We start from the raw sequence: 144179 nt of genomic DNA on the forward strand, positions 1-144179 counted from the left end.
TAATAGATACTGACCACTGCAGACCGGGAACACCCCACAAGAGCTGCAGTTTTGGAGATGCTCTGACCCTAGCATCTAGCATCGTCTAACATCACAATTAGGCCCTTGTCAAACTCGCTCAAATCCTTACTCTTGCCCATTTTTCCTGCTGCTAACACATCAACTTTTGAGGATAAAATGTTCACTTGCTGTCTTATATATCCCAACCACAGGTGCCGTGATGAAGAGATAATCAGTGTTATTCACTTCACCTGTCAGTGGTCAAAATGTTATGCCTGATTGGTGTAGTTGGACCTCAGCACTATTTCTGGATAACTAAAGTGCATTAAGTACAAAATTAATTGTTACAATTTAGCAGAATTTAAGTATATCAATTTAGTATACCAAACACACACCCACTATCTTTGTGGGGACTCTCCATAGACGTAATGGGTTATATATAAATATATTTATACATCTATGACAAACTAGACCTCTGCCCCCATTTGGGATTTTTTGCAGCATGCAAACTTGAATATATCCAGAGGAGTTCCTTCAACACATTGCTGCCTTATTAAGAACTTTGATCATCATCATTTGTGTTTGTTTTGCTACTTATGTTTACAACACATCAATGCAGTGTACAGTGCATTTTTTTTATAAAGTAGTTTATTTCTGGAAGGATTTAATATTATGAATTTGTGTATTCTGTTGTATAGGTTTTGAATGTAATATTTCTGTACGCTTTTGTGTAGTTTTAAATGTAGTATTCATTTTTGTGTTGTATGTACACATTTTATGTATGTTTACTCTATATACATTTGTGTGTAGGTTTCAAATATATGTTTTGATTTGAATGTGTACTGTTTGTAAAAAATTTTAAATAGGTTATGGATGTATTTGTGCTGTATATTTTGAATTTAATATGTACACATTTATGTATATTCCATTAAATGCTAGACTCCCCAATATTTAGTTTGACATTTAAAATGTTTATTTTAAAATGTATGTATTGTTTCTTACAAATAAACAATCTGTATTTGAAAATCTGTATTTTATTTATTAAAATAATGACATGAATAAAAATAAAAAGTTAACTCAACTATTGGGTTACTTTTAACCCAACTGTTTTTTAACCCAATGCATTGGGTTAAAATAACCCACAGTTGGGAAGGTGCTATACCAACCCACAGTTGGGTTACTTGTTGGGTTATTTTTAACCCAACATTTTTAAGTGAGTATAAATATATTGCAGGGTATTTACACTGTACACTGTAAAAAAATGTAAGGTTGTACAACAACAAAAATCTTATTACTAATTTCCCCTAGCTTTTTCCTTGTTGACTCAACTTTTGTAAATAACAGTTATATGAAATGAAAATAAGTTGTCTGTGACACAAAAAATATTTAGTTGAGTCAACTTGACATTATTTGTTTTCTGGAGAGGTGCAACTATTCTTTAACAAATCTTTTGTAATTGAGCCAATTAAAAAAAATGTTGTCCATTGGAAACAGAAGTTCTTAAGAATTAACAGGTTTAGATGTTGAATTTTTTTATTAAAAATTATTTGGTCGTCACCATTTTGGTGATGAGTGTTTCCTTTGGTTGGGCAGGTTGACTCTTTGTGTGAGATGGTGGTCTTTGTAACAGTGTTTAGCAAAACACATAATTTGTTGCTAAGAAAGAAACTAAGATGATTAAGCTTTCAGCCTCATAAACTCGAATAAATCACTAATCTTAATTTTGACCCAAAGTGAGTATTTTTTTATTAATATTTTACCAGCAAAACTTTGTTGCAGCATATCAGACATTCTAAATTTAAAATACATTACGTGGAAAAAAAGTATTTTGGCACACACAGGTATCAAGAATCAGCATATGAATCTCAACATTGGTGACATGCTTCTTGCCGCAATGCATGCTGGGAGCCAACATAGCAATAAAATCATGGCTCCCAGTATGCATTGTGGCATGAAACATGTCACCATGGTTGAGATTCATATGGTGATTCTTGATGTCTGTGTGTCTATAAAAATCCCACAATGTTTTTAAAAATCATAATTCGGAACGACTGATCTGTTGCATAAAAGTTTTGTTTGGTAAATATTAATATGTGAATATAATTCACAAATAATCACTTTTGATCAGGAATATAGTATAAACTATTCCCCTTTATAATGCTTTTATCTGGATCACATGATCATTTTTGGTTATGGCTTTCTTTGCAACAAATGCGTTATGCTAAACACTATTACAAAGACCACAAACTCACACAAAACACCAAGAGTCAAACTGGCCAACTCAAGGAAACGCCCATCACCAAAATGGTGACCAAACATTTTCAATAAAAAATCTCCATCTGAACCTGTTAATTCTTAATAAGAACTTCTGTTTCCAGTAGACACAAAATGTTGAATTGGCTCAACTACAAAAGATTTGTTACAGAATAGTTGCACCTCTCCAGAAAACAAATGTCACGTTGACTCAACTAAACGTGTTTTTTTTTTGTCACAGACAACTTATTTTCTGTTTGTATAACTGTTATTTACAAAAGTTGAGTCAACAAGAAAAAGCTAGGGGAAATTAGTACTAAGATTTGTTTTGTTGTACGAGATTTTTAGTGTGGATTTTTGCTGAACCAACACAACAAAATCAGTAATTTCAACTTTTTCCAAGTTGTGTTTTTTACATGCATACATATCTAAATGTATTTGTAGCATACTTATCTTTAAAAAAAAAAAAATTCAAATTTTTATTTTTCACTAGGGAAATTATACATGATGATATTAATATATTTCAGAAGCTTTTTTTATTTATTTTGTACATACCCACATCAATAAAAAAGCAAAAGGGAAAGTGGAGTTATTTGATCAGCATTTAATTTTATTTAATGTCATAAATGAGAACAATGTTACTTACAACAGGACCTTAAATTCTTCAAAGAGTGAAAATGTGCTTTGGTTTTCATAAACAGGTGGCAAATACTTTAGTATCATTATTTCTGAACAAAGTACTTGACATTTCAAAAGCATTTGAAAACCACATCAAAACCATACACGTACACACACAAACCTGTACTGCAAATGGAAAGAGCTGCCGAACCTTCTGAAGGCGTATTGTGTTAGTTGTAGAGAATATTGAAACATGTCTAAAGTAAAATAGCTGCAAAAACATTGGTTAATGGCGCTTTATGGTTCAAAAAGTTCATTGGGATGTGTCCCTAAAATCGTCCCTGAGGTTTGCAGAGGATGCAAATGAAAGTGTTGTCACAGTTTTGAAGTTCAGTTTCAAGTCCCATTATGTAATAAAAAGTTCCTGAATATTCTAGAATTGTATTGATTTACAGAAAATGTCAAATAATCATCTCAATATAAAGAAAAAAAAAGCAAGCACAAACCGAACAAAGAGTGCCTGTAATGGCAATTCAGCAAATTAAACAATAATTTGACCCTAGTACCCTTTTTTTAATATCACCAGAACAGGCAACTAGCTACAAAACAACCTCAAAATTAGGTATTGTTTAAAAGCCCTCCAGCATGATGAAAACGAGTGGTACAATGTACAAAATACCCAACCAGAGGTAGTTTAAAATAAACATGGTTTAGAGATATTAAACGCAGTAAGAAAATCATTTCATATCTGAACAAGTAAAAGTTTCAGCAATATATCAACTGATAACAATAAAATGTCATGTACATTAAAGATACCCAAAGATATTTACAGTAGGTTTTGATTTTAAGCTTTTGGTCTCATTTCAACACTAAATGCATGAATGCAATCTGCTAAACCTAACATTTTTAAATCATAAGAACAATGCACATGCCACAAGCAAACATGGACAACATGCTGCATAAATTAAGCCATTGGTTGAAGCATTGGGAAATAATAAAAGAAAGAAAAAACCCAAAGGAAAACCCCTGAAAAAAGAAGAAAAGGATTTATAATATAAACCTGAATTGAAAGAAGCATAAATTAGACTTAAATATTTAGCAAGAATATAGATTTGGTTATATAGTTTTACAGTATTTCTTCAGCATTTCAACATTCAATATTTCTTTGGAACTGTACATCAAAACACCATAATTGCTCAAGCAATATTACTTCACTAGCTCAGATCGCAACCCTACAGTGAAGTATTACCTGACCCCCTGAAAAGTGTACATTAAAACAGGCAGTGTTTTCTCCTCTGTTCTGGATCAGATGTCAGTTTAAGCTCATTAATGAAACTAGACAGAGTGAATGTATTATGGAAGACGGCATGTCGTTCTTGTCCAACATGTGGTCTTAATCTCATACAGGCTAATCAGAGGGTTTGGTTAAATCTGAGGTAGCAAGTTTGTGTATTCAAGTAAACAACCAGATAGCTTTATTATAGCGGTCCGTTTCTGAAGCCTAAACAATATCACGATTCCTAAATTACATTCGAGAGGTATCGCAAGTCACTGCTGTAAAATAACTGGCATCACCAGGAACATTCGGTTGTTTAAGTTCTGAGAGAATTACTAGCTATTGAGGTAATTTTCGTTTTAATAGATCAAACTACATCACTAAGTGGATAAACTTGATATTTGTATAGCTACACACTAACAATAACAAGAAACAATTCATGCACAAGAAGAAGATTTATAGAAATTCATAGAAAGAGGTATAACAGCAGGTATTGGCTGAAGTTGGCATTTTTATACTTATCAGGGAATGGCTTTGCCATTCTTCTACCAAGATCAAGATCATTCTTTGTAGCATTCTAGGGGATTTGCGAGCAAAACTGAACTCTAGATTATCTTTAAAAAAAAATTTTTTTTAATTAAACTGTAGAGAAACCTTACTGAACCCTAGATTAGACAACAATGGTTTTCTTTTTGAGAGTAGAAAAATAGAATGCTACAAATAATCCTCTAGATTTTCTCTACATAAGTTTCATTTGCAGCTAGAGGAATAGCTGTGTGGGTGAAAATTAAAGATTTGCTCAAACAAAAAGCTAAAAGCAATGTAGAGAAGAGGTAGAGGATTATTTTACAGAATCCTAAAGGACTTGTGATCCAAACTGAATACTATATAAGCTCAAAGGGTAAACTCAATGAAACTTCAAATAGTCATCTAGAGGATTTGTGGCCCAACCTGATCCATAGAATAGGCTACAGATGTTTCCTTTTGAGATAGTCTTCCGCTTTGGCCACAAATTCTGAGAACTCTACAAAGAACCCTCTAGATCGGGGTGCCAAACGCAGCTCTTGGAGGGCCAGTCCTGCAGTGTTTAGTCCCAACACTGCTCACACACCTACCAAATAATGCTGAATGACTAGAATAGATTAGATTAGGTGAATTTAATTAGAGTTGAAGCTAAACTCTAGATCAGGGATCCTCAAATCCGGCTCTGGAGGGCCACTGCCCAGTTTAGCTCCATCCCTAATCAAAGACACATGAACAAACAAGTGGTGTGTTCAAAAACGCCCCCTGTACCCTTATTCACTACATTACTCCACTCATAAGTCCACTTGAAGGAGTGAATGAAAACGAGTGAGTGAATTCGGACAACGAGTGTGAATAATCATTTGAAATAGAGGCGATTTCGGACACAGCCAATGTGAGTTTGACCAAGGTTTGACCTAATCTCTGCAGGGCAGCAGCCTTGTAGAGTTTAGCTCCAACCCTAATAAAACACACCGGAAGCAGATAATCAGTTGATTTGAGCAGGTTTGAAAAATAGGCTGTGTCTGAAATCCCTTAAATATAGGACAGCCATTTGTAATAGTGTTCAAAACCATAGTGGACGTTATTGAGTGCAATCCCACAATGCACGAGTGTACAACTGAACTATGGTCAGCAGTTAGAGAATACCCATAATGCACTGTGACAGTCACTCCAAATTAATTACTGTGTCTTGTCAGAAGATGGCGCCAGCAGCTGAATCAATCAACCATCCATTTTCCAAACTGTGCTGGTCCAGCGTAATATCATACAGGTATAAATTCCTCTTTAATTGCTTATTAGTTTAATTACGGTTTATACATGCTAGTTTCCATGACAGAGTTCAAGATAAATATTTTCATTACTACTGGAGCTGCCAGTTTGATACATTTCAAATAATTATTAAACAGCAAGTAGGAACTGGCGCACTCAGTGTGCGTATTCACTCGTTTTGATTCACTCCTTCAAGTGGACTATATTAGTGGAGCAATGTAGGGAATCGTGAACGAATAGGTTTCGAACACAGTACAAGTCTCGAAGGCAGCCCTCCAGGTTGGCTACTCCTAAACCTATTCAGTCCAAATCCAATTTTTGTGCATATTCAATTAGAATCTGATCATATTTAGCGAGTGTGAACGGCAAAAAAAAAAAAAAAAGGATCTCATGAAATACGATTTTTACAAATCCATTTTGAGCTACATATGTGGGTTGAAATCCTATTAAAATTGCATTTCTAGAAACCGGTTTCAGTCTGACCGGCTCTAATCGGATTGCGCATGTTTTATCACTTTCTCACACCACGTAAAGTGTAAACATGTCAGACGTTGTTATAAGAAACATTCTGAAAGTCGCTGCAAAGTTGTGTTGTTGCAAAGCGCCTGTCAAGCAGAAAACTACAATATAACGGAGACATGTTGAATTTTAAAACTGGCAGAGATGACATGGAATAAACCGCAGCGGTTACACATTGTTATGTTGTAAATAAGACATCTGTATTGCAAACCCCTCCACCTTGCTGTTGTTTTTGGTGTATGCCAACTAACGCAATGTCATTGCCATAGAAACCAATGCAGATATTACACACTGAACGCCACGGGACACACAAATCAGATTTGAACAATTGCGATACACAGTGTGGACAGACAATAATTTAGATCAGATTCCATTTGGATGCACAAATATTCGGATTTGGACTGACAGTGTGAACATAGCCCTACTCTAGATCTTCAGAGCGTTATCATTTTTGAGCTAGAAGAATCTTTGTAGAATTTAAGAATTTGTGGCTGAAACTGAACCTAAAAATAAGATCAAAAAGTAAACTATGCAGAGAAAATCCAGAGGAATTTTCATAGAATTCTAAGATTCATGGTCAAAACTGTACCCTAGATTAGACTACAGAGGTTTCTTTTTTGAGCTAGTGGACTCTTTAGAATTGTAGAAGAATTGGGAATGAAGCTAAAATTAGCTATAAAAAAAAAAACTCTGTAAAGAAGATGTAGATGAATCTTTGTAGTGTTCTTAAGGGAAAACTGAACCCTTGGTTAAAAGAACCTAAACCAAAGCACTATGGAGAACTGTTGGTATCTGTATTATCCAAGTTTGGGCTCTTTGACCTGTTCTAAGATGCTGAGGTATGCATCCGCATGTGACTAATGAGGTTTCTTTGTTGCGTAAACTTCCCACCACAGACCTGGCACTCATACGGTTTCTCCCCTGAATGGACACGCATGTGCTCAGTGAGACGGTACTGCCTGGTGAAGCGCATACCACACTCCTCACACGCAAATGGCTTTAGACCGAGGTGGCTGCGCATGTGACGGGTCATAGTGCCGCGCTGTGTGAACATCTTGCCACATATGTTGCAAGGGAATGGACGCAGGGTGTCAACATCTTTGAGGGACTTCAGTGGACTTTGCTCCAGGCTTTCAGTAGCTTCTTGCGGGACTTTGGTGACTCCAGGGTCTCCATCACGTTCCTCTTCCTCCTCATCCTCAACCTTCACATCCAGGTCTTCATCCAAATGACTTTCCACATGGGATTTGAGACTCTCAGAAGAGGGAAAACCCTTTTCACATGGTATACAAACGTATGGGTTGTCCCCTTCAGCTTCTTTGAGAAAGGTCTCCTTTTGATATACAAAATTGGTGCTGCCATTGCTTGGTTTTTGGCCATCAGTTTCGTCCGTTTTCCCTCCAATCCCTTTCTCTTTCTTCACAGACAACTGTAAAGTGAAAGTCTGATTCTGGCTTAGTTGACTTCCAACCCTGCTAAGAGGAATGTAACCATTAACCTTGGATTTTCTTCGGGATCCCTCCCTTTTTCTTTCCTGAGCTCCATCCAAAGGAATTATCCACTTCTCTTTCTTTGGAACACACTTCCCATTTATTCCTAGCTGCATATTGTTGGAGATGGTTCTAGAAAGAAAAAACTCATCATTAACTTTTGTCTCAGACTTTACATTTTTCTTAGACAAATCCAACCCCAAGTCCTGCTTTTTTCTGCATTTACTTTCAGCATTATGCCTTTTTTTGGGAGGAGTCATACACGTGTATGTTTCAGTGTCTGATGAGTGGTCTTCGTACCGGTGAAATGAAGATTTGGAGCTCCCACAAGCTAGGCTATTGAGGGATCCATTTTGGTTAATCTTATTGGAGCACAGGTTTGCGAGGTCATTAAGCTGGAGAAAATTAGCTGTGGTGAGCAGAGAGCTCAAATCCAGACCATCAAAAGTGTCATCTGACAATTTGCCGGTGTAAATGAAATCCAAAATTTGCTGGAAAACAGCTGGATCCACCATATCAGGGTCGAGGTGGATAAGGTTATCATGAAGGACTAGGGACTTAAAGTAGTGACTGGTGGCGGCGAGGACACTTTTGTGGGCTCGGAAGAGCGTATTCTCAACCATGATGATGACATCGCACAGGAAGCCCTTGGAGCGTTGTTGATTGAGCTGGAGAAGCAGTTGACTGGCGTAGTTGGGGAGCTCCATCGCCTACCCTTGATGTTTTGCATTGGTGTCACTGTAAAAAAAAAGATGACAATGTTATTTGTGTGACATGGATCATCAAAAACATCTGCTGTCTTAAAGGTGCACTATGAAAGATTTTCAGAAAACAATTAAAGTATAGACTAAAACAAAAATAATGCCTCTTAATCATTACTTATGTGGTGTTTGTTTCTACATTCATCTCCTATTCCCTTTAAAAGCCAGTTCGCTTGGACCATGGTGGATTCGCTATTTACATGGCGGAATTGAGTGGAAAGACTGAACACTTCTCCAGAGAGGAATCCTTTTCTTTTTAATATTTAAAAATGTTTGTGCTGCTGCTGCACGTCCCTGTGTGTGTAATATGCAGAGTGTATGAGCGTTGTGCATCCGCATACAGGCGCATATTACGAACACGCTCTATAAATAACACAAAAAATATGCTATTGACTTTAGACCAGGTTTTTTTTGGTCAATTGCTTAGTTCTTTTCAGTTTCCTCAAAATAGCAACGTGCCAACAATGCACCTGAACACACCTCGTTTTCAGACCAGCATGCCCATGTGCGCAAATGCATTTGCTATTTAAACAACATGGTGCTGGATGTGAAAATTATAACTGCGTCGGATTGAAACTAGCAAAAAACACTTCCGTTGCGGCCGGCGCCGCATTGCGCCGGGTGTATGAAAGGGCCCTTGAAGCATAAATGCAAAATAATAGATCTGCCACTTGTTCTGTTACTTTTTATAAGAAGATTACACTTTTTGCATAATTCATTAATAGTAATTCAATAATAGTTCAAAATTTAACTTCAGTTTTATGAGTAAGGAGTTTATAACTGTTTATATATTTATGCTTGAAAACAAGCAATGCATTTGTTACTGCAGAGATTCATGCAGTGTTCTGAATAAAACTGTTTTTAATTCAGTTCTCTTTTGGGGCTGCTAGTCCCCGAGTATTCGATTCTGGTATCGTACCGAAGCCAAAATTGTGGTAAAGAACCAACCCTAAATGAAAGTAGCAACAGATCATTTATTCCATATTGTGAAACAAATTAGCACAAAAAGAAAAATAGTATTTATACATTTGTTAAGATGCATTTAGAAAATAATTCCATTTCATGCCGACTTATTTCATGAGAAGAATCATTGGACATGACATCACTGAAACAGAAATTATGGTTGAATAGATAATTATTGATGTTAAGTCACTGATTTTAAACAAAGGTTGAAAGCAAAACATTCACATACACCAAATGAGTAGTTTGAGTGTAGAGTTACCAACCGATTACAATTCTTCATGGGATTTTGGGGATTGCTGCAGAGTTCATGGTAGGCCTGAAAAGCCAACAATTTCTCTACTGAAACAAAAAATACCTGTAATGTGTACAGGTGCGCCCTATTGTGGTCTTAAAAGTGTTTTGAAAGCATTAAGATAGAGAAAAGAAAAATATATATTTAAAAATAGGTATGTCTCTTTACCAAAAACACCCATAGAAACCAGTTTTTGCCATAACAGTCACTCAAGCTATTGTTACTAAAATAAAACAGCGGTAACTTTAGATCAGCCAAGACAGTCAACAAAATGGTAAACAATAAAAAAAAGAAAGAAATGGATTTATAAAGCTCACACTATTTGAAGTGTAGTGAATTAGTTATGATTTTACAGTACTGATAAAAACTGCACAAACTACAGAATTTTAGCAGAAGCTATGATCATTTATAAAGGCAGATCGGCATAATCGTCTTAATTTAAGTATATTAAGAGTCAGCGCTCGTGTTTGAGTCAGGTGTGGTGTTGTATTGATCCACAAACAAAAAATCTAACATTTAAACACTACGGGTTACAGATTACGAGTATTTGATGTGGACAACCAAACGCGCATGTGCTAATTAATTGGGGCTGGTCTTTGATCAAAATTGCGAAACTATGCGTTTTAAAATGTGTTTTGGTTTCATTTCAAAATGTTCTTACAAAACCATCAACATATAGGCCTACTCGTCGAAAACAGCGTGTCGGTGAATAACACGCCCGGGCTCGTTAAAGCACACGGTGGGTCCGAGGTAAAAACACACGTATCTGTGTCTTAATAAATGCGGAACTGCGGAAACCGATCCTTTACCGACGTGCTTAGGCGCGTATATCACAAATTAATTATTGTATACTCTCTGCCACGCCTAAATAGTGTGGATGGTGGTCTAGATGTTTACAAAGAGACAAACACTGAACAACGTAAAGCTCGTTGGAGAAAAAAAAACAGCAAAAAAATAACAGGAAATGATACCTTGCACGGCTGCTAGGTAAGCGGATCGCGCAATGCATTTAATGCCGTTTGTGTTTCAATAATCAACATTAGTTCTTCAGTTCAACACAACACATTTGTTTATATCATATATATGTGAAAACATATATATATATGTATATATATATATGTATTATATTCAAATACCTTTTAAACAAGGGCAGGGGTCCTTACTTCTCCCGTCGTCATCAAAACGCCATCTTAGGAGCTTGTGACGTAGGTTTGACCCCTGACCCAGTTCAGATCAGTCTCACCCCCATACCTGTCCTTCTGGAGGCATTACTATAGTATTACCTCAGGTTATTCTCTCGGAGTGACACATAAGCCTTGTAATACTATAAATACGTTCACCTGAGCCTGATGAGTGATAGTTGAAAAAAATAAATGTATAATTATATTAGACTAATTAGAATACAATATAAAATATTCTAAAGGATAAAACTTTTAAAATTACAAAATACTGAAATGAAAGGAAAAACTAAATTTATAAAAATACATTTATTGAGTGCAAAGTTGGTTACAATGGATTTGCCATAAAGCATAAATAGAACAGCTTAAAAAATATATATCATATATTACAAAGTATTGAACAACTCACTTTACAACACATGCAAATGTGATGAGCCACACATTTAAACAAGTTAGTCACTTGAACTTTAATATGGTATTGTGTGTATTTTGTATGGAGATCTGCTCTGATAGTTATGGAAGTGTCACAGGTTGTTAAGGAAGAGAAAGTTAAAGAACTGTGGCTTCCTGGATAGCTTCAATCCATCTATGAGAGAGAGAGAAACATTATATGCAATGATTATTACATTTAAATGTATGAATACTACATTTTAAATAATTTATATCAATACATTCACCTTTCACAGAGCTGGCTGTCACTTGCTCTGAAAATGTAGTAGAGGGTGTTTTTATGATAAAGTTTAAAATGCAATGAAGATTCTGGTTTCTCTGTTCGGAGAGAGAATCCGAGAAGGGGTTGACTTTCCAAAGCCGCTACATCCTGCAACAAACAAAATAAATAAATACAAAGTAAATAACACAAACATTTATAATAGTGTATAAAATACATTTATTGAGTGCAATGAACTGGTAACAGTGGATTCATTAGTTTATTAATATGATAAAGTGTGGTCATGAAGCAAAAATATAACAGCATAACATAATTTTGACTAGGCTATATCATGGAAAAACATGCACTATTTAGTGCTTTTCTTTAATTTATCTGATAATGTTTACAAAACACTGACTTCACAATATGTAAAAGAGACATTAAGATTGATAGATTTGCTGTTTACTGCAACAACAAAAAACAACAACAATTTTTCATTTTTGGATGAGAAAAACTATACTATTTAAACAGCCAGAAAATGTAAACTAAACTGAAAAAGCTCACTCGTTTGCTGGATTTTTGATGATAGAAACTACACATTAACTCATGATGATTGGCCAAATTTACACATCAATTACAAATTTTGTACTCAGAAACTTGACCCACCAAGTCACAGAGACAGTGGATAGATATCATTCCAAAACACCAGAAGCACTATAGAAATAGGGTTAGCATTTACCTCTCTGATCATTTCAGTCCAACCTCAAAGTCTACATGAAATTAAAATGGACTCCATTTGTTTTCTTAATAAATCTTCTTTGTATTATTGTGCACAATTAATCTGTGCATGCCATGCCAAATTCAAAACGTTTGTCTTAGTAGTCTTTCATCAAAATAGTATTATCTGACACCACCAAATCATTTATCTCAAAATTTCAGGTTGCCTTGTCATGTAAATATTTTTTTTAACCTGTCTGGATTTGCAGCAAAATGTCTATTTGTGAATGGAGATCTCCAATTGAGATATGCATTTGTGGTTAGAATTATTGGCACTCTAGGTAAATATGATCAAAGAATGCTGTGAAAATAAATCTGCATGATTGATCCTTTGATCTTTCATTAAAAATAAAAATCTATCCTTTCATTGAAGTAAAACAAATGAAAGTAGGGAAAGACAATATATTTATGTTTTCATCTAATTGGTCACAATGGGAAAAACCAAAGAATATAGTTCTGCTGTGTAGCAAAAGATTGCTGAGCTTCACAAAATATAAAGGGGGGCTTCCATAACCTTTATCCAAAGCACAAGAAGCCCATTTAGTCTATTCCAAAACCCATTTTAACAAAATATAGACTTCTGTTAATCCACTTTATGGTCTCATTAGGCCAAATCAATCATTTTGATTTGCCTAACAGCACCCAAAATATATGGCATAGCAAGGGGGAGGAGTACAGTGAGAAGAGCCTGGTCCCCACAAAGTTCGTTAGTAGTCTTACATAGGATATAAGAGTGCTGAATGAATGGGTGTAACGGACTGCTCTAAGACAGAAGGTAGAGGATCCAAACGCAGCTTTATTTTAATATCCATAAACATAGTCAAAAACAGGCAAGAGGTCATAACAGGTAATCAGTCCAACCAGGCAAACAAAACAGGAGAGACAGGCAAAAGGGTAATCCACGGAACGGGCAAGTAATCCAAGACCAAGAGACATGAAACCAGGGAAACCGCTCAGAAATGCAGTATTTCACAAGTATACACAAAACAAGACTTCACAATGAATGACTTAGGCCCTGTCCACACGAACACGGGTATTTTCAAAACCGCAGCTTTTTCTACGCGGTTTGGCTGTTCATCCACACGCAAATGCAGTCTCCGGTTACTGAAACCGGACTTTTTTGAAAACTCCGGTCAGGGTGAAGATTTTTAGCAAAGGTTTTTAGTTTACAGCGTTGACGTGTAGATGGTGAAACCGGAGATTTCGGCTTGTTAAAGGTCCTGTTCCTCGTGATCCCATTTTTCAAACTTTAGTTAGTGTGTAATGTTGCTGTTAGAGCATAAATAATACCTGTAAAATTATAAAGCTCAAAGTTCAATGCCAAGCGAGATATTTTATTTAACAGAAGTTCCCTTTCACAGCCTACAGCGAACGGCCGGTTTGGACTACATCCCTGTACATCCTGCTTTAATGACGTCAGTAGAACAGTTTGTTGACTAACCTCCGCCCTCAAGAATATGCAAAAAAGGGGGCGTGGTCTTGTTGCTCTCCCACGTGTAGAAGAGGAAGTGTTGCGTTTGTAGTGTGTTTGTCGCCATGTCGTCGAGACGCTATTATTTTCATCCCGGAGTCAAATCACCTTTGTTTGGCCTTCAAGGACGCTGTAATTTGAGCACATGCATCTCACCGTTATGGTAAGAGGCGTGACCTTTCCGGGCAACGTGCCCTAAGCTGCTGTTGAATCACAACACGGGAAGCGCTGGTACAATCAGAACTCGTTACGTATTTCTGAAGGAGGGACTTCATAGAACAGGGAAATCCTCAAGCCGTTTTTAGGACAGTGAAAACAGCGGTATACAGATAAGTAAATTGTGTGAAAAATACTGTGTTTTTTTTACACGCGAAACATAAACACGTTATATTGCACACTGTAAACACAATCAAAGGTGAAAAATCTCCCAAGGTGAAAAATCCTTCAGTAGTATGTCACCCATCAAACATCAGGGCACTCAATGAGGTCATACTCCAGGAGTTAAACAATAGATGTGAACATTTGTTGTGAATTTACACCCTCAATTCCAAGAGCAGTAGACTAAAAATTTTGGAGGACATACTAGAATATTACACCTTTCTTTGATTTAATCAAGGGTGTACTCATTTTTGCAACCCTCAATTTAAGCAAAATTGGATCATTTACTTATTTTACAGATATTGATGACATTTTCCCTTTTTTAAAGTATACGTTTAAAAAAAAAATTCACCTTTCAATGAATTGTAATAGTGGTCATTAATGAATATATCAATAAAAATGTATTTTTTTTGTTCAGAGGGTGTGTACTAATTTATGCTAAGTATTTCATTATATTCCATTTTCTGCATTTATATATTCTTACCTCACTGGCAGCATACGTGTACAGAACTTTGTTCATGATGACAAACCAGAACTGTTTCCACTGTTTCCTGTTTGCCTTCGTCCTCTCCAAGTAGCCGCTCATCGAGGACCCATCTGTGTTAGCTGAAACCTAAAATTAATGAATGGTTTCAATTAACTGACGTGCACTACTGTTCAGCAGTTTGGGATTGGTAGGATTTTTAAATGTTTTTTAACAAAAAAAAACTTTATCCAACGCTATATCACAAGACCAATCTGTATGTATTTGTACGAGGTGGCTAATTTGTATAAATTTGTATGACCTCACTCGTATGAATTCGTACGACTTGCCTAAACCACAGTGATGGGTAGGTTTAGGGGTGGGGTTAGGGGTAGGTCATTCGTACGAAATCATATGAATTGGGCAACTCGTCAAAAACGTACAATTTAGCAAAATTCATACAAAGTAGCCACCTCGTAAAATCGGGTATTATCAAACAGTTGTGCTGATTAATATTTTTGTGAAGACCTGCATTTTTTATGATTCAAAAGAACAGCATTCATTTGAAAATCGTTTGTAACATTATTTATTGTCACTTTTGAGTAATGTAATGCATCCTTGCTGAATAAAAGTATACATTTCTCATCTTCAAAAAAACATTCTTACTTACCCCAAACGTTTGAACAGTAGTGTATTAAATTAACTCATAAATCTAACTCATACATTTGACATATTTACATATCACACATCACAAACTACTATGTCTTTAAGATAGTTTGATAAACTAGACAATTGTCAATGGCTTGAGCAAGGCAAACCTCAATACACTGAACTCATCATCTTTATGATATTAGGTCAGATTGAGTCAGCTTTGATTGGCATAGGAAAGACAGTTGCAGTTCTTTGGATCATCACCTCTTTTAGGGCTGCTGGTATTTTCTTCTGCTTTCTGAATGGAAAGGAACCAGGGGACTTGCTAGGCGAAAGAGGCATATTACTGGGTGCTTGGTCACCTAATATGAGTAAAATGTCACACATGCTCTTATTTTATACAAATCAATACAAGTACATACAAATCAATTAAAGCATACAGAGTTTCTGTGTGAGTGTGTTTGCATGATAAACCTGGATTGCTCTGCTGCAAAGCAGAAAAGCAGAGATCGCAAACTCGTGCAAGGTGATTCTTCATATATTTCAGTGGCTGTTTGTTAGTTGAACAGGCCTGACACACAACCTACATGCCAAGAGAAAAGAATGCATAAACATCATTGAATGCAAAAGAAATATTGAAAGAAAACTAAAAAATAATCCTTGAATATTTATTCAAATAAATGTATATAAGGCAAAAAGTATTTGTTTAAATAATATGAATTTTTAAATAAGGGATATATGCATATATATTTCATGTATTAATCACTTTTTTATTGCAAATGTGTACACCTTGTAACAAAACAAGACCTTCTCCAACTTCCTAGATTCTCTATGAACGCCTGTAGACTCTAGACGTTTTTGCCGGGAAAATCATCTGTCGACATGATGCAGGTGAATTGCAGAGCTTGAGCACACATATGCACACATATGCATCAAATGCTCTTAAACTGCTGCTTTCTCACTGCTAAGGCTGCACTATATATATAAAAATTATCGAAATATTTCAAATTTACATAATGCGATATGCATCTAAGCTTGCAATATCTGAATGATTTTAATAGGCTACTTCAAAAAGTTGCTCAAAGTCAGTTTTAGGTTGACGCATATAGCAGAGAATAGACTGGGCACATGACTGTTACTTACCTGTGAATTGCTTGATGTTAAAAAGAGAGTTATTAAGAGCAATAAGTTGTGGAAAAACACTTATTGCGGTTCTCGTGCTGTCTTACACACATACACTGAAGTGCGTGCACATAAAATCGCCTCACGAACAGCGCACGATCCAGAATTAAGTTCTCTTTCGTGGCTTGCTGCACATTCAAACAGTCAAATACACACACAGACACTGTTATGTCAGAATGTCTGTCTTGGCAAGTATTCTTGTTAACGTTAATGTCTTAAGTGAACATAAATCAATGATAACAACAGCCTTATACAGTAATACATGCTGCTGTCTAAATAGCATTCGAATGTAAGGTTTTGTGGAGTGGCACCACAAGACATAAAACCTGAACTAGCCTTACAATGTCAAATTATCTGAAATGTATTGACCTTGACAATCATGAGGGTCTGCAGGGGTCTCTCTAGTCTCTACACTCAAAAAAATATTTTGGTCTAAATATAAGTTTTATGTATTTGAATTACATTACAATTTTCCATCCATTTGGACTAAATAGTTTTAACATAAACAAACAAATAAACTTAATGTGATTCATATTTGTCAGTCAAACGTAAATGAAATAGGTAAGTTTTATGTAATGGTACACAGAAAAATGCCCATGATAAATTAACACAGCCTGGTGCACACTACTGAGATAAAGTACCATTGAAGCAGTGTTCAAGTTAATGAGATAATTGAGTGATGATTGAGAATTAATGATGAACACCTGATGATAATGAGCAGAATCACTGACGGAAAGAGAAACACAAGAACTACAACTGACTTCAGCCATAGCCTTAGATGAAATCAACTGAAGATAAAAGAAGACATTAAATCTGAAGATCTTGGCAGAAGAGGATTAAACAACTCCACAAACAGCATTACCAGCTTCACGCATTATTAACCAGACTGACTTTATTTCTGTAATTTTCTGTTTATAGTTTTGTTTGAAGTCACCATGCTGGAGATCAGTGTCTGCTTTAGTTGGGCTCTTAACTCTCTAACTTTTTTCTCTAGCTCCTTTAACTGTGTGTTTATAAAGCACATTTGTTATGGCAAGGAAATCCAAGAGAATATCTGGTGATGTTGGCTATTTATATAGTGACATCGTGTGGCTAAATCACTGATCTCATTCGGAGTCTAATACTCTGGTTATTGTGGTACTGTGTTAATAGTTTTGTTTTATTCATAATAGTTGCCATGTGATTCTATACAGCACGAGTTACAGCACCGTTGTGGTATTCGAATAATATGCAGGATTTAAATCTATGGCATTGCTTAGATATACACAGACATCAAGAATCAATGTATGAATCTCAACAATGGTGACAATCAATTAAAATCTTCAAGCTGCAGTGCATGTTGGGTACCACCAATCAACCCCCCCATGTGTCCCAGCATGCATTGTGGCATGAATAAATTATGCATCTGAATTGACAAATTTTCTTTGATACTTACTAATTGCTTTTACTTTTGCTGTTTTTGTCGTGACATTTTAGTTGCTTGTTTTATGTTCAAAGTTGATCTGTTTATCTTAATTTTTTTTGATTGTCACCATTGTAGAGATTCAAACGCTGATTCATGATGTCTGTGTGTGTCTAAGTAATGCCGTAGATTAAAACCTTTTGTGCACTTTTTTTTTTTTTTATCTGGATATTATTCAATTAACACAACCATCCTGTATTTTGTGCTGCATAATCCCATGGCTAATATTATGAATACAACACAATTAATAACACATTACCTCTATAACCAGCAAATTAGCCTCTAAATTAGAGCAGTGATTCAGGCCAAAACAAATAGCCAACATCACCTGATAATATTTTCTCTTGGATTCCCTTGAAATAACAAATGTGCTTTATAAACACACAGTTAAAAAAATTAAGGGTCAAGAGCCCAACTAAAGCAGACACACATCTCCAGTATGGTGACTTCCATACTATGAAACTATTATTTTCATTAAAACAGAAATTACAGAAATAAAGTCAGTCTGGTTAGTAATGCGTGAAGCTGACAATGCTGTTTGTGAAGTTGTTTAATCCTCATCTACTGATATCTTCAGAGGTTTAATGTCTTCTTTTATCTTCAGTTGATTTCATCTAAGGCTGTGGCTGAAGTCAGTTGTAGTTCTTGTGTTTCTCTTTCCGTCAGTGATTCTGCTCATTATCATCAGGTGTTCATCATTAATTCTCAATCATCACTCAATTATCTCATTAACTTGAACACTGCTTCAATGGTACTTTATCTCAGTAGTGTGCACTAGGCTGTGTTAATTTATCATGGGCATTTTTCTGTGTACCATTACATAAAACGTACCTATTTCATTTACGTTTGACTGACAAATATGAATCACATTAAGTTTATTTGTTTGTTTATGTTAAAACTATGTAGTCCAATTGGATGGAAAATTGTAATGTAATTCAAATACATAAAACTTATATTTAGACCAAAATATTTTTTTGAGTGTATGATATAATTTCCTGTTTTATGTTTATTTCTGCATGTTGGGTGCACCACTTGACTTTCTTGGCCACGTACACGCTGCAACAAAATGTGTTTGTCGATTTGCTTTTTAGTGCTTAATCCTGTTCTGTACACACACAGTTCCGTAATTTAATCCTGTTCTGTATACACACAGTTAAGTAAACTGCATTTTACATCCAAATTAACTCCTGAAAAATGCAGTTAGTGATACCTGCATTTACAAAAATTCTATGCAGTTTGTACAGATCAAAACACACATCAGAGATGTGTCACTTCTATGTGGGGTGCAAGTAAATCACATGGAAAAAAGTTATCTTTACCTATTTGTGTTGCCAGATCTTGCTAGAAAAAACAAACAAGAACAAGCACATAATAAACTAAATAAATCCAAATGCTTTATATTGAAAATAAGACCAAAATATTATGCCACTTTCATAACTCTATTACCTCGATCACTTTAAGAGCCAAACCCAAACAACAAATCGGACCTGAGGACATGGCAACACTGCAAGAGCATACTCTGTGAAGCAGCTTCCAAGCATACATTTTCAAGAATATCATTCTTTTAATGTTGATTTTTTAAAAATCAACCAATCAATGAAATTATGATTTCATTATATTAGGACAGTTGTATTTTTTACTTTTTAAAAGTTAGAAGGTTTTAAAGATAGATACATTTTTTTGCTTGTTTCTTCTAGGCAATAATAAAACATATAAAAAATGAAAGACAAAATATCTTGAGCTTGTGTTAACCGCAGACCTCTTTTCAGATATTTAATCAAAAACGTCTTTAAAAAACTCATTGACTTTGGGACAATGGAACCGGAAGTTCAAAAATGCTAACTTGCTTATTGCTCATTCCTGCGGGACTCTATTACACCTCATTATCCATCTCAAGAGATCTAATCGCAATTGTCCAGCTGGCCTGAGACAGATAGCTGTTTACAACTGGTAACAAAGGAATAATTCATCCAAAAATGTTGTCACTATTTACTCATGTCATTCTAAAATGTACACATCGGAAAGCAGTGGTGTAACTTTGTTTTTAAAAGAGGGAGGAACAGGAGAGGTTGCTAATACAATGAGCACCCTGATTAATCTTTTCCGTTAAAATTAACGGAATGCATAGCTGATATAATACATTTAATGACTAGTCATTTCCTACTACTTAATGCTGAAAAAAATCTAATTCTTTCTAATTATTGGACCAAAAACCTCCACACATAGTAACCTAGAATACTGTCCAACACTTGATGGCTCTTCTGTCAAGTGCTCGTCGTCAGTTAGGAACCTGGGTGTGCTCTTTGATACCAATCTTTCACTTGAAAGCCACATTTCTAGCATCTGTAAAACCGCATTCTTCCATCTTAAAAATATATCTAAACTACGACATATGCTATCAATGATAAATGCAGAACAGTTCATGACCTTTAAGGCTAGATTATTGTAATTCTCTACTGGGTGGTTGCCCTGCTCGCTTAATAAACAAACTCCAGCTGGTCCAAAACACAGCAGCTCAAGTTCTTACTAGAACCAGGAGATGACCATATTAGCCCGGTTCTGTCAACACAGCATTGGCTCCCTGTTAAACATTGTATACATTTTAAAATCTTGCTAATTACTTACAAAGCACTAAATGGTAAACACTAAATACACTAAATACTTGAACAAGCTTTAACGCATTATATTCCTTACAATACCTAGAATATCAAAATCAACTGCAGGCAGTAGGTCCTTTTCCTATTTCCCTCCATTCAATCCATTATTCACCTCTTCATGACGGATCGCTTCCTGTTTTCCTCAGTTGTAAGTCGCTTTGGATAAAAGCCGTATCCAGTTCAGATGGAGGACCTGCGCCTAGACGCGACCACAACGCAGCCCTGAAGAGTCAGCAGAGATTGTGTCAACTAAACTCTCCCCTGTGAAGGCCATTTTCTCCATTCTGTCACCTGATGGAGTTTGGGTTCCTTGCCACTATCGCCTCTGGTTTGCTTAGTCGCTTAGACAATTATTGTTATTATTGATCCTCCTGCTTTGACAACATTGTATGAGAGCTGAACTGAGTGGGACAATGACATCAACGTTTTCTCCAGAGCAAAAAAATTTACTAAATTAATAACGGAAATTAATCAACACTGAACTTACTTAAGCTGGACACTATTTTCCTCTAGAGCTGCTGTAGAGCCAAAACAAACATTGTTGCATGATTTTCCAGTTATCACTGTAAAGCTGCTTTGAAACAATCTGTATTGTAAATGGAATGATCATGTGCTTTAATGGTCTGGTCTGGTGGTAGAACTTTTGTTAAGCACCTCAGAGAGGTTCTAGGATCTAATCTTTTTTTTCTCATTCAAATCAAATGTGTTTATCAGTGATTCAAGAGTATGGCCATACTTGTGTGCATTTTGATTTGGGATTTCACCGGAACAAACAAAGAGTCTTAATGGCGTTAAGCGATAGATTGAAGCGCTCGTCTGTGTGAAGACGCACAGTTGCCTTCCGAAACGGATAACAGTGGCAATGAGCTTGATTTCAAAAACTACACATTCCAGCGCCAGATTGACTCTAACTAATTAATTGCTAATCAATAATGTTTCTTTTGTAGACTAAAAACAGGTACATCCATGCCGCGAGATGTTTCAAAAAGTAGTGGGGACCAAATCGACCCTGGCAAAAAGTGTCCCACCCATCCCACCTGCAAATTATGCCTATGTCAGAAAGTGGTTTGAGTGATTGGATCACATAGTGGACATGCATCGCCACACTGGTTTTGCTGCTTGTTATCGGATTACCAAGAATGGAATTTAATATGGGGTCTTTGTTAACTAAAGGGAACCAGATCTTCTCACCTTCCCACAGGCTCTGCAATGGTGGCGCCTCCAGGTGAGGGTGAACTCACAGGTGCAGATCATACACATCGTGGCTCTGGGATCTGGGATCCATATTGGGGCTATGGTTCCCAGCTGGGCCCCAATGTCTAGAACGTTTTGGGTTGCCTGGAAAATGTATTTAATTGACAACAAAATTGCACACATGAAAAATTATTATAACGTTTATTTATGATTTAAACTTCAGTCATTTCAGTCAGTCGGTTTACCATCTCGTGGTTTCTAACTGAGGTGAAGGTGGTATAATCATTGATTGCTGTAGAAATAGCCTGAAGCCACTCATCTCGACATGCAGCAGAGCTTTGTGGATAAAATGAGTTTGTAAATCAGAAACTTATACATTCAATTGTATTGATTTGTTATGGGGCATGAAATAAATAAGGGCCAGTCTTCACATATTGAGCAGAAAATATTTAAATTCAATCATAATTGATTTACCCTTTTGTCATACCAGACCTGTATCACTTTCTTGCTTCTGTGATACACATATGATCTTGAAAAAATATTTTTTCTTTGTCCATATAATGAACACTGATAAAAATAGATAAAACTTTCTTTAAAATATCTGTAATGTGCATGTAGGTTTGGAACAACATGAGGGTGAATAAACGATGACAGAATTTATTTTTTTGTGAACTTAAAGAGTAAATTAATAGATTTTAATTAATAGAAAAAAATTGCATCACATCATTGACCCACATGATTTAAAACTTTTTAAAAATTCTCACCTGGCAGATAAAATAAAAGATCGTTCAACACTCTCAATGTTCAGCTCATTTTGATACCCCTCTTGACTAGGTTTACTAACCTGAGGAAAATACAGACAAAAAATTATTGATGACAATTATTTAATTTTAAATAAAAAATAATAAATGGTTACACTTTATTTGAAGGTGACGTTGTTACAGTGTAATTAAGCAAATAAGTATTGAGTAATATTAATTAACTACACATACTTAATATAGAGTTAAGGTTAGGGTTAGGTTTAGTTGATTATAATTATGTATAAATTATTCTTATTACTACAGTATAGTAAGTGCATGTAACTTCAGTATCTACGTCACCTTAAAATAAAATGTTACCTAATAATTAACTATATTTAATTTTACTATGAAAAAGAATAAACATCTTACCTTCATCTCAGCCAACGACAGTATGTTGTTCAGTTTGAAATTGCTCGATGATACTAGCGTGGTACAAAGAAGACTATCACTTAACTGTTAAAAAAAAAAAAAAAACTTTTATAGAGCTTTTATAGAACTATTATATACAGTATATTGAAAAAAGTACCTGCGCAAAAGTTCACATAAGATCAACATAAACAAAGTTTTTTTTAAAACACCACAATTTCTGCTTTTGATTTGATTTGATTTTCTGTATTCTATACATTATATATTCACTAATACTATCATACCCTAACATCTATGATCAAATTAAGTCCCATGGTAAAATAAAGCCCAGCCAGCTGAATAGAGGGTTTCACTTATAACTTATATCCCTATATAACTTTCACAAATATTTCTCAAATACAGAAGTTGTAATTTTTTATAAAATCGAATGAGAAGTGTGACAACTGTCACTTACTAAGAAGAACATTCGAGGCTGCATCCCTTTCCTGGAGAGCTTCATCAATATCCCTTCCTTTAACAAAACCTAGAAACAAGCATGGATTTATTACAAAAGCATTTACTGTTGAAAAATAGTTAAACAAGAGTGAACCGTTGTTGTTAAGCTACCCTTCCTGGTTGGACAATAACGTGATTCCCAATTAAGCGGCACTGAACCTCATAGAGTTTCTGGGAGTTATCCTGTTTGAAAGAAAAAAACGTTGCATTTCTCAAGATTTACCAAAAAAACTGTTATAGTTATTTTAGAAAGAAACAATTGATTCTGAATTACCTCTTGTCTTACGAATTCATTTGCATGATTAGCCACCTCCTTTACTATCACTAGGGCAGCTGTAAAGATTTATAAAGATATAATTTTTTTCATATAATAGAAGATTCAGATCAAATTGTTGTTGTACTGTATGTATTTAGATGATTTAAAGGTGTGTCTAATAATGGAATGGAATTTAATAATTTCACCTTCTGCATCTCTGTAGTCTGGGGATTCTTCACCTAGATTGTTCAAATAATCTGAGGAAACAAATAATATTTAAAAATATGAGAGTAATTTAAAAATATTTTAAATACAAACATTTTTATATACAGTTTTTAAAAATAAGAAACAATTAGAAGTTGCCATTTCAGTAGCTCATTTTTAGCCAGTTTTCATTCTAAGCTTCATTTATAGTCTCTCAGGGGCCATTATCCTGCTTGCTTCTGATCCAAACTTTTCAACTTTTTTTGGCAAACATAGTGTTGCAAATGCTGACTGTTATCCATGATGGTGCCCTTAGTTTCAAACCATTTAATATAAGTTGACTGACTGTAAAGTGATTTTAATAATATACAATAATCCTTAGTTACTTATGTAATCAGTGCATTAGCACTATAAATAAATTTTTTTAATTTTTTGTATTAAGCCTGTACTACTTACACAACACAAAAAAATTTGGCCTGTGGTGCACAAATAAGGTTTCTGCAAATCTGATTATGTGTTTGCTGTAAAAGCATTAACGCCAACACATCTGACATATACAAAAAAAATTCTGAATATATATATATATCCTTGTGTATAGATATTTGGATGTTACAACTGGTCATCTGAAAGTGTGTGTGTCCTTGTTTGTCCTGTTTGCTAAGTTAAGCATCACTGTTAAGGCCCATTCACACCAAGAATGATAGAACTATAAAGATAAATATAGCTGCAAGCAGCAATACCGGGGCCAAGCGCAACAGAAGCAAACAAGGAAGCTAGCAGCAGACCAACTGAAAAAAATGAGTGAAGACATTTGAAGACAATTTTAAGCAAAAATGTTAAAACCCCACATTAAAACATTGGGTTGTATAGAGCCAATGTCATATTTTGTTGAGGCAAAATCCTACTTTTTTGTAGGTGTCCTTGGAGTGAGCCCATACATGTGTGTGTCAATTTTGGTGAAAATATCTCATTTTGTTTTGGAGTTATAGACATTTATATGAAAAAACATGTAAAAAATTACTGACACCTGACTTTGATTGGATTTTACTACCTGTTACTATCAATATTTTGACATTTGGGTATTAACATTTAACAAGCGACCTATGTTTTCAAACTTCTGACGCTGGTTTCGTCTCGATCGGACTAGCGGTTTCGAAGATATCAGCTAATGTTTTTTTAAGCGCTAAATTGCAATACTGCACAAACCATACGCAGAAACCTTGCAAATCTGGTATCGTTGGACTCGGCAACGATTCAAGAGTCTAAGGAGATGAGTCTCATGAAAATAAGTCAACCACACCCAAAGTAATAAGCATTTGAAAAAAAATGCTCCACTAGGTGGTGGTGTTTCGAACCTTCTCAGGCTCCTTAAGGGCATCGTGGTGATGACCCATACAGAGTTTCGTAACAATCCGTTCATGCATTCATAAAATACAGCATTTTAGCACATCAAAATGGCCGACAGCCAAAATGGCCGATATGGTAAAATTGGATATCAGTCGACTCGACATGCCGTCCTGCATCTAACGAGACCACTTTTATTTTTGACCAATGGTTCAGAAGTTATAAGCAAAAATAGCTATTTTTCGTATCTCCGGACCAGTAGGTGGCGCTGCGCCGAAACGCTGCATGTTGGCTCAGGTCATGCTTGTAATGACATGTACCAAGATTAGTTTGAAAGCGATAAAGCGTTGCAGAGATATTGCCTTAAGTATGTTTTCGCAAGTGTTTTGTAAAATTTGTTTGTGCGTTTTTCGAAAACGATTTCACGAATCAACTTGACTTTTTTTTGTCAGCATGGTCTGAAGATGATCTGGTTAAATTTTCGTGCAAATTGGACGAACCGTCTAGGACGAGTTCGCAAAAGTATGTTTTTCAGAAAATTCAAAATGCCGGGAAAATTTTCATGACGGAAAATTACATCATAGAATGCAATTTTGAATTTTGTTTCTAGCCCTTATGGTTCAAAAGTTATTAGCATAAACATGAGTCAAGTTTGGACTGATGCTGGCGCTAGAGGGATTGATTTAGAGACTCCAAATTTGCTATGGTGAATTTTCAGACTGTCCTCTATCTGTGTGCCAAATTTCACAACTTTTTACCATACGGTTCTATGGGCTGCCATAGACTCAAGAGCGGAAGAAGAAGAAGCGGAGGAAGAATAAAAATAATATGAACACTAACGATTTCAATAGGAGCCTTCGCACCTTCGGTGCTTGGCCCCTAACTATATTAGCGTCCACACCAGCGACTGATTTCGTTCTGTTTATTCTAGCATTCGTGTCTGTCTCTTCAAGAGAATCATTTATACCCAGCCACACAAATCACTAAAACAGATTTGATTCTGATTTACATTCCGGTTTTAATTTTAATCCAATTTGACAGAATTAATTTTGGTCCATGTCCATTGTACTTGCATATGAAAGAAATTCTCTCTCTGCTAATAATGTAAATGATTCAGGGCAGTGTTTTAGACTCATTCAAACAAGTATTCATTAAAATAGCCAATTAATAAAAGTTATTAGTTGTGGGAATCTACAGGCTACACTGGTTGCTTTTTAGATTTTTGATAAGCAACACCCAGGCAGGCAACTGCACTTAAATGTGCTAAAAAAACATCTGTGTGTCTGCATAGCAATGTGCTAAAACCCCTTGGACCACCACATAAAAACACCCTGGCAACCACCAAAAACCCTAGTAACTGCACTGCAATGTGCTTAAACACTCATATCACCATAGATACAGCTTAACAACCACCCAACACTCTAGCAACCACACCACAATGTGCTAAAATCATAGCAACTGCATAGCAACACCCTGTCAACCAAATACAGCACACTAGCAACTTCAATGACCTAAAAACCTGTTGGAACACCACATAAAAACAACCTGGAAACCACACCTCAAAATTCTAAAAACATTTAGAGCACCTTATTAACACCCTAGCAACCACCACACATTGTGCTAAAAATACTCAGAATACCTCAGAAATGGATAGCAACAACCTGGCAACGACCCACAATACCCTAGCAACTGCACTACACTGTGTTAAAAACTAATTGAAACACCACATTGAACAACACAACCTGGCCAAAAAAATGATTGCAACCAAATCAAGTCACCTTTATACAATACTGATGGTTTCAACGCAGCTTTACAGTGATAAACAGGAATGATGATGATGCAAACAGAATTCAATTCTGATGTAAAGCAGCTCTAAAACGACAATAGTGTCATTATTCAGCTGTCAGCTCAGTATTCAGTGCAATAACTGTGTAACATTCATCAGTTATAAAATGAGCTCAAATCAGCTTTGCAGAAAACAGTGATGTCATTGTCCAACTCAATTCAGTTTTCATCCAAAAGTGTCAGTTCAGTCAAACACAAAAAAACACACTAAAAACACCATAGTGACAACATGGCAACAAGCCAACACACTAGCAAACAGCACCACAATGTGCTGAAAAAATTACTCAACCTCATAGTATCACCCTGGAAACCACCCACAATAACCTAGCAACTGCACTGCCACAGTCAGAACACCTAAGCAACTGCATAGCAACACCCTAGCATTGTGGCATTGATTTTTGTATGGGCACTCCCATTAAAGCACTCCCATTTCCTTCATAAAAATTCTTAAAGTGTAAAAATTCTCACCAGTTAGGAGGAGTTGATATTGTGGGATCCTCTGGATAGGTTTAAGCATGTAATGCTTCACTGCGAGGTTAGCGCAGCACGGATTGCTCTGTATTGGAAAGAAAGACAGGTGATGGCCTGAGGGGAATTTTTGTCAATAGTTTTTAAGAATGTAAAAAAGAAAAAGAAAAAGAAAAACACAACCACCCAAGAGACTATTCACATCCCTACAAAGACTGTCAACTAGGTATGAATTAAACCAAAAAAACAGGTCGGAGTGGTTCTGTTACCTCAAACTCTCTGACGACTTTGGCAAAGGCTGGGTTTTTCCGGCAATGCTCTTCTAGAAGTTCCACATTCTTGTCGAACTCACGAATGTAAGTGGAGTACATTTTAAGATAAGGTCCTTTCTTCACAAATATATCTGCTACACAACAATGCTTGTTCCTGTTTGAACAAGGAAACTTCTATAAATAGACCAGTTCACAAAAAAATACTATCTAGCATCATAGTTTACACATGTTGTCCAAACCCATGTAACAATGGATCATCCACAGAACTAAAAATATATTTTGAAGATTGTTCTTTTAGTTTTGTGATCAACTGATTCATTGAAAAGACTCAAAAGGACACTGCTAATTCTCAAGGAGCGCTAGTGCAGATGTCAAGATTTATAGTGGCTTGAGATTGTGTAGAAAAGTTTTGTGCTCTGCAGAAGTCATAAAGGTTTGGAATGATATGTGAGTGAGTAAATGATAACAGAATATTCATTTTTAAATATAATTTTTAATTAAACCCTTTATCATATTTATAAAAGACAGATACATCTGTACCACTTCTTTCCGAAAACAGCACCTGGAGGTGTACCCGAACGACACACATTGATGACTGTGCTCTTGGGGTGCGTTTTCCAAAAGCATCGTTAGCCAACTATGGTCGCAAGTTCCATCGTACTCAGTATAGTTTAACAAGTCAGTGTTTCCTGAAACCATAGTTCCAACGAACATTCGCAAACAACATCGCAAAGTTGAGTGGTTGGAACCACAGCTCTCGACCTATGGTTAGAAGATTATGGGCAGATTTAATAAACAGGGCAAATTAGCGTGAGAGTGCAATTCCAGAAAATAAAGCACACAGACGCAGCCGGATCATTTCCATAATGACCAACGCAAATCGAGGCAAACCAGTTTTTTTGGGCTGTAAATAATGGCACAAAAACAGTAAATTGACTAGTGCAAACCTTAGTAAATCACCTTGCATGATTCATTTAAATACTCTCCTCCCATAAATTTTGCACCTGAAAGGGAAACTCCTACAAATGCATAAGAAATAAGGTCAGATGCAAAAATAACTCTGTCCACGCCTTTTCACCGCTAATTTTTCATTGCGTAACAAACTAAAAGATGTAAATGACATTTGTATGTATACAAAATAAAATATATATATATTGTACTGAATGTCAGCTTGCTTATTTTACTCTTTTTACTAAAGAGTAAATCCTGACAGTAGTTTTTTTAATGGCAAAAGAGGGTTTGCGCTGACGCAAACTGTTAGTAAATCTGGCGCATAGTTTCTTGTTTGCATGACGTGGACTTAATGTCAGGACTCCTGGGTGATCATGTGTGTGTGTGTATGTTGTCTTACCTGTTGGTGGTGGTTCCTCACAGGTTCACTGGCTCCTCCCGCTCGTTTCAGTAATTGTTCACCTGTCGTGTCTCATCAGCTGTTCTCTTTTTATAGCACTCTGTCCTGTCTCTCGTCGCGTGCTCATTGTCTTGGTTGGTCTCAGTCTCGCTGTCCTAGTCCAGTCGTTAGTTCCTGCTGTTTCGTCAGGTTCGGTCGCAGGCATCTGGAGGCTCGTCTTAGCCCGGAGTTTACTCGCCTGTGGATCGTGAACTTGACCTTGAGTGAACTGTGCTCTGTTTTCTGGTATTACTGGTGCGCTTTGTTTTCAGGCGAGATCCAGTATCATCCAGGTTCCAAAGAGCTGCTCTTTTCTGTCGGACGTTGTTTTGCCTTCTGTCCAGTGTTCTGAGGTTCGTGAGTCTCCTGCCGTGTGAGGATTTCTTCCCGGTCACCAACCAGAGTGGATTACTACGTGGGACGGCGCGTGTGGTCTCTGTGCCGTGGACTGTGACTTTGGTGCTTCATCTGATTCTCTTTTTACTCCTCTAATAAACCTTGTGAACTTGCATCTGGCTCCGAGACTTATTCTGACAGAATGAGCACGCCACCAATGGAGTCAGCGAGTTCGGAGAGTTCGGATCCGGTGTACGCCGCACTTCATCAGCAGGGAGTGGTCATTGAACAGCATTCATCTCTGTTGAATGAAGCTTCCAGAGATTTTCGTGTCCTGTCTGAACAATTTACGGAGCTCAGTACCCGGGTAGACCAGATGGTTTCCCAGGTCGGTGAGCGTTTTCCTTCTGCACCGGTTGAAAGCGCACCTGCAGACCGCGAGCCACACGCGGCGACACCTCCGTCCTTCGACGGCGATCCCAAGTCTTGCCGGGCCTTCTTGCAGCAGTGTTCCCTTGTCTTTGCCCTTCAGCCACGGCGGTTCGCCGCTTCATCATCCAAGGTGGCGTATGTACTGATACTTCTCACCGGAAGGGCAAGACAGTGGGGAATGGCTGTATGGGGAGCCAGGGCTCCGTGCACGGCTTCGTTTGAGGCTCTTGAAACGGAGATGTTGAGCTTATTTGATCAATCACTTCGTGGGGACATGGCAGCAGCCGAGTTAGTGAGACTTTTGCAACGGACCTCTTCCGTTACGGATTATGCCATCGCGTTCAAGACGCTAGCCATCACCTGCGGCTGGAATGACGCTGCATTACGGGCTCAGTTCCTCGAGGGTCTCAAGCCTGAAATCCAGGATGAGATTGCTGCACGGGATCCGCCGACATCTCTAGAGACGGCGATCGACCTGGCGTTGAGGATCGAGACTCGCCACCGTCAACATGACATCCGCCGGTCGTTTCGTCATCTCGTCGTCTCTGAACCGGAGGAATTCACCGCATCTTCTCTCCAAATGGAGGAACCCATGCAACTGGGCAAGCTCCGTCTGACCGCCACTGAAAGACATCGTCGTCTGTCCTGTGGGTTGTGTTTGTATTGCGGTAAGGCGGGGCATATCGCCGCTGTGTGCCCGATAAAAGAGTCTGCCCGCCGATGACTTCGGGAGTTTCTTCGAATCGTGGAACATTCCTTTTATTCCTCTGTCTTCTTCCCTCTCCGCATGGACTTTAAAGGGACAGCATATGGCTGTTATCACCCATCGCACTCCCCCTGTGAGTCTGTTTGTTTCTGGCAATCATCGTGAGGAGATCGAATTCTTTTTATTAGAACATTCTCAATCACCCGTCATTTTAGGGCATGATTGGTTGACTAAACATAATCCTCACGTTGATTGGCAGAACAGTGTTGTGTTATCTTGGAAGTCTGCGTGTCATGTTTCATGTCTCGGTCCTGCTCCTTCTCCTGTTGTGTGTTCTACTTTTCAGGTTCCGGATGTTGATCTCTCGGGAGTTCCGGCGGAGTACTCTGATCTGTGTCGGGTGTTCAGTAGAGCTCGGGCCACTTCCCTACCTCCTCACCGGTCGTATGATTGTGAAATCAAACTTCTCTCAGACACTTCTCCGCCTAAGGGTCGCATATTTTCCCTTTCTAAACCAGAGAGAGAGGCTATGGATAAGTACATTAATGAGTCTCTTAATGCCGGTCTCATTCGCCGCTCCTCGTCTCCAGCTGGCGCTGGATTTTTCTTTGTCAAGAAAAAAGACGGGTCTCTTCGTCCGTGCATTGATTATAGAGGGCTGAATGACATTACTGTTAAAAATAAGCCTTTAATGCCTTTAATGTCATCAGCGTTCGAGTTATTACAGGGAGCGCACGTGTTTACCAAGTTAGATCTGCGCAAAGCTTATCACTTGGTACGTATTAAAGAGGGCGATGAGTGGAAGACAGCCTTTAATACACCATCAGGGCACTGGGAATACTGCGTTCTTCCGTTCGGTCTTTGTAACGCACCGGCTGTCTTCCAAACCATGGTCAATGAAGTGCTGGGTGACATGATTAACAAGTTTGTCTTTGTGTATCTCGATGACATTCTCATCTTTTCTCCCTCTATGCAGATACACACCCAGCATGTTCGCCAGGTTTTACAACGGCTGTTAGAGAATCAGCTCTTTGTTAAGGCGGAGAAGTGTGAGTTCCACCAGGAGTCGGTTTCGTTTCTGGGTTTCGTAATAGCCGAGGGAGAGATTCGTCCCGATCCCGCTAAAGTTAAAGCGGTCGCCGAATGGCCAGTGCCCGACACTCGTAAAGAGCTTCAGCTATTTCTGGGTTTCGCCAACTTTTATCGGCGTTTCATCAGAAACTTTGGTCAGATCGCTAAACCTCTTACCGCTCTTACTTCCTCTAAAGTGTGTTTCCGTTGGAATACTGAAGCTCAGGAGGCCTTTGATGAATTAAAGTCCCGTTTCATCTCTGCACCTGTTCTTTCTATTCCCGATGCGGCGAAACAATTCATAGTGGAGGTGGATGCATCTGATGTCGGGGTAGGCGCCGTTTTATCTCAGCGATCCTCTGTTGACGGGAAAGTGCATCCATGCACTTTTTTCTCTCATCGGTTAAACCCAGCGGAGCGAAATTACGACATAGGTAATCGGGAGCTGCTGGCGGTTAGACTCGCTCTGGGTGAGTGGCGTCACTGGTTGGAGGGAACCTCGGAACCCTTTCTGGTCTGGACGGATCATAAGAATTTGGAATATATCCGTTCAGCCAGAAGATTAACATCTAGACAGGCTCGCTAGGCACTTTTCTTCGAGCGTTTTAACTTCACCCTCTCGTACCGGCCGGGGTCTAAAAACACTAAACCTGACGCTCTCTCCCGTCTGTTCGAGGGTTCCGGCTCGGAGCGGACCGAGACCATTCTCCCGGAGGGGAGGGTGGTCGGTGCCCTCGTGTGGGGAATCGAGCAGCGGGTGAGAGAGGCCGGCCGAGAGGGGGAAGTCCCGGAGGGGTGTCCGGTGGGTCGTCTATGGGTTCCTGAGCGTCTACGTTCCGATGTCATCCGGTGGGGTCACGAATCCAAGTTTGTCGGCCATCCAGGAATTAGGAGAACGTTGGCTGCCATCCGTCAACGTTTTTGGTGGTCTTCTATGACTTCGGACGTCAGACAGTTCGTATTAGCCTGTTCAGTCTGTGCTTGTAATAAAGCATCTAATCAACCTCCCGCTGGTCTGCTTAAATCTTTGCCCGTCCCCTCCCGCCCCTGGTCTCATATAGCCCTTGATTTTGTCACCGGCTTACCGGCGTCGAATGGTAACTAGGGATGCACCGAATCCAGGGTTCGGGTTCGGATTCGGCCGAATATTGGGCTTTTTGACTGGGTTCGGTTTCTGCCGAACCTCAGAATTTTTTTCCACCGAACCCGAACACTAGGCTTGCACTATGCGCGCCCCGCTGGTCGAACGTAATGACGCCGCTGTTGAAAGTGAAAATGGAACTCATGAACAGAAAACGTGGCAGTATACTTTAAGTCAAAAGAAGGCGATTCAAGTTGAGCTACGCGTTCAATTTGCAATCCCGATTTGTCTCGTGATGACAAGGACCCTAAACAACAGCCGCTGTTATAACATTTGCATATGAAACATCCGAGAGAATACGAGTTGTGCATGAAGGAATCTACAGACAGCAGCCAAAATGTATTTTATTTTACCTTGCAAACAGCCTATAGATCTATAGATCAGATAAAATATAAATAAAATTAATAAAATAGGCCTACACTAAATATTTTTCACTTAAATAATTACCAAATTAAGATGACAAAACGAAAATACACTGAATCCGTAAGCTTGAAGAACCGGAATTAGGTAAATAGGTAGATAATATAGGCTACTATATATCTTTACATATACTATTCTCTTAAAACCATCATTTCGTTATTTTTACTAACCCAAATAATGATTCATCCGCTAGGTTGCACGGGAGGGGGAAAAATAGGTTCCTTCCACTTAAGAGTTGAGCTCTTTTTATTAATATATCTCTTAACATAAATACTATTTTCTACTTTAAAAAAATAACTTCGTTATTTTACTAACCCAGTGTTTTGTATGTGAATGCTGTTTCACGTGAATAATACCACAGGAGTGAAACACAAAGCTTTGTTTAGCATAGAAAGGAAATAATGGTCAGAGAGCTCTTTTTAATTCTGTTTTGCGATCTGTATCTGGTCAATCGATTTTCCGTGAATTTGAACAATAGGCCTAGTCCATTTTATCCCAATGGACATGGACATCTCGTTTCTTTTCCCAAATCTTCACTTGCGTCGCACCCATGTTCGCAGGGGATTATAAACGTTTCTTCCTTTCGTTTGCTTATAATTAAGTCTATTATAACTTCACATCCTTTACTGTGGGAAAGTATAAAAAACACTGTAAGACGAATAGCCTTTTACTTCAAATTTTATTTAACACAGTTTGTTCTTGTTATTAAACTTGGTAAGGCGCGTCAAGTTTGGTTTATTTGAATAGCGCATTTCACACACACACGCCGGTGATTTTAGTTTCGTTTTCTCTGGCAGTGAATAATCAAACATTGTCTAAATGTCTTGACCCTGTGGAAAATAAAATCCACTCTTCAGACCTTTTACAACAAGTGTTGCTTTGCAACATCAGTAGAACATATGATGACAAAGATATTCAAGAAGGTGTCTATTCAGTGTCCCATTCCTCTCAAAGCGCAGAGCGGTATATGACACATCTTTGCGGGGAAATAGTATGAATCAAATATTTTTCTAACTAATATTTAATTTTCATATATTCTTGAGGTTACCATTATTTACTGATAATCGTTTAGATGTTTTATAGGCTGTAGTGTGTTGTTTCACTGACGGAAGTGCTAAAATAAACACGCATGCTTATGGATGTTTCAGCCTCAAATGATTTCAAAATGTAGGCTATATATCTGGCATAGACTACAGTATTTAAAATAGCATATATGCATTAGTTACATTCTCAATTTAATTTACAGAGCAATCCCTGCTAAGTTTTTAGTTTAACTAATACGCTGTCAGACTCGCAACGGGGGCGTGGCATCATCACGATGGTGGCGCTCCATCTTGATGTCGGCACAACCCTAGCGCGCGCCTCCTGCGCTCTCCGTTGGGTTGTTCTTTGAAACAACAGAGGACGACTCGGGGTAATTTTTCTATAAACCATCATGAAATAGCGTCGAGAAGAACATACACGACAATGTTTACTTTAGTAAACTTGACCAAAACAGTTAATGGCATCCCTACACTGCTGTGGACGTTGTTAACTTCATTAATGTGTTTACTTTGATAATGGACTGCGGATGGGAGTAGGATTCGGTATTCGGTTTCGGATTCGGCCGAATCTTGACCAGTGGATTCGGTATTCGGCCGAACCCCAAAAATCTGGATTCGGTGCATCCCTAATGGTAACACTGTCGTATTGACTGTGGTGGATCGTTTTTCTAAAGCGGTTCATTTTATTCCCCTGCCTAAACTTCCTTCTGCCAAGGAGATGGCTCAGGTTTTGATTGAGCACGTCTTTCGGTTACACGGTATTCCGACTGATGTAGTTTCAGATAGGGGTCCTCAGTTCATCTCTCGTTTTTGGCAGGAGTTTTGTAGACAGATCGGCGCTACAGCCAGCCTGTCTTCTGGTTATCATCCGCAGACCAATGGGCAATGCGAACGGGCTAATCAGGATCTCGGTCGAACGCTTCGCTGTCTGTCGTCTAAATATCCGAATTCTTGGTGCCAACAGCTTCCTTGGGTTGAGTATTCTCATAATTCTCTTCCCGTCGCATCCACTAATTTGTCTCCGTTCGAATTATCTGTCGGATATCAACCTCCCCTTTTCCCATCACAGGAGCCCGACGCAGCGGTTCCGTCTGCTTTAGCTTTCGTGCGCAGGTGCAGACGCACTTGGAAGAAAGCTAAATCACTCTTGTTACAAAACTCCAGACGAACCAAAGCTGCGGCTGACCGTCACCGGCGACCTCCACCCCGTTATGTGTGTGGACAAAAGGTATGGCTTTCCACCAAGGATCTGCCTCTCCGTGAGCCTTCTCGTAAGCTGGCCCCTCGTTTCATTGGGCCATACAGTATATCTAAGGTCATTAATCCGGTAGCGGTCAAGCTTAAGTTACCTCCTTTTCTTGGTCGGGTTCACCCAGTTTTTCATGTATCCAGGGTTAAACCTGTGATTTTTGCCCGGAACAATCCCCCTGTCTCTGCCCCTAGACCCCCCGCCCCTCGTCTAGTGGATGGTGCTCCTGCCTATACTGTTAGGAGATTACTAGATTCTCGTCGCAGGGGCAGAGGTTTTCAGTATTTAGTGGACTGGGAGGGTTACGGTCCGGAGGAGAGGTCCTGGGTTCCGGCCCGGGATATACTGGATCCTGGTTTGATCGAGGATCTCCGTCGGCGACAGGGTGAGTCCCCTCCGTGCCCGTCCGGTGCCGGTCATGGGGGGGGGGATACTGTCAGGACTCCTGGGTGATCATGTGTGTGTGTGTATATGTTGTCTTACCTGTTGGTGGTGGTTCCTCACGGGTTCACTGGCTCCTCCCGCTCGTTTCAGTAATTGTTCACCTGTCATGTCTCATCAGCTGTTCTCTTTTTATAGCACTCTGTCCTGTCTCTCGTCGCGTGCTCATTGTCTTGGTTGGTCTCAGTCTCGCTGTCCTAGTCCAGTCGTTAGTTCCTGCTGTTTCGTCAGGTTCGGTCGCAGGCATCTGGAGGCTCGTCTTAGCCCGGAGTTTACTCGCCTGTGGATCGTGAACTTGACCTTGAGTGAACTGTGCTCTGTTTTCTGGTATTACTGGTGCGCTTTGTTTTCAGGCAAGATCCAGTATCATCCAGGTTCCAAAGAGCTGCTCTTTTCTGTCGGACGTTGTTTTGCCTTCTGTCCAGTGTTCTGAGGTTCGTGAGTCTCCTGCCGTGTGAGGATTTCTTCCCGGTCACCGACCAGAGTGGATTACTTCGTGGGACGCCGCGTGTGGTCTCTGTGCCGTGGACTGTGACTTTGGTGCTTCATCTGATTCTCTTTTTACTCCTCTAATAAACCTTGTGAACTTGCATCTGGCTCCGAGACTTATTCTGACACTTAATAAATCCTTATCTTAAGTAAAATAAGCAAGCTGACATTCAGTACAATCTACACTGCGTGCAGAATTATTAGGCACGTTTTTTTCCAGGCACATTTAACCAATTCCAAACCACATTCATCCTATTAACTACTATTAATTTGGTATTTAATCATTTATAAGTGATACATAATTATTCATGAAGGCTGGAAATGAAAAACATCTTATATTCAGGTGTGCAGAATTATTAGGCACGTTTTCTTTTACAGATATAATGAGCCAAAAAAGAGATTTAACTCAGACTGAAAAGTCAAAAATTATGAATGCCCATGAGGAGCATACAATACTAATGCAATACTAGAAATTGCAGTTTAGACATGACCATTGGACAGTGAAATGCTCATTGGGTCAGCTGGGTCAGACAAAAACAGGTGGCGAAGAAAAGACACATGTTAACTGCAGAAGAATTAAGAATTAAGGTGAAGAATTAAGTGTGAAACCATCAGAAACCCTTTAGTCTCCAGCGCCACCACTTTCCAGAACTGGAACCTATGGAGTCTCCAGAAGTTAGATGACCCTCACTTAAAAAGAATCACAAGCTGAAGTGTAGTGGTTACTGAAGACTGTTATTTTATAGGCTTTATGGACAGATAGGTTGAGAGTGACTCTTGAAGGACCAGCACCACATCCTCTTATACCACTGTTTGAAGAATTCATCTGGCATAGAATTCACTGGCAGTAAGTTTTGGGATCTCTACAAAATGGACTTCAGTATAGGAGATGGACTAAAAACTCCCAAAACTTACTGTCAGATTCTGAAAGATGAATTCTTCATACAATAGTACAAGATGATGTGATGCTGCCTCAAGAGTCACTCTCAACCTATCTGTCTATAAAGCCTATATCTTTATGTATGTTACAACACTTTAGCTTGTGATTCTTATCTAGTGGGGGTCATTTTTTAGGATTCTTTGCCTAACTTAAGTCTCTGAGATCCTGACACCTTCACTTCTGGAGACTACATGTAGGTTGCAGTTCTGGAAAATGGTGGCGCTGGAGACTAAAGGGTTCCTGATGGTTTCACACTTAATTCTTCACCTTAATTCTTAATTATTTTGCAGTTAACGTGTGTCTTTCCTTCGCCACCTGTTTTTGTCTGACCCTGCTGACCCAATGAGCATTTCACTGTCCAATGGTCATGCCTTAACTGCAATTTCTAGTATTGCATTAGTATTGTGTCCTTCTAATGGGCATTTCATAATTTTAAATAATTTTAAATCATTCAATTATTTTTTAATCTCTTTTTTGACTCATTTTATCTCTAAAAGAAAACGTGCCTAATAATTCTGCACACCTGAATATAAGTTGTTTTTCATTTCCAGCCTTCATGAACAATTATATATCACTTATAAATTATTAAATACTAAATTAATAGTAGTTATTAGGATGAATGTGGTTTGTAATTTGTAAAATGTACCTGGAAAAAAAATATGATCAGAAAATTAACCTGTCTAATAATTCTGCACGCAGTGTATATCTTTTATTTTGTTTACATACAAATGTCATATTTGCGACAATACAGGTTTGGGAAACAGTCGTGAATAGCTAATTGATTTCTTAAACAATGCATAATACTATGGCAGTTAAGCAAAGAGTTAGGTTGTTGTATGGGAAACACACTCCTAGTTAATGTGCGCCTGTGCTCTTCCAGGAGAAGTGCACATACATGGAATTCCTCCCTTTATGACATCATTCAGGGCCATACTCAAAAAAAATTTTTTTAACTTATTTGAATCCTGAAGGAGTTTGGCACAGAAATACTCCATCATACATCCAATTTGTTTTTTGAAACTTTGGCCATGTTTAGCATGAGAATCCAAACAGTGTAAATAACAAGTGTAATATAGTGTAAATAAGTCAGAATGCATGAAATAGCATTAGACCCCCACTTTAAGAAATTAGACCCAACTAGTATATAGATCAATGATGTTATGCTCATTTTTGTCCCTAATTATAATTAATTGTAATTAATTTAAAGTGCATTAAAAATGAAATTCATGGAAACACTTTAAAATAAGGTTGTATTAGTTAACATTAGTTAATGCATTAGTTAACATGAACTAACCAACAACACCTCTGTTCAGCATTAGTTCATCTTTGTTAACGTTAGTTAATAAAAAATACAGCTGTTCATGGTTTGTTCATGTTAGTTCACAGTGCATTAACTAATGTGAACAAGATTTTAATAATGCATTAGTAAATGTTGAAATTAACATTAACATTAACAAAGATAAATAAATGCTTTATAAGTGCAGTTCATTATTAGTTAATGTTAACTAATGTAGTTAACTAATGTTAGCTAATGAACCTTATTGTAAAGTGTTACCAAATTCATAAATACAAAGACTTGAAAACACATGTTCTATCACCATTTGTATTTATGAATTTAATTTTTAATGTACTATAAATGAATGCATGCGCAGTGTTTGTTTGTTTGTTTGTTTGTTTGTTTGTAATGCCATGCCAGCTTCTGTGGCTATTTTCACAGTGAGAAAAATGTATGGTAAAACTATATCAGGTTTTTACCATTTATATTTGCTATTTTTATATATTTTTATATTTTTATCTTAGTTAAAAATGTCTTCAAAAGTGTTAACTGAATAAAAAATGTTTCTCACAGGGTTAAAACCAGCACAATCAAAAACATGCTTCAATGATAAAGAGTTATGACAGAAAGAACATGTTGGTGGATCTTCTCCTAATATTAAAAACTTGTGTGTCATCCTGGAATGGCCTATTCTACAACAGGTATAAACAATCTGATCCCATCGGTTTGAGATTTGATAGAGACTTGATAGATGGCCAAATGGGGTGCACATCCTCCCGATTTCTAAGAACTTGACACATTTGTTTTAAAAAAATTTCCCCTTTAAAATCCCATTGATATATGTCATTGACCCATTTATCTGATTTTTTTCACTAGCCTATCACTCAAAAAAAAAAATCTTGTCTAAACATAAGATTTATGTATTTTAATTACATATAAATTTCCCATGCATTTAGATTACATAATTTTAACATAAACAAATTAATACATTTAATGTGATTCTTATTTGTAAGTCATACATAAATGTAACAGGTAAGATTTATATAACTGTATTGATAAACTGAATGGGATTCATATATGCCAGTTTTACGTGAATGAAACAGCTAAGATTTATGTAAAAGTGCACAGAAAAACGCCCATGTTAAATTAACACTTCGTAGTGTTCATGTGTGTGATCACTACGAGGTTAAAGTACAATTGAAGCAGTGTTAAAGTTAATGAGATAATTGAGTGATGATTGAGCATTAATGATGAACACCTGATAATAATGAGCAGAATCACTGACAGAAAGAGAAACACAAGAATTACAAATGACTTCAGCCACAGCCTTAGATAAAATCAACTGAAGATAAAAGAAGACATTAAATCTGAAGATCTCAGCAGATGAGGATTAAACAACTCCACAAACAGCATTACCAGCTTCACGCATTACTAACCAGACTAACTTTATTTCTGTCATTTCTGTTTATAGTTTTGTTTGAAGTCACCATGCTGGAGATCAGTGTCTGCTTTAGTTGGGCTCTTGACCCTTAACTCTTCAACTTTAGTTTTTTTCTGGCTACTTTAACTGTGTGTTTATAAAGCACATTTGTTATGGCAAGGGAATCCAAGAGAATATCTTATCTGGTGATGTTGGCTATTTATATATTGTTAATGACATACTCATGTGGGTAAATCACTAATCTCATTCAGAGTGTAATCCTCAGGTTATAGTGGTACTGTGTTAATGGTTTTGTTTTATTCATAATAGTTGCCATGTGATTCTACAGCACGAGTTACAGCACTGTTGTGGTAATCGAATAATATGCAGGATTTAAATCTATGGCATTGCTTAGATACACACAGACATCAAGAATCAATGTATGAATCTCAACAATGGTGACAATCAATTAAAAGCTTCATGCTCCAGTGCATGTTGGGTACCACCAATCAAACCCCCCATGTGTCCCAGCATGCATTGCGGCATGAATAAATTATGCATCTGAATTGTGACAAATTTTCTTTGATACTTACTAATTGCTTTTACTTTTGCTGTTTTTGTTGTGACATTTTAGTTGCTTGTTTTATGTTCAGAGTTGATCTGTTTATCTGAATTTTGATTTTTGATTTTTTTGATTGTCACCATTGTAGAGATTCATACGCTGATTCATGAAGTCTGTGTGTGTCTAAGTAATGCCGTAGATTAAAACCTTTTGTGCACTTTTTTTTTAGTTTTATCTGGATACTACTCAATTAACACAACGTCCTGTTTCTTGTGCTGTAGAATCACATGGCTATTACTATGAATACAACACAGTTAATAACACATTACCTTTATAACCAGCGAATTAGTGATTCAGGCCACTAGAAATAGCCAACATCACCTGATAATATTTTCTCTTGGATTCCCTTGAAATAACAAAAGTGCCTTATAAACACACAGTTAAAGGGTTAGTTCACCCAAAAAAGAAAATTCTGTCATTATTTACTCACCCTCATGTCGTTCGACACCCGTAAGACCTCTGTTCATATTCGGAACACAAATGAAGATATTTTTGTTGAAAGCTGATGGCTGAGAAAGGCTTCAGATAGGCCTCCATTGGCATTCAGTACATTAATACTCCCAAGACCCAGAAAAGGCACTTAAAACGTCGTTACAAAGTCCATCTCACCACAGTGACTCTACAATAATTTTACGATGCTATGACAATAGTTTTTGTGCACAAAAAAAAATCAAAATAACACCTTTATCCAGCTTGTTATTGTCTTCCGTGTGTGCCTCCACGACGCATGCGCGAGAATATGACGTAGCGCCGGGGTTCGGGAATCCATGAAATGCACACTTTAGTCCCATTTTGAGAACTACGCCGAGACCTAAAGCACGATCAATGTAGAATCCAACAGCTTAGACACGCGCGTCTTCCTCTGCTTGTCAACAAATCGCTTCTGGGTCATGTGTCCGAACGCCGGATCTGCATCATATTCTCGCGCATGCGTTGTGGAGGCACACACGGAAGGCAATAACAAGTTGGATAAAGGTGTTATTTGGATTTTTTTTTTGCGCACAAAAACTATTGTCGTCGCATCGTAAAATTATTGTAGAGTCACTGTGGTGAGATGGACTTACGGGTGTCGAACGACATAAGGGTGAGTAATTAATGACAGAATTTTCATTTTTGGGTGAACTAACCCTTTAAAGGAGCCAGAGAAAAACTAAAGGTAAAAAGTTAAGGGTCAAGGGCCCAAATAAAGCAGACACTGATCTCCAGCATGGTGACTCCAACAATACTATTATTTTCATTAAAACAGAAATGACAGAAATAAAGTCAGTCTGGTTAGTAATGTGTGAAGCTGGTAATGCTGTTTGTGAAGTTGTTTAATCCTCATCTACTGATATCTTCAGAGATTTAATGTCTTCTTTTATCTTCAGTTGATTTCATCTAAGGCTGTGGCTGAAGTCAGTTGTAATTCTTGCGTTTCTCTTTCCTTCAGTGATTCTGCTCATTATCATCAGATGTCCATCATTAATTCTCAATCATCACTCAGTTATCTCATTAACTTTAACACTGCTTCAATGTTACTTTAACCCAGTAGTGAGCACACACATGAACACTAGGAAGTGTTCATTTAACATGGGCGTTTTTCTGTGCACTTTTACATAAATCTTACCTGTTTCATTCACATATAACTGGTATATAGGAATCACATTGAGTTTATCAATACAATTACACAAATCTTACCTGTTACATTTATGTATGACTTACATATATGAATCACATTAAGTTTATTAATTTGTTTATGTTAAAATTATGTAATCCAAATGCATGGAAAATTTATATGCAATTAAAATACATAAATCTTATGTTTAGACATGCATTTTTGTTTTTTTGTTTTTTGAGTGTAGCTATAGCAAACATTATGTGGTTTTCTACACTTTCTACAATTACATTTTCCATTAAATCATGACAGACCTACAAATGCACCATATAGCTACTGTAATGCTGACTCCCCATTGTTTAAAGATAAATAAGGATGGTTCCTTTCTGGTATTTGTTGATGTTGGTGCGGTTTCATTACCAGTGAGCAACCCGTTCTTCCAGCTCTTTCAACAGGTCACAATTTAGCTCGTACAGCTGAGGCAAAGAACACAAGATCTGGTTCACGACTCGCTCATCGATTACGGCTTTTCCCGCCTGACAGGAGGCCTTCAGTACCGCTTCACGAAAATCCTGCAAGGTTTAGGGGAGTGAGATTAAACTATAAAAAAGTAAATCACTATAATGAAATTTTACTATCAGTAACAACAAAAGCACTGATAATGGCCAAAGTCTTTGGGGTTTTTTAACACCATAAAAGTTTTCTGAAGCCTTGATCTTTGATCAAAACAAAATTTGGTCCCACTTTATATTAGGGGGCCTTAACTACTATGTACTTACATAAAAAAATAAGTGCAATGTACTTATTGTGTTCATATTGTATTGCAAAACACTTTTGCTGCTGCTGAGGTGGGATACGGGTAAAGTTAGGGACAGAAGTGGTGGTATGGGTAAGTTTAAGGGTAGGGTTAAGGTGTAAGGTAATTACAGATATTAATTACAGAGATGTAATTATATGAAGGTATTTTTAAAAATGTAACTGCAATGTAAAAACATGTATGTACACAATAAGTACATTGTATCAAATGATTAATTTAAATGTTTGTACATAGTAGTTAAGGCCACCTAGTATAAAGTGGGTCCCAAAATGTAAATAGTTGTTTGCTAAAACTCCAACAAATCATATGGACTAGTTTTATGATACTTTTATGGTTCTTTGGTTTATTTCGGAGCTTGACAGACCCAGTTCCCATTTACTTCTAATAGGCTATATATGGGCAGAATATTCTTCACATATTCCCCTTTTATGTTCTACACCAGAAGAATTCATCACATTCATACAAGTTCATAACGACATAGTGACATAGCAACTTTAGTGCACTCTTTGTTTATGGAAACAGTGCCTTAACTTGGTTTATTTACTTAGTACGGATATTTTTGGGTGGTAACAGCTATTCTGTTTAACTCCTGGAGGATGACATCCTTGAGTGCCCGATGTTTGATGGGTAGTGTTAATCAACTCCCCCAAAGGTGCCCAACAGCGTTATGGTCAGGTGAAATACTGATACTGTTCCACTGAACGATTTTCACCTTGGGAGAATGTATAGAGTCATTGTCAAGAGTGTCAAACAATGCAGGGAATGAGAAGGTAGCATCTTCTGTTTCAAGATTTTGTATTACATCACACAATGTTGTGTGAATTCATGACGCCATTGATTAAGCACGACTCCCCCATTGCTTCAGAACTCCTATAGATCCCTATATAAGAACTTTACTACCACCGAACTTTACTGCCACACCGAACTTGATTCCCAACCCCGACTGCAAGTACTGTAAGTGTGTTTGCCATAATAAAGTATAAGAAGCAGATGAAGCAAAAAAACTAATTTAGAAAAGAACCCATGTGACTGATGATTAACTCACATTTCATGAAATGGGTGAAAAAGCAGGGCTTTTATGTAATGTTTCCTATCTAACGTAACTGCACCTAAATCAGTTCAACAAGTTATCGTAAACACTTACTATATGGAGGAGCTTTAGTACTTGCACAAATCTGTAAATAAATAAAGAGAAAAAGTATAACAAAGAGAAACTTAATTAATTTATGCAAACATAAAGATCCAAAACATGACTTTCTTTATTCTGTGGAGCACAAAAGGAGAATTTTATGAAACTCTTTTCCAGACAGCAACATCCACATATCACAAAACTTGACACATATGGTAACCGGAAAAACTGAACAAAAGGGCTTGGATGGAAAGGGGCTAAATTCTACATGTATGTTCCACAGTATAAAAAATGGCAACATGTTATGAATGACATGGCGGTGAGTAAATAATACAGAATTTTTCTTTTTTTTAAATGTTCCTTTAAAAAAGGTTTGACTGGATAAAACAGACTTACATTTTCTCAGAAGACAAGATCTCATATACAATGTGTTCAACATTGGTCTTCTTCGCTTCAGTCTAGAAAAAAAATTAAATACCATCAAAAATAAATATTTAGCTCTAGTTAATTAAGCTAACTATGTATAGAAAGTATTTATAAATTGCACCATTTACCTTTGCATATGCTGTTCTGTAATATTACTATACATACATAGCATTTATCTTTTAGGGACAATAAAGTGTTATATCTTATAAAGTGTTATACGATTTGTGTGCTTTCACACGTGATTCCTCTTTAAAAGCTCAGATCCTTTCTTGGTCCACTTAAGTAACAATGGCTCAGACCTGTTTGTGTTCATACTGTTGCTTTTTTTAAATCAACTGGTAAGATTATGATAGAACTATCAATTATGAGAGAACTATCAATTATTTGCTCCATTTACTATTGAACATGTACTATGTTAAGCATTTCATGCAAAAGTTTAATAAAATAATTAACACAAAAATATAAACAAGGCGTTCACAGTTGTGTCTCTCTCATAGAGTTTGGAAGTGGCTGGAATGACAGACAAGTGTGTTGTGAATAACTCAATTGGAGAGATCTGCCTACAGAAGCAGCCATGATGAACAGCCGATTTGTACAGAAGCATCTGATGACCAAAATAAATTGGAATTTACAAATGAAAAAATCATGTGATCCTGGAGTGATTTCACAATGTATGTTTTATAGAGAATCGTACCATTAGCTGAGCGCAAACCATACTCGGACCACCTCCCGAGATGGATGGTCTTGGTTTGTCTCGCTTTAAAGGGGTCTAAGATCATTTGTATCATGTTCCCAATTGTGAAAACCCCAATTTTTTGGAAATGTGAATACAGTACCTGTTTTTCTCTATTGATGGTGTTATCCTCCTCTTCTGAGCTGCGTTCGTCTTCTTCTGAATGCATATCCTCCAATTGTTGCACTTCTTCCAACACATTTCTGAAAAGAAATCAAAAAGCGTCCCCGATTTTAAAAGCATTTTAACATTTCTGTTCTTCCCGCCAGGGGCGTAGCTAAGGGGGGGAAAGTTAGGACGATTCTAAGGGCCCAAACACTTTTGGGGCCCCCAGAGATCGGTTTTATTAGTAGTAACAGTACTAGTAGTAATGTATTATAAATGTATAATCTACCAAAGAGTTACAAATACAAAAAAAAGATGGCGCATTTCCGGCAAAATCCAGCAAAACGCTTCACTCATGAACTGCTCACGCTCACCGGTATAAACTACGTTCATTCATATCCCACTCCGACATGAAATTTCTCTGTGCTATAATTGTTGCAGCCATTAAGGTATTTATTTTGATGTTTATGTTTAAATATTATAATGTTGTTTTTTATGTCTATGTTGTCAATCTGTCAATCTATGTCGATTATGAAAAGTGAACAGCATGAGATAGGACACATCATAAGATGAATGGAGTTGATCAGACATGATTGTGACCACTTCATTAAGTTTTGTTTTGTATAAATTGTATCTTAATTTTAATCAATGTTTCATCAGCCAATTGGGGCATTCTGGGTTGAGCAAGCGGAGCTTAATTGGTCAGTATTGTTAAATTTCAGACAAAGATTTTGGATAGCTACACTCAAAAAAATATTTTGGTCTAAATATAAGTTTTATGTATTTGAATTACATTACAATTTTCCATCCATTTGGACTAAATAGTTTTAACATAAACAAACAAATAAACTTAATGTGATTCATATTTGTCAGTCAAACGTAAATGAAATAGGTAAGTTTTATGTAATGGTACACAGAAAAATGCCCATGATAAATTAACACAGCCTGGTGCACACTACTGAGATAAAGTACCATTGAAGCAGTGTTCAAGTTAATGAGATAATTGAGTGATGATTGAGAATTAATGATGAACACCTGATGATAATGAGCAGAATCACTGACGGAAAGAGAAACACAAGAACTACAACTGACTTCAGCCATAGCCTTAGATGAAATCAACTGAAGATAAAAGAAGACATTAAATCTGAAGATCTTGGCAGAAGAGGATTAAACAACTCCACAAACAGCATTACCAGCTTCACGCATTATTAACCAGACTGACTTTATTTCTGTAATTTTCTGTTTATAGTTTTGTTTGAAGTCACCATGCTGGAGATCAGTGTCTGCTTTAGTTGGGCTCTTAACTCTCTAACTTTTTTCTCTAGCTCCTTTAACTGTGTGTTTATAAAGCACATTTGTTATGGCAAGGAAATCCAAGAGAATATCTGGTGATGTTGGCTATTTATATAGTGACATCGTGTGGCTAAATCACTGATCTCATTCGGAGTCTAATACTCTGGTTATTGTGGTACTGTGTTAATAGTTTTGTTTTATTCATAATAGTTGCCATGTGATTCTATACAGCACGAGTTACAGCACCGTTGTGGTATTCGAATAATATGCAGGATTTAAATCTATGGCATTGCTTAGATATACACAGACATCAAGAATCAATGTATGAATCTCAACAATGGTGACAATCAATTAAAATCTTCAAGCTGCAGTGCATGTTGGGTACCACCAATCAACCCCCCCATGTGTCCCAGCATGCATTGTGGCATGAATAAATTATGCATCTGAATTGACAAATTTTCTTTGATACTTACTAATTGCTTTTACTTTTGCTGTTTTTGTCGTGACATTTTAGTTGCTTGTTTTATGTTCAAAGTTGATCTGTTTATCTTAATTTTTTTTGATTGTCACCATTGTAGAGATTCAAACGCTGATTCATGATGTCTGTGTGTGTCTAAGTAATGCCGTAGATTAAAACCTTTTGTGCACTTTTTTTTTTTTTTATCTGGATATTATTCAATTAACACAACCATCCTGTATTTTGTGCTGCATAATCCCATGGCTAATATTATGAATACAACACAATTAATAACACATTACCTCTATAACCAGCAAATTAGCCTCTAAATTAGAGCAGTGATTCAGGCCAAAACAAATAGCCAACATCACCTGATAATATTTTCTCTTGGATTCCCTTGAAATAACAAATGTGCTTTATAAACACACAGTTAAAAAAATTAAGGGTCAAGAGCCCAACTAAAGCAGACACACATCTCCAGTATGGTGACTTCCATACTATGAAACTATTATTTTCATTAAAACAGAAATTACAGAAATAAAGTCAGTCTGGTTAGTAATGCGTGAAGCTGACAATGCTGTTTGTGAAGTTGTTTAATCCTCATCTACTGATATCTTCAGAGGTTTAATGTCTTCTTTTATCTTCAGTTGATTTCATCTAAGGCTGTGGCTGAAGTCAGTTGTAGTTCTTGTGTTTCTCTTTCCGTCAGTGATTCTGCTCATTATCATCAGGTGTTCATCATTAATTCTCAATCATCACTCAATTATCTCATTAACTTGAACACTGCTTCAATGGTACTTTATCTCAGTAGTGTGCACTAGGCTGTGTTAATTTATCATGGGCATTTTTCTGTGTACCATTACATAAAACGTACCTATTTCATTTACGTTTGACTGACAAATATGAATCACATTAAGTTTATTTGTTTGTTTATGTTAAAACTATGTAGTCCAATTGGATGGAAAATTGTAATGTAATTCAAATACATAAAACTTATATTTAGACCAAAATATTTTTTTGAGTGTAGGTTGGTGTGGTAGAGGGCCCAACATCAAATTCTTTCATAGGGCCCAAAATTGCTAGCGGCGCCCCTGCTTCCCACCATAATAGCTACAGAAGCAGAAGAGTCAATAGTAATGTTACGATGAATGTTGTATGAATTAGATGTTGGTCAAATGTAAAATGATTCAGCAACACTGAATACTTCAACCATTCTTTAAATTCCGTGTCAAAGTGGTGTCACATAAATCAAACTAAACTTCTTCACTTTGTATCGACCCAATATTTTGTTGGTGCTCTTAGCCAGGAAGTATTGCAATATAAACAAGAAAACAACCCTAAATCAAACTAGACTGCATGTAAAAATAGCCCTGGCTCATTTCCAGCTAAATCTGTTTGTTTTTGATATCGCTGATGTATTATCTAAATTAATTATCCTAAAAAAAATTACATTCAGAAATTCAGAAATTGCATAAGTGTCCAAATACTGTTTTGGGCCATTGTATTTTTTTAACCAAGACTAGGAGATGTATTATTATTATTATTATTATTATTATTATTATTATTATTATTATTATTATTATTATTATTATTATTGATTTATTTTAGAAATGTGTAAATTTGTTAATCAAAGTACAAATGTCTGTTTCTCCATAATGCCCGTAAACGTCAAGGATTTTTACTAAAACTTCAAAGCCTACAAACTAATTCAGTAAATTAGTTTGAAGTTCAATTAATTTTTACATAAATTCAAATTTGAACTGCAATTCTGCATTTTGTAAATCAAATACATTTTGCTACTTGAATTCAAATTCAGGAATAAAATTTCCTCATCTCAACTAATCAACTTTCTCAGTAATTATGCATGTCAAAGTTATCTATATTATATATAAGCACGGGCCTTGGGTCCACTTTGCTGCTTTAGTCCTAACCTTGATTAAACTCTCCTGCCTATAACTTTCTAGTGATTCTGAAGACCTTGATTAACTTGTTCAGTTGTGATTAGGGTTCTCGAGTTGAGAAGCCCTGATGTACAGTATTCCTTCATTTAAGCATTACAGCATTGACTTAACCTAGATTTAGTTTCTAGTCTGTGCTTTCTAGACAGAATATTAAAGTGACTTTACTAAAGTAAACAAAAATGTACTTTTAATATTGGTCATTTATCAGTTTATCTGTTTCAGCTAAAATTGTACCTTTTAAGAAACTGCTGCTTTTTGTTGTCTGCGTAGTGTTCAGGGAACACATCTGGAATTTCATAAATATCACCGTCCTCATACATGGTTGAGAGATTTTGGTAATTATTGGCATCCTGTGCCTTTGCAGTGCTGAAAGGAGGCAGGTTTTCATATTCTTGGATGTCTTCATATGCATGTTCAGATTCACCAGCATTCTCTAGATGTTTTGCAAGATCTTCATCTACACTCTGCTCAACTCCTAGTATATTCCCATCGAGGTGACCACTGGGCAGTGATGCCAGTTTATGAGGGCAGATTTCACACTGGCTTTCCTCTATATCCACTGACTGCTCATTTGTAACTGGAGTAAGATCAAGGGCCTGCCCACTCTTGACAGATAACTTGGGAACTTTTTTGGCAGGGTCAAGGTCCATGATCCTTAGAAAGGAGGTCTTCTTGAGGCCATCAGGTTTACGTATATCTGCTGAGGACAAGGACTTTGATTTAGGCTTGAGACTCAAGCCTGTCTTCTTGTTTGGCACATCACTTGTTTGGTTCTGATTGGAAATTTGTCTTTCAAATGCGAGAGGGGGATGTCCTTCAGTATTTTTTGCGTTGTGACCATAATTTCTCAGTGGATCTTTGAATGACAGAGTCTTTTTAAGGAGTCTATCTACTGAAATTTCTGTAGACCCAATGTTATCGTGCCTACGGCCATCAGGTCGAGGTTTCTGGGATGACTTCTTCAGATGGGTATTGCTTGATACCTCAGGAGATACATACATATTTTGTTCTTTATTTTCAGTCCCCGGTATACTAAATAGCTGCGTTTTATTTTGTTGCTGAGGGATCTTCTGGTGTGGGACAGGTGCTGATGTGCCCTGACTGTTACACTCTGTACATTTAAAGCTCTTTATGAGTGCCTGGGTCCCTTCGTTCTCTCTAGAATGTCTTACAGCATTGATGTTCATCTTGTTAGGACTTTCTCTCCATATTGGATCTGAATTGTTTACATCAACAGGTAAGACAGAAAACTCTGTCTTGGTAAGGCCCGCTGACTCCTGATGGATAACTTTGGGCTTATTTTTGCGCTGCAAGGGTATTGGTGCTGCTTTCTTAAGAGGCTTACTAGGGGACGGATTACCATGCACACAACTTGCAGTTTGCTGACATTTTAGAGGCTCTGGTGTTTGACCACTATCAACAGATGAATTAATGCTAGAGACAATGTTCTTTTGGTGTTTCCTGGTCGTTTGCCTCTCAGAACCACTCTGATGTGCCTTCAAAGGCTCCTTGTTCTGGATCTTGGATGTTCTCTGAGGTTTTTCAATTGGATGGAAATGGAAATTATTATTGGCCGAGTTGTGTCCAGAGATGCACTTTGACAAAATAGGTGTCACCAAATGCTTTTCTTCCTCTAGTGTTCTCAGCGGAGGTTTAGATGAACTCTTTCTGGGACTTTCGGTATTTCCTGCTTCACACGGATCAGGACTGTTCCCATGTTGATTAACATTGTTTTCCTTCGGTGAGCAATCAGCACATTTTCGGTCATTGCATACACAGATTGGAATCATGTAATCCCACTCTGGCTTGTTGTTCCCAGTGTGCATTCCATTTCTAAAATTTAGAACGCCAACATTATTTGTTGTGTCAGACTTTTGTTGTAAAAAGGGTTGATGGCCCTCCTTGGATGTGAGATGTTTTGAATTGAAAGGAGGAGGGTGTTTGAAAAGGCATGGTTTTGGTGCTACATCAGGCTTAACTTTACTTTTAACAGCTGGTGAGGTATGTTGGTAAACACACAACTTTGAAGTAGGTGGGCGTTCTGTTTGCACTGGTGCTGGGATAACCTTTGGTTTTGGAGCCAAAGGTGGTTTCTGATCACCCACTGAGGGAAAAAAAAAGCACACGGAGACATGAAAACAAGGAAAGAACACTCTGGTTGAAATACAGTTAGTATGCTTTGACCATTAAACCAAATTTTGTCCTTGAGACACATTTTGCTGTTTGTGTAATTGTACTTTTTAAATATCCTAATATAAAAAATTAATATCCTAATATAAATAAATTAAAATCTAGTGGAAGATTTAACACATTTTACAACAAAGAAGTTTTGCGACAGGAGAGTAATCATGACAAGAACAACAAAAACAAACTACAAATATATAGCAGGCAGAGCAGTGCAAAACAAAAGAAAATCCATGTGTATTTTTTTTTTTACCTGAAATGTAGTAAAATTTTCTGAACTTTTGTCAGTGATATAATATACAAATATTCTTTAAGTTGTTAACTTATACAATTAGGAAAAGTCATTCAGTAAATAAACTGATATATATATATTTTTTTTTATTTTTTTATTTTTTTATTTTTTATTTTTTTACCATAAGTCTTGGGGTCTGTCAGAACCCAAAACCGAAAGGATAAGGACTTGAAAGGCTACATGGAAACTCCCTGGCTTTAATGGAATTCAGCATGATTTATATAGCATATTCTACTATTTAACTTTGTTAAATCAACAAACTAAAGACCCATTCAAGACACCATTCATAGATGGTATAGTCTACACTCTTTAATCCAGTGAATATTTCTAAAGGTAGGCCACTTCTAGAGAAAACTTATTTGTAAAAACAAATATTGACATCTTATCCGTGTGACAAGTCAGTTTCTCTTTACTTTTGCCTTTAAAAAGCCAGTTCAACCAAGTATAAAATAAACGAACCTTGCAGTGGTGACTGAGATATATTTTTTCACAATTTGTCTTTTAAGTGATACAACTTCTATTAAAAATCCCTTAAAAGTAAACATCAGCTCACTAATAAAATAGTTGTAGTTGTGACTTATTATGAATTATCCATGTTAAAAAAAACTCTCACCTGCACGTTTCATGGCCCCACAATATTCACTTATTCTTGAGATATACGTGACCACGAGCAAATATCCTTTGTGCGTCTGTTTTCCCGGTATTCTGTCAATTTTCAGCGCTCAGCGTCCAAGGCGTTTTCAGTCCAGTTTAATGAGGAAAAGAGTGATCAAATTCCTTCAGAGGCTCAGAGAGGGCGGGTTTACACACGTGTATAGGCTATTATGGAACTAGTAAGTAATTCGAGTTTCAATAATCAGTTCCATTGTGTGCGTGTCGCTGTGTTGATCCGAGTTAACAGCGCTCATGGTAAAGTTACAGTTAATACAAAGGAAATTATGAATAAATTCCCTTTGTATCAACTGTAATAAACGAAACTCCTTTAGGCTACATCATTGTTTTCTGTGCGGACTGTGCTATCAATATCGGTAAAACAAAATAATTCTACTCACAAAACTAAATACGATTATCAATCACGTTCCAAATATAGTATAGGCTAGGCTATGAGTAGGCTAATAGGCTAAATGTGAGAAAATATTTAGCGTTTTAAATCTGGAGATAATTAACTGGATTGCAGCTTGTTTTATTAACCCCAAACTCCTTGTTAAAATTTTGCAAAAACATTTAAAGATGTCTTTTGAACCAGATTTACAAACCGATCTGAAATAATTCTTTCGTGTAAAATCTCGTCAGCAACACACTGATTCATTTTCTGACATTTTTTAACTGAGGGAACTGAGAGCTGAGGTGAATGTAGCCTATTGTGTGGTGTTTTCTGTATATGGTCTTATTTGGTAAGTTTAGAGCATGTAAGTACGAATGTCCCCATATGGAAAAGTTTTGCTAAAAACACCTGTGATTCTTATATGTTCTAACAGAATTTTGTAAGGGACATATATGGTGCAAAAAACACATACAAAAATTGCATAATATTAATGTATTTTGAATCATATATGTAATATATGCCCTACATACAAGTAAAGCCTTATAGATTTTTATGTAAAAACAGAGGAAAACAATGCTAATTTAATATGTGTAGCATATATTTCTTGAGACATGTATAAAACATGTGCAGTTTACCAATCAGTATAAGACTGTACTTAATAATGGCGCTGCTCTTATTTTGTCCCAAGTGGAACCCTATAATCAATTATGGTCATATAATGTGTCTCCACTCCAGTCCTGCAGACTTTTGCTCCAATCAGCTGTAAAACACCTGCCTGGAATTCCTGAAGGCCTTGATTAGCTGGTACAGGTGTATTTTATAAGGGTTGGAGGAGAACTCTGGGCTGCATTCCACTTCACTTTTAGACACGCACTTATGAACTTCCCAAAGCACTTCCCCTTGGGGGAATCCCTGCCGCCATTTTTAAGGGCGTTCCACTTCGTGAAGTGGACGAGTGAAGTTTATAAGGACAGACCCTCTTAAATTGTTTAATGCAGCATTCTATATGTCTATTTTACATATGAAGTAGACTTGCTCCCTCTGTGAAAATTGAGGGAGTGAGTCCACTTCATATGTACACTTCAGGCAGCTCCATATACCACAATGCAACACGATTGTGACGTCACAGCATATCACGTTTAATTCATCCCACCACAAACAACTCTATATTTTCATTATTTTTGAAAACAACCCAAAAACACCCATATACATGCTGCATTAAAGGGATAGTTAACTTTAACATGACAATTCTGTCATCCTTTACTCACCCTCAAGTTGTTTCAAACCTGTATGAATTTCTTTCTTCAGCTGAACACAAGGGAAGATATTTTGAAGAATGTCAGCAACCAAACAGTTAACTGGAGCCATTGACTTCCATAGTATTTTTTTTCCTACTATGGAAGTCAATGGCTCCAGTTAACTGTTTGGTTGCTGACATTCTTCAAAATATCTTCCCTTGTGTTCAGCTGAAGAAAGAAATTCATACAGGTTTGAAACAACTTGAGGGTGAGTAAAGGATGACTGTCATGTTAAAGTTAACTATTGCTTTAAACAATTTCATAAGGGGAAACCAATTTAATAAATAACAACTCCATAGTGGATTCCAAGTGATCAAGGGCTTAGGGCGTTCCAGTTCAGTCCATTGCGAAGGTTCCGCCAGTAGTGGGCACTCATGCAATGCAAGCAATGACGCACATCCGAGTGAACAAGACGGAGGGAAGTTCGCGAGTGAAGGGCAGAATAAAAACGACCTGGATGCAGCACAGGACAGTGGCCTTCCAGGAACTGAGTTTGACACCCCCATAGACTTTCAAGTTTAGATTAATGACAACATTACTACACACACAAGCACACATTTTAATTATAAAAGTATTTATTAAAGTCTATTCAACAAGATACAGTTCAATATTATTATACATGTATAGTGTTCATTGGTGAAAAAAAAAACTCTAAATTTTGTCACATACAATTTTTCAAAATGTTATTCTTATCACATATACAAAATAATATAATTATGCATGTACATATATAAAAAAAATTCTGCCAAATATATTCCAGCCAACCCCCTTCACTTCACTTTGTTCATTTGCAATAATATGTAGTGATTTGCTCACAAACAACAGGCCCAGCCTGTTCACAATTAATGTATATACACGGTCTCACAATGTCATTGCTGTCAACTGCTCTTTCAAATCCTGTAGGAAAATGAACAGTCCTCATAAAGGACAGTGCTATTTTGACAGTACATCCTCGAACCAGCTTCTGCACTGTACAATTTCCAAATTTGCCAACGGCATATAGGTGCTGTTGGTCATCATTGACACAGAGAAAGTGTGAAACCTTGAAAATACTACCATCTTTCAATGTCACAACAGAGTTGTTCCTTTTCCTTGTCTTTCTGTATGTTTGGCTGTGAATGACCTCTCCATTGACAACTATTCTGTTGTAGTACCTGCCAATAGGGGTCCCAGGTACATCTAGCAATGCATGCAATGCATTCATATCATTTTCAGACACCAGCCTAACCTTTGGAACTCCAAGTGCAGTCACCCTGTCATATCTAGCATAGTTCCTTACATGATGTTTACTGGAGGTCATTTCTGTGTAGAATGATTTCATTTCAGGTGAGACATCATCAGATGAGCAGGCCTTGGCTATGCGTGGCAATGCCCGAGACCATGCTACTCTTTTGCAAAGCTGCTGAGGCACTGCATTACTGCTTTTGACTTGCTTGAGCAAGTAGCCATTATAGCTCTCAAACATAAAAGCAGACTGGGCCCAGAGAGGACCCAAATTCGCAACACTCTTACTCAAATGCAGAAGGGAATGCACATTATAGGTCATCTGATCTTCGCCATACAAAGACTGAACTGATTTAACATAAAGCTCAAGAGCCTCATGAGCATGGTCAATGTCCTCTTGGCTAATGTCTGAACCTAGCAAAATGCTCACACCCTCCACAAGTAAAGCCCAGTGGCAAAGATACTTGTTTGGAAGTATCCCCTTCAGGACTGGCAAACTGTAATATAAAAGCCAGTTCTGCCATTCATGAGCTTTCCAAAACCTTCGCTCAACAATAGACCGTGGAGTTCGGGGGAAAATGCTTGGAGGTTTGATTGCTAAAAGATTTCCATCCACTCTTGCAGTGTTCAAACCAATATACCATGGTTTACTGTAGCTTTTGGAATCAAACCATAAAGTGGCCATATGCCGGCAAACCCCCAGCAACACACAATGCATGTAATCAGGGACCATGCCGTTGATCAGGTCAAAATTGGGCAAGTCCACAATTGGAGATGGCCCTTTTATGCCCAAAATGCTTCGTTCATTATTGGCAATCTCACCTATTTGCACAGTTGTGTCATGATCTCTAAGGTCTGGCATCTCCTCCAAACAAGGATACACTCGTACAGTCCCATTGCCTTTTCTCACTTGAACACCTGGATGAAGACAGTGCCCACACCCATACTCTCCATTAAACTGCTTGAAATTTTGCAGTAAAGGTCGTGCAACAGCATCACATATGGCACATAATGCATAGACCTTTGCCATTTTGATTGAGTGATCTACTGGATCTTGCCACTGAAGACCTGTTTGTCCAAGACTTTTGCATTCTTCCACAAAAGGTTTCAGGAAGCTAGTCATAAGTGGTTTTGATGACCCAAACCACAAGGCACATAGTATGACATTTTTATCTCTTTCCTCTGGGGGTACTTCATTAATAGAGCATAGTAATGGCCAAATGCTGAATTTAGATGACTGAAACACAGGCACTCCATCACAATTGAATGACAGGGAAAAGAAAGAATCACTAACTGATTTCAGATATTTGTACAACATCCCATCAGAAATATCTGATATTCCATTTCTGTCATGGTCATTGTAAATATTTGTAATGGGTTCATTCTCCAAAAGAGCTTTAAGTTGATCCCTCAAAGGTATACAAATAAAAAAATGACCTAACTCTAAACTTTGTCTCACAGTTTCGGTTGATGAGCAAATCTGACATTTTAATTCACTGTCCTTTGACATTGAAAGGCCAATGTAAGAGCTGCAAACACCACAATAGTGATGGTATTCTGATTTGTCTACATAATCTTTAAACGCCTTCTCTAACATGTACTTGCTACGTGGGATGCTTGCAGCATCCCCACTACATAACCGTAACAGCTTCAGCAAGTCCTCCATTAAAGTCCCTGTTACATTGTGCTTCAGGGAAAACGCCAGGATGTTCAGCCAACTGGTATCTGTGACATGGTCATTTGAGGGCCTTGAAGAGGCATGGTTTGATTGGTTGGTATTCTGTAAGAAATGGGAAATAATCAAAATATGAATGATCATAAGCAAAGTGTGTACCCAAAAAATATGTTACAGTTTAAATGTTAATATTCTTATTTTGCAACTAATCAACAATATGAGAAGATGTTTGGACTTTAATTCATTCCCTGGATATGAATCCATGATATCAACAATTACATTTTCACAAGTTGAAATGCTTATTCCACTAGTAACAATGGCAATTTTTGATATCAGGAACTACATTTCCTCAAGTAAATTAGCTAATTCTTCATATTAACTATGGCGTCATCACTCGCAGAAATACAAATTCTTGATTAGTTAAATGTCATCATATGCTGCCATTAAAAATCTATTTTTGATATCATGAATTAATTTCTTATTATTTGAAATTACACATAAGTTTCACATATCAGAAATATAATTCTTACTAGTAAAACCTTTATTTTTGTGGTAAATATAGATGTGGTTACTAGTGCAAATGTCTGTTCTTGATATCAGCAATTGAATTGCTACAAGTAAAAATGTAAATTTTTGATATCAATCATTCGATTGTCACTAGTGACAATGTTAATTTCTGACATCATAAATATGATTGTTACTAGTAAGAAAGCCATTTTAAATTACTCTCCTAATTATTGATATCAGAAATACATTTACAGATATCAATAATTCACATTTATACTAGTGAAAATGTAGTTCTTGATATCAGAAATGTATATTTTTACTAGTAACAAAATAAAGATTGATATAAAAATTCAGATTTTTACTAGTAAGATTTATATTTCTGATCTGTGAAATAGGAATTTCAACTAGTAAGAAATCAATTCTTGAAATCAACAACTGAATTGTAACGGCAGCATATGGTGACATTTTACTAATCAAGAAAGTGCATTTCTGCGAGTGATGGCGTCATTGTTAATATTAAGAATTAGCTAATTTACTTGAGGAAATGTAATTTCTGATATCAAAAATTGCCATTGTTACTAGTGTAAATCTAATTCCTGATTAGACCTGTCACGATTATGAAATTAGGCTGATCAATAATTGTCAAAAAATATTTGGAGTTATGCCAATTAATTGTTTTAGGGCTTTGTCATACATTATTGTGTGCTTCATTCATTAAAGGTGTAGTATGTAGGATTAAGAGCTATTGGTAAAAATAGGTACTGCAGTCCAAATTCAAAATATTGGAGGGAGTTGTTTGCCCCGCCCCCTCCTCCTCAGAATCGACACTCACGTAAATATAAAGCATCATCAACGATTCGTGCACAATATTATAAGAGTTCTGAAGCCATTCCATAGTTTAATGCGAGTACAGATTAATATTTCAGTCATTAAATTCAAATTCACGTCAATGCATGCTTCCTCCGCTGTGGCTGTCAGTCACTCTCCATTCAGCTTTAAACTGTGTCGCGTTCGGTTACCACAACAGTCAACACGATGAAACTCTCTCCAAGATTATTTATTGTTTCTGTTATTATGCTTGATCTGTAGATAGCGCTGTATGGTTTCTCATAAAAAGACTTTATCTTGCTTGCGTTTATTTCTGTAAATTGTGTTACTTTCTACCGGGTGTCTGTTAGATCACAACACGGGACTAGTTATTGTATTGTTCTTCACACACAGTAACTGAAATGTTAAACTGTTAAAATAAACGGCTTATAAGAATACTGCATAGATACACTACGCATCTATATATATCGCTGTGAGCATGTGACTCTGTGTTGCTTCAAGCGCATCATCCTGCACACGGAATGGCCATACATGCTTTGTGCCGCTCTATATTATAATACTTTTGCGCTATGAAAGATTATTAATAGCCTTTCTTGTTCTGCCCTATCTATAATATGTTGCTGCCTCGTTAAAAAGATGCACTATTCATTTAAAATAAATGTAATTTCTTAGTATATAGGCCCTATTTCTATAAATATATTTACTTCTTTTCATGAATATATTTTGTGTAACATTTTACCAGATTTACAGCTACACTTATTCACTTTTGTGGTTTCCTTTATTTTTTCCCCACTAAATGTTTAGATTTTATACAATTATTGTGCACTCATGATTTTGTAACTTTTGCTGCTGAATTATTCACTAATCTAATTTATTCACCATCTATAGTAGTAGGCTATTTTGTCATTGATTGTGATTGTATATATTTTTGTTATTTGTTGTTTTTCTTTATAATGAAGTTGTCTGTATTTAGTTGATTGTGTTAAACTCACAAAAGAGTGATTTTTAATTCAACACACTAAGGTTTAGAAATTCTACATATAATTTTAAACAAAACTGCATTGGTATCGGATCGTTTAGTATCGGTATCTACCGACACTCAGAATTTTTAATATCGGATCGGATCGGTTGTGAAAAAATGGTATCGGTGCATCCCTTGTAAAAGTACAGTTAACACCTTTAAATATTAAAGAAATGTGTTAATTTCTGTACATAACAAACAATCACAACAATCACAATCCCAACAGTAAGAACTAATGTTCTTTTTTATTTTGGTGAACACAATCCAGAATCCACTAAATACACACTGTCATTATACAGAAAAACATCATATTAATAAAAAATATATAATCATAAGTTATGAGAATTTTTTAACCAAGTAAGAAAAAATTCTGCAGCTAAAATTAATTCTTGAAAAAATGTGCAGAAATGTGCAGAAAAAATGTGCAGAGTCATTTTATAAAATGTAAACATGTTAATTAAAACAAATTACTATTTGTATTCTTATAAAATACATTCATGTGTTCATACATTCAACAATTTTTATATGTATATAAAAATGTAAAGAATGCTTCAAAACAGGCACGAACGACTTATGTGCATCTCGGGAGTAGAACGATGTGCTTAAAGTGCACATTGAAAAGTTAACGGCACAAACAGAAGAGATGTTGAGCGCACAAATCACAGTGTATTGTATGTCTGTCCAACCGTTTATTGATTATTTGTTTCTTTACAGTTTTAAATTATAGTGTGTTTGATGCCATTTCATAGTCATTGTGTTGTGCAATCTAACAGACACCTGGTAGCGAGTACGACATTGTTTGGAAACAGCTATACATTTATTAATAAACTCTGTCATTTTATGCAAATTATCAGCCCTTTAGCTACAGATCAAGTATTATAATGGGAATCTATGATATTGGAGAGTTTTATCCTGCTGCCTGACGTAACCGGATGAGGCGTCCTGTTTGAATACTGAATGGAGAGTGATTGGCAGTGGACGGAATACGAGTTTCTGTCAACTTTAATTTAATAATGTAAATATTCTTCTGTTCCTCAAATTAAGCTATGAAATGACTTTGAATATATTGCGCAAAAACATGATTGGAGTTTATCTATGTAGTTTGGTCCATAACTCCCCCTTGTGCCGTAGACCTATAAAAAAGCAGTATTGAAACAAACGTAATTAGATCAAATTCATGATTAGACGTTATGTAATTATTGCAACAGGCCTATTCCTGAAAAATCAAAAATCGCCATTGTTACTAGTAAAAATCTAATTAATGATATCAATAATTAGCATTTGAACTAGTGAAAATGTAATTACTGTATCAAGAATTTATATCCTGTGACTGATTAAAAGTCAAAACGGCTTGCCATATCAATACTGCATTAGGCTATGTACTGATTTAAGCATCTGATCTCAAATTCTGTTTTTCGTTACACATTAAGGGATAATTGTTAAACACATGTACGTGTCACAATGTAAATCAAAATTACATACAACATTCCAGATTTACTTATATTCTGGGGTAAATTTCTCATTTACCTGTACTTCTGATGAGGTCCCCTCTTCAGCAGTTTCTGGTGAATTTGACACAGGGCTGTCATCCTTAAAAAAAAACGTTATATATATATATATATATATATATATATATATATATATATATATATATATATATATATATATATATATATATAATTTTATCTATCAATAGCAAACATAGCAATAAAAACTTGTATAAATTGAACTAAAATAGAAATAGGTCATGTTTACCTGTATTCCTTTGGATATAGGCTGCCCTGTCCACAGTGGTAGATTAACCTGCATGAGGGGACAAAATACACTAATAAATGTGAATGCGAAAGACAATGTTATTTAAGAAATACAGATTAAAGTATTAATAGTTGGTTCTATCCAAGGGAACAAATCTTACATTAGTGTCTGGTGATTGTGACTGTTCTTTCCTTTTGGGGAGGTGTGACATATCCTAAAAGAAGGCAATATGTCAATTCATAAAAATCAAAACAATAGCATTTGGTCATTCTCAGTATCCAAATGCCTTACTGACAGCTGAAGGACTTTTTAAGTAAACTTTTCCTCACCTGTTTTTCTATGGATGATGACTCTCTTGTGGTCTCTGGTTGTAATTGTATATTGTCCTAAAAGAAGGGACAATATTATTCAATTATGTAAAAGATAAAGCAATAGGACTATCCCTTACGAAAATGAAATATATTTCCCTATATATTAATGATTACTATATTAAATTATATAATGGTATATTTGAAAATATACAGAATAATATATATATATTGAAACATAAGGAATATATTCAATATATTCACTAATATAATGTATGTAATTTTATTTTGAGTAATACACGTCCTAATATATAGATGTACTGTATATGTAATCACATATGGCAATACATGTGTATATATTGCAGATGTATTTACCCATGCAGTATGAACACACACAGAAAAATATGAAAATTACATGCAGTACTATTTTTATCTTCTTTTCAAAATATTGTATATACATGTTCAATGCATATCTTGCAGTAATTGAAAAAAAATAATAATAATGTTATATATTTACTCCAAAAATGTCAACATGGAGGCCTATATCTGTGGGGGTGGGTTCTTCAGTCCCCTTTGGTGAGTGTGAAACATCATCCTAAAACAGGGCAAAAAGGAAATATACGAGAGAGAGAGAGAGAGAGAGAGAGAGAGAGAGAGAGAGAGAGAGAGAGAGAGAGAGAGAGAGAGAGAGAGAGAGAGAGAGAGAGAGAGAGAGAGAGAGAGAGAGAGAGAGAGAGAGAGAGAGAGAGAGAGAGAGAGAGAGAGAACAGAAGTAAATTTAAATGTGATTAAAGTTGACTACTTTGTTTTCAAAAATATGATGATGTCTATAACGTTACTTTGGCAAGTTAATCAGATGTTTTGTAAGTTTTCATATTGTTGGTTTGAATATATTAAAACAGTAGTTTGTAGGCCTACAGTAATGCAATTACACTATTGAAGATGTAATTACTAACTAGTAATTAACACTGCTTAGGACTTACATCATAAGTGGCACTCAGGAAAGTTTCCTCTTCCAAGTCCTGTACATATTTTTCAATTTTCCTGTACAATTTCAGACACAACGTTATGAGATATAGCTTTACAACTCAAGACTACTTTAGCATTTGTCTATAGAGCAGTGTTTCTCACCCTTTTTTGACTCACAAGTCACACCCCCTAGGAATGATCATCAGAATAACTACTGTTCACAATCCACCCCAGCATCTGTATGCCCCTTTCACTTTTTGCTTACAGACAGAATAAATGACATTTTAGCATTGCTGCTGTGCTAATACTTATATTAGTGTTTTGACTTTTTCTGAGAAGCCCTCTCCAAAGGTTGCGGAGGCTTTTACTGTACCAGCGCATATTTTCAAATGTGTTATCCTGTTACAGATATCCATAAACAATGCACAGCTATGGAACAACATAGCCACAGAAGACTATTTTACTTTTTTTTTCACACAAACTGGCGACCACCAGAAGTTATCTAGTGACCCAAGTGAGACCCCCGTCCTTACCTTTTTTTCCACCTGCTCCGCGTACGACGAGGAATCTCTCTTTCTTCTCCTTGGCAAGTGTGGAAGCAATACGATTTTCGTTTCAGCATTTCGTTATTTAAAAGTAGTATTCGTCATCTGTTATACCTGCTACATGTAGGCAAGTAGTAGACGACGTTAGGTCCATGAATAAGGGACTGTAAAATACGCCGCTTAATTGATATTTGAACTGCTTTGCGGGATCCAATGGAAAGCCAGATCACTGGCTCATTTGCATCCATAGCGGTGACGGACCGTTGCTTTCAGAGTGGATGAGGATCGCTTCTCCTGTAACATCACTACGAGCTGAGGTAGGAAGAATTTACACGTGTTGTAATTATACTCAGCTACTGGTGTTGATTCAGTGTAGTGTATTTAACAATGTATAAGCAAAGTAGTTGGTTTGTTCAAATGTTTTAATGTTAGTCTATCAGACAACAGTTAAGTTAGTTTGCTAGCAGTTAAGTTATTAACTGAGCCTTATCCAGGAATTATTTGCAACAGCGTTGATCTGGCCATTGCTTTGTGTATTTGGGTAACGTTAGCTGGATTCATTTTCTTTTCGTTTAATGTTGTATTGGTATTAATATTGTTCACATAAATGGCAAATGGCATCTATGGGCTGTCAAGCTGTTTTTTTAAAGCCAATTAATTACACTCTAGGTCTGGTGTGGTGCGTTAATATAAGATACAATTTTGATAGTTAAATATTTTCATTGCGTTATTTTTTCTTAAACAAAATACGATTAACGGTTAAAGCGGCAGCCCTAATTATCGCTCTGCAGCTGACTTGCATTCAGCTGGCACATGTAACGTTAGCTGTCTTAGCATTAGGGCCTATGTCTGTGTCTGGCAGCTGGCATGAACTATTGCAAAGCAAAAATTATAGCACTACAATCAGACTCACACAAAAAAATTGAAATCTAGTGAAACAGCCTTAAGCCTTAATTGACTGAAAGCCACCCTCTTTTCATTTCCAAGGTGTGATGACAAAGTTTGCTGTGGTCCAGTGGGTCAGTGGGGAGGATGCTGGGATGTATAGTGAGGTGAAAACCGATGCCATACGTAAATATGATGACACCAAAATCAACGACGATGGATACCCGCAAACTGACTATTCAGCTGCTGTGGAATGGCAGAAAGGGAAAAGGCCAAAACATGGCTGGCCAGTGTACGCTGCATTTATCAAGTTTGTGAGCAGTAAGTAGTAGATCTATCTAATGCATTCTGTTTTTACAATGTCAGGTCCAATACATAATGTTAATCTATTGTGATGTGTGAAGTTGTTTTGACAGTTGTTTTCTACTTCAACATAATATGCACAATAATTCTTAAGTACAATACATGTAAAATATTGTTGTTTATTGCTGTAAAGTGCATTAAACAGAACTGTCCTCCAACTTTTAACAATTTTTCAGACAATCGATTTCAGACTAACGCTAAGATAAAGGAATACCTACGGTTGGAGTCTGATGAAAATTACAAGCCATTGCCTAAGAAAAGGGCTTCAGTCCCGCCATCAAGATATACAGATTCAGATGAAACTGATGTTGAGAATACACTGGTAAGACCGTTTATGTTCCACTGTCACTGAAATAGTTTCATGCATATAATCACACCCCATTTACTTAAAGGGTTAGTTCACCCAAAAATGAAAAAGATTTATTCCCCCCCCACACAGATTCAGATGAAACTGATGTTGAGAATACACTGGTAAGACTGTTTATGTCGTCCCCCCCCCTCATGCCGTTCCACACCCCTAAGACCTTTGTTCATCTTCAGACACAAATTAAGATATTAGTGTTGAAATCCAAAGGTTCAGTGAGGCCTGCATAGCCAGCATTGACATTTCCTCTCTCAAGATCCATTAATTTACTAAAACCATAATTAAATGAGTTCATGTGAGTACAGTGGTTCAATATTAATATTATAAAGTCACGAGAATATTGTTTGAATATTTAATGATTCGACTTGCTGATCCGATACGCTCTGAAGCAGTGTTTTGAAATAGTTTATACCTATATATAAATCGTTATTTAGTTTTTTTTTTTTTTGCTGCACCAAAAATATTCTTGTCGCTTTATAATATTAATATTGAACCACTGTACTCACAGGAACTGATTTAATTATGTTTTTAGTACATTACTGGCTCTTGACAGATGAAATGTCATTGCTGGCTATGCAGGCCTCACTGAGCCTTCAGATTTCAACACTAATATCTTCATTTGTGTCTGAGGATGAACGAAGGTCTCGGGGTGTGGAACGGCATGAGGGGGAGGAATAAATTACATTATTTAAATTTTTGGGTGAACTAACCCTTTAAGTACCAAGTGACATATTAAAAGATCTCGGTAACACTTTATAATAACATTCAGTTGTAAGTTTTCCTATAGCTCAAACAGTAGAGCATGGCATTAACAATGCCAAGGTCATGGGTTCGATTCCCAGGGAAAGTAAGAACTGACAAAATTAAAGTGTGTACCTTGAATGCAATCTAAGTCGCTTTGGATAAAAGCGTCTGATAAATGTAAATGTAAGTCATTTATAAGTGATTAGATAATGATGAACTAATAATTTACAAAACATAAATGATTATTCACAATTGATATTCTAACATTTTATGTATATTTTGTAAATTCCGTTACCAAGTGACATAATAAAAGATCTCGTTCAGTTGTAAGTAATTTACAAGTAAATGATTAACTAATAATTTATGAAACATGACTATGCGTTCGTAAATTATTAATAATTGATATGTTAATTATTTTACATATATTTAGTAGATTAAGTTATAAGTAATTTGCAATTGATTAGGTAATGATGAACTAATAATTTACAAAACATGACTATGCATTTCATAAATGTTAATAAATTGTTACTTTTTTGTGTTTTGTAGATTCAGTTATACATTATTTACAAGTATTAGGTAATGATAAAGTAACCATTTACAAATCATAACTCTACGTTCATAAATGATTAAGTAATATGCTAACATTAAAAAAAATAGTATATCATAAAATAATCAAACAGATCCTTTGTAAATGGTTAAGTTAATAGTTAATATATTATTAATCACTGAAATGTCAGCGTACCATTATCTCAATAAACAATTGTTAATCATGAACAAATGATGATCAAACCATTAGTAAATGATGAGTATATAATTTGATGCATCATTAAAGTTGTAAGCTAGTCTGTTAAATCAGGGGTCCCTAGACTCCGTCCTGGAGGGCCGCTGTCCTGCAGAGTTTAGCTCCAACCCCAAATAAACACACCTGAACCAGCTAATCAATGTCTTACTAGGTCCTATAAAGGCATTGATTAGCTGGTTCAGGTGTGTTTGATTGGGGTTGGAGCTAAACTCTGCAGGACAGCGGCCCTCCAGGACGGAGTTTGGGGACCCATGTGTTAAAGGAACACTCCACCATTTTTAGAAGTAGGGCTTATTTAACTTCTTTCTTACATTTAGATATGTGGGCAAATGCATTTTTGTCTCAGTGCATGCATTGTTTTAGTTTGACAGGGTCGCCGCTAGCTTAGCTTAGCATAATGAATGGAATCCTATGTTGCCAGCTAGCATGATCGCTCAACAGCCGAAGGACTTCCCCATAATATAGTCCCAAGTCAATATCTGCCTAGGAAATCGCCTAGTCTTAATCTGCATCGCTATTTGTAGATTGTAGATCTTTCTCATCCGTTACAAATGCGTCCCCTGATTCCTACAACAAATGTACATGTGAAATTTCAATTCTGCTATTCCTCACCTGTTGCAATAGAAATGTATAAATAGGTAATTCATCTAATTACTGGAAGCATTTAACTCCTATTCGTCACATAACCCAATCCCTTTCCTAAACCTAATGTTACCCGTTTGTGTATTATAAAAAAAAATGCTTTTGGCAGTTTGACGCGATCCGAACTGCTGAAATCACGTGACATTTGCGACCCGAATCATTGAACGATTCACTGATTCAAGAACCGTTTGAATCTTTTTGGAGGAACGCGGAAGAGAACACAATGCTGAGTAAAGTGATAGTTTTTGATATTTTTGGACCAAAATGTATTTTCGAGGCTTCAAGAGATTCTAATTAACATCATAATTAACTAATCAATTGTAAATTACTTATAACTGAATCTACAAAACATAAAATAAAATAATAAACATATCACTCATTAATCATTTATGAACGCATAGTCATGTTTCATAAATGATTAGTTAATAATTTACTAATCACTTGAAATTACTTGTAAAGGAATTTACAAAACATAACATGTTAGCATATCACTTGAAAATAATTTATGAATGTTTTGTAAATCGTTAGTTCATCATTAACAAACCACTAATAAATGACTTACAACTGAACGTTATTATAAAGTGTTACCATTTTAATATTCATAAATAGGAATTCATACACATTTGTACATCTGTAAAGTTGTTCATACATAAATAATTTACTTTCTGGTGCTGTTAATATTGTATGTTTCCGTGGATGAAAAGTCAAGTACATGAATATGTCTTAGAACCATACTCTATGTAAAAATACACATGTATTATTTTGAAATCATGTTGCAGAATAAGTACTAAACAAACCAACAAAAAAAGCTTTATATGTCCTTACTATATGTTAAGTTAATCATTAATTACTAGTGTGTTTGTGCTTAACTAATGCATAATTCTAGATCCTTTAGATAAAGTGTTACCAGAACTATTTTGAGATCATCCCTCTCCTTCCCCCTTCAGGTTCTGTCATGTAGCATCCTATACTGTACAGTGTACAGTCATTTTATGTCAGTCTGTTTACATTTATAGAGGTGAGAACAGAAATATCTAAGACAAATAATACATATAATCTCCATCTCTTGTTTGTTGTTCCTTGACAGACCCAAAAGAAAAAGACAGTGATTCCCAAACCACAGAGAAATGTTGCCCAAAAGGTTGTTGATGAGTATCAAGCAACAACCTTGACAGAGAATCAGAAGAAGTTGAAAGAAATGGAGCTGGAAAACGAAAAATTGAGAAACGACAATGAAAAATTAAGAAACATGCTAATTAGAGGTATGTATTAAAGTTATGTTCCTGTTGGGGTGAATCAGCAATCAGCTATGAAATTGTTTGGTGGTTTACTTTTTTTTTTTACTGTCTTTGCACTTTAGAGTAAATTAATGTGGAAATTCCATTATGTTTGAATATTATTATTTAACTTGGTATGTAAAGTTGAAACATAGAATGTAATTATTGGTAATGATAATAATTATTGGTTATTATAAGGTAAATGAAAGAAACCTGAATCTTATTCAACCACTGTCGCATCTTGCATTACATGGCTTTGTAAAACGCATCATTAACATTGAATTCATCAGCTTTAATGACCATATGTACACATCGGAGGTAGTTCAGTAGGTAGATAGGTATAAGAGATTGCTTTATCATATCGTATTGTTATATTTTTGTTGTTAGAGCTACCAAATATGATTAATGAAGTGAAGATGGCCCTGAAGTCTCATTGTTCATCAAGGTCATCAGTCTGCTTTGACTTGGAAGATGGACAGGGTTTGGCACAGAGTAAAACGGTGCCTTCCCCACCTAAAGCAGTATCCACAGAACAGGTAGTCTACTAGTTCATTAAGTCAATGAAGACTGACCTTTTTAATGAACAGTATATGAAACTATTGCAGCCCTTGGCAACACTGCATAATACATTGTTTTCGTACTCTTCCTAAAAGCAGGTGGAAATTTCTCCTGGATCTAATGTATTTGTTGACAGACTGGCTTGGGCTGTGGCCCAGAATGCAAACTCCGCCTCCTGTTTTGCAAGAACACTCCTGACAGCAGTGTTCCCAATTGATGTGCTTCTTGTGAGCAATCTTCGAGGAACATCCAGGGATTCTGGGTCACCACGCCAGGCTCTTGACAAAATGAAAGTGGAAGCTATCTACAGTAAGTTTCCTGCACTATGGGGTATTATTATGGGTTCAAGCACCAAATTCTGAAACCTTATTGTAATTATTATTATTATTGTTATTATTATTATTAAAAACAATTGATCCATCAGGAGTAAAGTTAGGTTTAAGTGTATTGCTCAGGGCCACAATACAAACTCATAACTGTCTGGGGTTCCATTTTAGTAAAAAGTAAAAAGTAGGGGTGTAATGGTGCACATATTCATTCTGAACTGTTCCGGTGCAGGACTTCTGGAACGGTGCACGTGAGTACCGAATACAGTCTTTAACAGTTAAAAGTCGGCTTGTTTTACATGCAGAACAAACTTCAATCCGAGTAGCCACACGAACATATTAAGTATTCAGTCCATTTTATCACGAAATTCAAACGATAAATGCCATTTTGACAGTCTTTAATGTGACGTGACACAGATTACTGTGTAGACATGTTAGTTCAAGCGGCGGCGCGCAAGAATAAACATGAATGAACATCTGAAGGTATGTTGAGGATACATTACAACTGAAACGTATAATATGTGGTAAACACTCAATCAGTGTTTAAAGCATCTGTGTATAAATTATTATATTTCAACAACGAACTGGAGTAAAAACATAATTTTAGAATTAGATTTACAAGTTAATGCAAAAACTATGAAGTTTGCATACAATGATGTTTGATGTTTGCATACCATGGGTGCTTCTCAATATCCCTCCTCGTTTCCTCGCTCCTCCGTCTTCCATCCTATGACCCGGAAACCGATGGAGCTCAGCCATCTTGTAGGAGATCTCAATTCTCTAATTGCACCACGAGGAGGCGAGGATAGAGGAGTGAGGAGCTTCCTGAGGAGTCATGAGCGAGGATACACAGGTGGATCCTTTGCGGAAGTGTTTTATCGACTAAACGTGACGCATGCATGAATTCTCCTCCCCCTTCATATCGTGCCAGTTTATTCATCATTATTATTATGTTTACATGTACAAGACACAAATGTTTGTCAAATAACAACAACTGACAGTTGCATAATTATATTAAAGCACATGAACGAAACAAATAGAGAAACAAATAGAAACCAATACTATACAATGAATAAAAAGCAGTTAATAACTGGAATTCGTTGTTAATAATAACTGGTAATATTAATTAAAATATGGACAAATGTGGTATTTTGTGGAGGCTGAAGCTCACAATATAAATAGTTATCTCTAATGTTCAAGAATCCCAACTAAATCCAGTGGTGTCATTATTAATTGACGCCGCTTTAAAGTGACGTTAAAGGGAGTGAGGATAAATCATTTCACTTGATTCAATTCCTCCGTCCTCGTGTCTTTTCCTCGTGTCCTTCCCTCACATCCTGAAGGGGCGGAGCTAAGGAGCGAGGAAAGGAAGCTAGGAAAGGAAACGAGGATGCACAAATAAGAATTGGGAAGCACCCAATGTGTTATTTGAGTGTTGATTATTGTATCTAAATAAATATATGGCAACTGAATTAAGGCTGATAGTTTAGGCTCTGTTGTTGTAATATAGTAATGTGCACTTGAATCTTCTAGTTTACAGCATTAGTTTACAGAGATCTTTTTTTTATCCTTAAAGTGATAGTTCACCCAAAATAGATCCCATGATTTACTCACTGTCAAACCATCCTAGGTGTGTATGACATTCTTCTTTTAGACAAATACAATCAGAGTTATATTAATAAATGCCCTGGCTCTTCCCAGGTTTATAATGGCATTGAATTGTTTTTTCTGTTTTGAAGTCCATAAAAGTTAATTTATCCATCATAAAAGTGCATCTATCCATCATAAAAGTGCATCTATTCATCATAAAAGTGCATCTCTCCATCATAAAAGTGCATCTCTCCATCATAAAACTGCTCCACACGGCTCCGGGGGCTAATAAAGTCCTTCTGAAGTGAAGCGATGCGTTTGTGAAACATATCTAAAACTTAACAAACTATAGTCTCTAACTGTAGGGTGCAGGCGTAGCGCAAGTTCCGGTGATTAGCGAGGGAGGATAGAGCAAAAAAAGAAACTTGGTTCTCACGAGAACTAGCTTATTCTTACCAGAGCGTCCTACATCATACGCTGGAACGGCAGTCTCTTGTAAATGCGCATGCCACAGTTAGCGTAAGATTACAGTTTGTAAAGTTTCAAATATGAAAATTTTTCTTAGACAATTCCATTGATTCAGACCTTTATTATGGATAGATGCCCTTTTATAATAGATAGATGGACTTTTATGATGATAGATGCACTTTTATGATGGATAGATGCACTTTTATGATGAATAGACGCACTTTTATGATGGATAGATGCACTTTTATGATGAATAGACGCACTTTTATGATGGATAGATGCACTTTTATGATGAATAGACGCACTTTTATGATGGATGGATGCACTTTTATGGACTTTAAAACACATCAAACATTCACTGCCATTATAAAGCTTGGATTAGCTGGGATATTTGTTTACTGTTTTGACAGTTTATTTGAGGGTTAGGGAGACTTGAGGGCGAGTAAATCATGGGCTAATTTTCAGTTTTGGGTGAACTAACCCTTTAAGAAACTTTTAGTTATAATTTAATTAATTTAAGGACAGACACGGTTTGTTCTGTAAATTACTGTTTATTAAAAAAAGCTGTTTTATTTTATTTTCTCTCCCTTGCTGTACTGAACCGTGATTTCTAAACCGAGTTTTGTAATGAACCATGACTTTTGTGTACCGTTAACACCCCTACTAAACACTAGACCACCCCATGCTGCTGCTGTTTTGTCTAACTTGATTATGTAGTCATTAACTGTGGGCCACCTTGCTTTCTTACAACAGCAGTTTTGTTGTTTCTATTTATTTTTCTCACAGGAGCAACGTTGCAAAAGTGGCCTCATGCGGTGCCCTCCAGCATTGGTGCAGCCATAAATGCCAAACTTACTGAAATTAGAGTGAAGAACAAAACCCAAAAACATCCAGAAACCTTAATGCTCTTTGATGATTGAGTATTGATGATGTATTGTTTTGTTTGTTTTTTCTGAGCAAAGTTAAGTTTGCTAATTTAAGTTGGAACTATGCATTGCTCATGTGGAGTATAATTTTATTTGTTACTTTGTTTTGAAATAAAAGTGTTTCCATTGTAAATTTGTGTCATTGACTGAAATCATATATGATTAGTATATGCAGAGATAATGTAACATTGACTTTAATCATGTATGATAATTATATGTAGAGGTATAGTTATACTACTACTGTAATATAAGGAATTAGGTGGAAACATATAAAGATTCAAGAGCAAGCACACAATTTCCCTATTAAAAACATATGAAATACATATAAATAAAAAAACAAAATAGAAATAAATTTTATATGACTTTAATGTGATTAGCATATGATTCAATATAAGAACTTTATATGATTTGAATATGAATATTATGTATTTTTTACTAATACCATACACTATTGTATACTGTTGACATTTAAAACTCATATAAGATTTTTGCAGTATTCATACATGACCCAAAAAAACCCTACAAGTTTTCTGTGTGATTTTTAGTATGAAATGGGCCATAAACGGTCTGATTTTGTGTATGACATATATGGGACTTATATGAAACACATAAGATAATTCTGGCTGATTTAAGTAAGGAACATATATGGTTGCCATATATGAAATATACAGGTTTTTTTCATATGGGTCAGCCTGTAGACCATTTTAAAATGTTAAATAGCTACACAAATAATATGTTTAGGTTACAAATGCGTCGGTCTCTGAGAAAGAAAAAAAACTGCAGTGATTGATTTTTTATTATTTTCAAATATTATTTGCAAAATAGGCTCAAAATAAAGCGAACGTAGGCTATATACTATTCTTCTTCTGTTCTTATTTAGCTCTGGAACCTGAACGAACTTTTTTTTTTTTTTTTTGCTAAAAGCTTAAAATTCGTTTTTAATCCAGTTAACTAATCAAGTTCAAATATGTCTTATCCTGAGACGCCCTCTAATGGATAGCATTAGCATTACAGAGCCATAATTTCTCAGCCAATGTTAAGTTTTTTCATCTTACAGTTTTTCTCAATCGATTTGACACATTTCTCCAAATAAAGTTGCTCTCAAAATAATTAACACAGCAAACTAAACACTCTTATGTTGGTAAAACATTTCAGTATTCACTGCATAATGAAGCAATGCATTTTATTAATGCATTTATCAAAAATAAATAGTAACATCAAAACTATAAGTGTTTTTTCTATTGATTTGATAAAAAATTCAGCTGTAGATACACTAATAGAATACATGAATGAAAACGCTTCGGTTACTTACGTAACCTCGGTTCCCTGAGAAGAGGGAACGAGTATTGCGTTTGCTTAAACGCTAGAGGGAATTCCTTTCCTCGAGAATATGAAGCACATTTTTATCCTAAAAATTACCATGTAAAACGTTTCGGTTACTAACGTAACCTCGGTTCCCTAAGATGAGGGAACACGTATTGCGTTTTGCTAAAATGCTATGGGGGAATTCCTTTCCTCGAGATATTGAAGCAAATTTTTATCCAAAAATACCATGTACACGCAGTGCAGCTGCACAACTCTCAGCAGGAAGCAGCTGCGTGCTGATTGGCTGTGCCGCTGCAACTCCAGCAACCTATGGCGAGACCGTGGGGCGGGACGGACCAATCAGGTCCTTCCAAATTCCCGCCACAAGGGGCAACAGAATTTGCATAGCCAAGGGTATATAAGACCCACTCTCGCAAGGTTAGTCAGGTTAATCGACTGAAGCGACTCCTGAGCAAGTGAGCAAGCACGGCAAGCAAAACGCAATACTCGTTCCCTCATCTTAGGGAACCGAGGTTACGTTAGTAACCGAAACGTTCCCTTACGAGAGTACTCTCGTTTTGCGTTTTGCTAAAACGCTATGGGGGACCAATGCAAAACGCTGTGCTTGCTTAACAGCTCTAAAGCCGACGGCACCAAACCCAGGCCAACCTAGGTGGGCCCGTAATATGATATCAAGAAGTCCCAAAATTAGCCAGACCTGAGTCAAGCCCTTAATAAGAATGAACACGATATACGTGTAATATAATGTATAGACCGGACATAGTCGGGCCAGGAATAATGAATGGCCAGATAATTCGAGCCGTATAAGGAATGTGCTATGACTTATACAATACTTAACCCAGACCGGACTTTTCGAGCCTTAAGGGGTTAAAACTGTACACAGCAAGAAGCCCAGCCTATAAGGCCGGGACATCTAAATTATAAATCTGATAAAGTGGACGGGGAAGCCCAGCCTGCCGCCACACAGATATCATTTAGAGAAATGCCAGTAGACCAAGCCCACGAAGAGGCCATGCCTCTAGTAGAATGGGCTTTAATGCCTAAAGGGCAGCTGAGATCTTTAGACTCATAAGCCAGCGAGATAGCATCTACTATCCATCGTGACAAGGTCTGCTTTGTAACCGCGCACCCTCGGGTGCGGCCGCCAAAGCATACAAAGAGCTGTTCAGTTGCCTAAGCAGCGGAACGCTCTATGTATATCCTCAGTGCTCTGACAGGACAGAGCAAATTAGCATCTTCTTCATCTATCGGTGATGAAAGTGCTGAGAGTGAAATGACCTGTGCTCTGAACGGAGTTGAAAGCACTTAGGTACATATCCATGTCTTGGTTTGAGGACGACTTGAAGTCGTTTGGCCCAATTCCAGACACGAAGGCGCTCACAGAGAGCGTGTGCAGATCACCCACTCGCTTAACTGACGATCGCCAGCAGAAAAGCGGTCTTTAGTGACAGGAGCTTAAAGCTCACCGAATGCAGAGGCTCAAGTGCAGAGCTCTTCATGACATCCAAGACACTGGACAAGTCCCATATAGGGACTGAAGAGGGGGCGAGGTGGGTGAAGCCTTCTAGCCCCTTTAAGGAAGCGAACAATGTTAGTCCGTTCACTTGAACGTGATACGCTGCTATAGCAGCCACAAAATTTTGAGCGTGGAGGGGGAACGACCCGCGTCCAGAAGCTCTTGTAAAATGTAAGCACTTCTGACACTTCACAATCATGTGGGGTCAGACTTCGCGCTTTACACCAGTCCGAAAAGACTGACCATTTGTCTGAATAGAGCCGCCTGGTCGCGGGGGCTCTAGCTTCAGTAATGGTATTCAATAAATTTTCAGAGAGGTTCTCATGTACCCGCTGATGGGCCAGACATGAAGCGCCCATCGATCGGGACGGGGATGCCAGATCTGCTGTCCCGCCTGCATGAGGAGGTCTCTCCTCAGCGGGACCGGCCACGAATCTGTATCCGACATCTGACTCAGTAGTGAGAACCAAGGTTGATTTCTCCAAAGCGGGGCTATTAAAGCACAGCGCATCTGCTCTCCCTAATCCTCTCTATGACCTGAGGTAACATTGAGATTGGGGAAAAAGCATAAAGAAGAAGGTTGGGCCATTCGTGGGCCAACGCATCCTTGTGCTTGGAGAATTATATTCGGCATTGAGCATAGTCTTGTGAGGCGAAAAGATCCACTTCCAAGATCTCTCCAAGAACTGCCCCAATTGTCTGAATTGCACCTGGACAGCATGTCCGGACCCAAATTCAGAATGCCTGGCACATGAGTCGCTCTCAGCATATTGTGCTCTGCCCATATTAGGACTTCTTACGCCATTATGTGAAGATCGATAATTTTCAGACCGCCTTGGCGATTTATATATGCTACCACCGACCTGCTGTCCGTTCGGACCAGGGCATGGTGGTGCTTTATGTACGGAAGGAAAGCTCTTAGCAATAGCGTGACCGCTTTCATCTCTAGACAGTTTATGTAAAGGCTCCTCTCCGAGTCTGACCAGAGACCGGAGACTGGCCTGCCCTCGTGAAGGGCTCCCCAACCTAGGTTGGATGCATCTGTCGAGATAACTTTCCACTTCGTAACAGTGCCCAAACTCACGCCCGTCTGGTACCAGACGGGATTTTTCCAAGGAGCCAGAGCCAACACACAGCTGTGGTCTACCTTGATTTGAATCGGCCCGAGAGCCATGCGTGAGCTGGAACGCGGCGATTCAGCCAGTGCTGTAGGGGGCGCATGTGCAACAGACCCAGTCTGAGAACTAGCGCCGCCAAGGCCATGAGACCCAGCATCCTCTGAAAGTGTTTGAGAGAAATGTGTGCACCGGACCTGAGGGAAACCGCTCGGTTCTGAACAGAGAGCGTGCGCTGTGACGTCAGTCGCATGCTCATCTGCAGTGAGTCCAATACTGTTCCCAGAAACTAAACTTTCTGTGTGGGAGACAATAAACTCTTTGCCACGTTGATTCTGAGTCCCAAGCATTCTAAATGGTTGAGAAGCCAAGATCTGTGGTTTAACAATTGTATCTCTGACTGAGCTATTCTGAGCCAGTCGTCGAGATAATTGAGAATTCTCATTCCCCGAAGCCTCAGCGGGGTTAGCGCCGCTTCCATGCACTTCGTGCGGGGAGTCAGAGATAGACCAAAAAGGTAGCACCTTGTATTGGTAAACTTTCCCCTCGAAGGCGAATCTTAAGAATGGCCTGTAATGAGGGGCTATTTGTATGTGGAAAAAGGCATCCTTTAGATCCACAGTGAAAACCCAATCACCCGGGCGGATGTGCGCGAGGATTTGTTTCATTCTCAACATTCTGAACGGGCGCTTCATAAGGGCTTTGTTCAGATCTAGAATGGCCTGAGACCACCACCCTTCTTTTGGCACTCAGGCTCAGAATAGCTCACTGGCTCAGACTGGCTCAGAATAGCTCAGTCAGAGATACAGTTGTTAAACCACAGATCTTGGCGAACTGTAGCCATCTCTCTATTAGTGTTACTCGATCTTAGCGCTGCATTTGATACTATCGACCACAACATTCTTTTGAATAGACTCGAAAATTATGTAGGTATTAGTGGAATTGCATTATTATGGTTTAAATCATACCTATGCGACCGTTATCAGTTTGTAGTAGTAAATGAAGATATGTCACACCGATCGCAAGTTCAGTATGGAGTACCACAAGGCTCAGTGCTAGGACCGCTACTCTTCACCCTGTACATGCTACCACTGGGAGATATCATTAGGAAGCATGGCGTTAGTTTTCATTGTTATGCTGACGATACTCAGCTCTATATTTCTTCACGCCCTAAAGAAACTTACCAATTCACAAGATTAACGGAATGCATAGCTGATATAAAACATTGGATGACCGGTAATTTCCTGCAACTCAATTCAGAAAAAACTGAATTTTTAATTATTGGACAAAAAAGCTCCACAAGTAGTAGCCTAGAATACTGTCTAACACTTGATGGCTGTTCTGTCAAGTCCTCGTCGTTAGTGAGGAACCTGGGTGTGCTCTTTGATACCAATCTTTCGTTTGAAAGCCACGTCTCTAGCATCTGTAAAACTGCTTTCTACCATCTTAAAAATATATCTAAATTACAGCACATGCTCTCAATGCAAAATGCTGAACAGTTAGTTCATGCGTTCATGACCTCAAGGCTAGATTATTGTAATGCTCTACTGGGTGGTTGCCCTGCTCGCTTAATAAATAAACTCCAGCTGGTCCAAAACGCAGCAGCTCGAGTTCTTACTAGAACCAGGAAGTATGACCATATTAGCCCAGTTCTGTCAACACTGCACTGGCTGCCTATTAAACATCGCATACATTTTAAAATCTTACTTATTACTTACAAAGCACTAAATGGTTTAGCTCCCCAATACTTGAGCGAGCTCTTTACATATTATACTCCATCACGTCTACTGCGGTCTCAAAATTCTGGCCAGTTGATAATACCGAGAATATCCGAATCAACTGCAGGCGGTCGATCCTTTTCCTATTTAGCTCCAAAACTCTGGAACAGTCTTCCTAACATTGTTCGGGAAGCAGACACACTCTGTCAGTTTAAATCTAGACTAAAAACACATCTCTTTACTGTGGCATACACATAAAACACTTTTTCAATGAAATGATTGTTAGGCTGCATTAACTAGGTCAGCCGGAACCGGGAACACTTCCCATAACACCTGATGTACTCGTTACATCATCAGAAGAATGGCATCTACGCTGATGATAGTCTCTGTTTTATCCCGAGGTTTACTGCAGTCAGCTGGATCCGGGCCGTATCCAGATCAGATGGTGGACCTGCGCCCAGAGAAGACCAACACAGGACCCTGAAGTGTCTGCAGAGACCGTGATTAGACTCCCCCTGCAACTGCCTCATCGACACGGCATCTCAATAAACCCGTCTCCGGCGTGTTGACTGAGATTGTTCGAATATTACAATTAAATAATTCTTAAATCAATATGTCATCCTCAATAAACCCATCTCCGGCGTGTTGCCTCCGATCATTCGAATATTGCACTTTAATAATTATTTAATCAACATCATCCTCAATAAACCCGTCTCCAGCATGTTGCCCCCGGTCCCTCGAATATTCTGATCTATTATGACCTCTGAGCTGTAAAGCTGCCAGAATAATAATAATAATCATACGCTGTTTGTTAATTGGCCAGAGGAGAACTGGCACCCCGACTGAGCCTGGTTTCTCCCAAGGTTTATTTTTCTCCATTAGGTCACCTGATGGGGTTTTGGTTTCCTTGCCACTGTTGCCTCTGGCTTGGCGTGCTCAGTTGGGGACACTAAATTTTTCAAATAAACATCGAAATAAATCTAAATAATAAACTAAATTAACCATTTAAACTAAATTACTGATCGAATTATTGATCTAAAGCCCACACTGTCGCTGTGTGATGGTTGAGATGGGCTGATGACATCAGCGTTTTTTCCGGAGTGGCTATGCGGCTGAATAAAATTATGCTGCATTATTTTCCTGTTTAACACTGTAAAGCTGCTTTGAAACAATCTACTTTGTGAAAAGCGCTATATAAATAAAGTTGACTTGATTTGACTTGACAAGGAAGTAGCGACTGTAAAAGCCTGACTCGCTCTGTGAGAGGTGCACGGTTTCCACCGCTCCCTTAATTTAACAGTTTGATATTTCGGTTCGAAGCACGTGACTCATGTCGCTTCTCACCGCTGTCTCTACCACAGTGCGAAAGCACGGTGGTCTGTGAGCGAACTGTAGCGAGTAACCTTGTTATCGAAGCCAAGGGTTGAATTAATTTGTGGGGCGGGTCACTGAATGACAGGGACCTGTTAGCCCGGATGCATTGTGCTAGTAGCACTGTGAGAGGCGGCGTGCACTGAATGGTGATGCACGCCTTATTGGGTCGCCTTGGAAGTGGCGCTTACCAAGGGGATTGTGTTTGTGTACAGAAGAGCACGTTGCTCACGGGCTCATAAATAGTAAATAGGGAAATAGTGTTCCCAGCCGCCTGAGTGCAGGGGGCCGGAGAACGCAGAATAGCGGCAAACGCTTTGTGTCGCCAGGGAAATGGTGCATGTGTACAGGCGAGCGCGTTTGTTTGCGGGCTCGTCGATTGTAGGAATAATGTTTCCAGCCGCCTGAGTGCAGGGAGCTGGGGAACATAGGGAAGTGCTTGAGTGTAGGGGTACAACTTTGATGTTGGCACCTGCCTACAGATGAACTCGTAACACTGTGTTTAGATAGTGTTACTGTAAAGATGACGCATTCTTGCGGATTAGTCCACGTGCACGTTAGCGGCAGGGCTAATGGATAGCGCGTGCTCTGCAGGCGTGGGTCTACCTAGCCACTAGAAAAACTCTGATTCATTGTAAATAATGTGTGGTGGCGTGCACTGAATAATGGGCGCCACTACATTAGAGTATTCGCGGCGTACGCCAGCGAGCGAATTCACAGAGGTAAACGCATAACAGCGTCAATGTGCAACTGAGCATGTTTGGCCACAGGCTAGTTATTGCAATGTTACATCTCCAGTCACCTGAACTAAGGGAACTGGGAGAATATCAGGTTTATTGAGTGATTTTGTGGCACTGAATTAACAGTGCTTATGCAGGAGTGCACACTATGTAGTGGACACATTACCTACAGTGTTGAACCACTCCAGCCGCCTGAATAGGGGAACTGGGAGAAGTGATATTTGAGGGAAAAAGGCGCAAGCTTGGCAGCCATTTTATGACATCGTTATGCTCTAGACGGAGAGCGCGTGTTATGACGCGCTCTAGTCAGCGAACGCGCGCTGTGCAGAGAGCGCGCGCTGCCATATAAGGCTGTTTACCTTTGGCAGCAAGCGCGCGCTGCAGCGAGAACGGCTGTGACGTAAGCGCGTTCTCGGTATATCCAGCAGCCTGAGTTCGCATGCCTCTCCTCTAGCATTCTCTGCCCGCGGCATATCAGGGCGGCGGGGCGAGAGAGAAGGAAGAGTGAGGAGAGCTTATGTTGAGTTCACTCGTGTGTAGAAGTGCACATCTTCCATCCGCGTGGCGGCAGTATCACATTCTCTGTTAGCGGCCATTTCAGGGCGGCGGAGTAAGAGAAGGAGCGAGTGAAAAGCCCCGTATGCCCGCGGAGCCATTAGCACGGCGGGAATAACATTCTCTGTCCACGGCCATTTAGAGCGGCGGAGGAGAGAGAGGGAGGCGCGTGGAGAGCTCCATATGTCCACGGCGTCATCAGCGCAGCGAGGATATAACCTTCTCGATCCGCGGCGCGTTTCAGCGCGACGGAATGAGAGGAAGGGAGAGCTCTGTATGTCCGCAGTGGGGATATAACGTTCTCTGTCCACTGCCATTTTAGAGCGGTGGGGATGAGAGAGGAAGGAGTGAAACTCTGTATGTCCGCGGCGTCATCAGTGCGGCGGGGAAAACCTTCTCCGTCCGCGGCGCTTCTTAGCGTGACGGAACGAGAGAAAGGGAGAGCTCCGTATGCCCGCGGCGCCATAGAGCGGCGGGGGGTATCACATTCTCTGTCCGCGGCGCATTTCAGCGCGACGGAATGAGAGAAGAGGAGCGCTCCGTCTGTCCTCGGCTTTATTTGAAGCGGCGGAGGACCAATGTTCTCTGTTCGCGGCGTAAACACGCGGCGGGCACGAGAGAAGAGAGGTGGAGAGCTAGAAGCTCTTAGAAGTGCCGTTGGCAGCAACGCACACATCATAAACACACATAAACATAGTATAAAGGATATTTTAACGCCGGATGGCACAGCTGGAACAGCAGGCGGCTGAAGGCGGAGACCAGGTTGGAATCCGTCGTCCTCAGGGCTGCAGGGAATTCCGCTGGGTGCGTGTCGACGGCGGGCTTCGATCCGGAGCTCAACGATTGCAAGTCGCTGAAGAAGAATTAATCTGACTAACCTTGCGAGAGTGGGTCTTATATACCCTTGGCTATGCAAATTCTGTTGCCCCTTGTGGCGGGAATTTGGAAGGACCTGATTGGTCCGTCCCGCCCCAAGGTCTCGCCATAGGTTGCTCCAGTTGCAGCGGCACAGCCAATCAGCACGCAGCTGCTTCCTGCTGAGAGTTGTGCAGCTGCACTGCGTGTACATGGTATTTTTGGATAAAAATTTGCTTCAATATCTCGAGGAAAGGAATTCCCCCATAGCGTTTTAGCAAAACGCAATACGAGAGTACTCTCGTAAGGGAACGCAGTTCATCAGCAGGAAGCAGCTGCGTGCTGATTGGCTGTTCTGCTGCAACTGCAGGAACCTATGGCGAGACCGCTGGACGGGAGGACCAATCAGGTCGCTCTAATATTCCCGCCTCAGGGGGCAGCAAGAATTTGCATAGCCAGGCCGGGCCATAAGGGGTTAACATGTGTCTTTTAGACAGAGAGAAGCCCAGCCTGTAAGGCAGGGATATCCAATTATAAAATCTGATAAGAGTGGACGGAGTGCCCCAGCCTGCCGCCACACAGATATCGTTCAGTGAAATGCCACTGGACCATGCCCATGAAGAGGCCATGCCTCTAGTAGAATGAGCTAAAATGCCTATAGGGCAGCTGAGATTTTTAGACTCGTAAGCCAGAGAGATAGCGTCCACTATCCATCGTGAAAAAGTCTGCTTTGTGCCCGTGCACCCGTGGGTGCGGCCGCCAAAGCACACAAAGAGCTGTTCAGATTGCCTGTAAGCGGCGGAACGCTCTACGTATACTCTCAGCGCTCTAACGGGGCAGAGCAAATTTGCATCCTTCTCGTCTTGCGACGAAGGAAGTGCTGAAAATGAATGACCTGTGCTCTGAACGGAGTAGAGAGCACTTTGGGTACATATCCATGTCTTGGTTTGAGGACGACTTAAGAGTCGTTTGGCCCAAATTCCAGTCAGGAAGCATTCACAAGCGCATGCAGATCACCCACTCGCTTGACTGATGCAAGTGTCAGCAGAAAAAGCGGTCTTGAGTGAAAAGAGCTTTAAGCTAACAGAATGAAGAGGCTTGAATGAAGAGCCTTTCATGGCATCCAGGACCGTGGACAGGTCCCATATAGGGACTGAAGGGGGGCGAGGTGGGTGAAGCCTACTAGCCCCTCTGAGAAAGCGCACAATCAGGTTAGCTTTTTCCCAGTGATTGTCCAGTCACTTGAATGTGATATACTGCTATGGCAGCCACATAAACTTTGAGCGTGGAGGGGGAACGACCCACGTCCAATAGCTCTTGTAAGAAGGTGAGCACTTCTGATATTTCACAAGTATGTGGGATCAGACTTCATGCTTTACACCAGTCAGAAAAAACTGACCATTTGCCTGAGTAGAGCCGCCTGGTCGCGGGAGCTCTAGCTTCAGAAATAATTAATTACATTTATATAGCGCTTTTCTTGGCACTCACTCAAAGCGCTTTTACATAGAAGGGGGGAATCTCCTCAACCACCACCAATGTGCAGCATCCACCTGGATGATGCGACGGCAGCCATATTGCGCCATTACACCCACCACACACCAGCTGATTGGTGGAGAGGAGACTGAGGGATGATACCAATCGTATATATATATGGGGATGATTAGGAGGCCATGATGGACAGGGGCCAATGGGCACAATTTTTTGGCCAGGATGCCGGGGTTACACCCCTACTCTTTATCGAAGGACATCCTGGGATTTTTAATGACCACAGAGAGTCAGGACCTCGGTTTAACGTCTCATCCGAAGGACGGTGCTTGTTACAGTATAGTGTCCCCATCACTATACTGGGGCGTTAGGACCCACACAGACCACAGGGTGAGCACCCCCTGTTGGCCTCACTAACACCTCTACCAGCAGCTACCTAGTTTTCCCAATTTGGTCTCCCATCCAGGTACTAACCAGGCTCAGCCCTGCTTAGCTTCAGTGGGAAACCAGTCTCTGGCTACAGGGTGATATGGCTGCTGGCTGCTGGCTAAATAGTGTTTAACACACTTTCAGAGATGTTCTCTTGTACCCGTTGATGGGCCAGATATGGAGTACCCATAGATTGGGACGAGGATGCCAGATCTACCGTTTTGCCTGCATGAGGAGGTCTCTCCTCAGCGGAATTGGCCACGGGGCTGTGTCTGACATCTGACTCAGCTGTGAGAACCATAGCTGATTTCTCCAGAGCGGGGCTATTAAAAGCACAGCGCATTTGCTCTCCCTGATCCTCTCAATGACCTGGGGTAACATTGAGATAGGGGGAAAAGCATAAAGAGGAAGGCTGGGCCAGTTGTGGGCCAGCGCATCCTTGTGCTTGGAGAAATATATTGGGCAATGAGCATTGTCTTCTGAGGCGAAAAGATCTATCTTTGCCTCGCCAAACGTGCTCCAAATTATCTGAATCGTTTGTGAGTGCAGAGACCATTCTGCTGGGGAAATGTTGCCTCTGGACAGCATGTCCGGACCCTGATTCAGAACACCTGGCACATGAGCCGCTCTCAGTGAGCTCAGGTTGTGCTTTGCCCATATAAGTAGTTATTTCGCCATCGTGTGCAGACCGAGAGATCTCAGGCCGCCATGGCGATTTATATAGGCTACCACCGACATGTTGTCCGTTCGGACCAGGACGTGTTGGTGTTTATGTACGGAAGGAAAGCTCTCAGCGATAGTAGGACCGCTTTCATCTCCAGACAGTTTATGTGTAGGCTCTTTCCCGAGTCTGACCAGAGACCGGACACTGGCCTGCCCTCGTGAAGGGCTCCACAACCTAGGTTGGATGCATCTGTTGAGATAACTTTCCACTTTGTAACAGTGTCCAAACTCACGCCCGTCTGATACCAGACGGGACTTTTCCAAGGAGCCAGAGCTAATATGCAGCTGTGGTCGACCTTGATTCATAATAGGCCCAAAAGCCGTGCGTGAGCTTGAATGCGGCAATTCAGCCAGCGCTGAAGGGGGCGCATGTGTAACAGACCCAGTCTGAGAACTGGCGCAGCCGAGGCCATGAGACCTAACATCCTCTGAAAACATTTGAGAGGAGTGTATACACCGGTCTTGAAAGAGGCTGCTCGGCTCTGAACAGAGAGCGCGCGCTGTGACGTCAGTCGTGCGCTTATCTGTAGTGAGTTTAACACTGTTCCCAGAAACGGAACGTTCTGTGTGGGAGACAATGAGCTCTTTGCCACATTGATCCTGAGGCCCAAGCATTTCAAATGGTTGAGAAGCCAATATCTGTGGGTTAGCAACTGATCTCTGACTGCGCTACTATGAGCCAATCGTCAAGATAGTTGAGAATTTGCATTCCCCGTAGTCTCAGCGGGGTTAATGCCGCGTCTATGCACTTCGTAAACGTGCGGGGCGCCAGAGATAGACCAAAGGGTAGCACTTTGTATTGTAAGGCTTTCCCCTCGAAGGCAAATCTCAAGAATGGCCTGTGATGAGGGGCTATTTGGTTATGGAAATAAGCATCCTCTAGGTCTACAGTCAAAAACCAATCTCCTGGGCGAAAGTGCGAGAGGATTTGTTTCATTTTTAGCATTCTGAAGGGGCGCTTCATGAGGGCTTAGTTCAGATGCCTGAGATATAGAATTGGTCTGAGACCAAGTAGCGACTGTAAAAGCCTGACTCGCACTGTGAGTGGATGAGAGGAGTGATGAGATAGTTAGCAGACTATCATCACTCAATGGCTGGTTGTCTAAGTGGTGTACGCAAAATAACATAGGGTTCATAGACAATTGGAAAAGTTTTTGGGGCAGACCTGACCTGTTGAAGAAGGATGGCATCCATCCCTCCTGGTGTGGTTCCGCTCTTCTCTCTAGTAATTTGACACATAGTCTTAGAGCTAAACCTTGACTCACTAGGGCCCAGGTCAGGAAGCAGACAAACTGGCTAAACTGACCGTCTGCTAGCTCTCACGTCACCGGAGTCAGATAAATCCCAGCACATAGAGACTCTTTCACTTTATCATGTTTTTTATATTATCATGTAGAGACTGTGTCTGTTCCCCGAATTAGTAAATACAAAAAAACATCAAAACCATTCAACAGTAAAAATTTTATTGATGTCCAACAAATAAACAACAGATATAATACAGATGAACAATTGATAAAGCGTGGGTTGCTGAATATTCGATCCCTTTCCCCAAAAGCGCTGTGTTAACGATATCGTTTCAGATAATAATCTAGATGTGCTGTGTTTGACAGAAACCTGGCTAAAACCTGACGATTACATTACTTTAAATGAGTCCACACCCCAAGATTATTGTTATAAACATGATCCGCGTCTGAAAGGTAAAGGGGGAGGGGTTGCTGTAATTTAATATAATATCTTCAGTATTACTGTCTAGTTTCAAATATAATTCCTTCGCAGTTTTGGTGCTTTATGTAACGTTATGTAGTGTACATGATAAAACCCGTTTAACATTTGTGTTAACTACTGTATACAGGCCACCAGGGCGCAATACAGACTTTATCAAAGAATTTGCTGATTTTCTATCAGAGTTAGTACTGGCCGTAGATAAAGTACTAATTGTTGGTGATTTTAATATCCATGTAGACAACGAAAAAGACGCATTGGGATTAGCAGTTAAAGACATTCTAAACTCTATTGGACTATTGGAGTTAGGCAACATGTGTCAGGACCCACTCATCGCCATAATCATACTTTAGACCTAATATTGTCATATGGAATAAATGTTGATACCGTTGAAATTCTGCAGCAGAGCGATGACATCTCAGATCATTACCTAGTATCATGTATACTTAATTTAGCTAAGGTTGCAAAGCCGCCCCCTCGCTTCAAAAATGTCAGGACAATCACTGCCGCCACTAAAGATTGCTTTTTAAATAATCTTCCTCATCAGTATCATTTCCTCAGCATCCAAGATAGCTTAGAAGAACTCGATGTTGCAACAGAAACTATTGACTCTCTCTTTTCCAGTACTTTAGACACAGTTGCTACCCTGCGCTTAAAGAAGATTAAAGAAAATAGTCCAACTCTGTGGTACAACGAGCTCACTCGGGCCCTTAAAACAGCAGCCAGAAAAATGGAGCGCAGCTGGAAGAAAACAAAACTAGAGGTCTTTCGTAATTTGTGGAAAGAGCACATGATCGCATACAGACAGTACGTAAAAACTGCTAGATCTGCTTATTTCTCAACTCTCTTGGAAGAAAACAAACACAACCCTAGGTATTTATTCAATACAGTAGCTAAATTAACCAAAAATAAAGCTTCAACTTCTGATGTTTGTAAACAGCACAGCAGTAATGACTTTATGAACTTCTTTACATGTTCTTTACAAGATTGATAATATTAGGAAGAAAATTTTAACCATGCAGCCGTCTACTACAGTATCACATCAGACATAGCATTGTAGTGTCACTGAGGAAAAAGTAAACTCATTCACTGCTATAGGAGAAGAACAATTGGCTAAACTCGTTAAATCATCAAAATCAACAACATGTATGCTTGACCCTGTACCGACTAGGCTATTAAAAGAGATGCTACCAGAGGTCATAGATCCTCTTCTTAATATCATTAATTGATCTTTGTCATTAGGATATGTACCGAAAACTTTTAAGTTTGCTATTATTAAACCACTTATTAAAAAAACGCAACTTGATCCTACAGAATTAGTCAATTATAGGCCATTCTTAAATCTACCCCGGCTGAGCCTGGTTTCTCCCAAGGTTTATTTTTCTCCATTTGGTCACCTGATGGGGTTTTGGTTCCTTGCCACTGTTGCCTCTGGCTTGGCTTGCTCAGTTGGTGACACTAAATTGTTCTAAATTTTTCAACTAAATATCCAAATAAATCTAATTATGAAACTAAATTAACCATATAAACTAAATTACTGATCTAATTACTGATCTAAAGCCCACACTGTCACTGTATGATAATTGAAATGAACTGATGACATAACCGTTTTAAGGTTGGCTTGACTTGACTTGACTTGTGAGGGGTGCATGGCTTCCACCTCTCCCTTTATTAACAGTTTTGATATTTCGGTTCGAAGCATGTGACTCATGTTGCTTCTCACCATTGTCTCTACCACGGTGCGAAAGCACGGCGGTCTGCGAGCGAACTGTAGCGAGTAATCTTGTTTTATTATGTTCAACACCCATGTCGAAATGCCGGGAATAGCCTGCCAGGCCTCAGCTTGCGAAGCCAGGGGTTGAATTAATTTGTGGGGCGGGTCACTGAGTAACAGGGACCTGGTAGCCCGGTTGCATTGTGCTAGTGGCACTGTGAGAGGCGGCGTGCACTGAATGGTGGCCGCGCTTTATTTGGGTCGCCGTGGGAGTGGCGCTTACCAAGGAGATTGTGTTTGTGTATAGGTGAGCGCGTTTGTTCACAGGCGTTCCCCGTAGCATCTTTCCGACACAGCGTCTCGTTCCCTGTTCTCAGGGAACAGAGGTTACATACATAACCCAGACGTTTTCTCAGTCCCAACGTGCCATACATGTAGATGTCTAAATGTAAAAAAAAATTAAAATGCTAAATGTTTTTCATGCACTGTAAAAAAAAGATATGAAATAAGTCATGGCATATGTTTTTACATTACTTTAACAAATAAAAGTTATGTAAAGGTCCCATGTTAGTAACTTTAGTAAATTATGGACAGTGTTGGGAATAACGGCGTTATAGATAAACGGCGTTACTAACGGAATTACTTTTTTCAGTAACGAGTAATCAAACAAATTACTATTTCTTCCGTTACAACGCCGTTAGCGTTACTGAGGAAAAAAATGCGGCGTTACTATAATTGAGCTCATTGAAGCGGTTTTCATCCGAACAGGCTCTCTCTCAGTCGGACCTGCAACGCGCGTATGTGTGTGTGTGCGCGCGCTAGCCATGCGTGTTGGGGGTTGGGTTGGGTGCTACACATAACTGATGATGATTGGTGGGCGGGAGACAAGGTTGAGGTTGATAGGTTGAGTTCACACACACACCTTTGACGCACACGCATATGCACAGTCAGCGATGGCAGTCCAACGACTTCAATGGTAGCTTTCACAAACTGGAAGTATAAACGGTACTTTTCCCTCGTTGAGGTGAAAGGTAAGAATGTTTATGTAACGTGCAGCTTATGCCCAGGAAGAAAGAGTCTATCCACGTCGGTGGCAAGTAATTCCATTTCTAATCTAATGAAGCCTCACGTCATCACAGCCACAACATTAGTGGCTAAAAACCCAGGTGATAACGTGAGCTCCTCTACCAGAGGAGTAGTAAAGAAGTACTGATACTTTTTACACAATATTTACACTATAGTAGGTCTACTGATAATATTTACAATAATATATTGAATTTGATAGGTGTCACAATGTCCCACAGCAACATTACAATAGTGTACATTAATGTACAATGTTTTATAATAATAATTTATTCTATTTAGTGTCCAATTCATTCATTTAACATATTTAATATTGGGGGCATCCAAGTTATTTGACATATTTGAACATTTGAAGAAAAAAAAAAGTAACACATTAGTTACTTTCCCTGGTAATTAGTTACTTTTATAATGATGTAACTCAGTTACTAACTCAGTTACTATTTGTAAGAAGTAACTAGTAACTATAACTAATTACTTTTTTAAAGTAACGTGCCCAACACTGATTATGGATCAGCGCTGACTCGAGACGCGAACCGTTTAGAACGATTCAGTCCGATTTGGTGAACTGGTTCGGTTCACTAAAAAGAACCGATTCAAATGAATGATTCGTTCGCGAACCGGACATCACGGAGACGGAGCGATTGCTAACAAATTATTTATAGTAACTACTGAGTTGTGAGAGCGCTGTCTGTCAGCGCGAGTTTATTGTGTTTGTATCTGAGAGTTCTGAATAAACACGAGTCCCAGTCACGCCGAGTCCGTCTTCATCATTATTCTACCAACTTTAATGTTAGTTTTAATGTAGTTTAAGTTTAAAAATGTGTATAGCCTATTAGATTATTCTTAATTTAAAATAGCAACATAACTTAAGTTTTTAAGTTGGAAAAAGTGGACATTTTTTACAGTGTAGTTTTATAGGTTGTTGTTTGCTATTTTTAAACTTTGAACTAGGAACTGCTGTGTTATTTTTTTGTCCTGGTAATTTGCTGTGCGGTTTTCATACTCTTCGCCCTCCCTGTTTTATGAAGGGACACCCCTTTGAACATGTCTGGCCTCGCCCCTGACTGAGACTATAGCTGTTTTCACATTCCTGTGTCAGACTGAAGAGGGTTTTTGCTTGTTTTGACAAGATCAAGTAACTTGAAAGTGAGTACAAGTTATGTCTTTACATTTATAATGTATTTTGTAATTGTTTTTTGTTTTAAATTCATTGTGCCATAATCATAATATGTTTACTTCTGTTTTTCTTTAAAACCTACAATTATTATGTAGTGCAATAACATTTAAGTATCTGGGGTATTTTGATTCAGTATAAAAGTATTTTGGAGTGTTTACCCACCAAGCTACATAAGTACCAGTTATATAAGCTTTTAAATACAAAGACACAAAGTGCACATATGCTGGGAAGCCTAAGACAAAGTCAACAGAAAAGTCTAAGACAAAGTCAACAGAAAAGTTCTTGATTACACCATATAAAATGTTTAGGTATGAAGGGCAATTTTTAGCTGATAATGCAGTGGAAAGCTCGAAATGAAAGGAGATTTCACAATGAACTTCCTGTTGCTTTATTTGATTGTGAAAGTAACTTTGGTTTACTGGTTTGTAGAGACAAGGTAGTCTTATTTTAACATGCGGTATTGAAGTAGTTTTCAATGATACTTAATTTTCTTCGATTATTTTGTGGAATACCTTTCATTGGAAACATTTATAATGGCAAGAACAGCGGTTCTAACAAGAATGCGGAAATGGTCCACATTGGTTTGATTTCACTTCTCCTTTCATTTTAATACATATGAGGAATAGATGCCATAAAACTTTCTACGTTTTCGACATGTATTATTGCCTTCATTTTCAACTGAAGTTTGTTTTTCCATGATTTCATTTGTTTAAATTTCTTCATTCAATGTGCACAAATCATTATTATTATTATTATTATTATATTATAAATCATAATTATTATTACAGTTAAAACAATTTTTTTTAAAGCTAATTAAACCTGTTTTGATGCCTGTATGTGTAAAACTGTGTACCCTATGAACCTCGGTTAGCTGTCAGTTGAAAAATTGTTATGTGAAAATATAGCCAATCATTGATCCTAAATTAAGGTAAGTTTGTAGAAAAGCAATGGAGGAGTAGGTTTAAAAGTAATCTGATAAACATTTAATATCTGGAGCAAAAAAAACTCTAGTTATTTTCACTTAGAGGGAACTAGGTCTAGTTGTCACATGGGGAAGTTATCATGATGCTTTCAGTATTTCCACTACTATACGTTTTTGAGTCCAAAGTCCAAATTCATAAAAACACATTTAAAACACATCATATTTTAGTAAAAGTCAAGTTTTTTTCTTTTTATCTCTTCCATTTTTGTTTCACAAATTGGTTTGAGTTTAATTTTTACTGGTTTACATTTTTGCTGAATTACCAGTTAAATAATCTGTACTGGATTTATTTGCTTTAGAGCTTATTTTATATTTCGAATTCGAAATGAAGCTTTTTTCACAATTCAGTGTCAATAAATCGTAGATTTACATCATGCTTGACATCATGCATCACTTAACCTTGTATTTTGTCAACCTTGTAAATGTATTTTATTCCCAGCTGCAATGGACATCATAGAACCAATCCTGGCCATTGCAGAAAAACTGTACGCCCTGTGTGGGGAGGTGCAGGCCAACAAGAAGCGCTGCAAGCGTTTAGCTGACCGCGTATCTACTCTGGTTGAGCTGGTGGAAGCTGTAAAGGTTCATGGCTTTGGGACTGTCACTAAGCCTGAACAGGTTAAAAATGGACTTAAACAACTTAAACTCACTCTGGAGTCAGCATTGACGGTAGTAATGAAATACACTTCCTTCAGCTATTTGAAACGCATCACGAAAGCATATGAGCTCGGCGAGGAGTTCAGCAGTCTAAATGAAAGGCTGAACGATGCGGCTCAGTTACTTTCTCTAGCGCTTCAGGTCGACCACAGAGAGAGTATAGAGAAAGTGTTTCAAGAAGCAACAAGGCGACGGGAAGATGAAGAAGACAGGCAGAGTGACTCGGAGGAACTTCGGAATTGTAAGTTATAGTTTACTTAAAGTTAAGTATGGATTTGAATTGGAATAAAAACGCTACTTTGTAGGATTACAACCATGTATTACAGGGTATGCATTTTCTTTCTTTAGTGCTGCAGTCTTTAGCCCAGGAGAGCAAAGGAATGAACACGACAGTTGACGCTGTGCGAAAGACAGTTGACCAAACACAAAGAGATATGCAGGACATTAAGGACATCCTGCTGGAGTCATGTAAGTACAAACAAGTGGGTCAATAAGATTGTCTGCAAAAAAGTAAGAAATTATATATATATGTTTTGGATGTGCTCTTCACATAACAACACGCTGAAACACGGCAACTAAACCCAAAGAATTCACAACATTTTATTACAATAGTGTTCTCATTATAATTTTATTTAGCCTATATGATAGACTTCTGCTGCACTGTAAGAAAAAATACACCATATCTACTCAATAAAAATGAGGCAACAGATTACAAGCAATATTATTAATTAAATTTCACAAGGTTTGGTATTGAGTAAATATTAATTAAATGAGACCCTTAATAGTTATACATTTAATATTAGTAGATTTGAATAGAAAACGGTACAGAATTAATTATAACCTAAACAAAAATATTGAGTTGATTTGAAAAAGATAAACTCCCTAATGTGTAAATAGTACTAATAAAAATTAATTAGATTCTACATATCATAATTGAGTAATCATCATCTACATTAATCTGCACACTGATTTGAATTTAATCAATGCAATTAATTAAATCTAAATATTCCTTTCTTATAAAAATGGCCCAGAAAATACAGAATTTAAATACTCAAGAATTTTAGAAAGCAAAGATAAAGTGACTTCAGGTGTTGTTAGTTCCTTGTTGATGACTAAATCAGAAGTCTAGAATCTGATGTTGTGCTTTTGAGTTTTATGTTCTTGTTTGGCAAATAAGAATTTGTTTATATACTATGACCTTGTGAATCTGCTGTATTGACACCAATAGCAATAAAAAAATCACAAAGATGAAAAAAAAAGCAGTTGCACATTGTTTTGAGAAAATATTTCTCATTGTCACACACAGACATCAAGATTTTGCATATGAATCACAACAACGGTGACGGTGACAATCAAGCATGAGTTTTGTACTTTGAAGCTACCCATCATGCATTGCAGCATTAAGTTTTTTTTGTTATGATTGTCACCGTTGTTGTGAATCATATGCAAAATCTTGATCTCTGTGTGTGACTATGTAAAATATTTTCTCAAAACAATGTGCAACTGCTGTTTTATCATCTGGATAAGTGATTATTTTATTGCTAATAGTCCCGATACAGTAGATTCTCAAGGTTATTGTATATAAACAAATTATTGTTTGCCAAACAAGAACATAAAACTCAAAAGCACAACATCAGATTCTAGATTTCTGATGATTTAGTCATCATCAAGGAGCTGACAACACCTGAAGTCACTTTATCTTTGCTTTCTCAGCCATAACTATTGTGTTTCACACACACAGTTACAGCAGCCAAAGAAAAGCGATCACAAATACAGGGACCAAGAGCCCAACTAAAGCAAACGCTTCCCACCACAATGGTGACTTCAAATGAAACATAAACATCAACATCTAAACCTCTGTTAATTCTCAGTAAGAGCTTCTGTAGACGTCTGACAGAAATAGTCAAAGTGTGTCTTATGTCTGTGATTGAGGGCAGCACCAGTGTCTCAGTGGGAAACACTGTCTCCTCACAGCAAGAAGATTCTGGATTGAATCCCACGATTCTCTCACGATCCAAAGATGTGTGAATTACAGATGATAAGTTGTCTAAAGTTTCTAAAGGTGTGAGCTAAGTTTCTTTTATTTCATGATTTCTGGACAAACACACACTGTCTGTGAGTTGCTTTGCAATTACAAATGGAAAATATGTCCATAATTTGAACTAGTTTTTAACCTTGAGGTTCCATGAACGTCTATATCAGACGTGCAGAGCACGTCAAAAACAGACGTCATAAAAACTTTCATTCTGGCTCCTCAGTGGACGTCTTTTCAACGTACGCCTTTGCTCAGTGGGTACATGCGTTCTTCTTACTAGCCCAGTGATAACAAAATAAGTTTTCTTACCTAAGTCAACCAGTTAAATTTAGCAAGATGAGCAATGTAGAAGAAAACGAACATTCACTGTCTGTAGCCTAACGTTACTCTCTTGAAATGTCTGATAGGCCAGCTGACTTAAAAAAAAAAAAAAGGCGCACTTTCACAGGAAGTGCTTTTCAATTTAAATTTGCCCGATTACATTAATTTGAATTCACTCAATATTCTCTCCATTTGGGATTAGGTAAATATAATGCTTAAGTTTTATTTAACTACAATGGGTAGATTTTATTCCAACCATTTTTATTTGAAATTTAATTAAATATTTGCCTCAAAATCATAAACACTATTATATTGAATACATTTTAACCAAAAACATTAATTCAAATCTACATGACCACAGAATCATTTCTTACAGTGTGCACATTTTCCTTTTCAAAGTGTTTCCAAGCTATTCAAAACCATCAGTGCACATTTGAAGAGTCTGAGCTGAAGGAAATTATCCATTATTTATTATTATATATTTATTCTTATCGGGTCGATAACGTTAACAAGACTTACATATAATTTATGGAGAGTAAATTTAAATGCATATTTGGCATGCTGTCCGGGGGGAGGGCTTTGAGCTCGGAATTTGGCCCGAACCCAGAGTACCCCCCAAAAGCTAAAGAGCATAGGACAGCCGCCTGGTTGCTTGCCTCGTGAGGGGAAGTTTGCCTGAAAGAAAAATGGAAAAATAGAACATGGGATAAATATCAATGAAAACAACTCCTTACTGCGTGGAAACTTTCCACTTTCTCATTGCGTGGAAACTTTCCACTTCCTCGCTGCGTGGACACTTTCCACTTTCTCACTGCGTTGAAACTATCCACTACCTCGCTGCATGGAAACTTTCCACTTTCTCACTGCATGGAGACTATCCACTTTCTCACTGCATGGAACTTTCCACTTTCTCACTGCCTGGAAACTTTCCACTTTCTCACTGCGTGGAAAACTATCCACTTTCTCACTGCGTGGAAACTACTTCTCACTGTGTGGAAACTATCCACTTCTCACTGCGTGAAAAACTATTCACTTTCTTTCTCACTGCGTGGAAACTTTTCTACTGACTTACTGCGTGGAAAACTGTCCACTCACTGCGTGGATACTTTCCACTGACTCACTGCGTGGAAACTTTCCAATGACTCGCTGCGTGGATACTTTCCACTGACTCACTGCGTGGAAACTTTCCAATGACTCACTGCGTGGAAACTTTCCAATGACTCGCTGCGTGGAAACTTTCCGCTGACTCAGATTTGGAAACTGAAACAGATTTGGCAGATTTGCAAATTTGTTTCCTCTGGAAAGCGTCAAATGCATCTATTCACAGTGTGTTTTTGCAGCGGTGAGTAATGTAGCCAATCACAGATAGGACTCTCGCGATCAGAATCTCACCTCTTAAAACGGCAGCGTTTTTAGGCTATTCAGTGCTGAGTTAATGCAGGCCCGCGTAACCTCATTAACTAGACACAATGTAAGATATTTATTGTTGACAACTTAATTTTTATAACGGAGCTTTGTGAGATAAAGCAACAGTTTTAAGTCTGGATATTCTTATGAAATATGAGACATTCTTATAAAAATATTATTACACGTCTTTTTACATTACATATGTCCCAAAACACATTCATATGCAAATTATATACAGTGTATAGATGCATTGCATAGAATATGAATGGCATATGGCCATGTTTACACATATTGCATAGTAAAATGGTCAAAATCAAATTATTCTGTTATATCTTTCATAACATTGAGAATCATCTTTATACAAAGTTTGGATAAAAAAACTTGAAGCGTAAAAATCCCATTGTTTTTGTCTATTTAAGTCTTTTCATTTTCTCAATAAATAGTTCTGGTGTCCTCTACAGAGCAGAGCATATAACAGGATTTTTTATATCCATTTGTTTTTTTATGCTCCAAACAATGTAATGACCTAAAAAAAAATCTAAATTCACAAAAACTTTTTTTCTGGTTCTCAGGAAGATGACACATTAAAGCAATGTAAAGGCAGACTAATAGATTAATAGACAATTTGTAGCAAACTATTTTTGAAATTCCAATTATTGGTAAAAGTGAATAGTAAATAAATAATCATACATTTCTCACTGTACACTGCTATGGTGGAGCACATTTACTAGAGCACCCTCAGTAATTTCAGAAGCACCCTCAGTGATTTGATTCTGGAACCGGGCCTGTCTCCAAGTCTTCTGTGTCTCCTTTGATTCAGCATTCTGAACTCCAACTGCATACAAGAAGTATAGTATTATCCAGTTATCATCTTCACCCATCGGACTCTGCTCTACATTCACTCACCTGACCCGCTCACTTCCTGGTTCTGAAATAAACTGGGGCTGGTAGCCTGTGCGGAGGGCGTGAATGCATTTGGTGAGGATGTCTAGCGTTATAGGTTGTCTGATGTCGGGATGGGTGGGCTGGGATCTTTGGGATGTGATGTCGATTTTGGCAAGCCAAGCGCCCCGACCTGTGATTTTAATCATGCCGTTTGCCTGATCTATGTCGTGGTTTTTTGAGCGAAAATTCACCAAGAAGGATCAAGCTGTTTATGCTTGGGAACGGGGAATTGTGCGGGGCTGACAGATCGATCATTCAAATGTTTTCAATGGGGCTGATATGAAACAAGTTAAACGGAGGATTGTCAAACAGGCCAATCATGAAGCCTGACTCAACTTCTTTTTCGATCATGTTGTCTACGATTTCTGGTTCTATGAGGGCGGATTGAAGATTATTACAGATGGTGTTTTGGGAGAGCGGGCATTCTACGGCTGGTTTAAAGATGTTTTTGAGGCCTGACAGCAGATAATTAGTAAATTCGGCTTTCGGGTGATGAGCTAGTTCAAAGTCCATGCCTGAAATATATTTAAATACACTGGACATTAAATGCGGGCATGGGCGCAGCCACAGAAAATACAAATGTGCATAAACTGGCATCGCTGTTTTGTACATTTACCAGAATTAAAATGTTTGCAGGGTTGCCTGCTTTCTTCGAAGGAGGAGACTCTCCTTTCGAATCCCTGATTTGCACTGGCGGTTGCTGCACGTAGCACGTAATTGGTGGATCTAGCGGTGTTTGTTTCCGGGCAGGGTAGGGAGGTGGGGTTAACCTGCAGGCACAATGTTGTTGAGTGAGTCACTGACCTGCAGACCACGCAATACATTTTTTTACAGCCTAATAAACACCCTGCTGTGGAGATCCGGGTTGAGAGCACCCCAGTATGTGCACTGGTTCCACTGTTTAGAGAAATCCCCACAGTCTATTTGGCGGTCTGGTTCGGCTGCGGGGAGCATGGAGAGAAGAGAAGGTCATGTAGGATTGGAGGTTCCTGGGAGGGAACATTACTGCATTGGCAGTGGATAAAATTAACCAGAGAAACTCAGCTCCTATGGGAGCAGAAGGAACAGCACTGCTGTGGCAGTGCAGAAATTAGCCAGAGAACCTGAGCTCCTGCGGGAGCAGAAGGAACAGCACTGCTGTGTGGAGAAAATTAGCCAGAGAAACTGAGCTTCTGTGGAAGCAGAAGGGAATGGCACTGCAGAAAATTAGCCAGAGAAACTGAGTTCCTGTGGGAGCAGAAGGAACAGCACTGCTGTGGCAGTGGAGAAAATTAGCCAGAGAAACTAAGCTCCTGCGGGAACAGAAGGAAAAGCACTGCTGTGGCAGTGGAGAAAACTAACCAGAGAAACTGAGCTCCTGTGGGAGCGGAGGGAACAGCACTGCTGTGGCAGTGGAGAAAACTAACCAGAGAAACTGAGCTCTTGCAGGAGCATAGGGAACAGCACTGCTGTGGTGGAGAAAAGCTTAGACGGACAAATGGAGGAACAAATTTGTAACCAAATGGAACTCTTATTTTGAAATTGCAATGCCTTATTATGACAGGATGCTCATTCAAATTCATATGAGGGAGATAAAATATACAGTCTTACCGTTACGACTGTATACAACATATTACGATATAAACACAGTAAAGAAAATGTCATTGTTCATAAGAATTCGCTTGGCATAAAAGTGCACTATTCATTGACTCAGAACTGCTCTAAACTGAAGCATTCTGAAGCATTGTTTTGCAAGCCCGTAGAACGCACAACAATGCCACATTCAGATTTTGAAGCATGAGCGCTCACGTTTATTTAATTAAATCATAGCCTTTGAAGTTTACAGTATCGTGATATATGTTTTTCCATCCCCAAAATATAAGATGGCTTACAATAATCATTGATACGCTGGTTTGTACAATATAGCCTGCCCTACTGTAAGGTATTGATGTTACATTTAAGAAAACGGGTGCTCCAAAATACGTTGTATGTTGTATACACTTCTATTTATAGTCGCAAATGTGAGTATGGTCACACTGTGTAGAGCCCTGTGTGACCAAGGTTATGTGAGCGTCAGGTTGAGAAGCATTGAATCAAAGGCAGTGATTATCAGCTGGTTCCAACTTCTGGCTGATTATTTGGCGTAATATGCGCTGTTGTATTGCCAGCATTTAATGATTTAGCCTCACGATACGTTCACTCGCTTTACCAGCAAGTATATTTATTGTTTATCACCACGGCAACAGCACGCGCGTCCATAATGAAACGCACTTCTCGTGTGTGAAAAGTATCTGTCTGTAGTACACGTAGAGGCGACACAATCGCAAGAAAAGCTTGATGTGTGCCGGTAACAATACATTATCTAAAGACAGGAACTGTTGTAGTTCTCCTTGTTGCAACTTGCAAGTCTGTGCGATGTTCATGCTCTCGCAACTGACTCTGTCGTCATTGTTCCAAAACACCACGTTATTAACATTCCTTTAGAACATTGATTAGTGAAGTTTGTGAATCGACTGGAATTGTTAGAAGACAAAATCGTGATTGCGAATCGTGGCAAAGACACAATTACATCTCGGGAAAAGCAGAAATTATTTTACTGTGAATGCTGATGGAAGCTTACAAATTTGTAAGGAAAAGATTTTAGCATTGTACACCTGCTCCGAACGGCGTGTGGAGCCATGTAGGCGATACAGCGTGCGTGGGTGGGCAGGGCGAACTGCCGGAAATGCCTTCCATGCTGATAAACGGTCAATGGACTGCTGAGTATATATATACACCTCTATTGATGATAAGCTGAGTGCTCTCCACTTGTGTCAATTATCTGAACGTGATCCTCCCGAACTTTGTTACTAAACATAATTTAGTGTTTTGTAAGTAATAAGCAAGATTTTAATATTTATGCAATGTTTAATAGAGAGCCAATGCAGTGTTGTTGACAGAACAGGGCTAATAAACGTCATACTTCCTGGTTCTAGTAAGAACTCGAGTTGCTGCGTTTTGGACAAGCTGGAGTTTGTTTATTAAGTGTGCAGGGCAACCACCTAGTAGAGCATTACAATAATCTACCCTTGAGGTTATGAACACATGAACTAACTGTTCAACACCCAGATTCCTAACTGACAACGAAGACTTGACAGAGCAGACATCAAGTGTTAGACAGGTTACTACGTGCAGAGGATTTTGTCCAATAATTAGTTTTTTCAGAATTAAGTAGTTGGAAATTACTAGTCGTCCTATTTTTTTATATCAGGTAGGCATTCCATTAATCTTGTGAATTGGAAAGTTCCGTAAGAGCACGAAGAAATATAGAGCTGAGTATCATTAGCATAACAGTGAAAACTAATGACATGCTTCCTAATGATATCTCCCGAGGACAGCATGTACAGGGTGAAAAGCAACGGTCCTAGTACTGAACTTGTAACATTGTGACATTGTATTATGTTGAATATCAAAAATGAGGGATTTGTGGACATTTTTCATTTTGAAGTAAAAAGATTAAATTAGACCCTTGGGTTAAGATGATGAAACCATAAGCTTGCAGTGCCATCTGCATAGTTAAGAGGGTTCAGAGTGCCAAATGCAAGTAAAAATCGGCGTAGCAACATGTGTTCGCCAGTTGCCCAGTAACTTTTTTCATGATTTTTTAGCGGTATGCATGGTGGTGAGACTGTCATACGTCATCAAATCGCAGTGGTTGTGATTGAGTTGAGCGCTGATTATTATCAGCAGCTGCGGTTCCTCGTTAGCGCTCTATTTAACGTGTGAGTTTGCGTGTCCTGTTTGTCAGTTAGTTACAGACGCTGTCCGGGTTGGTCTCTATCCTTTGTTCACCGTCTTCCTGGACGGTGGTTTCCAGGAGTCCGTGTTTTCCCGTGGACGTTCCCGTTTCTGCCTGACCTTCTCTGCCCATTGTGGTCCCTGCTTCACTGAGCCTGCCCGCAACTACCATTTACTTCAGCCTGTGCACTAACTGTGTTACTGAGTATCTGTTAATAAACATTCCTTTGCACTCGCTATTGGATATTCTGTTTTTCCTGCAGTGGATCGTGACAGAATCGAAATTTAAAACACCACAGTAAAATGCTACTCTGCAAGTGCTCTGTTTTTGAATTGCTTGTAATTTACATTTGGGAATGCAGCATTTGTTATGAGAATTGTTTATAAATCTGTTGTTGTTGTCAACAAACAAAACGCTTTGGTTACTAACGTAACCTCGGTTCCCTGAGAAGAGGGAACGAGTATTGCGTTTTGCTAAACGCTATGGGGGAATTCCTTTCCTCGAGATATTGAAGCAAATTTTTATCCTAAAAATACCATATAACACGCAGTGCGGCTGCACAGCTCTCAGCAGGAAGCTGCTGCGTGCTGATTGGCTGTGCCGCTGCAACTGCAGCAACCTATGGCGAGACCGCTGGGCGGGACGGACCAATAAGGTCCTTCTATATTCCCGCCACAAGGGGCAACAGAATTCGCATAGCCAAGGGTATATAAGACCCTGTCTCACCAGGTTAGTCAGGTTAGTCGACTGAAGCGACTCCTGAGCAAGCGAAGCACGGCAAGCAAACGCAATACTCGTTCCCTCTTCTCAGGGAACCGAGGTTACGTTAGTAACTGAAGCGTTCCCTTTCGAGAGTACTCTCGTATTGCGTTTTGCTAAACGCTATGGGGGACCAATGCAAAACGCTGTGCTTGCTTAACGGCTCTGAAGCCCGGAGACACCATACCCAAGCCGACCTAAGTGTGCCCGTAATATGATATCATGAAGTCCCAATATGAGCCAGACCTGAGTCGGGCCATTTAATGAGAATAACACACAAGATACGGCCGCCAAAGCACACAAAGAGCTGTTCAGTTTGCCTGAAAGCAGCAGACAGTCTATGTATATTCTCAGCGCTCTGACAGGAAAGAGCAAATTAGCATCCTCTTCATCTAACGATGATGAAAGTGCTGAAAGTGAAATGACCTGTGCTCTGAACGGAGTTGAAAGCACTTTAGGTACATATCCATGCCTTGGTTTGAGGACGACTTTAGAATCGTTTGGCCCAAATTCCAGACAAGAGGCGCTCACTGAGAGCGCGTGCAGATCACCCACCCGCTTAACTGATGCGATCGCTAGCAGAAAAGCGGTCTTTAGTGACAGGAACTTTAAGCTCACCGAATGCAGAGGCTCGAATGTAGAGCCTTTCATGGCATCCAGGACCGTAGACAGGTCCCATATAGGGACTGAAGGGGGGCGAGGTGGGTGAAGCCTTCTAGCCCCTTTAAGGAAGCACACGATAAGATCGTTCTTTCCCAGTGACAGTCCGTTCACTTGAATGTGGTGCGCTGCTATAGCGGCCACATAAACTTTGAGCGTGGAGGAGGAACGACCCGCATCCAGCAGCTCTTGTAAAAAAGTGAGCACTTCTGACACTTCACAATTATGTGGGGTCAGGCTTCGTGCTTTACACCAGTCCGAAAAGACTGACCATTTGCCTGAATAGAGCCGCCTGGTCATGGGGGCTCTAGCTTCAGAAATAGTGTTTAATACATTTTCAGAGAGGTTCTCGTGTACCCGTTGATGGGCCAGACATGAAGCGCCCATAGATCGGGACGGGGATGCCAGATCTGCCGTTTCGCCTGCATGAGGAGGTCTCTCCTCAGCGGAATCGGCCACGGAGCTGTATCTGACATATGACTTAGCAGTGAGAACCATGGTTGATTTCTCCAAAGCGGGGCTATTAAAAGCACAGCGCACTTGCTCTCCCTGATCCTCTCTATGACCTGAGGTAACATTGAGATTGGGGGAAAAGCATAAAGAGGAAGGTTGTGCCATTCGTGGAAAAACTTGTGCTTGGAGAAATATGTTAGGCATTGAGCATTGTCTTGTGAGGCGAAAAGATCCACCTTTGCCTCTCCAAACCTGCCCCAAATTGTCGTTCTGTGTGGGAGACAATGAGCTCTTTGCCACGATTCTGGGGCCCAAGCATTTTGAGAAGCCAAGATCTGTGGTTCAATAACTGTATCTCTGACTGAGCTATTATGAGCCAGTCGTCGAGATAGTTGAGAATTCTCATTCCCCGAAGCCTCAGCGGGGTTAGCGCCGCTTCCATGCACTTCGTAAACGTGCGGGGAGCCAGTGATAGACCAAAGGGTAGCACCCTGTATTGGTATACTTTCCCTTCAAAGGCGAATCTCAAGAATGGCCTGTGATGAGGGGCTATTTGTATGTGGAAATAGGCATCCTCTAGATCCACAGTGAAAAACCAATCTCCCGGGCGAATGTGCGCAAGGATTTGTTTCATTCTCAACATTCTGAACGGGCGCTTTGTTCAGATGTCTGAGATCTAGGATGGGTCTGAGACCACCATCCTTTTTTGGTACAAGGAAGTAACGACTGTAAAAGCCCGACTCGCTCTGTGAGGGGTGTACGGCTTCCACCGCCCCTTTTATTAACAGTTTTGATATCTCGGTTCGAAGCACGTGACTTGTGTCGCTTCTCACCGTTGTCTCTTCCACGGCGCGAAAGCGCGGTGGTCTGCGAGCAAACTGTAGCGAGTAACCTTGTTCAACACCCATTTTGAAATGCCGGGAATGGCCTGCCAGGCCTCGGCCTTCGAAGCCAGGGGCTGAATTAATTTGTGGGGCGAGTCGTTGAGTAACAGGGACTCGATGGCCCGATAATGTTGCGTTAAAGTGGCGCTAATGAGGGCATTGTTTCCCGCCGCCTGAGTGCAGGGGGCCGGGGGACATAGAATTTTGGTGCTTGTGTACAGGCGAGCGCGTTTGAGCACGGGCTCGTTGACTGTGAGGATAGTGTTTCCAGCCACCTGAGTGCAGGGGGCTGGGAAACATGGGGGAGTGATTGAGTGTAGGGGTACATGCTTTAATGCTGGCACACTGCCTACAGAGAAAAAACTCTTTTCGTGACTCATATGGGTTTGTGTACAGCGAGCGCATTTACTTGCAGGCTCATTGGCTGTGTATGTGCTGTTCCCAGCCACCTGATTGAAGGGAGCTGGGGAACGTTTTGGAAGAGATGGTGAGGTGGTAAACCGGCCGAAGCGGGTGTTATCCACCTTCTCTGTGGCTCAGGTTTCGACACATTGCTGGGTCGGGGACCTCGATGCTCCGGCGGTCTGCTGTGGCTCATAGAGCGGGAACGCTGTCCGTGCTTAGAAGCCGCGTGAGGCTGGTGAGCTGGTGGCGCCGCCTTGGTGGGCTGGGCTAGTCCAGCTTTGGCGTGACGGCTAGCAGAGGAGCTGGAACGCTTGGGCAGGAAATGTCGCATTGCCTGCGAAGCCTTTTGCGCCTCTGAGTGCGGCAGGCCTTGGAAGGGTGCACAGCTTTTGACTGCCATCCTCTGGTGGAGGGCGGGCAAAGGTGTGCAGCAACGGCTTCCTCGAGGGGAGGAAGGGCTTGGTATCCTTTTTTCTGAGCGCCATCGACCACTGAGAGCGCTGGAGAAAAAGAGGATTTGGCGCGAGACGAAAATGGCGCCTTCCACGATTTAGCTAGTTCCTCGGGGAACATGACAGGCGATGGCGAGGCACGCGGGGAAATCCCCGGCGTGTGCTCGTCAGAGCGCTCCGGGGGCCTCTGGTCGCGGCATTTCTTTTTCTGTGGCTCAAGAGGCTGAGAGCAAGGGACGGGATTCGGGTTGAAACTGGCGAGCCGAGACCGAAGGGTCTGCAGCGTCAGTTCGTCGCACTCCGGGCAGCCGCCCTGGTTGAGTGCAGCCTGCGCGTGGTCTCGTCCGAGACATGAGACGCAGATGATGTGCCGATCCTTGTCCGAGAGAAAACCTCTACACGAGGCGCAGGAACGAGACATTTGAAACAACGTCTCGGCTCTTTTTGAGTGTGTAAGCAAACACACGGATACAAATATAAAGGATATGTGCCAGATGGCGCAGCTGGAAGGCAGGCTGAAGGCGGAGAGTCTGACGTCCTCAGGCTGCAGAGTTCCGCTGGGTGCATGTCGACGGCAGGCTTTGATCCAGAGCTCAGCGAGGTGAGTCGCTGAAGAAAAATTAATCTGACTAACCTGGTGAAACAGGGTCTTATATACCCTTGGCTATGCAAATTCTGTTGCCCCTTGTGGCGGGAATATAGAAGGACCTGATTGGTCCGTCCCACCCAGCGGTCTCGCCATAGGTTGCTGCAGTTGCAACGGCACAGCCAATCAGCACGCAGCAGCTTCCTGCTGAGAGCTGTGCAGCTGCACTGCGTGTTATATGGTATTTTTAGGATAAAAATTTACTTCAATATCTCAAGGAAAGGAATTCCCCCATAGCGTTTAGCAAAACACAATACGAGAGTACTCTCGAAAGGAAACGTGATAAGACCTACCTGCAGTTTTTCGTCAAAGTAAAAGCTCAATGGTTTAATTTTTGAAACCAAAGAAATACCATAAATTTAATTAATAAATTATAATTTTTCTATTGTTCTGTAAAATAATAATAACAATAATAATAATACTTTTATTATAACATATATTGTATTATAATATATTCATGATATTCATATTCATAAATCATGATTATTAAATACTCTATTTTTTTATTTTATTTTTAAGTAATTTAAATACATTTTGTAAAAGTTTATCTTCTTACCCCAGAAAGAGGGCCTTCTTTAATGTCGACAGCCCAAATATATATATATATATATATATATATATATATATATATATATATATATATATATATATATATATATATATATATATATATATATATATATATATATATATATATATTAATTCATAAATATAAATTGAAAGTCACACTACATTATATTTTATAACCTGAACTAAATTTCCTTGTCATAATATATCTTATGACCCTGACACACAGTAATGCGGGTCTGCAAGTGTCTCTATGATAGAATTTCCTATTTTGTTATTTTTGTCTGTATGTTGGTTGCACCACATGACTTTGATTTGGAAGACAAACTTTTTTCAAATATTAAATAAGTATATATTAAAGAAATTGTAATAAAAGGCCATGGTGTTTATGAAGCTTTAAAGGGATAGTTCAGCCAACTATCCCTCAAGACTTTCTTTCTTCTGCTGAAGACAAAAGAAGATATTTTGAAGAATATCAGATACCAAACAGTTTATGGACCCCATTGACTTTTTTTCCTACTTTGGAAGTCAATGGTCAAAACATCAACTGTTTGGTTAACCATAATCTTCAAAAAAATATTTTGTGTTGTGAAAGAAATTCATACAGGTTTGGAACAGCTTGAGGGTGAGTAAATGATGACGCAATTTTTTCTTTTTTTTTGGGGGGGGGGGGTGAACCATCCTTTTAAGTAATGTTTAGCATTGTTGAATTAATATTGAATGGTTGCTCAACTGAACAGTTTTATTTGTCATTTGTTGGCAGTGAAAAAACCCTGCCTTCATCTGCAGGACATTAGAGAGATTAAACCAGAAGAACTGACCTACAGTTTCCCTGCTAAACCCCTTCTGAAGTGCAGCCATTCCGAACTATACAAAGGGACGTATAACAAGTTCACTGTGGCTATCAAGAGATACTCATGCCCGCGAAACAGCAACCCCAGCCCCAGGTAGATGGTAATGGCAGACTCTGGTTATGGAAAATTGTTCCATAAGAGTGATAAAATATGTTTTGTGGTCAATGTTATCATGTCATTGCATTTTTATTATGAGTGAGACCAGTCTATTTGGTTGCAATCATCATCTTGACTGATTTAAAAACAAAAATGTATTTGTTCTTTGTTGCATTTGTTCATTCTCTCCAGTGAGTTAAGGAGTATTTTTAACAAGGAGGTGGAGACCATGAAGCGCTTTGAGTCACCCAATATTTTAAGAATGTTTGGTATCTGTGTCCAGGATGAGAATGGTATGCTAATCTAATTCAAAATTTTTCACAATGTTAACTTTGAGTTAAACAAACATTTGATTGTCACTGTTTTCTTACAGGACCAAATCCAAGTTACTTGATAGTCATGGAATACTGTGAGAAGGGTAGTCTTCGACAAGTCCTGGACAGTAAGAGCAATCTGCTCTGGGACAGGAAGACTCAAATGTGTCTTGATGCGGCACGGGGGCTCTACAGGTCCAAATCTAGTTAATTTATTCTCATTTATGTCTCTTAAAAACAGAGTTTTAAAATAGACTATAATGAAGGGACTGTGGTAATCCTTTGCACAATGCAGATTGCATCAGTCAGAAGAAAAGTTTAAGGTGCATGGTTCCATCAGAAGCTGCAGTTTTCTAGTGGCAGCTGGCTACAGAGTGAAGGTAATTGATTTTCACTTTCACAATATTAAAAACAGGAACAAAGCACACACATCTCCGGCAAAAATATGCTCAAAGTTGGGTGCTCAACAAAAGAAATAATAAAAATAGAAATAGAAAAAAGTCAGCACTCCAAAGCTCCAAAATATGCAAAATGTCATCTGACGAAGAACCTGTGTTGCTCAAAACATAACTCGTGTTTGAGACCACTATTAAACCACCTCTTTCACAATATTGCCATAATTTAACCACATGTTTTGTTAGACAAAACATCTCACATCCCACTTTAACCCTAGATTTAACCAAAGTCTGCCATTACCATCTACCTGGGGAACTTGTTGTACGTCCCTTTGTATAGTTCGGAATGGCTGCCCTTCAGAAGGGGTTTAGCAGGGAAATTTTAACCACTGGATGTCACAATAGTTTTAACTCTAATCTAGGGAAACAGGTTTTCTGTATCATCACTGCTACTGTATTGTGTATATATCAGCCGTGCTGGATTGTTGTAATGACCAATCAACGCCCAGGAATATAACTATACATTTTAAAATATAAATTGTTGGAAGACTTCCTGGTAAAGGAACCAGTAGAAAGATATTTTGTTTTTGTTTTTTTACTAAATGCATTATTTTTTAGCATAGCATTATTTAGCATATTTTTTTTATTCTGAAAAAAAATTCTGACTAATTGATAGGAAAAACATCTGTCAACATAATACAAAATAAATCGCTTCCAGACAATATTTTAATAATTTGTTAATAATAGTTTTAAATTATTTAATTTCAGTAAAAATGTTGTCCTTGTTATATCACATTAATATTTTTCTTTATACTTAAGAAATATTGCATAATTTGTATTTTATAAGGGTTCATTGTATTAGGGGGTCTTGAGCATCAACAAGTTTTTATTTTAAAAAAAAACTTGTCTTAGAACTCAGAGAGTTATTTTTATGATATATTTTTTGATAGAGGACACACACAAACCAATTTAGCCAAATAGATAATTAAATAAAAATAAATAAAAATACATTCAATCAAACTCAAAATGTACTGGGCTGCGTTTCCGGATAACGATCGATCTTCGCACTTAAGAGCATTTTCTACGAGAGATATTACAAACGTTCGTGTTGCTTTCACATGCGTTTCACAAACACGCACTTAACATGATCGCAAGCAGCTGTGCTTTAGTGCTACTTAAGAGTCGCTGTCCGTTTGTCAAGTGCTGAAAAGTCACCGCATAGAATGGCTCGCAGTTGTAGCACACGCTTGTATTTCAAAATATTTAGTCTAATTATAATTTGCTACGAGGTCAAAAATCTATATAAGCACATAGTTTAGACATAGGTGGAGACAAAAAATGGCTGAATCAAAACAAAAAACAAAGAAAAAAAATTCAAAAAGAGGAAACTAATGTTATTTTACAGGTGGAGCGAAACAAAAATAATTTTGAAACAAATTTTATTCTTTAGGATAAATAAACCCATCGAGATGAATCATCTCGTTTTCAAGGGGGTCCTAAGATTTTCAGTTGGTTTAATGGCAGTCATACAAATAAACAAAAACAACTTTGCAAGCCTCAAGGGTCAACAAGGCTCTCTTCCGTGAGCACTTAACCTCCTAAAAAAAAAAAAAAAAAAAAAAAAAATTCCTTTTCTCTTTTCCTCCTCTTTCCCGCCCTACTCTAGCCTGTGCTACACTGAGAAATGTACACGGACCAAGTATTTCAGGCACTTGTTGCGCTCACTCGACTCTTCACGACCAATCGCTTATTGTACCCCCAAGTTGTAAGTCGCTTTGGATAAAAGCGTCTGCTAAATGCATAAATGTAAATGTAAACATATAATAAAACAGGTGCATGGTGGGCCAAATGACTCCCCCCTTCTTACACTGGAAGAAGAAAAGGCACTGTCAATACTTGGCCTCAGATGGGATTTGTGGTGGTATTTACCTCCATGGAGGAATAGGAATGCCTGAATCTGAACCAGGTCCATCATGCTCACAGGAGCAATCAGGTTCACCTCTCATTGGCCTACCCATGACCTCCATCTTCAATTGTGAGACAACAACACCTTTGAGAATTAGCTTTGAGAATGTATGTGGTTGTAGTCAGGACTCAGTGCAGCTGGAGAGGGAGAAACTAGATGTCCTAAAAGACATCAGAAAATGTCTTAAAGATGCCAGTGAGAGGGACATCAACTTACAGCAGCAGCTCACAGACCTCAAGAAGGCCAAGCTGGCTTTAGAAGAGAGGAGACTGGCACTGGAGGAGCTGAGGTTTGCAAGGCCCTCCATTTTGGTGCCAATTATCTTGCCAGATGATTCAGATAATATTCATTAATGTTGGTAAATCATGACTACTTACATGTTTTAATAATCTCTTGTGCAACATGAAATATTATTTGCCGTTATGTAGTTAGGACTTATCCCATTGTGCAATGTCTTTTGCAAATCCTAGGGAACAAACAACAAACTCAAATAATTTAGATTCAATGGTTTGATGTCCTTGTGTTTGTTGAACCACTCAAAGACTAAGGCTCCATGAAATGCTGCAGTAGAAGTATTCTTAAAGGTAGGGTAGGTAGGATTTGGTTAAAAAACTTTTTTTCCAAATTTGTTTAAACTTTCTTTATATATCAATACATAATTAAAATGTAAGTACTCGGAAAAAGAAAGTATAAAAATTGAGTATCTGTAGACCTCTCACGACTGTTTTAAAGACAGCTCATTATTTCCATTCACTCCACCTTCTCCCTTCTGGGCTCTTTCCAAAGCCACGCCCCCAAAACACATGAACGCGCCGACCGCTCAGTCTATTTACCTGAGGCGAGCGGAGAAGAAGTGAATGTAGTGACATCATGTCAGAATCACATGTAATAAAAAATCTAACTTTATCATTATGAATATAAACAAATAAGATGTCTTTTAGTACTCACTATCAAGCTAGAATAACGATACTGGTAAAGTATCTACAAGTGTCTACGACACACACAGATACAAGATAAAAACATCAACATAAACATTGGTAGAGTATATAAAAACAAACCAAGGGCCGAAATAAACGTGCAGGTAAAGTTCCCGGTGAACATGGTAAAAGAGTTTAGACAGAGGGTAATAGCTAAAGCTAACTTAGTTCTAAAAAAAAGTTCCTGGATGCGGTGTACTAGCTTTTACACATGCATTTTGTTATCTAAAGTCACATTTTGCGAAATTCAACACGACAGCGATCAACTTGAGCTAAGCATATTGAGTATTTATCATCTCTACTAATGGTTCGCTAAGTGTATAACATTGTAACTTTATGCTAAGTAATGTTATGTTAGCTATATTAGGCAGCTTACGTTACGTGTGCTAGTGAGACATGCTTCATGAAAACATAAACCAAAAAAATGTATAATCAAAATAAAAGATTACCTGTCCAGCAGAAATACAGCCTCTTGAACTCAAATCAAACGGGTGCGCCAGGGTTGCCAGGTTTTCACAACAAAATCCGCCCAATTGCTACTCAAAACTAGCCCAAAACAAGCCCAATCGTGTTTCTCCGGTAAAAAAGCGTTTGGGGGGTAAAATATGTGTCTTTTTGGTAGGGCTGCCTGCTAAAATTCGCAAATCCCGGGGCAAAATATCACATAATTGGGGTTGCTTCAACCCGCGGACATGAAAAACAGCCCGCGGCAACAGTGTTTGAAGTAGCCCGACTTGGCAACACTGGGGCGCGCGCATGTGGGCAGATCCTGGAGCAAAAGCAGTGGTAGCCATGGTAGCGAGAGAGAGTGACAGTCGCCCAAGCCAATCACTTGTTTCGACCCGAACGAAAATAATGAGCGGTGTTTATTGCAGATTAAAAAGTCTAGAGTCACTCGATTTTTATACTCTCTTTTTCAGAGTACTTACATTTTAATTATGTATTGACATATAAAGAAAGTTTAAACAAATTTGGACAAAAGTGTTTTAGATCATTCTTACCCTACCTTTAAGTGTTTCAAATTTAAATAGCTATTTGTAGTACTGTAAATAAGCATACAACCCCTATGAATGTCCATATACAGCAGTGCACTTTTTCATTCCTTAATTTATTCAGTGTTCAGTCATGTAGTTTTTATTTTATTTATTTATTCATCATTATTTCTTTATTGAATTATTCAAAATGAATTTAATCAAACAAAAAAAGGAAAACATTTATAAAGAAATATACATAAAAACAATATTAAATTCAAATTGGACAGGAGTAAAGTTTAGGTGCAATTCGCCGGTTTTCCTGCAGGTGACCAGATCACTCGTAGTTCTACTAAGATTTTCAAGTACTACTTAAGTTACGATGGTTTTGGGAAACGGCCCGTAAGTGTAAGATGTTTCGTGCGATCGTTTTTACGATCTACTTAGGCTTACGATGCTTTTGGGAAACGCAGCCCTGGATACTTAACCTAACCTAAACCTGTTGGGGTTTCATCCTAATTTTTATGCTGTGTTAATGCTCATTTCATATTTTGTTTCATAGTTGGGAGGCTTTGAATTGGCAAGAACAGAAACTTCTCTTCAGAAGAATAAATCCAAAAAGAACAGTGCTTTCCATTACAGCTCTCCACAACTGCTTCAGAATATCAACCATCATTACGACAAGGCATGTGAGATCTACAGGTATGGCACACCAAATCATGTATCAAATGCATTTCTTATTCAAATAAAGGATGACTGTTTCTGACCATACATACTCTTTTTAGTTTTGGTATTGTCTTGTGGGAAATTGCAACACAAGATGTTCCTTTTAAAGGTGTGTATCACCACCACAATCAATTTTGATTAAAAAAAATTCTGTTAATCTTTTACATATTTGTGTTTCCCTGAATATTACTTAAATGTTTTGTGCCTGTGTTTTTAGACTGTTCTTCCCACAGTCAGATCTATCAAAAAGTGTGTGTAGAGAAGGTCACTGAGCCACTTCCTACAGATTGTCCCAAACAGCTAAAAGAGCTCATCAATGCCTGCCGTTCATTTGAGCCCTTCCTAAGACCAACAGCAGGAGGTAAGACCCTATCACACAAATGAAGTTACATAAAACAAGTAGGCCATCACATTTTATTCTGTGATTATTAATGTGTGGCATACATATATAGACTTTTTGAAAGTGAAAATCAGCATCACTTTCCCTATACCGTATACCAAAGGTGTAACTCTGGCCCTTTAGATCCACTTTCCTGCAAAGTTTAGTTTATAACTCTAATCAAATACACATGAACTACCTAATTAAGGTCTTCAGGATCAACCTGGTCTCATTATTAATGCATAGGTATCAATACATAACATTTTCAGGTGCAAAAATACATTGTTTTTACATTTGGATAGATGTAAAAATGTACAATATAGACACATTGACAACATTTAAACGTAAACATTATTACATATTTACAGCTATAAAACATCAAATATTTATGAATATTTTGTGTCATAAAGATATTTGTATAATTGCCCTTTTTTGTCATTTTGTAGATAAATTGTAGTCGATCATATTGACCATATTTTGATTACCGAAAACCAGGACACTCGGCCCGGCAATGAGATACTCAAATGATACTCAAAGTTTACTCAAAGATTCCTTATAAATTTTAATACATTTAAAGTATGCCCCCTCTGTATGGATAGAAAATTGTTATATTAGGGCCAGGACAGGACTTGAAAACAGGACATGTCCTGGGAAAACAGGATGTTTCGTCACCCTACCTAAACCCTACCCCCAAACACAAACATAACAATAGGTTACTGTCATAACCCCGGTTCTCTGAAACATCGAGTTCGATGGGAAGGGCATCCGTACCTGACCTCTGCAGAAGCATCCAATTGCACCAAAACTGACAAGACAGGCAGGAGCGCGCAGCCAATGGAAGAGACATGGACAGCTCCATATTGCCCAATACACTCACAGTGAGGTCCTGTTAGCCAGAAAAAGACGGTCACCCCAAGGGGCGGTGCTTGACACTTCTCATAATCATGAACCCGCCACACAAGCCAATGTGAAAGGCGTTGCTTAGACAGTGGATCCCCTTTGTGGGGAGGAGCCCATGAAACAAAGAGTTGGTCACTCTTCCGGAATGCACTGGTCCTTTAACCTTTGATCCTCCGCGGAGGAAAAGGGGCGGAGGGTGAAAAGCAGACCGCCCCAACACCTCCGATGTGAACGCAGGGAAACATTTCGGCATGAAGGTTGGATAAGGCTTAAGGAAAACCTTATCTCCACCCAGAGAGAATATAATGCCCGAGGGGTGAATCGAGAGTGCATGTAACTAACTGACACATTTGGCTAACGGCAAGGCCAAGTGCAAGGCTGTCTTGAAGGACAGCAACTTTAGGGAAATATTCCCCAGAGGCTCAAAAGGTAATTGAGACAGAGCTTCCAGCACCATGGAGAGGTCCCATTCAGTGATCGTTCTCCTAATGACTGGCAACGAGTAACGGGCATCCTTAATAAATATGTGGATTAGAGGATGCTACCTAACCGTTGAGCCCTCAAAGTCCACATGACAAGCAGAAATAGCTGCCAGATAGATCTTAATAGTGGAAAAGGACCTCCCCTTATCCTTAAGGTATTGGAGGAAACACAAAATATCAGAAACTGAGCACTTATATGAAGTGAGACCCCGCCCATCACGCCACTCATCGAAAACTTGCCACTTACAGCCATATAAGGACCGTATAGAAACTTCCCTGGCAATCTGTATAGTAGCCACCACGCGCGGGGGAAGCCCTAACGCGCTAGGTTCGTCCTCTCACAGTCCAGGCCCAGAGAGCTACCCTGTCTGTGGGTGATAAATCCAGAGGAAAACGCTGTCTGCGTTGAGCTCGCAGCATCCTTAAGGACTCCTCTCACCCAGCCAACAGACTGTTTTCTCTCCTGCCCTCCGGCAGGCGTTTCAGGTGCCTCCGGACCAGGACCAGTAGACTAAAGAACAGTTTTTTCCCCAGAGCTGTCTCTTTATTGAACTCGAACCCCCGTTGATCCACTTCCCTCATATACTGATAACTCTCCTCTCCCCCCTCACATCTGCCTTCACTTTGTTATTTGCACTACTGGAACTGTGTTTAAAAAAAAAAAACTGTTTACTTATGCATCTTGCACTACCATACCTTAACTGGATTATGCTCATTTGCACTGCCGACTGTTATTTACAGTACCAACTGTTTACATTTGCATTTTGCACCGTACTTCTAACTGTAATATGCAATCCCTTCCACTGCACTTTTACACTTTTTTTTCGGATAGCTTCTGTCCATAATTTATTGCACTACCTTAATCCACTGCTATACTCCTCATTTTAGCCTAACATATCATTGTATACCTCTATCTGTAAAATTCTGTTTATAGTAATAGCCATCTGTATATTATATTATATTATTTTCATAGTACATATTCACCTGTAAATTCTGTTTATAGTAATTGCCATCTGTATATTTATTCATTGTACATATTCACCTGTAAATTCTGTTTATAGTAATAACCATCTATATATATATATATATATATATATATATATATATATATATATATATATATATATGTTCAGTACATATCCATGTCCTGCACTTATTCAACCATTGTATATCCTGCACTTATGCAACCGTTGTATATCCTGCACTTGCTGCTATTGCACTTCTGGTTAGACCTAAACTGCATTTCGTTACCTTGCACCTGTACTTGTGTAATGAGAATAAAGTTGAATCTAATCTAATCTAATTTCTAAATCTCCCCGTTCACTTGAGGCAATAGGTCTGTGCGGAGGGGGAGGCGCCACGGCTGGGCATGTAACAGAGATGCCATTATTAGAGTAACAAAACCAACTGAAACAAAAGCAGGGCAGCGAGCTGTTGAACATTAAATGATTGACCAAAGACAGGGCAAACATAATGGCTATAAATACTAATGACATACAGAAATAATTAATAAGCAATGAAACAGTAAAAAATCAACAAGAAGGGGAAATTATGAGAAGAGACAATTAAAAATTAAATACATGAACAATATGACTCATGAAAACAAGGTCAACATACCTGTTATACCTACACAAACTTTTGGTGAGATATTTCAAGAAAGGACAAAGAGCCTACAATGGCCAAAAAAATCTTACAGCTAATCTTTACTCTTGCTCACAAAACTGACATCATTATAAATGTTTATATATTATTATTATAATAATTATTATAAAGATGATTCATATAGATCTGTGAATATGTGAACAAGAACACACAAATGATCATTTTGGTGGTAACAATAGAAAATCTGAATTTTAATAAAGCGTTATTTATGGTCTTTTTTTTAGTATTGGTTGACATGCTCCTTAAAATGGTGGAAGAGGATTGATGGAGCACCTCTGCTTCTCTAACCAAGTCTGCTGGCAAATTGTCCACATCAGATTCTAACAATACAATCTATTTCCATCTATCTGGGGGTTATTCCAGAAAGCAGGATAAACTTTGCATCACATAAACCCTGAACTCTTGGTTAATGCCATGTGAGAAATTCAATCAACATCCTACTGGTAACTCAAGCACATAAAGATATTGTATATGGATTGCAGATTTAAGGAGTCGGCATGGAAACGGAAGTTAAGAAGCATGCCATACTACTTTCCGTTCCATTTAAAGTTGCCATGAAATGAAAATTCACCATATCTATTTTATAAATGCATTTTATTGATATTATTGTGAACGATTCCTCTGTGTGTGTTTCTTTTCTTTTTTTCCTGTTTTTTGTTTTGTTTTTACCTTGTAATATTTAATCAAAATATCACAACTGGATGCCGGACTTCTCCAAACTCTGCCCCTTTTTTACAATCGACTGCAAGCTTGCATTCAGATCTGCCTCCATCCAATCAACAACCGGTTGATAGAACTAAGTCCACATTGATTTTTTTTCCATTTCACTAAAGGAAGAAAAGATTTGTCACTACTTCTATCGTGACTTTAAATGATGCAGAACATGATGTTTTTAATGACTTTGAACAAGGATTATATTGTTTGTTTAATGCTAAATAAATACATTTATAAAATCAAGTCTGTATTCTTTACAAAGATAATATGGCTGTAGAGGGTTAGTTTTATTTATGTTTAGCCATTTTGCTTCCACATGTGTGTGAGATGTATCACATATGTATATGAGTTACATTGCAAATGTCCCGTTGCAAAAAAGACCTTTTGATTGCAGATCAACAATGTGTGAGTTGAGAAAATGTTGGTTTAAAGATTTGTAAGGTAACATAAACATTGCTTTAATGTGTCACATCTAACATCTAAATATAATCTCACAGCACCATAGCAAGTCTCTTTTTTCTAGACATTACATTAAAACAACCTGACTTAAATTGCATGTCTTCACTGATGTTAAAATACTGTCCCAGTTTATTGTGCACAGTCAGTTACAAGCATACTTGCCAATCATCCCAGATAAACCAATAAACCAAGTCTTACAAGGCTAGTCCCAGAAATGTTTGAGCTGTTTTAACTTGAAGCAATTTGCACTGACTTATCTTAAAATATCTTAGTGCCATTGTTTTTTCTGAAGATGCACACAAGTAATGTTTTTTTCTTTCTAAAGACAACTTAAATGTGCTAAAGGCCTGATCCGGCTTAATCTAAGCCCTGTCTATGAAACCAGGCCTTCGTTTTAGATTGTTTTCCCATGTTTACAAATAATACCAGTTGTGTATTACTACATTATTAGAATTCAAATACATCTGGCTTCATAGTATCTGGCTCAATTTGAAAGAAATTGCATGATTTTTATGTTGGCAATATATTACAGTTTTTCTGAATTGCTAAAACACTAGACCCCATTCTCTGAACTAAATTCTTAATAGCCTAAACCACTTTGTCAAATAAATCACTCTTTCTGCAAAACCTTATACAACTTCATGCAGTTTAACACACTTTTGCAAATCTCCTGCACTCTTTTTGCTAAACTCTAACTCACTCACTAAAACACATTTCACACTGTGATACATTTGAGTCACAAAATACTAAACATATGCAAAAGTTAAACACACAGTTGTCATCATTTACACACATCTCAAAATTGTTCACACTTATTTCTAATGATGTGATTAAGCCAACAGGACAAAATATAAGCCTTTTCAGGTGCACAGGTGGCACGGGTGCACTGAATGTTGATACCAGCAATAGAGGGACAGGAGGAAGAATACGTGTAAGAGATGGTGGACGAAGCGGAAGAGGCTGAGGATCAGAAGGAGCAATGTGTGGTTTTTCCCTTGGCCTGGCAAAAGACGACATTGCCTGTTATGTGGAATCCTCAATAATATTCAACAATATGTTTGATCTGACTGCACTGACACAATTGAATGAGAACTGAACTGAGCTGGACGTTGACATCACTGTTTTCTCCAGACCTGCTTTATAGATTAAATAAACTCATTTAATAATTAATGATCTTTACAACAGAACTGAATCAACACTGAACTGATCTTTGCTGAACAATGACACTATTTTCTGTTGCTGCTGTACAGCCAAAATGAACTCTTTGCATCACTGATCATAATTTTCCTGTTATCGCTGTAAACCTGCATTGAAACAATCTGTATTGTATAAAGCACTGTAAAAAATAAAGAGGACTTGACTTGACTCAGGCTGGAGTGCTAGGTCCGGCCTCAGTCAAGTCAAGTCAAGTCCTCTTTATTTGTGCTGAGGCAGAATCAGCACACTGACTTTAATTTTGCAGTTGCACGTTTTTTTTGAGTGTACAATACTGTAACATGCTTTTCATTTAGAGTTTTCTTGTTTTGTTTTTTTACAGTAAAAGTGTTCAAGTGTTAATTACCATACAATATTCAATGCAATTCTGTACTTGCAGTCATGGCATAATGGTTAGAGAGTCGGACTTGTAACCGGAAGGTTGCAGGTTCAAGTTTCAGGTCCGGCAGTAATTGTCGGTGGGTGGAGTGAATAACCAGCGCCCTCCTCCACCCTCAATACCACGACTGAGGTGAGACCCTTGAGCAAGGCACCGAACCCCCAACTGCTCCCCAGGCGCTGCAGCAGCCTGCTCCGGGTGTGTGTTCACGGTGTGTGTCTGTGTGTGCACTTGGATGGGTTAAATGCAGAGCACAAATTCCAAGTGTGGGTCACCATACTTGGCCACACGTCACTTCATTAGACAGTATATTCACCATACTTAGTTTTTGATTACTATACTTTTGGAAACTATACTTTTACTTACTATACTTTTGCTGTTGAAAAAAAAACTGCATATGCCGGTTAGGTATGTTTTTAAGCATATTTGAGCTGGTTTAAGCTGGTCCTGAGCTGGTCATGAGCTGGTCCTGATCTGGAGCTAGTTCACTGCCATTATAAAGCTTGGATAAGTGTTACATGAAGCGGAGATACTGAGGTGACGACTCAATTGCGGGTGAAGGGCTGAATATTTATTAACAAAACAAACATAATCCAAAACAAAAACCCAATGACGCTTTCGGGAAACGCACCCCTGTGTGTCCCGCAGCTTTCACGCAGATTGTGAGAGTTGGTCATCCAAACAAAACAGGCCAAATATGTAGCTAATAACAGTTATTCAGGGCAAAATTAATGTGGTGGGGGCAATGAACACAATGTTTTTTGAATGTGTGTCTGTGTGCACAAAAAAACGTATTGTATTCATTGCCTCCATCCTATGATTTTTATAATCGACCATCGCTATTTGCCAGAAAATAAGTCGCACCTCAGTGTCATGTTAAGAGAGACGCGCGCGTCGCATTGTTGTTAAAACTGCATTTTATTATTCAGAATTAGTATAAAATACAGGTAAATAAAATACAACAACACTAGGTTATGTGCGTTCTACTTGCCCAACAGATCAATTGCAACCTGTGACCATTGTACAAAAGACCAAGCAGAATATTTTTTTTATGTTTTTATTGAACATTATTAGGCCTACTGAAGTTTTATTTTGATAATAATGTATGTGAATGTATACGTGATTTTTTTTTCCTCAGCAGAAGAAATAACTTAATTTATCATCATAGGTTACTGATGAGTTTGGACATCATAAACATCATCGTAAAATGTATACTTTTATTTGTGTACATTCAAAATGACTACAATATGTCATGCCTTTGAAAAATAAAGAAAACATCAGGGCTGCGTTTCCCAAAAGCATCGTAAGCCTAAGTTGATCGTAAAAACGATCGTACGAGTGATCTTAATATTAAGGTATGTTTCCCAAAAGCATCGTAACTTAAGTAGCACTTGAAAATGATCGTAGATCTACGAGTGCTCTGGAGTAATCGTAAAAGTGTATCGTAAGAAGACAGAGTTATGAGGTCACCTACAGGACAACCGGCAGATTACACATTTAACTTTATTCAAGTGCATTGTGATAATACTATAAGGTTTTGATTGTACTTTATTGTGCACTTTTTTTATTTTTTTATTTTTTAACATTCTCATTATTATCAATGTTGATTAAAAAAATAACAGTTCTGCTGCTTAATATTTTTGTGGAAACTGACTTCATGATCACTGGATTTTTTTTTTTTTTTTTTTTATGAGGGCAGGTAACAAACAAAAAAAATTATAAATACACATCTGAATTAAATGAGGATATTTATTTCGTCTTTTTGAAAGGTATCTTTTCTTGGTTTTTTTTTGTTCAGCCATTTTGTCAGTGCCTCAGCCTGTAGGTGGTTGCTTTATATATTTATATATGCTTTGATTGCTAATCCACATCAGATGACAATTATTATGTGAAACGTTCAGAGGAAACGATTCCATATAAGGTTATATTTCAGCACTTCGCAAATGGACAGCGACTCTTAAGTAGCACTAAGAGCGCGTTCTCGTTCATGTTAAGTAGGCCTACATTTTTGGGAAATGCACGTGGAATTGCTGCGAGTGATCGTAACTTCGCTCGTAGAACATCGTAACTTAAGTAGTACTTGAAAATCTTCGTAGAACTATGAGTGCTCTGGAGTAATCGTAACTCCCTAAGTGCATCGTAAGGAGACAGAGCTACGAGGTCACCTGCAGGACAACCGGCAAATTGCACCTAAACTTTACTCCTGTCCAATTTGAATTTAATATTGTTTTTATGTATATTTCTTTATAAATGTTTCCCTTTTTTTGTTTGATTAAATTAATTTTGAATAATTCAATATAAAAATAATAATCAATAAATAAATAAAATAAAAACTACATGACTGAACACTGAATAAATTAAGGAATGAAAAAGTGCACTGCTGTATATGGACATTCATAGGGGTTGTATGCTTATTTACAGTACTACAAATAGCTATTTAAATTTGAAACACTTAAGAATACTTCTACTGCAGCATTTCATGGAGCCTTAGTCTTTGAGTGGTTCAACAAACACAAGGACATCAAACCATTGAATCTAAATTATTTGAGTTTGTTGTTTGTTCCCTAGGATTTGCAAAAGACATTGCGCAATGGGATAAGTCCTATAACTACATAACGGAAAAGAATATTTAATGTTGCACAAGAGATTATTAAAACATGTAAGTAGTCATGATTTACCAACATTAAACAATATTATCTGAATCATCTGGCAAGATAATTGGCACCAAAAAGTCCTGACTACAACCACAGACATTCTCAAAGCTTGTTGTCTGACAAATGAAGATTGAGGTCATGGGTAGGCTGTTGGGAGGACTGGGAGATGGTAGGTGTCTGCCAATGGGAGGTGAACCTCATTGCTTTCCTCCATTCCTATTCCTCCATGGAGGTCAATACCACCACAAATCCCATCTGAGGCCAAGTATTGACAGTGCCTTTTCTTCTTCCAGTGTAAGAAGGGGGAGTCATTTGGCCCATCATGCACCTGTTTAATTATATGTTGACCTCTGTGGTACCCTTGAGGCTTGCAAAGTCCTGCCACTTCTTCCTGACCTCCTTCCCTGATTTTAATGCCCCTGCTTATAGTTAGTTTTACAGCAATATCCTCCCAGGTTTTTTTTGTTTTTGTTTGTATGACTGCCATTAAACCTGCTAAAAATCTTACCCTTGAAAACGAGATGATTCATCTCGATGGGTTTATCCTAAAGAATAAAATGTCATACAAAATTATGTTTGTTAAGCTCCATCTGTAAATAACATTAGTTTGACATTTTTCTTTGTTTTTTGTTTTGATTCAGCCATTTTTTGTCTCCACCTATGTCTAAACTATGTGCCAATATAGATTTTTGACCTCGTAGCAAATGATAATTAGGCTAAACATTTTGAAATACAAGCGTGTGCTACAACTGTGAGCCATTCTATGCGGTGACTTTCCAGCACTTGACAAATGGACAGTGACCCTTAAGTAGCACTTAAAGCACAGCTGCGTGCGATCGTGTTAAGTGCGTGTTTGAGAAACGCACTTGAAAGCAACACGAACGTTCATAATGTCGCTCGTAGAAAACGCTCTTAAGTGCGAAGATCGATCGTTATCTGGAAACGCAGCCCAGGATGCGATGCGTGCGCGTCTCGGTCTCCTTGAACATCTGGCGCACACCACAACATTAACCAAAATACAACGAATAGCCTACTTTATGAACCTACTTTTAAAAGTTTAGATTAGGCTATTTTACGTTAAATGCATTATTTAAGTCACTTTGGAATAAATCACAGCATGTTTCATGATAATCTATATTTGAATTGTTATTGCACACTCTGAATTGTACCACAATGTCTTATTTCTGTTTTGTACTTTGTAATTGAACTAATGAAAAAATAAAATAATAAAAAATAAACATAAAAATAAAAAATAAAAATCACGACAATAAAAAAAACGTGACGGAAAATAGGCCTACTGTATGATATAGCAAATTCGCGGACCCCCTGGCAAAGCAGGACTAAAGCCGCTGGTCTACACAGAAGAAAGCCCTGTCTAGGCTCTGCCCCGGTACGGGTTGGGTCGAGCCACAAGGTAAAACATTACATTTTGCTAATTACTTTTTCCAGTATGAGAGATGTTTTAATACATTTCTTATTTAAGATCTTTACAGAAAAACTTAAATGCAGGTTTTATAGACATTAGCCTACTTTAGCTTTATGAATATGAAGCTTCCCAAGAAGAAGAATTAACTTCAATGTGTTATCAATAACATCAGATCCAGTATTACAGTCTAAGAAAAGAATCATAGACTCTCCTATTTTGATTATTTTGTCAAAATTCAAATGTATCAAAAACCAACATAGAAATCTGCTTCCAGAGAAGTCTTCTGAATATTTACAATTACAAAACAAATGTATGAGATTTTCAGGTTCGATTTTACAAAAAGAACATTGTGGTGAGAAATCTTCTTTAAATTTGTTAAGAAACATATTACATGGATAATATAAAACCATATAGAATTATTCTGGGCCAAGCAGTGTTTTATCCAATTAATTTTAAAAATTATATTAAGAGTAGGCTACTGAAATCAAGAACGTTAAGCCCACCTTCTGAAAAATTTCTAATAATCGTTTTTCTCTTTACATATTCTGTTCTATTTTTCCAGATTAATTTAAATAAGGCCCTGTCAATATCTGAACACATTTTTGTGTTAACATACAAGGAGAGAGCAGGGTATACTAGCCTCGAGTATATAGGCCTATAGCAACATGATGATGTATTTATTTATATTTTCTAGTTTCATTGCAAGGCAAATTTCATATGGTAATTAAGTGTTTTACATAAAAATGAGAAAGAAAATACAAGCTATTAAAAAAGTAAGAACTAGAAATAAAATAAAAATTTAATTAGAATTGATTAGGCTACCAGGAGATAAAAAAAAGTTCATTAAATGGGATTGGGATGTTGTCTTTTATTCTGGACGGCAAGGGCAGTGATTGCATGTATTTTGCAGTATTAAACACGTATTTATATCGATTTCATCAGACTCCGAAAATTCCTCGAAAAGAACACAAAGAATGGCCTTCTCAGCTGCCGTAGCTGCAACTCTTGCGTCAACACGCAGCACCGTTTCCGTTTAAAAAACGTTTTGCACTATTAAGACCGATCTTGTACTCTCTAAATATGTGTAATTTGCATCCTTTTATGTAATTTGGTCTCGTTTTATTTTTATTTTTATTTTATTTTGTGGTTCTTGTTTGTCTTGTAGGCTATAGGCCTACCTGTTTTAGTAGTATATCTTGTGTATCAACCCTGGCATAAACAGATTTTGTTGTATTGTATTGTTAATACTGAATAAAAATATAAAAAATTAAATTAAAAAAAAGCAGAAGACCCATAAAAAACGAAAAATGACCGTTTTTTTGTTTTTTAATACCCGTTTCTATAAGGAAAATCTACATTTTGATAATTTCATTTCCTGTTTGGAATGGAAAAAGGAGAAATGAAAACCAGCTCGTTTATTCGTGTTTAGTTTGAAAAACGAAAAATGAGATTTTGGCTCGATTTTTCATTTGTGGTTTACAAATCGGTTTATGGGTTCGATATTTCATTTCCACACGGGGGCGGCGCTGAAACGCCCCTTTCAACTGATTGGTCAAACCGCTGCGCCTTCAGTATGGGGAGCTTTTCATTCTGTCAGGCAGAATAAGAGTGCGACACATACGAAGTGTAATAACGCTTACATCAGAAATTGTATTACTCGAGATATCAGTTGTTACCCAAAAGCACTTATGAAATGGAAACAATTTTTCCCTATAATTTCAATTGAGAAAATTTGGTCAGTAAGCAATAAGTTTTTATTGCCAAATAAGGTAAAGGAAATTCATTTTAAAATACTGCACAGGTATTATCCATGTAATATGTTTCTTAAAAAATGTAAAGAAGATTTCTCACCACAATGTTCTTTTTGTAAAATCGAACCTGAAAATCTCATACATTTATTCTGTAATTGTAAATATTGAGAAGACTTCTGGAAGCAGATTTCTATGTTGATTTTTGATACATTTTACAAAATAATCTGTATTTTAATAAAAATCAATAATAGGCTGAACTGCACCATGATTATGTCCGTAACATTTAGTACTCTCGTCTTTTATTTTATTTACATCAAAAGAAAGGTAGGCACATAATTTTAAAATTGAATAGAAATAAAGTTTATATGTATGCATGTGTTGCCAACTCAGTTCACATAAAAATAAAGAGACAGAAAAGAGAGAAGCTAGAATCAGTAAACAAACATTAATTATTAATACTGACAAAATTAGCAGGGTTTGGCATTAATTAAAATCATGTCGGTTGAAGAGCACGGCCTACCTTTAAAATGTTTTATTATAAAATGAATACAATTTTATTACATAATGAATTGGGCGATGTTTCTCTGAGTTTTCTTTATTATGTTGGCATGGGAAAGTCCACTAGAGGGGGCGACAGGATAATAAGTCTTTTCTACTCTTTTTCCGTGTTTGCATCAGTTTAAATGACAAATAATGCATGAATAATTCATAAATAGGCCATATCTGTGTATGAGAACAAGCTTTACACTTCAAGCTGTACAACTAATTAAAACTTTAACCCTACTTCAAAGTTTGCCACTCACTAGTTTCTATTGTTATTCACACTGGTTTTTGCATTTAATGTTTGTCCATCTGGAACTTTTATTTTTCATGAGCTCTATATTTTAAGATGTGCTAGCTGTTGATAAATCACATTCAATTAATGCAATGAGCTAATGTCTGGGCAAATGTCCTGCGAAGTTTAGCTAGGGTAGTTAAAAACACCTGAACCAGCTTAGCAAGGTCTTCAGAATATCTAGAAATGTCCAGGAAAGTGTGTTGGAACTGCTTGGAGCTGAATATGCAGAATATTATCCTCCAGGGTCAGGACTGGGTGTTAAATCTATAAATTAATGTGCAAAGTTGGGTGTCTGCATGCAGATTTGTGGGTCAGTCAGTGCAATGAAAAATTTAATCTGCAAAAACTTTATTCTGTTCTCACAACACATGGAAACAAAACTGCAATGTTTTTGAACTTTGACCGAGATGTCTTTATCACATTTTTGTCTTTATCACATACCCTGCTTGAACCTTACTAACTGGAAAAAATTTTACTGCAGGAAGTGGAGAAACAAACGAATACTATTTTACACAAAACTCTTAGTGACTTCAGGCACAATGCAACTTCTGTGATAAAATCTTCAGATATGCATTTAGGGCACGGCCTTGAGTTCTCCATCCATTGGTCAATACCCCCCACCACACTCCTGCAGCATGAGGTGAACACAGGTTTTTCAATGATAGCTTGATAAAGAAAATTAAAAAGTCAACATTAACTGCAGCTGGTGCCAAATAAACATGTTTATGTTTTGGAAAACAATAAGTAAAATCACATCAATTACAGCTGATATCATGGCTAAAATGATACAACATTTGGCAGTTACTGCAAAAACCCAGTCTGTTAGGGACCACACACTTGCACTGATATAGGTCAATAGATTAACATGATTTCAGCTGAGCAATTATCCATGATTATTATCCATGCTACTGTTTTAGCACCATATTTTTTCCTTCTAGTTTACTGTTTTGGTAAGGACATTTCAAGGTGCAGTTTTTGTGTCACCCACAAAAGTTTTTTAAAAGATGTTTACATGTTATCGCTGTTCAGAAGTTCATATTTAACCCACTGAACATACTTTTGACCAAAGTGTCCTTGAAAACCAAATTACTATTATTGTTATTTCAGCTATACATTAGAACCTGATGTAACATACGGAGTCAATAAGTTCAAGGACACTTTGGTAAAAAAATATGTTGAGTAGGACAAATATAGACTACTGTCTGGCTGATCTCAAACGCACTGATCTCTTCAATGCACAAAGAGTTCTTGTATGCATTGCAATGCAAAAGCACTAATCTCTTCAATGCACAACGAGTTAATGTTATGCAATGCAATGCAAACGCACCAATCTCTTCAAGCACAAGGAGTTTTGTACACACTGCAATGCAAAAGCACTACTCTCTTCAATGCATAACAAGTTATTTTATGCAATGAATGCAAACGCACTAATCTCTTTAATGCACACGTTTTGTCTGCATTGCATTTGAAAAGTACTTATATCTTCAATGTACATGAATGCAATGCAAAAGCACTAATCTCTCAATGCACAAGTTATTTTATGCAATAATACAAACCCACCAATCTCTTTAATGCACAAGGAATTTTGTACGCATTACAGTGCAAAAGCACTCATCTCTTCAATGCTCAACGAGTTAGTTTATGCAATGAATGCAAACGCACTCAACAAAACTCCTTCCGCGTTCACCAATCTCTTCAATGCACAGCATGTTCTTGAATGCAATGCAATGCAATGCAAAAGCACTAATCTCTTCAATGCACGAGGTCTTATGCATTGCACTGCAAAAGCACATGTCTCCAATGCACAAGTTATTTATGCATTGCAATGCATATGCACTAATCTCTTCAATGCACAAGGAGTTAATTGCATTTGAAAATTATTATCTTCAATGTACGAGTTATTTTATGCAATGAATGCAAACGAACCAATCTCTTCAATGCACAGCATGTTCTTGAATGCACTGCAAAAGCACATGTCTCTTGAATAAAATAACTTGTTGTGCAGACATGCTTTTGAAGGGCAATGCATAAAGTTGTGCATTGAAGAGATTATTGCTATTGCATTGCATTCAAGAACATGCTGTAAATTGAAGAGATTGGTGCGTTTGCATTCATTGCATAAAATACATTGTTGTGCATTGAAGAGCTTAGTGCTTTTGCATTGTAATGAGTTCAAAACTCCTTATGCATTGAAGAGATTGGTGCGTTTGCATTCATTGCATAAAATAAATTGTTGTGCATTGAAGAGATTAGTGCTTTTGCATTGCAATGAGTACAAAACTCCTTATGCATTGAAGAGATCGTTTCGTTTGCATTCATTGCATAAACTAACTCGTTGAGCATTGAAGCGATGAGTGCTTTTGCACTGTACTGCGTACAAAATTCCTTGTGCATTAAAGAGATTGGTGGGTTTGTATTATTGCATAAAATAACTTGTGCATTGAGAGATTAGTGATTTTGCATTGCATTCATGTACATTGAAGATATTAGTACTTTTCAAACGCAATGCATACAAAACGTGTGCATTAAAGATTAGTGCGTTTGCATTCATTGCATAAAATAACTTGTTATGCATTGAAGAGAGTAGTGCTTTTGCATTGCAATGTGTACAAAACTCCTTGTGCTTGAAGAGATTGGTGCGTTTGCATTGCATTGCATACAATAACTCTTTGTGCATTCAAGAGATCAGTGCGTTTGAGATCAGCCAGACAGTAGTCTAAATTTGTCCTACTCAACATATTTTTTACCAAAGTGTCCTTGAACTTGTTGGCTCCGTATGTTACATCAGGTTCTAATGTATAGCTGAAAAAACAACAATAGTAATTCAGTTTTCAAGGACACTTTGGTCTTTTGATGATATGTTCAGCGGGTATGTTCAGTCTTATGTTCAGCGGGTCAAATATGAACTTCTAAACGGCGATAACATGTAAACATCTAGACACAAAAACTGTACCTTGAAATGTCCTTACCAAAACACAGTAAACTAGAAGGAAAAAATATGGTGCTAAAACAGTAGCATGGATAATAATAATGGATAATTGCTCAGCTGAAATCATGTTAATCTATTGACTGATATCAGTGCAAGTGTTTATGCACTGCAATGCAAAAGTACAAATCTCTTCAATGCACAACGAGTTATTTTATGTAATGAATGCAAACGCACCAGTCTCTTTAATGCCACAACAGGTTCATGAATGCAATGCAATGCAAGAACACTAATCTCTTCAATGCACAATGAGTTATTCTATGCAAAGAATGCAAACGCACCAATCTCTTCAAAGCACAAGGAGTTATTTTATGCAATGAAGGCAAATGCACCAATCTCTTCAATGCATAAGGAGTTTTGTACTCATTTCAATGCAAAAGCACTAATCTCTTCAATGCACAATAAGTTATTTTATGCAATGAATGCCAACGCACCAATCTCTTCAATGCACGAGTTATATTTTGCCATGAATGCAAACGAACTAATGCACTAGTGCAAACGCACTAACACTCTTTAAAGCACAATATTTTTTTTGCATTGCACGATTCTCTCAATGCACAACGAGTTTTGTATGCAAAAGCACAAATCTCTTCAATGCACAGCGCGTACTTTAATGCAATGCAATGTAAAAGCACAAATCTATTCACTAATCTCTTTAAGGCAATGAATGCCAACGCACCAATCTCTTCAATGCACAACGAGTTATATTTTGCCATGAATGCAAACACACTAATTTTTTGGCATTGCAAAAGAACGATTCTCTCAATGCACAACGAGTTTTGTATGCAAAAGCACAAATCTCTTCAATGCACAACGAGTTCTTTATGAATTGCACTGCAAAAGCACATCTCCAATGCACAACGAGTTTATTTATGCATTGCAATGCAAAAGTACATGTCTCTTCAATGCACAATGAATTTTGTATACATTGCATTTGAAAAGTACTATCTTCAAAGTACAACGAGTTATTTTATGCAATGAATGCAAACGCACCACTCTCTTCAATGACAATAAGCATTGGCATGCAAAAGCATTTATCTCTTCAATGCACGAGTTATATTATGCAATGAATACAAACGAACCAATCTCTTAAATGCAGAGCAGGTTCTTGAATCCATTGCAATGCAATGAAAAAGCACTAATCTCTTCAATGCACGAGTTATTTATGCATTGCAATGCAAAAGTACTAATCTTTTCAATGCATAAGTAGTTATTTTTTGCAATAAATACAAACGCACTAATTTTGTGCATTGATGAGATTCGTACTTTTGCAATGCAATGCATACAAAACTCCTTGTGCATAAAGAGATTAAGTGCATTTGCATGCATTGCATAAAATAACTCATTGTCATTGAAGAGATAAATGCTTTTGCATGCCAATGAATATGCAATGCATACAAAACTTCTTGTGCATTGATGAGATTCGTACTTTTGCAATGCAATGCATAAAAAACCTTGTGCATTAAAGAGATTAGTGCGTTTGCATTTATTGCATAAAATAACTCGTTGTGCATTGAAGAGATTTCTGCTTTTGCATTGCATTCAAGAACGCGCTTTGCATTGAAGAAGGTGTGCTTTTGGATTGCAAAAGTACAAAGCTCCTTGTGCATTTAAGAGATTCGTACTTTTGCAATGCAATGCAATGCATAAAAAACCTTGTGCATTAAAGAGATTAGTGCGTTTGCAATTATTACATAAAATAACTCCTTGTGCATTAAAGAGATTAGTGCATGCATTGCATAAAATAACTCGTGCATTGAATAGGTTTGTGCTTTTACATTGCGTTGCATTCATGAACATTAAAGATTTGTGCTTTTGCATTGCAATGCGTACAAAGCTCCTTGTGCATTGAAGAGATTCGTACTTTTGCAATGCAATGCTTACAAAACTCCTTGTGCATTAAAGAGAATGGTGCCTTTGCATTCAGAATGCAAATTCATTGCATAAAAGTATTCGTGCATTGAAGAGATTTGTGCTTTTGCATTGGATTCAAGAACGCGCTGTGCATTGAAAAGATGCGTGCTTTTGCATTGCAATGCATAAAAAAACCTTTTGCATTTAAGAGTTTGCATTGCATCGCATTCAAGAACTTGCATTGAAAAGATGTGTGCTTTTGCAATGCAAAAGTACAAAGCACCTTGTGCATGTAAGAGATTCGTACTTTTGCAATGCAATGCAATGCAATGCATAAAAAACCTTGTGCATTAAAGGGATTAGTGCGTTTGCAATTATTACACAAAATAACGCGTTGTGCATTAAAGAGAATGGTGCCTTTGCATTCATTGCATAAAAGTATTCGTGCATTGAAGAGATTTGTGCTTTTGCAATAAGTACAAAACTCCTTGTGAATTGACGAGATTCATACTTTTGCAATGCAATGCATAAAAACCTTCTGCATTAAAAAGATTAGTGCGTTTGCATTTATTGCATGAAATAACTCGTGCATTTAAGAGATTAGCGCTTTTGCATTGGATTCAAGAACGCGCTCTGCATTGAAAAGATGTGTGCTTTTGCATTGCAAAAGTACAAAGCTCCTTGTGCATTTAAGAGATTCGTACTTTTGCATGCATAAAAAACCTTGTGCATTAAAGAGATAAGTGCGTTTGCAATTATTACATAAAATAACGCGTTGTGCATTAAAGAGAATGGTGCCTTTGCATTCATTGCATAAAAGTATTCGTGCATTGAAGAGATTAGTGCTTTCGTATTGGATTCAAGAAAGCGCTGTGCATTGAAAAGAGGTGTGCTTTTGCATTGCAATGCATACAAAACTCCTTGTGCATTAAAGAGAATGGTGCCTTTGCATTCATTGCATAAAAGTATTCGTGCATTGAAGAGATTTGTGCTTTTGCATTGGATTCAAGAACGCGCTGTGCATTGAAAAGATGTGTGATTTTGCATTGCAAAGGTACAAAGCTCCTTGTGCATTTAAGAGATTCGTACTTTTGCAATGCATAAAAAACCTTGTGCATTAAAGAGATTAGTGCGTTTGCATTTATTGTATAAAATAACTCGTGCATTGAAGAGATTAGCGCTTTTGCATTGGATTCAAGAACGCGCTCTGCATTGAAAAGATGTGTGATTTTGCATTGCAAAGGTACAAAGCTTCTTGTGCATTTAAGAGATTCGTACTTTTGCAATGCATAAAAAACCTTGTGCATTTTTATATTATTTAGATATTTAGATAAGTGCGTTTGCAATTATTACATAAAATAACGCGTTGTGCATTAAAGAGAATGGCGCTTTTGCATTGGATTAAAGAAAGCGCTGTGCATTGAAAAGAGGTGTGCTTTTGCATTGTAATGCATACAAAACTTCTTGTGCATTAAAGAGAATGGTGCCTTTGCATTCATTGCATAAACGTATTCGTGCATTGAAGATATTAGCGCTTTTGCATTGGATTCAAGAACGCGCTGTGCATTGAAAAGCTGTGTGCTTTTGCATTGCAATGCATACAAAACTCCTTGTGCATTAAAGAGAATGGTGCCTTTGCATTCATTGCATAAAAGTATTCGTGCATTGAAGAGATTAGCGCTTTTGCATTGGATTCAAGAACGCGCTGTGCATTGAAAAGATGTGTGCTTTTGCATTGCAAAAGTACAAAGCCTATTGTGAATTTAAGAGATTCGTACTTTTGCAATGCAATGCAATGCAATGCATAAAAACCTTGTGCATTAAAGAGATTAGTGCGTTTGCATTTTTTGCATAAAAGTATTCGTGCATTGAAGAGATTTGTGCTTTTGCAATGCAATGCATAAAATAACTCCTTGTGCATTAAAGAGAATGGTGCCTTTGCATTCGTTGCATAAAAGTATTCGTGCATTGAAGAGATTTGTGCTTTTGCAATAAGTACAAAACTCCTTGTGAATTGACGAGATTCATACTTTTGCAATGCAATGCATAAAATAACTCCTTGTGCATTAAAGAGAATGGTGCCTTTGCATTCATTGCATAAAAGTATTCGTGCATTGAAGAGATTTGTGCTTTTGTGCTTATGCAATGAATGCAAACGCACCACTCTCTTCAATGACAATAAGCATTGGCATGCAAAAGCATTTATCTCTTCAATGCACGAGTTATATTATGCAATGAATACAAACGAACCAATCTCTTAAATGCAGAGCATGTTCTTGAATCCATTGCAATGCAATGAAAAAGCACTAATCTCTTCAATGCACGAGTTCTTTATAAATTGCACTGCAAAAGCACGTCTCTTAAATGCACGAGTTATTTATGCATTGCAATGCAAAAGTACTAATCTTTTCAATGCATAAGTAGTTATTTTAGTTATAAATACAAACGCACTAATTTTGTGCATTGATGAGATTCGTACTTTTGCAATGCAATGCATACAAAACTCCTTGTGCATAAAGAGATTAAGTGCATTTGCATGCATTGCATAAAATAACTCATTGTGCATTGAAGAGATAAATGCTTTTGCATGCCAATGAATATGCAATGCATACAAAACTTCTTGTGCATTGATGAGATTCGTACTTTTGCAATGCAATGCATAAAAAACCTTGTGCATTAAAGAGATTAGTGCGTTTGCATTTATTGCATAAAATAACTCGTTGTGCATTGAAGAGATTTCTGCTTTTGCATTGCATTCAAGAACGCGCTTTGCATTGAAGAAGGTGTGCTTTTGGATTGCAAAAGTACAAAGCTCCTTGTGCATTCGTACTTTTGCAATGCAATGCAATGCATAAAAAACCTTGTGCATTAAAGAGATTAGTGCGTTTGCAATTATTACATAAAATAACTCCTTGTGCATTAAAGAGATTAGTGCATGCATTGCATAAAATAACTCGTGCATTGAATAGGTTTGTGCTTTTACATTGCGTTGCATTCATGAAAATTAAAGATTCGTACTTTTGCAATGCAATGCTTACAAAACTCATTGTGCATTAAAGAGAATGGTGCCTTTGCATTCAGAATGCAAATTCATTGCATAAAAGTATTCGTGCATTGAAGAGATTTGTGCTTTTGCATTGGATTCAAGAACGCGCTGTGCATTGAAAAGATACGTGCTTTTGCAATGCATAAAAAACCTTTTGCATTTAAGAGTTTGCATTGCATCGCATTCAAGAACGCGCTTTGCATTGAAAAGATGTGTGCTTTTGCATTGCAAAAGTACAAAGCACCTTGTGCATGTAAGAGATTCGTACTTTTGCAATGCAATGCAATGCATAAAAAAACCTTGTGCATTAAAGAGATTAGTGCGTTTGCAATTATTACATAAAATAACGCGTTGTGCATTAAAGAGAATTGTGCCTTTGCATTCATTGCATAAAAGTATTCGTGCATTGAAGAGATTTGTGCTTTTGCAATAAGTACAAAACTCCTTGTGAATTGACGAGATTCATACTTTTGCAATGCAATGCATAAAATAACTCCTTGTGCATTAAAGAGAATGGTGCCTTTGCATTCATTGCATAAAAGTATTCGTGCATTGAAGAGATTTGTGCTTTTGCAATAAGTACAAAACTCCTTGTTAATTGACGAGATTCATACTTTTGCAATGCAATGCATAAAAACCTTGTGCATTAAAAAGTTTAGTGCGTTTGCATTTATTGCATAAAATAACTCATGTATTTAAGAAATATGCGCTTTTGCATTGGATTCTAGAACGCGCTGTGCATTGAAAAGATTTGTGCTTTTGCATTGCAAAAGTACAAAGCTCCTTGTGCATTTAAGAGATTCGTACTTTTGCAATGCAATGCAATGCATAAAAAACATTGTGCATTAAAGAGATAAGTGCGTTTGCATTTATTACATAAAATAATGCGTTGTGCATTAAAGAGAATGGTGCCTTTGCATTCATTGCATAAAAGTATTCGTGCATTGAAGAGATTAGTGCTTTTGTATTGGATTCAAGAAAGCGCTGTGCATTGAAAAGAGGTGTGCTTTTGCATTGCAATGCATACAAAACTCCTTGTGCATTAAAGAGAATGGTGCCTTTGCATTCATTGCATAAAAGTATTCGTGCATTGAAGAGATTTGTGCTTTTGCATTGGATTCAAGAACGCGCTGTGCATTGAAAAGATGTGTGATTTTGCATTGCAAAGGTACAAAGCTCCTTGTGCATTTAAGAGATTCGTACTTTTGCAATGCATAAAAAACCTTGTGCATTAAAGAGATTAGTGCGTTTGCATTTATTGCATAAAATAACTCGTGCATTGAAGAGATTAGCGCTTTTGCATTGGATTAAAGAAAGCGCTGTGCATTGAAAAGAGGTGCTTTTGCATTGTCATGCATACAAAACTTCTTGTGCATTAAAGAGAATGGTGCCTTTGCATTCATTGCATAAACGTATTCGTGCATTGAAGAGATTAGCGCTTTTGCATTGGATTCAAGAACGCGCTGTGCATTGAAAAGATGTGTCCTTTTGCATTGCAAAAGTACAAAGCCTATTGTGCATTTAAGAGATTCGTACTTTTGCAATGCAATGCAATGCAATGCATAAAAAACCTTGTGCATTAAAGAGATTAGTGCGTTTGCATTTTTTTGCATAAAAGTATTCGTGCATTGAAGAGATTTGTGCTTTTGCAATGCAATGCATAAAATAACTCCTTGTGCATTAAAGAGAATGGTGCCTTTGCAATCATTGCATAAAAGTATTCGTGCATTGAAGAGATTTGTGCTTTTGCAATAAGTACAAAACTCCTTGTTAATTGACGAGATTCATACTTTTGCAATGCAATGCATAAAAACCTTGTGCATTAAAAAGATTAGTGCGTTTGCATTTATTGCATAAAATAACTCGTGTATTTAAGAGATTAGCGCTTTTGCATTGGATTCAAGAACGCGCTCTGCATTGAAAAGAGGTGTGCTTTTGCATTGCAATGCATACAAAACTCCTTGTGCATTAAAGAGAATGGTGCCTTTGCATTCATTGCATAAAAGTATTCGTGCATTGAAGAGATTTGTGCTTTTGCATTGGATTCAAGAACGCGCTGTGCATTGAAAAGATGTGTGATTTTGCATTGCAAAGGTACAAAGCTCCTTGTGCATTTAAGAGATTCGTACTTTTGCAATGCATAAAAAACCTTGTGCATTAAAGAGATTAGTGCGTTTGCATTTATTGCATAAAATAACTCGTGCATTGAAGAGATTAGCGCTTTTGCATTGGATTAAAGAAAGCGCTGTGCATTGAAAAGAGGTGTGCTTTTGCATTGTAATGCATACAAAACTTCTTGTGCATTAAAGAGAATGGTGCCTTTGCATTCATTGCATAAAAGTATTCGTGCATTGAAGAGATTTGTGCTTTTGCAATAAGTACAAAACTCCTTGTGAATTGACGAGATTCATACTTTTGCAATGCAATGCATAAAAACCTTGTGCATTAAAAAGATTAGTGCGTTTGCATTTATTGCATAAAATAACTCGTGTATTTAAGAGATTAGCGCTTTTGCACTGGATTCAAGAACGCGCTGTGCATTGAAAAGATTAGTGCTTTTGGATTGTAAAAGTACAAAGCGCGTTTAAGAGATTCGTACTTTTGCAATGCAATGCAATGCATAAAAAAATCTTGTGCATTAAAGAGATTAGTGCGTTTGCAATTATTACATAAAAGTATTCGTGCATTGAAGAGATTTGTGCTTTTGCAATAAGTACAAAACTCCTTGTGAATTGACGAGATTCATACTTTTGCAATGCAATGCATAAAATAACTCCTTGTGCATTAAAGAGAATGGTGCCTTTGCATTCATTGCATAAAAGTATTCGGGCATTGAAGAGATTTGTGCTTTTGCAATAAGTACAAAACTCCTTGTGAATTGACGAGATTCATACTTTTGCAATGCAATGCATAAAATAACTCCTTGTGCATTAAAGATAATGTTGCCTTTGCATTCATTGCATAAAAGTATTCGTGCATTGAAGAGATTTGTGCTTTTGCAATAAGTACAAAACTCCTTGTGAATTGACGAGATTCATACTTTTGCAATGCAATGCATAAAAATCTTGTGCATTAAAAATATCAGTGCGTTTGCAATTATTACATAAAATAACTCTTTGTGCATTGAAGAGATTAGCGCTTTTGCATTGGATTCAAGAACGCGCCTTGCAAAGAGGTGTGCTTTTGGATTGCAAAAGTACAAAGCTCCTAGTGCATTTAAGAGATTCGTACTTTTGCAATGCAATGCATAAAAAATCTTGTGCATTAAAGAGATTAGTGCGTTTGCAATTATTACATAAAATAACTCTTTGTGCATTAAAGAGATTAGTGCGTTTTTTTTCATTACATAAAATAACTCTGTGCATTGAAGAGATTAGTGCTTTTACATTTCATCGCATTCAAGAACACGCTGTGCATTCAAGAGATTTGTGCTTTTGCATTGCATTGCATTAAAGAACGCGCTGTGCAATGAAAAGATTTGTGCTTTTACATTGCAATGTGTACAAAACTGCATTTATTGCATAAAATAACTCGTTGTGCATTGAGAGAACCGTGCTTTTGTAATGCAATGCATAAAAAACTCCTTGTGCATTAAAGACAGGGTTTGCATTCATTGCATAAAATAGTTATGTAAAACTCGTGCATTGAAGAGATAAGTGTTTTTGCATGCCAATGCATATGAACAGGTTTTGCAGTGAAGAGATTAGCATAATAAACCTTGTGCATTAAAGATATTAGTGCTTTTGCATTGCATTGCATTCAAAAACGCGCTGTGCATTGAAGAGATTCGTACTTTTGCAATGCAATGAATAAAACTCCTTGTGCATTAAAGAGAATAGTGCGTTTGCATTCATTGCATAAAAGTGTTCGTGCATTGAAGAGATTGTGCTTTTGCATTGCAATGCATACAAAACTCCTTGTGCATAAAGAGATTAGTGCGTTTGCATTCATTGCATAAGACAACTCGTTGTGCATTGAAGAGATAAACGCTTTTGCAGTCCACTGCATATCTCTCAATGCCAACGAGTTATTTTATGCAATGAATGCAGTTTTGTACCCATTGCAATGTAAAAGCACAAATCTCTTCAAAGCACAGCGTGTTTTTGAATGCAATGAATGCAAACACACTAATCTCTAATGCACAAGGAGTTCTTTTATGTAATAATTGCAAACGCACTAATCTCTTTAATGCACACGGTTTTTTATGCATTGCATTGCAAAAGTACGAATCTCTTAAATGCACAAGGAGCTTTGTACTTTTGCAATCCAAAAGCACACCTCTTCAATGCACAACGCGTGCAATGCATATGTTGTGCATTGAATAGATTTGTGCTTTTGCATGGCATTTCATTCATGAACATTGAAGAGATTCTTACATTTGCATTGCTTACAGGAATTTGTGCATTGAAGAGATTTGTGCTTTTGTAATGCGTGCAAAACTTCTTGTGCATTGATGAGATTCGTACTTTTGCAATGCAATGCATACAAAACTCCTTGTGCAGAAAGAGATTAGTGCATGTGTATGCATTGCATAAAATAACTTGTTGTGCATTGAAGAGATAAATGCTTTTGCATGCCAATGCATATGCAATGCATGAAAAACCTTGTGCATTAAAGAGATTAGTGCGTTTGCATTTATTGCATAGAATAACTCGTGCATTGAAGAGATAAATGCTTTTGCATGCCAATGCATATGAACATGTGCATTGAAGAGATTAGTGCTTTTGCATTGCATTGCATTGCATTCATGAACATTGTAGAGATTTGCTCTTTTGCATTGCAATGCGTTCAAAACTCCTTGTGCATTGACTAGATTCGTACTTTTGCAATGCAATGCATACAAAACTCCTTGTGCAATAAAGAGAATAGTGCGTTTGCATTCATTGCATAAAAGAAATCGTTGTGCATTGAAGAGATTGTCCTTTTGCATGCCAATGCATAGAAAATGTGCATTGAAGAGATTTGTGCTTTTGCATTGCATTGCATTCAAAAACGCGCTGTGCATTAAAGATATTAATGCTTTTGCATTTATTGCATAAAATAACGCGTGCATTGAAGAGATGTGTGCTTTTGCATTCAAAGCTCCTTGTGCATTAAAGAGATTTGTACTTTTGCAATGAATGCAATGCATAAAAAACCTTGTGCATTAAAGAGATAAGTGCGTTTGCAATTATTGCATAAAATAACTCTTGAAATAATTATTGCATAAAATTGCATTCAAGAATGCTCTACGCATTGAAGAGATTTGTGCTTTTGCATTGCAATGCGTACAAAGCTCTTTATGTTCTTCATAACAATTATTGTTTATGGCTTTTTTTTTATTTCAACAGATTATGTGTTTATTAACACTGTAACGAAAACCACAAACTCAAATAAAAAAGCTAATAATTAAACTGCCTAACTAAATGAAACACTGATCGTCATAATGGTGTAATAATTTTCAATAAAACCGATATCTAAACCTCTGTTAATTCTCAATAAGAGCTTCAATAGATGTCTTTCAGGGTTGGAGCCAAACACTGCAGGACCGAACTTGCTTGCTAATGGCTTTCTATACATACTCATAGACTACTTCTGATGTTACATCAAGCATACAGAATTCCAATTTTGACCTAATGAAAAAATTTCAGGCCAAAAAGACATTGATCTTGAATTTCCCAAATAGACTAATTGAGGCCTTCTGATGTCTTTTCAACAATATGGTAGTCCTAATTTCACATTCTGAACTTTTTTCAGGCGAAAGAGTCCTTGATCTTGAATTTCCCATATAGACAAATTGAGTCCCTCAGATGGCTCATCAATCATACTTTAGTCCAATTTTGACCTATTGAACATATTTCAGGCCAAAGAGGCCTTGATCTTGAATTTCCCAAATAGACTAATTGAGGCCCTCTGATGTCTCATCAATCATACTCTAGTCCAATTTTGACGTTTTGAACATATTTCAGGCCAAAGGGAATTTGATCTTGAATTTCCCATATAGACTAATTGAGGCCTTCTGATGTCTCGTCAACAATATACTAGTCCTTATTTGACATGCTGAACTTTTTTAAGGCCAAAGAGGCCTTGATCTTGAATTTACCATAAAGACTAATTGAGGCCTTCTGATGACTCAACCATACAATATTCCAATTTTGAACTATTGAACATATTTCAGGCCAAAGAGGCCTTGATCTTGAATTTTCAATATAGACTAATTGAGGCCTTCTGATGTCTCATCAACAATATATAGTAGTCCTTATTTGACATGCTGAACTTTTTTCAGGCCAAAGAGGCCTTGATCTTGAATTTCCCATAACGATTAATTGAGGCCTTCTGATGACTCATCAACCATACAATAGTCCAATTTTGAACTATTGAACATATTTCAGGCCAAAGAGGCCTTGATCTTGAACTTTATATACATACTCATAGACTGCTTCTGATGTTACATCATGCATACAGTAGTCCATATTTTGACCAATTGAAGGTATTTCAGGCCAAAGAGGCTTTGATCTTGAACTTTCTATATAGACTAATTGAGGCCTTTTTAGGTCTCGTCAACCATACTTTTGTCCAAGTTTGACCTATTGAACATATTTCAGGCCAAAGAGGCCTTGATCTTGATCTTTCTATACATACTCATAGACTGCTTCTGATGTTACATCATGCATACAGTAGACCATATTTTGACCTATTGAACGTATTTCAGGCCAAAGAGGCTTTGATCTTGAACTTTCTATAAAGACTAATTGAGGCCTTCTGATGTCTCATCAACCATACAGAAGTCCAATTTTGAACTATTGAACATATTTCAGGCCAAGGAGAATTTGATCTTGAATTTCTCATATAGACTAATTGAGGCCATCTGTTGTCTCATCAACCATAGAGAAGTCCAATTTTGAACTATTGAACATATTTCATGCCAAAAAAGGCCTTGATCTTGAATTTTCAATATAGACTAATTGAGGCCTTCTGATGTCTCGTCAAAAATATAGTAGTCCTTATTTGACATGCTGAACTTTTTTCAGGCAAAATAGGCCTTGATCTTGAATTTCCCATATAGACTAATTGAGGCCTTCTGATGTCTCATCAACCGTACAGAAGTCGAATTTTGACCTACTGAATATATTCCAGGCCAAAGAGGCCTTAATCTTGAACTTTCTATACATACTCATAGACTGCTTCTGATGTTACATCATGCATACAGTAGTCCATATTTTAACCTATTGAACGTATTTCAGGCCAAAGAGGCTTTGATCTTGAATTTCCCATATAGACTAATTGAGGCCCTCTGATTTCTCATCAACCATACAATAGTCCAATTTTTAACTATTGAACATATTTTAGGCCAAATAGGCCTTGATCTTGAATTTCCTATATAGACTAATTGAGGCCTTCTGATGTCTCATCAACAATACAGAAGTCCAATTTTGACCTATTGAACATATGTCAGGCCAAAAAGGCCTTGATCTTGAACTTTCTATACATACTCATAGACTGCTTCTGATGTTACATCATGCATACAGTAGTCCATATTTTAACCAATTGAAGGTATTTCAGGCCAAAGAGGCTTTGATCTTGAACTTTCTACATAGACTAATTGAGGCCTTCTGATGTCTCGTCAACCATACTGTAGTCCAAGTTTGACCTATTGAACATATTTCAGGCCAAAGAGGCCTTGATCTTGAATTTCCTATAAAGACTAATTGAGGCCTTTTGATGTCTCGTAAACCATACTGTAGTCCAAGTTTGACCTATTGAACATATTTCAGGCCAAAGAGGCCTTTATCTTGAATTTCCCATATAGACTAATTGAGGACTTCTTATGACTCATCAACCATACAATAGTCCAATTTTGAACTATTGAACATATTTCAGGCCAAAGAGGCCTTGATCTTGAATTTCCCATATAGACTAATTGAGGCCTTCTGATGACTCATCAACCATACAATAGTCCAATTTTGAACTATTGAACATATTTCAGGCCAAAGAGGCCTTGATCTTGAATTTCCTATATAGACTAATTTAGGTCTTTTGATGACTCCTCAACCATACTGTAGTCCAAGTTTGACCTATTGAACATATTTCAGGCCGAAGAGGCCTTGATCTTGAATTTCCCATATAGACTAAGTGAGGCCTTCTGATGTCTCACCAACAATAAAGTAGTCCAATTTTGAACTATTGAACAAATTTCAGGCCAAAGAGGCTTTGATCTTGAACTTTCTATATAGACTAATTGAGGCCTTCTGATGTCTCATCAACCATACTCTAGTTCAATTTTGACGTATTGAACACATTTCAGGCAAAAGAGGCCTTGATCTTGAATTTCCCATGAAGACTAATTGAGGCCTTCTGATGTCTTTTCAACAACACGGTAGTCCTTATTTGACATGCTGAACTTTTTTCAGGCCAAAGAGTCCTTGATCTTGAACTTTCTATATAGACTAATTGAGGCCCTCTGATGTCTCATCAATCATACTCTAGTCCAATTTTGACCTATTGAAGAAATTTCAGGCCAAAGAGGCCTTGATCTTGAATTTCCCATATAGACTAATTGAGGACTTCTTATGTCTTGTCAACAATATATTAGTCCTTATTTGACATGCTGAACATTTTTCAGGCCAAAGAGGCCTCGATCTTGAATTTCCCATAAAGATAAATTGCGGCCTTCTGATGACTCATCAACCATGCAGAAGTCCAATTTTGACCTGCTGAACATGTTTCAGGCCAAATAGGCCTTGATCTTGAACTTTATATACATACTCATAGACTGCTTCTGATGTTACATCATACATACAGTAGTCCAAATTTTGACCAATTGAAGGTATTTCAGGCCAAAGAGGCTTTGATCTTGAACTTTCTATATAGACTAATTGAGGCCTTTTTAGGTCTCGTCAACCATACTTTTGTCCAAGTTTGACCTATTGAACATATTTCAGGCCAAAGAGGCCTTGATCTTGAACTTTCTATACATACTCATAGACTGCTTATGATGTTACATCATGCATACAGTAGTCCATATTTTGACCTATTGAACGTATTTCAGGCCAAAGAGGCTTTGATCTTGAACTTTCTATAAAGACTAACTGAGGCCTTCTGATGTCTCATCAACCATACAGAAGTCCAATTTTGAACTATTGAACATATTTCAGGCCAAGGAGAATTTGATCTTGAATTTCTCATATAGACTAATTGAGGCCATCTGTTGTCTCATCAATCATACAGAAGTCCAATTTTGAACTATTGAACATATTTCAGGCCAAAGAGGCCTTGATCTTGAATTTTCAATATAGACTAATTGAGGCCTTCTGATGTCTCGTCAAAAATATAGTAGTCCTTATTTGACATGCTGAACTTTTTTCAGGCAAAAGAGGCCTTGATCTTGAATTTCCCATATAGACTAATTGAGGCCTTCAAAATTCTCGTCAACAATATAGTAGTGCTTATTTGACATGCTGAATTTATTTCAGGCCAAAGAGTCCTTGATCTTGAATTTCCCATATAGACTAAATGAGGCCTTTCATTGTCTCATAAACCATACTCTAGTCCGATTTTGACGTATTGAACATATTTCAGGCCTTGATCTTGAATTTCCAATATAGACTAATTGAGGCCTTCTGATGTCTCATCAACCATACAGAAGTCCAATTTTGAACTATTGAACATACATCAGGCCAAAGAGGCCTTGATCTTGAATTTTCAATATAGACTAATTGAGGCCTTCTGATGTCTCATCAACCATCCAGAAGTCGAATTTTGACCTACTGAATATATTTCAGGCCAAAGAGGCCTTAATCTTGAACTTTCTATACATACTCATAGACTGCTTCTGATGTTACATCATGCATACAGTAGTCCATATTTTAACCTATTGAACGTATTTCAGGCCAAAGAGGCTTTGATCTGGAATTTCCCATATAGGCTAATTGAGGCCTTCTGATGTCTCGTTAACCATACAGAAGTCCAATTTTGAACTATTGAACATACTTCAGGCCAAAGAGGCCTTGATCTTGAATTTTCAATATAGACTAATTGAGGCCTTCTGATGTCTCATCAACCATACAGAAGTCGAATTTTGACCTACTGAATATATTTCAGGCCAAAGAGGCCTTAATCTTGAACTTTCTATACATACTCATAGAATGCTTCTGATGTTACATCATGCATACAGTAGTCCATATTTTAACCTATTGAACGTATTTCAGGCCAAAGAGGCTTTGATCTGGAATTTCCCATATAGGCTAATTGAGGCCTTCTGATGTCTCGTTAACAATATACTAGTCCTTATTTGACATGCTGAACTTTTTTCAGGCCAAAGAGGCCTTGATCTTGAATTTCCCATAAAGACTAATTGAGGCCTTCTTATGTCTCATCAACCATACAAAAGTTCAATTTTGACCTATTGAACATGTTTCAGGCCAAAGAGGTCTTGATCTTGAACTTTATATACATACTCATAGACTGCTTCTGATGTTACATCATGCATACAGTAGTTCATATTTTGACCTATTGAACGTATTTCAGGCCAAAGAGGCTTTGATCTTGAACTTTCTATAAAGACTAATTGAGGCCTTCTGATGTCTCATCAACCATACAGAAGTCCAATTTTGAACTATTGAAAATACTTCAGGCCAAAGAGGCCTTGATCTTGAATTTTCAATATAGACTAATTGAGGCCTTCTGATGTCTCATCAACCATCCAGAAGTCGAATTTTGACCTACTGAATATATTTCAGGCCAAAGAGGCCTTAATCTTGAACTTTCTATACATACTCATAGACTGCTTCTGATGTTACATCATGCATACAGTAGTCCATATTTTAACCTATTGAACGTATATCAGGCCAAAGAGGCTTTGATCTGGAATTTCCCATATAGGCTAATTGAGGCCTTCTGATGTCTCGTTAACCATACAGAAGTCCAATTCTGAACTATTGAACATACTTCAGGCCAAAGAGGCCTTGATCTTGAATTTTCAATATAGACTAATTGAGGCCTTCTGATGTCTCATCAACCATACAGAAGTCGAATTTTGACCTACTGAATATATCTCAGGCCAAAGAGGCCTTAATCTTGAACTTTCTATACATATTCATAGAATGCTTCTGATGTTACATCATGCATACAGTAGTCCATATTTTAACCTATTGAACGTATTTCAGGCCAAAGAGAATTTGATCTGGAATTTCCCATATAGGCTAATTGAGGCCTTCTGATGTCTCGTTAACCATACAGAAGTCCAATTCTGAACTATTGAACATACTTCAGGCCAAAGAGGCCTTGATCTTGAATTTTCAATATAGACTAATTGAGGCCTTCTGATGTCTCATCAACCATACAGAAGTCGAATTTTGACCTACTGAATATATTTCAGGCCAAAGAGGCCTTAATCTTGAACTTTCTATACATACTCATAGAATGCTTCCAATGTTATATCATGCATACAGTAGTCCATATTTTAACCTATTGAACGTATTTCAGGCCAAAGAGGCTTTGATCTGGAATTTCCCATATAGGCTAATTGAGGCCTTCTGATGTCTCGTTAACAATATACTAGTCCTTATTTGACATGCTGAACTTTTTTCAGGCCAAAGAGGCCTTGATCTTGATTTTCCCATAAAGACTAATTGAGGCCTTCTTATGTCTCATCAACCATACAAAAGTTAAATTTTGACCTATTGAACATGTTTCAGGGCAAAGAGGTCTTGATCTTGAACTTTATATACATACTCATAGACTGCTTCTGATGTTACATCATGCATACAGTAGTTCATATTTTGACCTATTGAACGTATTTCAGGCCAAAGAGGCTTTGATCTTGAACTTTCTATAAAGACTAATTGAGGCCTTCTGATGTCTCATCAACCATACAGAAGTCCAATTTTGAACTATTGAACATACTTCAGGCCAAAGAGGCCTTGATCTTGAATTTTCAATATAGACTAATTGAGGCCTTCTGATGTCTAATCAACCATACAGAAGTCGAATTTTGACCTACTGAATATATTTCAGGCCAAAGAGGCCTTAATCTTGAACTTTCTATACATACTCATAGACTGCTTCTGATGTTACATCATGCATACAGTAGTCCATATTTTAACCTATTGAACGTATTTCAGGCCAAAGAGGCTTTGATCTGGAATTTCCCATATAGACTAATTGAGGCCTTCAAAATTCTCGTCAACAATATAGTAGTCCTTATCTGACATGCTGAATTTATTTCAGGCCAAAGAGTCCTTGATCTTGAATTTCCCATATAGACTAAATGAGGCCTTTCAATGTCTCATAAACCATACTCTAGTCCGATTTTGACATATTGAACATATTTCAGGCCTTGATCTTGAATTTCCAATATAGACTAATTGAGGCCTTCTGATGTCTAGTCAACCATACTGTAGTCCAATTTTTACCTATTGAACATATTTCAGGCCAAGGAGGCCTTGATCTTGAATTTCCCATATAGACTAATTGAGGCCTTCAAAATTCTCGTCAACAATATAGTAGTCCTTATTTTACATGCTGAATTTAT

The 144179-nt window shown here is 37.9% G+C and overlaps 3 protein-coding genes across 7 annotated transcripts; 1 reads left to right on the forward strand and 2 right to left on the reverse strand.

Moving 5' to 3' along the window:
• Window positions 1-2844: 2844 nt before the first annotated feature.
• hic1l (hypermethylated in cancer 1 like) lies at window positions 2845-11160 on the reverse strand. Of its 3 annotated transcripts, none has more exons than XM_079809493.1 (2): window positions 11103-11160; window positions 2845-8688 (listed from the first exon to the last, which is right to left on the reverse strand). In XM_079809493.1, the coding sequence occupies exon 2, from the start codon at window positions 8655-8657 to the stop codon at window positions 7287-7289; it is 1371 nt and encodes a 456-aa protein (XP_079665619.1). In that variant the 5' UTR covers window positions 8658-8688; window positions 11103-11160; the 3' UTR covers window positions 2845-7286. The 3 variants fall into 3 exon arrangements, with proteins under 3 accessions (XP_079665619.1, XP_079665620.1, XP_079665621.1); XM_079809494.1 differs by lacking the exon at window positions 11103-11160 and adding an exon at window positions 9938-10010; XM_079809495.1 differs by lacking the exon at window positions 11103-11160 and adding an exon at window positions 8830-8958.
• A 275-nt stretch (window positions 11161-11435) lies between these two features.
• LOC307121194 (FYVE, RhoGEF and PH domain-containing protein 6-like) lies at window positions 11436-52812 on the reverse strand. Its single transcript, XM_079808686.1, has 21 exons — window positions 52659-52812; window positions 49804-51673; window positions 45857-45956; window positions 44991-45052; window positions 44610-44640; window positions 43069-43220; window positions 28076-28232; window positions 27807-27894; window positions 24152-24202; window positions 23964-24022; window positions 23801-23872; window positions 23649-23717; window positions 23198-23281; window positions 22793-22872; window positions 22274-22364; window positions 22026-22172; window positions 16008-16116; window positions 15798-15895; window positions 14904-15032; window positions 11822-11964; window positions 11436-11730 (listed from the first exon to the last, which is right to left on the reverse strand). The coding sequence occupies exons 1-21, from the start codon at window positions 52669-52671 to the stop codon at window positions 11694-11696; spliced, it is 3642 nt and encodes a 1213-aa protein (XP_079664812.1). The 5' UTR covers window positions 52672-52812; the 3' UTR covers window positions 11436-11693.
• Window positions 51676-115729, forward strand: LOC307121195 (mixed lineage kinase domain-like protein). Of its 3 annotated transcripts, XM_079808687.1 has the most exons (12): window positions 51676-51737; window positions 89546-89663; window positions 91116-91574; window positions 91682-91801; window positions 105388-105571; window positions 105767-105867; window positions 105948-106083; window positions 106184-106268; window positions 110760-110899; window positions 110983-111032; window positions 111141-111284; window positions 114571-115729. In XM_079808687.1, the coding sequence occupies exons 3-12, from the start codon at window positions 91121-91123 to the stop codon at window positions 114609-114611; spliced, it is 1455 nt and encodes a 484-aa protein (XP_079664813.1). In that variant the 5' UTR covers window positions 51676-51737; window positions 89546-89663; window positions 91116-91120; the 3' UTR covers window positions 114612-115729. The 3 variants fall into 3 exon arrangements, with proteins under 3 accessions (XP_079664813.1, XP_079664814.1, XP_079664815.1); XM_079808688.1 differs by lacking the exon at window positions 51676-51737 and having other exon boundaries at window positions 89342-89663; XM_079808689.1 differs by lacking the exons at window positions 51676-51737; window positions 114571-115729 and adding an exon at window positions 111749-111885 and having other exon boundaries at window positions 89574-89663.
• The last annotated feature ends 28450 nt before the right edge of the window (window positions 115730-144179 follow it).

Source organism: Gobio gobio (assembly GCF_949357685.1).
Source record: "Gobio gobio genome assembly, chromosome: 25".
NCBI classification, from domain to species: Eukaryota; Metazoa; Chordata; class Actinopteri; order Cypriniformes; family Gobionidae; genus Gobio; species Gobio gobio.

Coding starts and splice junctions, on each gene's coding strand:
- LOC307121195 (XM_079808687.1), top strand. CDS start 91,121: ATGGACATCATAGAACCAATCCTGGCCATTGCAGAAAAACTGTACGCC. Junction 105,572..105,766: donor AACAGCAACCCCAGCCCCAG/GTAGATGGTAAT, acceptor CATTCTCTCCAG/TGAGTTAAGGAGTATTTTTA. Junction 105,868..105,947: donor CTGTGTCCAGGATGAGAATG/GTATGCTAATCT, acceptor GTTTTCTTACAG/GACCAAATCCAAGTTACTTG.
- hic1l (XM_079809493.1), bottom strand. CDS start 8,657: ATGGAGCTCCCCAACTACGCCAGTCAACTGCTTCTCCAGCTCAATCAA.
- LOC307121194 (XM_079808686.1), bottom strand. Junction 22,365..22,792: donor TCTTTTATTTTATCTGCCAG/GTGAGAATTTTT, acceptor TTATCCACAAAG/CTCTGCTGCATGTCGAGATG. Junction 15,896..16,007: donor TTTGCAGCAGAGCAATCCAG/GTTTATCATGCA, acceptor TACTCATATTAG/GTGACCAAGCACCCAGTAAT.